Below are 109,682 nucleotides of genomic sequence, written 5' to 3' on the forward strand. Positions count from 1 at the left end.
GTAGTGGTTAGAATGAGAAGAAGGCGGCAAGGCGCCAGTAATATTTGATATTGTTTGTCCTACGACACCATCACAACCGTGTATATATAAATTATAATAAATTCAAACAAGATCTAGAATCTGCCTTGACCATTCATTCAGAAAAGACAGAATACCCAAAAGCTATGAGACTATGTGCGTTGCTCGAAAGAACCTATAAAGAAGCTGAATTCGTAGTTAAGTCTGCAACAACACAACTCACAGTCCGTGGTAGAATCCTGAGTGCGCACGGGATTACCGACGACGACAGGCCGCGTGGAAAAAACTTTTGTACAATCAGTGTGCACGTAATTGGTCCAATTACAAGTTTTATGCTGCAAATTTTAAGCGCACAGTTTCCTTAGCTAGAGACAAATATGATAGAAATCATTATGACTATCGTTCCAACCCTAAGAACAAAAGTGCCCCGTTTAGGTTCCTCAGATCGCGTAAAATTCTGCCATCCCCAACCAATGCAGTCTGTGAAATCATGTCGCCCGATGATATGAAGAAATCTTTGGATATCGTCGGAAAAGAAATAGATTGTCCATTCACATCAAGCAAGATGTATAATCTAAGACCTCCCATGGTAATAACAGATTTTACTCCAGTTGCATTGAGAGTTGGCACATGTTATTCGGTATTTACCCTATCAGCTCCGGGTTCAGACGAAATAACAGATGCCATAATAAAATATTGTTTAAATCATCACCAAGTGACCTCCTGAACTCTGTAAATTATTCGTTAAGACACGCCTGGGTTCCATATGATTGGAAATTAGCAAAAATAATTCCGATACAGAAGAAACAAGGTTTAGGCTATACCACAAAAAACATACAACCAATTTCCCTTACTTCTAATATGGCAAAGCTTCTTGAGAGAGTGCTTTATGAGAGAATGACAAGCTCGATGACAGAAAATAAATTATTAAAACCTAATCAAATTGGCTTCAGAGAACACTGCTCGATATATTGCGCCCGCGCTGATTCAGAAAGCCGCATCCAACTTGCTCGCGAAAGAAGGCAACCTGCTGCTCTAGTGGCTTTTTACATAGCCAAAGCATATGACAGTGTGGAATTTTCAGTGATATTGGAGATACTTCTAAGCCAGAATTTCCCAAAGTTTATTATTGCGTGGCTGGGAGAATTTATGAGAGCAAGAGAATTTTATTGCTTTAGGAATGACTGCGCTTCGACAAAATTTAAACAAACTCGCGGAGTTCCCCAAGGGGCTGTTTTGTCTCCAATATTATTGAACATCTTAATGAGTTCAATCCCTTACAGCCAGGGTGTGCATGTATATGTGTCTGCAGATGACATTGCCTTCTTTGCAGCAGGCATAGACAATCATTCCTTATATCAAAAACTGCAGATGTACATGAATTTGCTATAGCAAAGTTATATACAATTGCTATAGCAAATTCATATATTGTCTCTAGCCACCCCTCTATAGAGAGGTGGCTAGAGACAATATGCATGTCACTAAATGTAAACAAAAGTGCAATGTTGCTATTTCCGTTAACAGATCCTATCTCAATTAATATTTGCAAATAATAAAGAAGAGCCTCTTCCTCAAGTTGAGTCGCTTAAATATTTGGGAATGATTTATAATGATAAATTAAACTGGACTCCTCACATAAAGAGTAGGGCATATGTAAGGCACAACGTGCCTTAGGCATGTTTCGCAGATTGACCAGCAGACGCTATGCTTTACGCAGGGACACTCTGCTTATGATTTACAAAATGTATATGCGTCCCATTCTAGAATTTGGATGTGTGTTATTCTCAGGTGGCCCAGCTTATAAGCTTAAACCTTTGATTGTTTTGGAGTGTTTGTTGCGAACAAAGTTTTGTACCAGGAGGCGCGCTTACCAACCTTGCCTTGTCGATTCCGTATCCTAACAGTTCAGGCTTATCTAAAATTTTATAGCTATTCGGTAAGACGATCAGAATATGTATTCATTACCGATCCAGACTCTTTCTTTCTTGCTCATTGGCCACGTTTTCATACACCACAGATTATATTGTCCAGAAGCAACTAGACAGAATAAACGTAAAAATTTGAGATGCACCAGCAGCAAACGAGCCAAATCAAAATCTCATCATAAAATATGATGACAATTTCCCCTGTAAGCCTAAATTTCAATCATACAGGATACAAAATAGCCGCTTGCAAGATTACCTTGCACACGTGGAAACAAATAATGTAATAGCCAATGATGCTTCAGTAATAGATGACAAGGCAAGAGTAGGTATTTGCTGTACTTCACTTGACTGGTCGTTTTCAGTAAGACTGCCAGACTTTACACCTATTTTTGAAGCTGAACTTTTGGCAATTGTTTTAGCACTACAAAAACTGACTTTGGACCCCCACACTTCAATAAAAATTACAGACTCCCTATACGATGCGCGTTGCTTACGTGGAGGATAAAACAAAAACGGAAGCCACGTATTATGTGCTTGTCTGGCCTCCTACATTTTTCCCTCTCGATTCACATGATGCACCCTCTAACTGTTTTCTTTCTCCACGCCCGAAATGGCATCATAATACGGGTGCTCACCAGGCAACATTTCAGTTCAGAATGGTTCAGCGAACTGGGAGCGCGGGGGTAAACACAGACACAAAGCAAAGAAGAGGCGCACATCACTTCTTTGCTTTGTGTCTGTGTTTACCTCCGCGCTCCCAGTTCGTTGAACCATCATGAATCACCAACTAGGCTACCTTTACATCCTATTGCAATGCATTTCAGTTCAGAACTCAACGACAATCCCGTGCCTCAACCGATTTGAAGGCGCAGGCGACTTAGTTCTACTGCGAATCCAGTAATCAAAACGCTGTAATCTCACACGGGACACTTATTTCGCCTTATAAAAGAATGCGTTCACAATTGCAGCAGCTAAATATGTGCTACGAAACATTATTATTTTTTTAGAATCCAATGAAGCAGTCAGTTTCAAGCTTTTGGCCAGATAAAGCATGCAGTTTTAGCCGACAAGCTATAGAAGCTTTCTGGGTAGCCTCAATTTTGCCCATTTTGTGAACAGTGTCTTTCCAGCTGGTCCTCTCCACCACACAGAGTGAGTTCCTTCTCATTGTTCTGTCACACGACTGGATCGAAGCAGAGGCCTCTTCTCGTTTGGGGATTAGCGTTCCTTCCCACCAACAAGACGTGTTGCGGCCTATCTCCCTCACCCCCCTTTCCTCGCTTTGTTGTGTGCTTCCTGATAAAAAACTCTCCTCGTGTGTGGAAGTAGGGTGACGGTGCAGCACAGTAGCACTTTAGCATGCTTGGACACGGCCGGACTACAAAAGCTAGTGCGGCCTTGGGTTTAGTGGGAAAAAGCTAAGCGATGATAGCAGTCAGACCGGTTTGACAACCATAGGTTTCCTCTTCTTTTTTTTTTTTGGCTTGTCGAAAAGCTTGTGCATATTTTAAATGGACCAGTGGGTTTTCTTTTTTTAATTTATTAGATGTTAGCCAAAAATGTCAGCGCAGTGGGAAACGACTGCGCTGTTTATGGTTGCTTCGAAAAACTTTAGAAAAAAAACGGAAATGCAGTCTAAATGACGTGTATCCCTAAACGCAGTCTTCGCAGCAGTGGGCTCGTTATATTGTCTGTGTTGCGTTATAGGTTTTCAATCGGCAAGTGCGGTAATATATTTATTTATTTATTTATTTATTTATTTATACAATACTGCAGACCCTATTTGGGTTCAAGCAGGAGGGCAAATACATGAATATATATATATATATATATATATATATATATATATATATATATATATATATATATATATATATATATATATATATATATATATATATAGGCAGGTGGGCCTGCCTTCGTCGGAAGGCAGGTGGGCCTGCCTTCCGACGAAGGCAGGCCCACCTGCCGAAACGTTAGAAAAAACTGCGTTTCGTACGTTTGTCGTCTTCCTTTTTTCGACTGCATTTCCTACCGGAACCATTGGATTTATTTCTCGCCTATATATATATATATATATATATATATATATATATATATATACATGAACAGCAATCACAAAAAAATGAAAGAGAAAGTCAGAACTAAGTAAGATGTACACTGAAGAAATACGAAAAACATAATGAATGAAAACAACGTCAGAAAGGAATAAGAGAAGTGTGAACACATTGCATGCGCATAGGCATTTGCCTATACCCCCGCAAGACACTTGAAATACAAAAAAAAAGAATTGAAATACAAAAAAGGAACACTAAAAATAAGAAATGAAAGATTAATCAACATGACAATGGCGAAACATCAAGTAGATATATGTTCAATGGAATCTGCGCTTATTAGTTGTGATAAACGCAGATTATTCCAATCGTTTATAGTGCGCGAAAGAAAGAATATTTGAAAAGGATAGTTCTGGTCTTATATGGTGTTAAAAAAATTCGTGACGATGCCGTGTTCGACGTGCTGCAAGTGGTGTCACATACGCGTGTGGGTTCAGAGAGAAAGGGTTGTTTTTCAGTTGGTAGAAAAAATTTAGCCTTCGTATTTTCCTTCGAAGCTGAAGTGTCTCGATATTATGTTGTTTCATTAGGCTAGTGGGAGAATCAGTTATTATATATTTAGAAATAATGAGCCTCACTGCTCTGCGTTGAATCATCTCTCGAGCGTTTATATTAGTTTTTGTGTAGGGATCCCATACGATGCTTGCATATTCTAGTTTCGGGCGAATGAGTGAAGTGTAGGCTAGCATTTTAGTATAATGAGGAGTGTGCTTTAGTTTGTGCCTGAGGATACAAAGTTTTTTGAAGCAGGAGTTACATATGTTGGAAATGTGGTTATTCCAACTTAGGTCACTAGTTATCATGATTCCAAGATACTTGTATTGGTTTAATTTGGTGAGCGGTATAGATCCTAGGTTATAAGCAAACGACATCATATTAATTTTTTTTTTTGTTATATACATGTAGACTGTTTTTTCCTTGTTCAATTCCATACCCCATCTCCCGCACCACGACAAGATGTTTTGAAGGTTAGAATTAAGCATTAATTGATCATTAAGAGAACAAACTTTGTTAAACACTATACAATCGTCTGCGAATAGCCTAATTTGAATAGGGAAAAATTTCGTTAACGATGTCATTTATATATATTACAAATAGTAAAGGTCCCAAAACACTACCCTGGGGTACTCCAGACGTTACTGAAAGTTCATTAGAAGAGTAATTACCGATTGATACAAACTGTTTGCGATTATACAGATAAGCTGCTACCCAGTTAACTATGTATGCGGGAAGGTTAATTGACTGCAGTTTTTCAATGAGTTTACTGAGAGGAACAAGGTCAAACGCTTTCTTAAAGTCCAGAAATATGACGTCGATTTGGCTCGACTCTTCAAGTGTACTAGCAAAGTAGTGAATAATTGTCGTTAATTGTGTTACAGTCGATAACCCTTTGTGAAAACCATGCTGGTGAGGAGAAAGTATATTGTTATCATTTAGAAACTTTGATATTTCTTTAGCAATAATATGTTCAACTAATTTGCAGCACGTGGACGTTAATGAAATGGGTCGATAATTGGTTACTTGTGCTGCGTCGCCCTTTTTTGGAATGGGAACGACACGTGCAGTTAACCAATCTGCAGGAAGAATAGCTGACGACAACGAGGAACGAAAAACGATTACAAAAAAGGGGGCTAACGCTTCAGCATATCTGCGCAGAAAGGCATTCGGTATGTTGTCTGGTCCTGGAAATGATTCAATTTTAAGGTTCAGTAACATTGATACCACACCTGGTTGTGATACAATATCAGTGTTCGAGTCACATGGCAAGCGATTTCGGTTTACAATGAAATTAGAACTAGAAAATACACTTTGAAAATAATGATTAAAGCGCTCTGCGATACATTGCTTATCGACTACGACGAGGCCTTCGTGAACGATTTGGTCAATTGAGTTTATTTTCCTGCTTATAAAAGACCAAAATTTTTGGGGTGCCGTGCCAATCAAGTTTGGCAACGTGTGCTTCAGGAAGCCCAGAAAGCCCAGCGTTCTACGCCGTCAAATGATATTCAGGTATTGCCTGATTGGTGAACAAACGAAAGTGGTCAAGTACGAAGCTGTTTGGTACAAAGTACAACACATCTAAGCACCACTCGTGAACGCTTCTCGGTAGCCACTAGTGTTTTTTTTTTGCTTCCTATTGTTCCTCTAATTTAGCACGGTGTGTTTAGTCTCATTATTAGCCTGATAGCTTGGATCAATGTTTGAATGACCACAGTTTATGCAGCGGTATCAGTACGAACGAGAAATTCCTCACTTGGTAGTGGCGGCGGCTGCGTTTCCGATGGAGGTGAAAGTATTTGAGGTCTGTGTAAACTTAGATTTTGGTTCATGTTAGCGAACCCCAGGCGATCGAGATTTCCGAAGCTCTTAACTACGACGTCTCTCATATTTACATGGTGGTTTTGGGACGCTCAACCGGAGATGAAGTTATTACTAAATTCCCTCCCCCCCTTCGAAGTAAGGTTACCGGCCCTATACATTTATTTGTGGTATGTATTGGCCTCCTTGTGAAAGTTGAACATTCAATGAGCACTACATAAAATTATTCTGGCGAAATACTTCCCCTGATTGTACAACTTTCGAAAGAAAGCATTGTGTATATCGAAGACTACATGCCATGTAGGGCCGGATCACTAAAAAAATTGTAATTTTATGTGTAAAAAAAACTTTCTTACTACTTCATGCAGGTAATTTAATGCGTGATCAAGAAGAGCGTTTGTCAAGTCTCGCAACGAGTTAAAAACCACGTTTTGACGCTTGGCTAGTGCTTCTGCAGCAGCAAATTTCGCTGCTTAACAGTACGAATAACAGCCAGAATACTGCAAATGCGGCACTTCTGGAAGACGAAGTTATATTATGATATTAATAAAACACCGCCCACAAATGCACGAAATCACTTCTCGTTATCGTAACGACAAAAGCCGATACCCCTTAGCACACACAAATATCGAATGCACGCAAGCCGTGGCCTTCTGCGTGCTACGAACGAGATTGTTCCCATCACTGCACCAACTCTGCCAGCACTCCACAATGCTCATGATTGCACAAAACGTTTCTGTCCACACTTGCACATGGTCTCGAAGTGTCCAGAGTAACACTCATTGATATCTCACCAGTGCGAACAGGATACTCTCATAGTGCGAAAATTTGATGTCGAAAACGCCGTCTGAACAATGGGCTTGGACCCATCCTCGTTGTCTCGCTTCGACAGCGCCAGCTTGCTTGAGTGGCATAACGACCGCTGTGTATTGAAATGTCATACAGAATCGAGCGTCAGTCTTCTTTAGTCGTCGTTACCGCATACCTGCATGGCCAATAAGCGACATTCTATAGCTGAACGCAGATCAAGTGCTCATCTTGAACAGATGCCGTCACTTTCTGGGCAATCTACAGCACACCAACCAGCATATACCAGGATAATTTAAGCCATTGCTACTGATTTCCAGAACCGTGTGCTGTGGCTATATATTCTCCTGCATAGAATCTTTGCACACGTCAAACTACAGGAGAGGTGGCAACCTGGGTACATATGTAACGTGCAGGAATTACTGTGAGCAATGCCCGGCAAAAAAAAAAAAAATAAAGACTCAAGATTATGTATCTCGGTGGAGTTTAAAACCACAGAGTTACGAAGCACTTGGTTTCATTCTTCGAAAGTACAGTTATTTAACACTTATATGCTGCCTAAATAGTTTAACCTGGCTATTGCATACATATGTGGCTAAAACATCTATTTTCTAGCATGATTGAAAAATTGAGTGGGCACGGAAAGCTAATATATCACAAAAGCGCACACCGTGTCTTTATAACATCGCATGAGGTTGCAGATGGAAACCATGCACAGTAGTATATAGCATGAAGACATACAAATTGTTCTGCTATGAGCTTTTTTTGCCCAGCAACACAATAAAAAACCACTAAATGATGAAAAAGTAAAAAAAAATAACTGAGGCAGAAGCAGAAACAGGAACACAGAGGTGGCTATACTGAAGACTGACGTTTGTTGCGAGAAAAAAACAATGCCTCCTCAGTCCATACATAGCATGCGCGAAAAGTGCACCATATTATAGGTCACTGCGACTATCTTATTGTCTTATGCACTCTGTACAGAGCTCGATACAGGCGTATATATTCAAGAACATTAGAGCATATTCTCTGACAGAAAAGAACCAAGAACGGGTCGTGACACGGATAACAGCGAAGAGTGACAAAACATTGACAAAGTCTAGCCGAAAAAGCGGCATTTGTCTGTCGGGTTCATCTTGGAGCCCGGCGCACAGCGGAAGGCGTCGGCGAACGGCTGAAAATTCCTGACGACTCGGTTGCAGTCGGCGCCATATAGGTTGTCCTGGGAACTGCAGGTGCACGTCAGGTAGCACAGGGTAAGGAAAAACACCTGGGGTTCACTGAAGCGGCGCGAGAGGCGCATGCCTTCATTGTCGCCAGAGAAGCCGTCCAGGAACGCAGCGAAGGCCACTTCGACCGCGGGCACGTCGGGAAAAAGATCCTTCTGTTTGGAAAGCAAACATGCGTAACATAATGAGAAATCCACGGCACTGCCTGGCTTGATAAACGTACACTCCCATTTCACTATATTCTGCCACAAGGGTTTGTGCACATGCAGAGTTAATTTAACTGAACCGAAACCTGGCAGCTAAGGTACCGGGATAGCATGGACGCTTATACCGCTCTCAACGTACGCGGCTGGTCAAGAATAAACATAGCTGGACGCTGTTGATGAAACTACAAAATAAAAATTAGGAGTGTAAGAGATTTTGAGGAATATGACTGCTCACGACATGAGTAGTGTGAAAAACCGCCAGCCCTGTACGGAACGCACAACACTGTCACAGCAAAAGTTGGAAGAGTGCACTTTCAGAGCCCTTTCTAAGCACTGTTTGAGTAACTGCTAAGAGCACACTTGCTCGGTACCCACTACGCAGCTGCACGTCAGGCATATATCACAGGATATACTCACTACACCATAAATATTCACAGGTACCAATTACGCCATACATAAGTATAACTTTTGTGTAGTAGGCCAGCATTCACCATGCTCTCCCTTGGCGCTCTTCGGAGAAGCGAGGTAGATCGGATTCACACTAGCAAGAAATTTTGTGCCAACTCTTTTATGCAGTGACGAGCTGACGACGATGAAGAAAGATGTCTGAAGTGGTTATACGCCACAGTTAATAGGTTATCAAGAACAAGTTTTGTAATGGGTCCGAGCATTGGACGACCCACTCGTTACTCAATTCTCAGTATGTAGTTGTTCCTTTTATGTTATTACTCATACTAACGCAATTCTTTCCCGACGCTAGGTCTGCCTAAGGCAAGTTTGTAACGGAGTTTCGAGCAGCGGCGTGGCTCTACGGTACTGGGCTGCCACCGAGACTCGAATCCCGCTGTTTGTTTCGTGCGATCTTGGTTACGGACAACGGCGGCGGCGGACAACTACGACGCCGCACGCGACCTTGTTGCGATCTCGCAACAGCTTTCGCTGTAAAACCTGTAGCGTACGTCGACAAACCTTATGCTACGGACAGGCGAGGCTATTTTATATGAGAGATGTGGACACCGCCATCTTGAGCCGTTAAATTGATGTTTTCTTGTTCTTGTGTATTGGGAATCGAATTAATAAGGTAATGAAGCATCGTATGCACCAACCCAACTATTTTCAGGTCTCTCCGTGTAGCGTGACGCTTTGTTTATTCTTTGAAAATGCAAAACATATAGATGAATATATATATATATATATATATATATATATATATATATATATATATATATATATATATATATAGCGCAGCATAACGGCACTGAAAGCCCTCCGTAAAATTGCCTTATGGGCCGTGGTAATCGAATATGCACCACAGGCAAGTGATTAGCTGTTTATGTCTGCCCCGGAACTGCAAAGTGCCGGGCCCACTGAGTTCAGGATATTACAGCGCATCGTTACCAGCAAGCGGTCTCATTGCAGATGCGTGCGCCGGCGTAGCCATATATAAAAACACAGCAATGAGCATCTTTAACTTTGCTAGCATCACACTATACGCCAACTTTCTGACTCCGAAGGCGACGTCTGTGTTGCGAACATAATATACAATGACAGCGACCTTGCCCTCGCCGCTCAACTGACCTGAGACCCGGAAAGCAGAAGGATTCCCTGAAAACCTATCTACGTTCCTCGAAAATTACGTCACAACTAGAGTGACTTCTCGCAGCACTAGGAGCATGTCGCTCATTGTTGCGGATGACTAAAATGGACGTCTCATAACCCAACGACACCTCCTTCCCACACAGTACATGAAAGACGCTTTCAATGTTGACAGGGCCTCCCGAAACATCGTGCTCAAAACACAAAAAAAGAAGATGGGGGGGGGGGGCAATCATTACTTCAAAATAGAAATATACCTATATACTTCAGCACCAGTAAGCTCCTCTTCGCTGCAGTAACAAAAAAGGACTTGGTAAAAATAGGGCTGACTTTGCACGTTGATGTACCCAGGTTAGGTAAGCGTGAACAGCCCATTGGGCGCGTATTCGTAACAAATGGACACATGTGACACACGCACGTGCATTCGGGATATGGATGCAAGTAAACACCTTCACGGACTAATAACAGAAAAGCATCGCACTGCTGGTAGTGCGCACGTTAGTGGTGGCGTCGTTGCACAACTATATGAACAACCAGTTCTCGCATCTGCATGTTTTCTTGACACGTGAATGCGTATAAAAGTTTGACATGACATGTGTTTGCAAAGTTCTACATCTTACCGCCTAGAAACGTTATGTTCATTTTAACAGTGCGACATAGCAGATTCTTCTTCGTGCATTCTTTGCTTAAATTGCCAAACACACTTGTGTTCGTTTTCATGTTATTGTCCAAATGCAATGTAACTACCGCCTTCCGCAAATCACGCCTGAATGATTGAGGACAAACTCGATAATGTTAGAACCTGGGTCCACCCACCTCCCTCCCCTCGAATTTCGGTGACAGAGGCTGTGACCACTCTCCTCCAACACCGAAAAGACTTCCTGGCTACGCGTCTGTTGGAACCTTCCAATCAGATTACGTGCTCAACGCGGATGTTAAAACTGATTGATTGATATGTGGGGTTTAACGTCCCAAAACCACTATATGATTATGAGAGACGCCGTAGTGGAGGGCTCCGGAAATTTAGACCACCTGGGGTTCTTTAACGTGCACCCAAATCTGAGCACACGGGCCTACAACATTTCCGCCTCCATCGGAAATGCAGCCGCCGCAGCCGGGATTCGAACCCGCGCCCTGCGGGTCAGCAGCCGCGGATGTTATAACTGCTAGTTGTAGAACATACGCGTACAGTAGCGATAGCGCTAGAATCTTCGGTGATACATGTACAAAAGCCAACGCGCTTGATCACTTGTTCGTTTTATCCACTATCGTCGCTCTGTGCGCCGATATCAATGTACAACGTACACTGCTTGCTGTAATTTGAAATTCCGATTCGCGGCCACACCACAAATTTGGTCAAATGAAAAGTTTCACCTTGAACACGCCGATTGGTCCCTTCGTTCACGCCACTACCCCGTCACAATTTCATGGTACGTGTGATCTGTAGTTTTTTTTTCAAATAAATAATTTGATTACCTTGAATGAAGTGTTGCGAGTTGGTTCAACTTATACGTGCAATTTGAGACATTATAGGCATATCGTGGAATTACGAGAGCACTATAAGAAGCATCTATCTTCAGGAAAGTACCTGTTTCGCGAAGCAACTATTAGAGGGATAAAGGGAGAAGTGTGTGTGGGGGGGGGGGGAGGGGGGGGGCATGTACAGAGCCTCTTTTACCAACCCTTGCTACGTGGCACTTCAACTACTCTGACACCCGAAGGGTATCCTATGGTCCGGCATGACGTCAGTACTCACCCTATGAGCCCATATGCGAGTTTTGTGTAAATTAATTTCACGCCATCGTGTACAATAATTGCCCACCATAACATTCCGGTGGTCGCAAAAATGTTTAAGGCTCGCGTATTTAGATTTAGGTGCACGTTAACAAAACCAGGTGGTCGAAATGCCCGGAGCCCTGCACTACGACATCCTCCAAAATCATAGCGTTTTCACGACGTCACAATCACCTACAATTATATGTACACCATTAGAAATGTTTTTTGCCGTATTCCTCCTGGGTGATCAATGGCTGACCATAACTTGGCGAGTCAAAGGAGTTAATAAGTGATGTCTATTGCATTGTTACAAGCACCGATCGCAGACTTGTCCAGCTCAGTTGGCGTTCATAGGATATGACGCCATCATGAGGTCTAGCTCTTTCAAGCAGTTATCAAATACTGTCATAGCTCTGTGAATGGCTACTCGACTGCCAAGCAGAACGCCCCAGTTCAATCGACCATTTTCGCAAATCTGCAAGCTTGCTTTTCTGAAAGGTTATTTTGCAACCAAAAGGTCTTGTCCCCAAAGTGCTTTTTTAACTCATTGTGTGTGTGTGTGCCTTCCTCTAACTCTCTTCTTTAGAACGAAAGGTGTCTCGCCCGCCATGTGATCTGAAGGTTCGTTCCATGTGGGACAAGCCCGTAGTCATTGTTGGAGGTAAAAGTTGTTTTGTCGTACTCGCGTAAAATCACAGTGAGCGAGAAAAGCAGTCTGGGCACGACAGATTTTTTTTCCTTTTGGTTGATAAACAACCTTGCAAGAAAGCCACCTTGCAGATGTCCGCAAACGGTTCCGAATTATGATTTTGTCTTTCCGTCTCGCTGATACTGCCCTCGCTGCCGACACTGCCAACGCCTGCCAATATATTTCTGCGACACAAGATCCTCAACACAATCCCGTAAGCATTTGTGAAACTTAATTCTCACTGTTCCTGTGTAGATACAAATTTTGAATAACCCGTGGCTCATATTCGCATTGCATGCACCGGTATACGGATATGTGCCGCACGTGACTGAAAAAACGGGCTTCACGCATGCTGTACGCGTCAAGTAGCTCACGCAATTGATGTAATGGCTTTTGCATCGTATTCGTCGCGAACTAATGCCCTCCGACTCCAAATTTTTGCATTTTTCAAGTTGAAGAAACTACCACGAGGGCACTCCGAAGTAGATGGATGCGTGGATATATAAACGAAGCGCTTTTAATTGGCTAAAAAATGCTTCGCAATAAAAAAAACCGTGATGCGTGCTGTCGGTGCCTCTAGCAAGGACTATATACATATAAATATCTACATACCTCACAGCGCAGGCGTTTTTCGAAATTCACTCGAGTTGTGGAGTCGCCCAGCCACGAACCGGCGACGGGCTTGCCCGTGGCATCCAAACCGATACCGCTTCCGTCCACAGCCCGCACCAACTCACGAGCGAAGACAAACCCCAGGCCTCCGAAGAGCATCGCCCGCGTGCCCTGGCGGTAGTAGGCCGGCTGCGCCAGCAGCCCCAGCGACAGGCGCACGGTGTTCAAGAGTTATCAGTAGCGGGCGTACGGCTGCGTGTAACTGTACGGCAGTCGATCGTTCTCGTCCCCTTCAAACGTGTCCCTTAGAGCTTTCCACGTGAGGCGCGTATCTTCCCATAGATGCGCTAGCGACGCCGTTCCATTCAGCAGGAACGACTGGAAGGCCTTTTCCAGCGCGTCTTCCGCAAGAAACTTGTCCCGGGGCCACAGTGCGATCTTTAACTTCAAGAACTTCTCGACGGCGGTAGCCTTGGTGCCGTCGTCTAGCCACAGAGATCCCTGCGTCTTCTTGACAGCAGCCTGCTAGTTTTCTAGACAAGGGAAGATGCTCACAGACTGACCTACATTGCGAGATGAACAATAATTAAACGTGCGAACTGAACGTTAAAAGTTGCACTCAGAGTGTTCAACTTTCATTGATGCCATACGAATGTTGAGACACATATTAACGCCAGCAAACAGCCGTCCTTCTTAGTGAGTGAAAGCATAACAAAATATGTATAAGATATGTGATTGCATATCTATAAGGAGTTCATATTGGGGATAGTATTCAGTATGAGCATTTTAGAAAATCTATATTTTAAATGGAATTGTATAGATTCCCGCGACAAATAATCATGTACAAGCCACAAAGCTGCGTATATGCATGTACACATGTACAAATAGGTGGTGTCTTATAGTCTTAGAAACGTGCCTTGACTACGTCCGCGAGTCGGTCGCTGATGACGCGGCGTTCCTTGACCGTGAAGCGCGTAACGCTGTCCGCGGCCGCGACTAGGAGCTTGTAGCTGGACTCCGTCTGGGAAGCACAGAACAGGGGACGTTCTTGACGAGCACGCGACTTCTCTCCGAACAGCGCGAACAGGCGGCCAGGCCCAGCGACCACACCGTGAGTTTGCACGAACAGCCAGGCCAGGTGACGCTTCAGCTCGGAGACTGACAATCGGCGAACAATCTCCCGCACGGCGTCCAAGTACACTTCATCGCTGATTAGCAGTTGCGCTTCGTCGTCTGGCGACTGCTGTGCAAGACCTAGGGTGCGGTTCATCACATCCATGACAAATCCGGCGCTAGACAGCTCCGTATAATCGGCGAGCGTCTTCAAAGGCACCACAGTGGGCTTCTTGTTTATGTTCGTAGCAGCCCTAAGCAGGGTGTCGAACACGAAGCGCTGAACGCAGAAGGACTCGTTTATAGCCGCGTTGGTTGAAGGCATCGCGCTGCCCGAGATCAGCTGACTATGAAAGAGTGTCCAACAGCGGACGTACAACTTCTCACTTATGTCGTTGAAGAATGGTGCCCACTGAGACATCAGGTCATTGGGCGTGAACAGCAACCGAAGCTGGTTCGGGAACTCTCGAGACTTCGAGAGCATCTGTATGTGGAACCACAGCGGCGTTTTCCAGTTGAAAGCAAGATCGAGAAGCACCTCGGCGGGTGATAGTGACCCGGCTGAGGATACGTTCTGCCACGCGAATCCCCGATCCCGCAGAAAACTCAGCACGACATCGGCCGTGGAGTCCACTTGCTTCATGCACACGTCGAACATGCTGATAGCCTTGGTCGTCGTCGGAAGCTGAGTGGCACTTCGGCGAAGCCGCTCGGGAAGGTCGTCGAGCCACTCGTGCAACATGTCCGACAGTACAGACTTGGCCGAACAATGCCTCGGCTTCCAATTGGCGCACACGTAGGCGCTAAAGTTGTAGCAAGGGTCGATGCTCGTGTCCAGGCTAGACTCCAGCATGTAGCGATGCAGACGGCAGTCGGATGTGTCGCATAACAGCTTTTTGTCACCAGTTTTACTCGTGCCGACGAATACAAAGAAGAAGACGAGGATGAGCAAGCCGGAACAGAAGACTATGAGAATGGCCGGCGAGTTCAAGGAACGCGTACATGGCTCCGGTGCCGAGCTGTCGGCCCGTGATGACTCCTGCACGGTATACCAATTAGTGGTTAGTTACTTTTTAAATTAAGATAAAAAAGTCAAGGTTTCGGCACAAGTCCAAAGCAATGAATGCAAGAGCAACACATTGCTGTTCTGCTATCTAGGGCTCGAAATGTAGTGAACATGGTCGATTCTGCTTCAATTGACAGTAATGAATTAACCACAGTAACTAAACAGATGTTGTGAATACTTGACTGCGTGACGTTCGATAGGAGGTAAGTCCACGTTCTGCATTGAGAAACGTGACAAGCCACTGGTTTTCTCACGTCGAATAAGTACAGTAACATTCAAGTCTCCAGTGACTACCATTGGCACATCCTGTAGGCACACCACACTGAAATTGTATAGGAAGAAGTTGATGACATAAATCCGCAAGGTTGGTGGTGAAGGTGAAGCGCGCACTGATGCGATAACGAATTCGTGCGATGTTTTAATGGCGCAAGCGTCAACAAAACTCATCTGGGGCAACGAGTTCAGTTTGTCCGTCTAAAGCGATAGTGGCGGTACGCATTTCAACGGGAGCCGAATTCACGGGCACTGAACTTGATGCGAGGGATTTTTACTGTAGCTCCAGAATGAAAGTGGAGCCAGAAACATTTTGGAATACCCCTTTCATCTAACTGTATGTGCTTCAGTGAGCCCACCCCTCCATTGATCAAGCCATCAGACACATCATTGTTCATGGAAAGCATATGTAGGGCTTTGTCCAAACAAAGTACATGCTCTGTTCAAGAATGTTTCTTTTGCGCTCATTGAGAATAAGCCAGGGGCAAATGGTGTATAGCTCGCTATTAGTGATGGAAAGTACGAGAAGCGTGGTGGACTTGGTTATTGCAGCACGCTGAAGAGCGCGGGGTCGCTGGCTCTGATCTCAGCTGGGTGCCTTGTAATTGATTTCTGATTTATTTTTCGTGTCCTTTCGAGATACATACATACCTATACATAGCCGGGACATGAGGGCAACGGCAACAATCAGCCGAAAGGGCCCCTATTATTGCTATCACAATAATATAAAACAAGCAATGTATACTAATGGCCGCAGTGACAACACGAAAAGCACATAGTTTGCCAGAAAATAAGTCCACAACACTCTTTATCATTTGACTACTATGTAGATGACAGCGTTGTCACCATGTTTATGTTTTTTTTTACGGTCACAAGCTGTCTCTATAGTTTCATTACGCTGTCTTAACGCCAGCGACTGATGGCAGTATCTATCAATATATGGCAACAATGCTGATAAATATGAAGCAGCCTATTGGGTGCTTTAAACAAGTTGGCAAACTTACACTCTTTACAAGACTCTTTCCCTTCCTCCCGCTATCAATTCAAAATAGCAGCCATATAAACTTTATGCATGGTGTTTCAAGAAATGTGTCGAATATTGTTTAAAACTCAGCAAAAAACGCTATATGCTCGCTGTTTTCACAGTTGCTTTTTCTGTAGCGGTAGGTATCTCAAGATGGTTGAAGACATCATTTGTAGCAGTAATTAGGAAAATTAGCTTTTTTAGTTAGTGGAGGTAGGCAGTTAAGTCAAGTGAGAGAATATAAGTCCTTAATACGAAGAACTCATTGCCACTTTAAGATCTTGAAAAGGCGGTCTTTAGTAATAACTACAAAATGACGAAATTATCCTAAATTATGTGGTCAAACCGAAACCAAAGGACCGATGAGCGCAACAAGCAGACGACTTCAATGACGTCACTGTTCAAAATAGTGGTTAAAGGAGTGCAGTTTTTCCCTGCTTAGTAATGTAGTGCGTTATATGTGCTGTAATTGTGAGCGCAGCCCACACACCCATACACAACGAAGTTGGTTGATGGTTGATGTAACAACGCCCTCTCATTTCAGTTGCGCGCATTCGCGTTTTGGTTTGGGTTTCACCACAGAATTTGGTGGCATTTCATCGTTTCGCAGTTATTACTAGAGGTCACTTTTCTAAAACCTCAAAATGGCAATCGATTCTTCGCGTGAAAGACTTCAGTTCTCTCATTTGACCTAATAGAATAACTCCACTAATTGAAAAGTGTATTTACCTTCCCTTTGTACTTGTACTAATGATATATTAAAGCCTTTTAAGATGTTTGCCGCAACAGGAAAAGCAACTGTCATGCCAGTGAGCAAATGGAGTCTTTTGCTGATTTTTGAAATATATATGATACATTTCGCGAAACACCTTGTATATGTTTACTGTACAGCCTCAGGAAGACCACCCACAAGTTGTTGCGTCTGAAACCTCACGATGCATCAAGTGGCATGAATCAGTGGCGCTTGACAATCGGACGTCAGGGACTTACACTCATACGCCATGGACGCCGGGACTTTGGCTTGAAGACAAGTGCTTCTGCTACACTGGCGACGGATGACATTCGACTGTCGGCTTCAAGTGGCCGCAAGTTCGATGGTGATAACAGAGCCCGCGCCCTGTTGACTACAGCTGCGACATCAGCGGGATATTGTACGCATACTGGAGCCATGCGGCTGCCGACAGGCGCACCTGGACCACCAGCTGAAACTACAGTAGTGAGAGGGAAGGCGCCAGTTGAGGCAGTGGTGCCGACAAGCGAGAATGTAGTTTTAGTGACTCCGCTATCAAATGGGGGCGCGCCAGTAAGCGGCACTTTGTTAGTTTCGGCCGGCCAGGCAGATCTAGCTGTCTCCTTGACGCTGAAATAAGGGGAACCAGAAGTCAAAAGTGCATGAACCGGTAGAAGGGTGCCAGAAAGAGGAACGACGTCGGGAGTTATAGGGTGAGCCTTTGCAACAGCAGGAACAGTGTTACCGTCAGAAATGCCGGTACCGTCAGAAATAGCGCCTGTGGGCTGAAGTGACACGACGCCGACAGTATGGCCATGGGCGTCGGTAACGTCCAAGCAGCTCGCTTCACGCTGTTGTTCATCGTCAAGCTTCTGCTTCCGTTGCTTTCTCTTGGAACGGCTGCTGCGCGATGACTGGGGCGTCTGCGAAGCAATCGAGGGCCGCTTCTTGCGCTTTCGGACGTCGGATCGCTGGATAGTCACGCTGTCTACGGCAGCTACTGCTTTTGGTGCTGACGGTTCTTCCGTCGTCGCAGGTGCTGCTGCAGCGGCTTTCGAAGCTGCTCTTGCTATAGCTTGCAAGTTCGAGAGTGCGTCAGAAGTATCCGCCTTGCCTCCGACTTGTTCGCTAGTAATGTCAGACATCGCAGGATCGGACCTCGAATTCTGCAATCGAGACGGCAGGACAAAAAGAGCGACCATCAAAGTGTCTGGGAGCCTCTTCTTCTCACGTGCTCATGCGCTTGCACGTACCAATTCTTGATGATTATTATAAAGTTTTGATGATGATTATAATTATATGCTCTTCTTTATGACAAGAACACACAAGAAGGAATGATCCAGTAACCAAATAACAGGATATTTATGGTAGAAACCAGTATTCCGAAATACCAGAGTACAGAACTGGCTACGCCAGAGTACAGCGATTTGTAAGTGAAATTCCACACAAGATTTTCCGCCGATGTCGCCGAAATAGCTGGAGGGTCACGCGGGCTCACCTAAAGGCGAAGACGTCATTTTGACTATGTGGTATGGCCTAAACGTGCGACGTTTTCAGACAAGCAAAACGCGAAATTACACTTTATAAAGCAAAACAAATACTTATATATCCTTGGCGCTTTCATCGTATCTTTATAAACAGCATTCGTTAGAAACTAAAGTAATGTTGATGTGTTTTTTTATTTTTGCGTGGAACACATAGACGCATTTGCGGGACCATATCTTCAGGCGGTGGCGCACGCCCACTTTGATTTTGTAGCCTTCCCTTCATTGCCACAGAGAGTTGTACCCGAGTATAGGAATACTTGTGCTTAGAAAGGCAGTCATAACGAAACTGTAACTTATCATACGCATGCCCATGCAATAGGCGAACATATATCAACCCGGCATGAGTGGAGGACCACCGTTGTGCACCTTTGCAGTTGTTTTTTTAGTCAAGTACGGCTTTCTTGTGCGCAAGTTTGTATTACATGTCTTTCAGAACAAATACGTGCCATTCAGCTCAATTGTCATTTATTCTAAGATAATGATGAATGTCTACACAGTTTCCATTCATCGAAATATTATCAAGTGTCGACTCCGCGAGTTCCGCGCATCGCAGTGATCTTTGGGGTAAGCGCACGTGTAATGAACATTTCGAGGGCGTCTGATATGACTTACGTAATCCTTCATCAGTAAATACGAAAGACATGTGGGTGTCAACAAGTGAGCTGAAATGTGAGGCCATCTTCTAGATATATGGACTTATAAGATCACATAAAATGAATGCTACTTTTCACCTCCTGTCGCGCAGACACAACTCGGTGCCTTTGGAGATGGCAAAGTTTTCAGCAAACATGGCATAAAAAAGGGAAGCCCGCACAGTCAGTCACGGCGAAAATAAAAATGTTTTTCCAGAACCTCCTAAGATTAGGGTGCAGCTAGGACCCACCTGCGGCTGCCGAACAACAACCACTGGTATGTATTGTATAGCGGCTGTCTTTACTGGGTGGTGGTGATAGAGGTTAGAAGAAAAAGAAGGCGGTAAGGCGCCTAATTTCTGCAGCCCGGTTGGGAGCACAGCGCAGCGCCTACGCCGGAGGCCAGCAGTCAGGTGCAGCAAAATCCGCGCTAGACAACTAGTTTGTCATTGATCATTGTTGGGGGGAAGAGCCATTTTGTCGTACTCGCGTGCCTTCATGTATGGGAGTGGTTAAACCACAGTGAGCGAGAAACGCAGTGTGGGCACGAGAAGTTTTTTTTTTTTTCCTTTTCGTTGGAAACAACCTTGCAGGAAAGCCGCCTTGTAAATTTCTGCAACAGGTCAATTAGATTGTTTCCCAGTGTAAAAGAGTACCACGCTTGCGCACCATATACATCAATTTGACAGAACGCAGCTGTAGCGCTCAGTTTACCTATAGCGCATCAAAAGTAATGCGATGCGCCGCCGTATACATGGAATGCGTGGACTCCACCTAAAGGGCCTCGCTTTCTGTCCCTGCAGTTGTCATGTGTATCAGGAGGGTGCAATCGAACCCGACACTACGGGTGACCGGCATTCCTCTTCTCGTGAAAGGTAGCCCATGAGTCAACTTGCCTCTCAATATCCCCAGCTGCCTGACGATATCCACACCAACGTGCTGTCCTAGCACATTACCCCCTTTACATGAATGCGATGCACCTGTTTTCGCGAAAATGTGAACGTAGTACGTGACATGCCGACTCCCGGATGTGAACCCAGGTGTACTTCCTTTCCGTGGAAGACAAACTTCACCACGTTGCCAGCTGCCCTGGAGACGGAGTGCTATCCTCTTGTTCAATGAATAAATGTCAGTCAGTCACCCCAGCTGGCACTGGCAGGTGAGTTACTGGCAGTCGCATCGAGATGGCAGGCTATAATTTCGTTTACATGAATGTGTCAATGGAGCATTTGCTCTGCAAACGCATTTCGGAAAGGCAGTGCGACGTCGTTTGCACGACTCCTCGTCTTCCCGCCGCAGCGGCCATGTAGCGATGCTGGGAGAAGTTAATTGATGTCAAAGGGATACATGAGCTTAGCCACGTGTCAAGCATTGAAGGCGCAAACTAGCACATTTCTATCCTTCGTGAGCCATTACATATACATAATAGCGCGAACAAAGTAACAAAGACATGGGAGGAAGCAGAAAGGCCAATGCGATGGGCCTTTCAGCTGACCACTTCTCCACCGAGTGTATGTTTTTTTTTTCTTTGCGGTATTAAGGATGCCGTGTAGAGAAAGAGGCACGCTTAGAGTTCGCATGACATGGGGCCTCAAATCCTCAGGTCGCGACGTACGACTTTTGATTCGGCCGCGACTCACAAAAACATCCCTCTCTGACGCATCAATGCAATGCTTCTTCCCCGAGAATTTTTATTGTTTGTATGAATCCGATAACTTTCGCGGCATTCGTGTAAGCGTGTTTTATGAAAAACGAGGCCACTATACTTATAGTTATAAAATTACCTTTTTGAAAAACGTTTCCCTTCTTGTCCGGCAATCAGGTGCAAGTTCAAGTTCAGCTATACGGCTCACGCTACGAGTCTACCATCCCCTATTTTCCGACCACGTTTCTTACGCCGTGCTTCAGATATCGCAAGTGCTGAACATGACAGAAGCATACGAAAGTCGTTGAATTGTTAGCCACTGTATTCCCCTTCAGGAGAAAGTCGTGGCATGTAATGCACGAGCTGAGCAAATATAGAGGGAATGTGTTTAGTCGCAAGCACAATATGCGCTGCGCAGAGATGAACAGCTGTCGATTTCAGGTGCCATTGCAGCAATTGGGACATGTACCAAGATTCCTAGCCGGAGGTTACCGACTGAATGTCACTGTGTTCCTAAGGCAAAAGTGTGTTGTGTGAAACGATGTGATTGTATGGCTTACCTGCTCACCACCTCAGCACTTACAGACGCAATTTCTCACTAAGGAGTAAAATTTGCTCCTAATAGTCACGAAACCGTAGTTATCTATCTCGGCTGTGCACAAGTATATATATATATATATATATATATATATATATATATATATATATATATATATATATATATATATATATATATATATATATATATATATATATATATATATATATATATATATATATATATATATATATATATATATATATATATATATATATATATATATATATATATATATTGCCGCATTGTGTTCCACGTTTTGCATCAAGGAAACCAAACAGTCGCCTAGCTGGCGCAGCGATCCTTAGATTGAGCCGAGCCGAGTAGGAAATATGAATTGGCTTCACCGCTGTGGTTGCCTTGATTCGGTGTTTCCGGCAGAAGGGATTGTATATATTCATGCGCGGTTCTTGCCTACGATAACGTATGTTCGCCTAACGTGTACTTTAGCCTCCCCCCCCCACTCTTCCCCACATAAGAAAACTTAGTCACATCACAACGCATAAAATCTCCTTCTTCCCGTTGGTATGAAGGAACTCACCGGTGGAGGGTGCTCTCGGATAAAAAAAAAAAGATCGGGTGGTGGTGGTTGGGGGGGGGGGGGGGGTTGGAGGGGATCCTAGCTCTACTTCGTTTTCCCTGCCGTAAAGTATATTTTTTTTTTGTACCGTGCCCTGCAGTCAACAGAAGCTCATGCCATTTCGCTTTGTTATTACGGGCTGAAATTTGCAAGAACCTGTGCTTTGTTCTTAAAGGAGCACTGACATCAAAATTACTCATTCCAAGATTTTTGCATCAGCGAGTAGCTACAGACCCCGTATCAGCGATTGGCGACCTAAAACGCAACTGAGAGATTATTAACTATCACATTTATTCATTTATATCACTGGTATCTAGCACTATTCAAAACGGCCGGCGATCCCGCCATTTTTGGCGCTGGGAGCACCAGCAGTGGCGCTACCTCGTGGTCACATCCAGAGCACGCCACAACTGACCACTTCTTCACAGAAAGGAGTGACGTCAGGCTCAGCTGCTCCACAAACATTTCATCTGCTAGGCGGACAGATTCAGTCATGCCTTATCACCTGCATTGCTGTCATCGCCGTACAAAATGTCAACTCGGCTTCAATACGATAGTCTGGAGCTTGGAATCCCCCGATTCACAACGTCACGAATTATTTTTGCCTTCATCGACCTTTTGCAGAACAGTGATTCTGAAATGGACTCCGTTCCAAGCAGCACTGCAGAGATGCCCGGAGATGCACTCTTCAGCCATGTTCGCTCGTGTGTCTCAGTTAGCTGTATTGGTGTTTTAGCGTGGGAAGCATTCGTATATGCAGAGGGGTCAACGCAATATAGCTATCGCGAATGAGTATCAGCGGAGAAATAGAATACGTTTCCTGCTTGCAAAGTTCTTTTTTATGCCTCCAGATGGCCTCACCTGTCCAGCTTCCCGTGGTTAACACGGTACTTCTACTTTTACGTGGACGCAAAGTATACAGATGAACTAAAATTCAATTATACCTGCGTGTCGCTTGTTAGCGATGATATACGACTAAACGCTGTTCCACCTTTGATAGCTTGTGGTCGTGTTGATGCGTAACACATACGTGATATGAAAAAAACACCCTCATTGAGCTTTTTCAGTGCTGCAACAGACGACTGCAACTCACCTGCCACTCACAACGATTCCCCGACATGCTGACCGACAAGCACGCGTTTAATCATGCTCTTTTTTTTTGCCGTTGTTTCAAAGTGGTTTTTATCTCGATAATTTCGCGAAATCATTCAAACCGGTGCGACGAAGATCAGACGCGAAGAGCGAATGCGTCTATGCGCTTCGGCGCCACGATAAAAACACTCTGGTCGTACACGTCATCGCTACTAGGGCATCGTCACTCTATATGTGGAATGTATCACACCGAACACGTAGCACTAGTGTCGATGTCGCAGGGCAGTCTGTTTTCTGTTTTTTTTTCCTTAGCTTTTTACGCCGTTCGACATCGAATTAAAGTAACTTTCACGTGACGGATGCCATTCAAATTTGGCCTAGAAGACCTGTGCACACCAAGTAATCGAATGGTGGGCACATATCGATCTTGACATTTCATGTAAATGCTCCTTTAAAGCCATCAACGCAATAAATGCGGTCCTGCGTTTTTTTTTAATGAATGACGGATAAGCACAGAAGACTTCAAGTGAAGAGTTAGCAAGCGCCCGCGTCCTTTTGGAGTGAGCTTGGGGAACGCCGCCATTGGTTTCCCCTGAACACTTGGAGAGATAGAGATTGTGGTTATAAAAGGAAAAAGAAGAGAAATGTGAGCCCCGTAACTGTCTGCATCTGGTGCGACACCTCAGCAGTAGCTCACAAGGGATGGGGTATAAGGAGGGATTAAACGGGTAGGATTAAAGGTATGTATATAGAGAGACCTGCGCAGCGACAGCGAGTGACGACGGAAGTAAAGAGAAGATAGGAAAGGTGAATCACGGTCACGGGAGTCCGAGTACGGGGCACCACTAGCGAGAGCTCTTGTCGGCAACAGGAGGTGACGTAAGGCTAATCCAATCGGCCAGAGCTGCGCTGTCGCCGGAGATCGCGAGGGCACAACCGGTCGGCACGGAATCCAGCGAGCGAGTGATGACTTGGAGTGCTAGGAAATATACACACGGGCGCTCCTGCGTTTAGCTTCTTTAGCAATCCGCTTACCATATGTGGAAATCAAACCCGCGTCATCGAGCCATAAAGTGCAACGCATGATACATCCATGGTTGGTTGGAGTAGGCGTACGTACCCTGCCAAATTTGCACTGTAGTCTAATCTAGCAATTTAGAGCACCGTAAATGCGAATGACCATGATGAGTTACTCTCGCGAGACGCACTCTTGCCGCGCCGTATAGTTAGACTAGCCAACATTTGATTGACGCGGAGGTTGTGTTTATTGGTTGAAGTGCTTCGTTCGTATACCAGGGACAGAGAGAAACACGGAGCAAGCAAACGCAGTTTTTGTGGTATTCCATTATGCCTGCCTCGTCTTGTATTTATACTGTTTATTATTATGGATTCACACCAACAGGCCTGGCCAATTACACTTTTTGAAAACTGGACTTTTCGCAAAAAAGAAAAAAATTGCCCGCAGTTTCCCTCGGGGGAACACTGAGGAGGATGCGGAGCATATAATTGGTTAACGGGGTGTTAAAGTGCGACTTACTTGGGTCGATGGCTAAATTGGTTAACGTGGTTGTGAAATGGGGTGTTAAATTGCGACTTACTTGGGTCGATGGCTAAATTGGTTAACGTGGTTGTAGGAGGGGGTGTTAAATGAGTGAACACGTACACACGTATGCGAAAGGGCGGCGCTGGTCGAAGGGACGTCGATCGTTGTGTTTGTGGATTCGTTGGAATTCATTTCACCGCGACCTTGGACGTCGACGCGCCGTACAAACCAACCGACGAGCGGCAACTGAGCGAGCGAGCGCCGACCTTGAGTATATATACAGCACGACGGCGCATGCACTGTCAGCTGTTGAATGTTCTCGAAGCGCGACGCCACATGCGCGTCCACTGGAGAATCAGGAGAATTGTAGATGTCGAACGCGGTGTGTAGAGGAGGAAGGGTGCACAGATGGTGGAGGAGTGAAGCGCGCGCGGTGTGTAGAGGAAGAAGGGATGCACAGATGGTGGAAGAGTGGGCGACGGCGCGACGGCGCATGCGCGCGCGTCAGCTGTCGAATGTTCGAGAAGCGGTGTGGACGGCGCGGACGGCGCGGACGGCGCACTACAAGGCGCGAGTATAAGATGCTCCGCATCTAAAAAAAGAGCTGATAATCAAAAGATGCTTCCCCCGCGCAAGTATACTCGCTTCGCTTGTATCGAACGTGCACTGTCGGCGTTCATGTTTTCTTTTGCTTGTCGTTGCCCACACTTCGCTTATTCAAGGTATAGCCCAAGTGGGGCCACAAACAAGCCCACACACACACACACAAGGGACATACTTCCTTTTCACCTTACGACACTCAACCCAACCTTTGGAGAATTGCACACCTGCTTTCACGCTCTCCCACTGTGGGGAGAAAAGAAGAAAGACGGGCTCAAGAAGCGGGCAGTGAGGGGCTAGTTGAGTGGGTACATAAAGGGGTGCATGATTTCAAGTTGGACAAGACTGTCTTCTCTGAGGTAAAATGTTTCTGCACACTATTTTAGAAGAAACGAGGAGTTTTTGAATTTACCACTTTCATTTTGTCTGTCTAGATGGTGCCAGAGAAACATTTCTGTTGTAGTGATAATCATAATGCAAATTTCTCAGCCGTCGTGCAGTATTTTTGTGTTATTTGTCTGTATAATTATATCAGAAGACGGGAACTATTGTATAGTAAGCAATGCACGCTGGGATTTCAACGCATTTCGATGATTACTGTGGTTTTGGTGGCATTTGGGGCATGATAAATTTAGACAATTCATGAGCTCGATTTAGCATTTCTGCTAATTTTATTGAAAAGTACTACGTTGAGGAAATAAAGCAGGGCCTCTAGTTCATCTGTGATACAATTCAGCCACAGAGCTTCAGCATTTTTCCACAAAAATGGGCATAGCTTGGTCCATGTTTTGCGAATACTGCCCAATCTACATCACTAAAATAAAAAAAACCGGAACTCGTAAGTGAATGAAATTAAACACTCCTATGGGAAATGTTAATTTTTATATACGTTCTCAATATGAACCTCCTCAAGCGAGTATTTAGCGGATGACCAACAATAAAGTAGAAGTCCTACACAACATACTTGCTACGTTGAGAAAATAGATCATTATACCCCGAATGCGCTGTAAATGTAGCGGGCTTTTGAGAAAATGCTCACAACTGAGGCACAGTCAGCCCAATCCTCGTAACCAGCACTTTTTGCCTCGTCATCACCAAACAGCAACGGTTGAATTGATTTTAAAAACATATTTGAATCTACAAAGATCAATCTTTTCAATGATATATAAGTTAAGTACATAAAATGACGAGAACAGCCACCACGTCAGTTGGAAGTGGAAAGAAAACTATGTGTTCCCGTCGGAGTGAGACTGCTGCCTAACGTTTTTGCCTTCTTGCTATTCCGCTACAGCAGTCGCGACAGTAAAAAATATCTTCGCTGGGTACCGTTTTTTGGCGGCACGCGATGCATGTAAAAACAAACGCAATTGACTTGTCAATTGAAGTAAAACTGATATCTGTCACGAGGCTACCAAGAAGTGATGTGAATATATTTGTATGGCTTCCACTGCCAAATTATTGGCAAGCATCACTAAACAGTTTTTATCAACGTCTTTTCGCCATGCATGTGGCTATATAAGATCGCTGTTGAGCAACATGAGTGTAATAATATTTTCTGGCAGCTGTAACGATAAGAGTGTTATTCACGAGACATGGAGAACGTGCTGAAGTGTGCAAGTTCCTATATAGAGTGCACCGAACGATACTTTTCTTGCAAGAGTGAATCGTATCATGTTTTAACATGGTAGCTTTCCTTTTTATTGTACAGATTCGGTAAGGCGGCCAAATTGATTAAAAGCCCACTTAAGGTATTTTAGAATTATCCGTAACTCGGAATAATATCTGTGTGTAAAAATGTCATCGAGCTCTAAACATCACTCTTCTGATTGTCACATGTGTATGGGGACAATAACGAGAAATTACAAACTTAACACGTGCCCTCGCTGCTCGGCTTTTCTGAAGAACAAAAAGAAGAGACAACCGAAAGCCGTCATTCGTATATCCGCACGAAGCGATCGAGAATCAATATGGCGCTGGTAATCAAATTCAAGTCCTCCGCCACTGCGTCCGTGATGTTTCTCGTAGGACTGCAGCTTTCGCACCCTAGGAGATGTGCCTTGATATTGCGAAAAATACTTATTTCTGCAATTCATAAGGAAGAACATGCCTATACTGCTCCCTTTAAAACATTTTTTAGGGGCGAAGCTCCTTAGGGCGTGGGCTGTGCGTCCCCTGTAGCCTGTATGTAGCCACCTCTAGTTTAGTTCTTGCAGTGTTCACTAGATGGCGGTACCGTCCCCTGTATCTAGCCACCTCTAGTTTAGTTCTTGCAGTGTTCACTAGATGGCGGTACCGTCTCCTGTATGTAGCCACCTCTCGTTTAGTTCTTGTAGTGTTTACTAGATGGTGGTACTTGTAGCTGATGATGAAAAGATGCAAGATGTTATAAACTAGAAAGCGGTACTTGTAGTTGATGAAAGACGCGAGATCTTATAAAATAGGAATGATGTCACATATGGCGCGTGTCATTGGTTGAAGGTAATCGTTCGATTTAGTGCGGCGACGTACGCTAGGGGGAGCGATGTAATAAAATCGAGTGGGCAAAATGTACAGAGGATTCATGGTTTACCAGGTTTACCTCCGGAGCTTCGCCCACTCATCATCATTCACTTCGTGGATATGGCGGAATTTTTGTATATGTATGTTCCCACGATAAATAATTGCGATAACACAGCCAGTGCACGTGCCGTCGTGTGTAGATATATGGTGCCTCGATGAGCGGGCACCGCTTAAGTATAGGGTGCTGCTACTTTTAAAGACGATGGTCTTTCTTGGGGACCTTCGACGCAATAATTTTGGTCTGTTTGTCTGTATACATTCGTCTGTTTGTCCACTCTTAACATTACCGGGTACTTTGAACGGCACCAGCAGATACACCAAACGGCCAACCCTATTAGTAGCACCCACCAATGTTGCTCAAGATTCAGCGTTCATACTTGTGCGATTGTCAATTAAAAAGAAATTATTGCGCATATCTTAAGCACCATGGCAACACGTATATATTCTGTATGTGCGTCTTTTGCTAGAAAAGGCATACATAAGTAATTCTAAGGACCGTAGCGTTTATAACGCCGCGCTGACCATGCAACGCTTGCACGAAAAGGTGAGTGTTTCCAACGGTTTGCTAAGACGACACGGTGGTGGCACCTAACCGTCGCATTGCGTTCTACACCTTATGACCTTTGAGACGGGCGTGCGCGCCCGTCTCAGAGCCGCGCGCTTTGTTTTCTAAGAAAACTGCGAGATAGCACTCATGTTTCACGTGTGATGTGGCTTGATGCGCTCGTTCGCCTTCGATGCACGCTCGAGGCACTCTGACGCAGCGCCTCCAGAATACCATTCACCGATTTTCTTGCGCAGAACATCAAATAAATATTTTGTTCACTCTCCACACGCAAAACTATCGTCGTTCGACGACATTTGCAGGTTAACATGCAGATACGGGGCCAATTTTTTGTGCTGCTCCCTCCACCATTGTAGTACCATGCAGCGTCTTCTCCATGCTGTAGAGCTCACGTGCCGGTTTTCTTCTGCATGTTATGCCTGGATGTTCAGTTCCTGCGGTCTACAACCATAACGGTTAAATAGGGGGCCACTACTCGCCAGACCGAAACCGGTATGGAGCGGGAGTGATAATGGCGGCCACCGCAGATGTCTTCACTCTGAGCGGGCATCGAAGCACTCTTATGCAGAATGCGCGTCGCGCCACCTGTTTCAAGTGCGGCGAAGCAACACGGCGAATTGCCATTCGAGCAGACGCTCCGCAAATCAAACGCGAAATGGCCCAACCCGCGGAAACGTCAGTGAGCATCTCTCGCGCTTTTCCCCTCCTGGCGATTTGTGCTGTTTTCTTGTGTAACGTCCAGAAGACCTTCCTCGACAGTCCAGAATCTCGACAGCACGTGCATTGCAGTCCGCGGAAGCAATTTCATCAGGTACGTACTGTCGCGATGGAAATATATATATACGGGAAAGGTGCAAAGCGTGGCTCTCGACTCAGTCGAACTGTGACACGCCTTGACTGTCGCTATTTAAGCCGGCATCTCCACAGCGCTAGAATCCTCGTCCAGTTTGTGATTATGTACCACATGCGCTTATCCTATGCCAGTCATGCCTGTCACTTAGAACACACTCGCAATGCGATAATGCCGGGAAGATTCTAACGGTGACGCCGGCTGAAAGCACAACTTCACCTAACGGCATTGAAGGCATAGAGCAGTTCGACTGGGTCGAGAGCCGCGGTTTCCGCTGTTCACATTCCCTTGCATCACGATAGTATGCCGTTACATCTGTACTAAACATTCGCAGTGTGTTCCCGCACGCATGAGTCGCAGTGGCAAAAGTATGACAATGATTTGGTGCCGCGTTTTACAGGTGTACTTAATGCAAATTATACTAGCTGTAAAGTGAAAAACTGGCTTCAAGCTTCAATACGCTCCGTAAGCGTGGTTACTCGTACACTTTTATTGGGCTTTTTTTTTGATCGCAAATAATCAATAACGAGGGAGCTCGGCATTTGTAGTTGAGAATGGAAATTTGCAATCTGAAAACACCGCACTGGCATGATTCCCGCGTGGTGTGTTAATCTTCACGGACAGCGGCTGAATGATTTCTTGCTTTTGCACTAGTTGATTTCGAATCTAAAGACGGTGCCCAGACTTGTAAGCGGGAGCGGCGTCAACAGGCGCTTTCTCGCATTTTAACGTTCCACTTCCAAAACGAGCAACATATGCTGCACGATATCGTACAGTACGATCTTTGGCTTGTTTAGACAAATAGCTATCACGATATATGATATGCTGCCGATCTAGACTTAAACTTTAAATTTGCTTAACTCTGATGGAGTAGGCGATTTCATATTCATCTTCTGAAACGGGTCACCAGATACGGCCGTGTATAGCAATCAATGGGGTAAAGCCATGTAAGCTCACGTGCTTATATATATTATGATTATATGGCGTTATTCGAAGCTTTTCGTGTCAGCAATAACACGGCCGCTGGATAAAAAAAGTTGGTTTTTATCCAACCTGATTTTTTATTCTGCTGCCTCGGCGATAATAATATCTTGGGTTTAACGTTTCAAAACCAGGATATACGATTGTGAGATACGCCGTATGGTGGACGGCTCCGAATACTTAACCTATAGGGTTATTTAACCTATAGGATTAACCTATAGGGTTCTTTAACGTGCGCATAAATCTAAGTACATGGACCTGGAACATTTTCGGCTACATTGAAAATACAGCCGGGATTCGATCCTACAACCTTCGCGTTAGCAGTCGAGCGCTATAACTATAGACCACCGCGGCGGGGCTTTTAGTATTGCTCACATGATTTTGTTCGCTGTCTATTTGTCCGGGCTTTTTTTATGAATCTTCATTTGTATATGTCTTCGGACTAGTGAGGGTAAATAGATAAATGGATGGATGAAAAACTTTATTGGGGTCCTGAAGGATTCCGCCCCCGGACGGTAAATAGATAAATGGATGGATGAAAAACTTTATTGGGGTCCTGAAGGATTCCACCCCCGGACGGTAAATAGATAAATGGATGGATGAAAAACTTTATTGGGGTCCTGAAGGATTCCACCCCCGGACGGTAAATAGATAAATGGATGGATGAAAAACTTTATTGGGGTCCTGAAGGATTCCATCCCCGTTTTATAGGGGTGGTATCGCGGGCCACTCCCACGTAGAGACGGGGAGGCCTTAGCTCACCGCTGCATAGTGGGCCTTCTGGGCAGCCTTGAGTTGTTGTGTGAGGAATGGACTCATCAGCAATAAATGAAAATTATTTTCGGGGAATTCTTGATTTTTTCCTTGTAAAGAGGGGCGTCACCAGAGCATGTAGTTAAAATCACTGCGACTGAACCAGTCCGAACAAAGTTCTGAAATGTTCGAGTAATGGGTATAGGTTACGAGGCTGCCCCGCCGTGGTGGAATAGTAGCTAAGGTTCTCGGCTGCTGACCCGCAGGTTGCGGGATCGAATGCCGGCAGCGGCGGCTGCATTTTCAATGGAGGCAAAAGTGCTGAGACCCGTGTGGTCCAATTTGGGTGCACGTTAAAGAATCCCAGGTGAACGCTCAAAATTGCCGGAATCCTCCACTACGGCGTCTCTCATAATCATATGGTGGTTTTGGGACTTTAAAACCCCACATATCAATCAATCAATAGGTTACGAGGCTAGGGTACGACTGAATCATGCGAAGGGAGATTTACTGTGGCCTATAGACAACTTTTTGTGTGGCAATAGAGTAAAAAAAAAGTAATGATCAAAACCATGCTGCCTTCGGACCATTATTTACGAAACAGTTTGTCACTGCAAATTATTTTGTTCAAGGACCAATGTTGTAACTGAAATAAAACTGCGTGGGTAACGGAGCACAAATGAAAGAACACAAAACGAATGCAGAATAATCACTGCATTGATTGAAAACATCAAACTTTCACTTCTTATCACACATGCGCACTCACGACAGTATGACATAACGTATTCAAAGCCTTATATCTACCCTAAAATTCACCTTTTTTGTGTATAGATAAACAGAGGGCACGCTAAGGCACTTATCTGAACCAAGTCTCAAGATCACAGGCGTTTCCAATTTTTCACGTTTATTTTTTTTTCCTGGAATGCCCCAACACTTTCGTTTTTTTTCAAACATTGAGTGATTTACTTGTGGGGTTTAACGTCGTCAAACCACCGTATGATTATGAAAGACTCATTTGCAGCCACCGCAGCCGGGATTCGATCACGCGACCTGCGGGTCGGCAGCACTGCAGCGGTGCTGTTTGCTCAAACAGTGGCTTGCAATTATAGCACATGACCTACAATGTACCACCATGTGCTGTCCACTATAGCTGAACTTGCAGCTTACTAATGCTGCAATACGCATTGTTCTTTAAAGCATCTTCCCGTTTGGCCAACGTGGACCCTGTAACATCTCAACGGGAGCTCATAGACCACCACTGTTTTGTATTCTATGAGCTTGCGTTCGTGGTTTGGCCTTGAATGCGGTGTGTGATACTTTAGCGAGTGTTGGCGCGCACAGGTGTTCTCAGAAGTTGAAGCCTGGTGGTTTCATTAATTTCACTTGTTAGCCTGCGCCCCTCCTGTCAACTTTTTGTGTTCCATCACCCGCGCAGTTTCACTTCGGTTTCACTGTTGCACGTACTAATCACTACAACGCACATTACAACGAGCGAGGGCGTACAGATATCCTGGCCGCTTAGCCAGTGCGATAGCAATCAAACCACCCATTCCACACGTAAAAAAAGTAAAGTCGAAGAATAAAAAATTGGCCCCGTATCTGCATTTAATCTACAAGTGTCGTCGCAAGACGAGTCTTGCGTGGAGAGAGGGTGAACAAAACATTTGTTTGATGTTCTTCTCAAGAAAATCGGTGAATGGTATTCTGGAGGCGCTGCATCAGAGTGCCTCGAGCGTGCAGCAGAGGCGAACGAGTGCTTCATGTCACGTCACACGGGAGACATGACCGCCATCTGGCAGTTGTTTTTTTTTTTTTCAAAAACAAAGCGCGTGGCTCTGAGACGGGTGTGCGCGCCCGCTTCAGAGGTGATAAGGTGTAGAACGCAAGGCGATGGGTAGGTGCCACCACCGTCTCGTTTTAGCAAAGCGTCGGAAACACTCGCATTTCCCTGCAAGCGTTGGATTGTCAGCGCAGCGTGATAAGTGCTATGGTCCTTAAAGTTACTTTTGTATGCCGTTTCTAATAGAAGGCGCACATGCAGAATATATACGTGTTGTTATGGTGCCTCAGACACGCGCAATAATTGCTTTTAAATCGACAATTGCACAAGTATGAACGCTGAATCCTTGAGTAACATAGGTGGGCGCTGCGGATGGGGTCGGCCGTTTCAAATACCCGATGCTGTTAATAGTGGACAAACAGACACATGTACAGACAGACATACAGACCAAAATTTTTGCGTCGAAGGTCCCCAAGAAAGACTATCAACACAGGTACGGTTGCATCGTGTATGAAACAACATTTGTAAAAATGAAGTTTAGAAATATCAGGAGCATTAGTCCTATCTGGAGAATGGGCCCCTGCGGGCCCAATGCATTACATTGCTTTCTTTTTTTTTCCTTCCAAGTTAACGCTTCCTTCTTCCATGCCGAGATTTCGACATTCATTCACATGCTCAGCAGCACAACACTTCAGCTGCTACGGCCAACGACGGCGGTCATGTCCATACATCCACGCATCAATGAAACGGGGAACATATTCATGTCACCTCGATAAAAGTTCCGATTGCCGTATTAGAAATGCCTAATCGACAAGGCAACGGTCGAGAGAACCTCAGTTTTTAGACAACGGTGCATATATGAATATGCACTTCATTTCGCTGGGTTTGGGTCGGCGTCATAGAAATATTTGAGTTGGGGAAAGTTTTCTCTACAAAATAAAAACAAAAAAGGAGCGACGAACCACTGATTTATGCGTACCGTATGCGTGCTGCTGGTTTGCTTAACTTTATGTTGGCGGTGCGAAGATGGGGAACGACAGCAGAATTTCACGTGTATTCACTTGTTTAACAATAATGACAGAAACATGGAAAATGAACAACACTGTGGAAGGGCAGCTAGACAACTCGAGTAACACTAAATGGTGCATGTTTTAAGACTGTTCCAGTGCGTTAATTGTTACTGGAGAGAGCTCTTTAACATATTGTTTAATGTGCTTTGGCATGTCTGTTGGGCTATTTTTTAGTGGTGACAAGTGCAAATAGAAGGGCACATTTGACAGCACACGGTGCTAAATGTGCGTTTATTGTGTCCCTGCTTTTGCATAAAAAAGACCGAGTCATCCTTATTCGAGTCGCATGAAGCCGATATGAAGGCATTTTATTCTCCCCTGAAGTCTTTACATATTCAGATATTATGTCGAAGCTCTTGGATACTTTTATACAACCCTCCTGGAAGCCTGTTGACGCTTCGCATCAAAGGAAGTAGATTTGTGAGTGACTAAGGCGTGCAAATAATGCATAGTGCGAGGGCATATTTTATCTCAACATGAGATTTTACCAATTTTTCAAACATCACCTGTGCAATGATGAAGATTTAGATACATAAAGTCAATAAATATCGGCGAATCTCACTGCCTGCCTTTCACATATGCGGAATTAATCAGAAATAATCATAAACATATGCGGAATTGATCATAAACACAAAAGGTTTCAGGGCTGTGGTGGGTGGGTGGACACTTGGTTTTGAACACTTAGTGCTCACACCACTTTTTTTATTTTTCGAGCTGGATTGCAATTCGAGCAGTATATGAAAACAGACGTCTCGTAACACACTTCACTGAGCTTGCATGATGATGATCTCAACTTGACGACACCATCATGACAACCAATATGATTGTTACACTCCTCTTCACACAGAATGGGCACCACTGCGGAGGCTGCACTGTCATGTCTCGCACGTGTCAGAGTTTACTGACAGTGTTTGATGACTGGTTCAGTGAACTTTCAAACGTACAGCTTTATAAGCTCATCGCTAACTGCCGACGGCGTCAAAATTCCCAGGTCCGTGAAGAGAAGAGTGATGTAGGCGGGTGGCGTGTAGTCGATCATGGGGTGCTCCTTGGAAAGATCGGTGGAGCCATTACGCCTGTCCGAAGGGTACTTGAGCTCATCGGGTAAGTCTTTCTGGTTCAGAGGATACTTCCTGGCAAACTTGAAGCTTTCGGCAAGCACGTAAATAGGGATGTTCTTCTCTTTGGCGCACATTGCCATGGTGTAAGTGCCGATTTTGTTGATGATGCCGCCGCTTTCGACTACTCCCTCAGCTCCCAGGAGCACCACGTCCACTTTTTCCAGAATGTAGCCGACAGCGGAGTCCAGTATCAGCGTCACACTGATGCCCCTCTCCTCTAGCGCCTCGTACAGCTGTCGGCCGCTGTAATCGGGCGCCGATTCGGTGACGTAGACGGTGAAATGCTTGTGGTCATCGGCCGCAGCGAATAGCGTGTCACGCACAACGCGAGAGAAGGAATGCGTCAGGATCGTCGAGCGGTCTTGGACGAAAGGGGCGGCAAGCGTGGCGATTTTCGAGCGCGCCGCGCGCATCTTTTCCAAGAAAGTCCGGCCTCGGGTCGACATTTTCTTCTTGCATTCGTCGATCGAGCAATCGAGCGCCGTGCGCGTAGCGAAACGGACGAACAGCTCGCACGCTGACCTGACGCACGTGATTGAACACTTGGCCGTACATATGCCTCTGATCACCTTCTGGAGGTTACCTTCCATCCCTTGAATGGTCGTGTAGTCGTCATTCTCGATGAACTGGAGCAGTAGTTCCAACGAAGCCACTGCAGGCGACAGATCGGTGTTTTCCCGCAGCATGGCTTCCAAATTGGTGTTGATAGAATCGGCGTTAACACCCTCCATACTGGTCATTCGCGAGAGACGCATTAATGAAAAAAACGTGTCGGCGCAGCCGTCAAATAAACGCATGCTGCAATAACCGGAACCGCTCGAACACCGGTGGCGGAAGTGCATAGGTTGAAGTGCAAATCCTAATCCACAGAGGGCAGCACAAACTGTATTTTGTGTATGTGTGTGCGTGTATGTGTGTGTGTCACATCTTCTTTTTCTCTATCCCTTATTTTCTTTCTTTCCTGTTTTTTTTTCTAGTTAAGACAGTTGAGAGCTGCCTACTCGTTACAAAGGGCAGGACCACAATTCATAATCAGCATTATCAACCGCAGATGGCCTTACATACTGATGCTGTTTTTATATCAACCTCGTGGTTGTCTGAGAAACTTTTATTTTTCTGTAATTTATTCTCCAATTGAGTTGGTGCTTATAACAAATTCAGCATAAAAGGATGGACAAAAATTGCAGTGAGTGCTACTGCACTCGGTGCCATTTTTGGTCGCAGAGCAAGAAATAAAATAAAATGAGTCAGTTTCGGTTTAGCACTTTCGTTTGCTAATGATAAGCGAGAATTTTTTTTTAACCAAATTGCCAGTAGTTTGCTACAGTCACGCCACAAATAGGACAAGAAAAAATATGTCATAAAAATGCTTCTAGAACAATGTCGACATGCATTAGGCGAGTATGTATACAGCAGTCTGTTATTTACCGTGCATTTAACAAAGATGTACGAATATACAATTACTTGCCGATGAAGTGAAAATGAGATTATTGCACATCAATGTATAGTTATCGTTAGAATTGATTATATAGGTACTGAATACTTGAGGTATCAAACGAATAAGCGCTAATTGCAACAAGCAAGAACATCTAACCACGCGTTCTTTCTTTCTTTCTTTCTTTCTTTCTTTCTTTCTTTCTTTCTTTCTTTCTTTCTTTCTTTCTTTCTTTCTTTTTTTCCTCCTTCCTTTTTTCTTTCTTTCTTGTTTTCTTTCTCTCTTTCTTTTTTTCTTCCTTTCTTTTTTTTCTTTCTTACTCGCGACATCAACATTGAATATCGATCAATGTCAGTGGATGTTTTCATTTGGTTCGTCAACGATTTATTGTTTCTTCACTGCATACATATTGTACTTATTTGTACAATTCATGAGAGTGCACATGGTAGCCATAATGGGCAGCAATTGATATGCGTAATCATAAAATAATAAAGTATTTGTCAAGATGAGGGCACAGCGGATACTTACCTATTTCAGTACACCCTAGCTGCAGCCCTTCGTCTGTACGTGCTCTCGTTAGGTCGACGTCCTAACGCCAAGCAGTGCTTAAGCACGCAGCCTATCAGCTGGAACACCTATAGTGCTTTAGTGCACGCGCACTGAAGTGGCTTGATGCGCGCTTTGCGCGCACTAGAGTTACTGTATAAAGGTAGCATATAAAGTAACTCTAGCGCGCACCAGAGCAGTGCGCCACCTAAGATATGTAGATGCAAATTTTTAAGTTGTTGGTTCAAATCCACACGGGCGATAGGTAATAATCGGGTATTAATATGCTTGGCCTATTAAGAAAAAATTTTTAAGTCAATTGTCATATACCTTCCGCTGAGAGTTGGTATTTGGCTATCAAGAGAGAGAAAGAAGGCGTGGGGTGTATGGACTCCTGAAAAAAGAAAAAAAACTGAGAATATATACATTCGCACACACGCAGACTACATTGGTTAAAGTTGAAACTTTGATTCCGTGATAAGAGTGTATTTAATACAGCCTAAAAACAAACACTCGACGAACCTATTGGGATAGTAAATTTAGAGAAGTTATACTTAACCCGGTTGTGGCTAACGGTGTTTTTAGGTATAGGCTTCTTAATGCAGGGAATTGTCGACGTGTGTTCAAGAAATGTTCTATCATTCTATTATCAGGAGGGGAGAATGCCAGAACAGCTCGATGTCAAAAATATAGCGTAGATAAATACTTTTGCAAGACTTAGTGTGTCACATAAGGTGCTTTCCTTAGAGCCTCAAAGTGGTTAAAATCCAGGGCATTTCTGAGAGCTGTTGTGAAGAATGCACATTACAATTTGCCTCCGAAAGTTATAGCCAATATTTCGGAACCTGACATAGATATAAATACTAATAGCTGAACTATCAGTCAAGGCCTTTGCAAATGCATCTGCCATGTAATTTATCGAAAGGTCCTTATGGTCAAGTATAAAAACTTAGCGAGCGTAGATATTGAGACATTCAAATTCAAGATATCGTAAGCAAAATGCACAAGGATAAATAAACTATTATTGCCACAGCAGAACTTTAACGTGCTCATTCAAGTAAGTTAGAGTACTACCGCTAAGATTAATGTTCATAAATTTGCTAATACACATGTGGTTTCCAGTAAAAATGAATGTTGTAGATGTAGATGTATTCTTTGGGCTTTACGCGGCTGAAGTAATTTTTGAATTGCGCGCGCTACACCTTCGAGCGCGTACGCGTTTAAAATTTGACTGCCTCGTGCGAAGATTTAAAACTAATTTTTAGTAATACGTGTTATAAACTGTGCGTATTAATTAACGCAGTTTATTTAAATCTTAACTTTGAGGCTTATTGTAACGACAGTATTTATGAACTATTGCGATATGTCTGGCTGCTCCGTCAGAGTACACAACATTGATGTTCATGACGTCAGAATTGTGTAGGGCCATTGAACAAAGCGAATCCGCGGAAAGGCGCAGACGACGCTGAATGTGTCGGCATAAATTCTGATACTTTACGGTCTACAATTTCATCATGGAAGCGGGCCCGACACACCGGACTGGTTTCCCAGTGTCCAGAGTGCGCATGATCATGCGGAGTTCACCGGAGGTCTCTTGCATAGGCCAGGACGCCGTCCAAATCACCACGAAAGCTGCGGTGAGTGTCCGTTTACCGTGCGATAATCTGCGCGGCATGCGGCCCAACACTTACGCGAACTTACCATTTTTTTTTTTTTGCCGCACGCAGGAAAAATTTGTGGTGTTCTTGGCACGAGAAGCGCTAAAGCACAGCAAGGATCACAGGACTGTCGAGTATTCCGACTTGGCTGCCGTCATAGACGCTCAGGAGCGTCTGAATTTTCTTAATGGTAAGCTGATGCGGTCGAAACGCACGATTTTTGCGCAAGAGAGCACTCCTAGCTGCGAAACTGTTTGGTGTACGAGCCTGTTCAAAAAACTACTTTCTCGTCACATATTTGGCGCAGCTAGGCTGTTTTGGATAGTTTTGAATTAGTGGAGGGGGGTTCGATTGTTTTGTTTGCCTTTTCTCTCTGTGTTATTTCGATCGACCGCAACCCATTCCTGCACGTGGACTGTTCCGCAGTTGATCCGCAAGAACATCTGATTGAAAAGCTACAATAAAGCAGTTACAAAAAGCAAGAAACGAGACTCGTAGGCTAAGACTGAAGTGAAGCTTTGCGACTGTTCTAGGTAAAATACACCGGGTGTACGGGCGCGCTTCAATCAGTTCTCAGCCTTGTACATACATCGTCGAAAAATATTAGGTCCGAAGGTCCTGCAGAAAGATAATAAAAACAAATCCTGTCGATTCAGAACGCCTATCAGGCTGCCAAGATATTTGCAATGGAAACTCTGGACTATAGTCTTATATGTCAGGCTTAGAGACGTTCTTTTTTCCTTTCCAAAACCTCTGGTATGCATATCTCTCATGACAGATGAGCTTCTGTATCATGCTGGTTTGCATGTGCTGTAGCAAATAGCATTTGCTGACTAACTTCGTTTTACCTCACCGTCAACCTGTACTTTCCTCAAGCTAATTTCTTTTATTGCATGCTCAGTTTACTGTATATGCATGTGCTCATTCTTTTGCACTATATCTGATACAAAAATAAAAGCGACCCTCTTTCAAATTGTGAGCCGTTTTCACTCACAATGTAATATTGTTTTATTTGTCATATCTACTCTGGTCATGTAGCAGTACAGGCAAATTTTACCTCTAAACTCGGGTACAGGATTCTATGAAATATGAAAATTCTGCTAATACATAACAGTTTTCTTTTAACATATATTAAACAACTGTGTACTACAGGCTTAAACGTATAATGAAAGGCTATGACCCCAGACCAAGCAGGAATTCAGCTTTTTCACAATTATGACTCCCTGACCTGCACGCCTACATCGAGCACGATGATCATTTGGTTGAACGCTTCTGCAAAGATGTAGAGTCAGCAATTAATAAAGACACAGTACACTAGACTGATGGGCCGCTTTAATGCCAAAGTAGGCAAGGAACAGGCGGGAAACCATGTATTGGGGGAATACGGCACTGGCTCAGAGGGGAATTTTTAAGAGTTTGCAGAACGTAATAATTTATGGATCTCGAATATCTTCTTCGGAAAATGGGCTAACGGTAAGTGGACCTGGCAAAGTCCATCTGATGAAACTAAAGATGAAATAGACTTCATTGTGTGTGCACAGCCAGGCATTGTACATGGCGTAAAAATAGTTGGCAAGATTTGCTGCAGGGACCATAGAATGGTAAGAGCTCGTATTCACCTAGATTTACAAAAGCGAAGGCCTAAACTGATACGCAAGAAACCAATTAATGAACTGGCGGTGAAAGGAAAAATGCAGGAATTCACAGAGTTTTGCTTCAGAATAGATTCGCAGCTTTAAACAAGGTAACCGATGTTAGCGTTGACACAATGAATGATAATCTTACTAGTACAATCAGAGTGTGCAATGAAAGTTGGAGGTACAGTCACTAGACCGGACACTGGCAAACTATCCCAAGAAACGAAAAATCTCATTTAAAAACAACAAACCATGATAGCCTCAAATGAAACCCACAAAATTGAGCTAGTGGAGCATTAGAAGTTAATAGGCGTAAGGTAGCCGACATCAGAAGGTATAACATGGAGAGAATTGAGCAGGCTGGAAAAGGCGGCACAAGCCTAAAAGCTGCAAAGGCAAACTTGTGCAAAGGTGAAAATGGGATGTGTGTATTAACAGAAAAGGAAGGCAATGTCATGACCAGTTTGGATGGGATAGTTGATGTGGTGGAGGAGTTCTACAGAGAGCTGTACGGAAGCTGAAACAACCAGAATAATATCGTAAGAAGCAATAATAGCCCAGAGGAATTCGACGTTCTACCAGTAAAAATCGAGGAAGTAAGTAGAGCCCTAGAAGAAATGCAAAGAGGCATAGTTGCTAGTGAGGATAAGGTATAACGAACTTACTGAAAGATGGCGGAGAAATTGTGTTAAACTGGTTACCTTATATACAAAGTGTCTCTTGATGTGAAGGGCACCAGAATCTTGAAAGAACACTAACATCATTTTAATCCACAATAAGTAGACGTCAAGAACTTGAAAAATTACAGGCCGATCAGCTTACTGTCCATTCTCTACAAACTATTTACAAAAATAATAGCTAATAGAATTAAAGCGACATTAGAGTTCAATCCACCAAAGGACCAAGCAGGATTTCTTACAGGCTACTCCATAACAGACCATATTCATACTATCAATCAGATGATAGAGAAATTCACGGAATACAACCAATGCCTATACATAGCCTTCATAGATTACGAGAAGGCATTTGACTCAATCGAGACATTAGCAGTGATGCAGGCACTACAGAATCAAGGCATCGACGAACCCTACATAAACATACTGGAAGAAGTCTACACTGGATCTACAGCTATTATAGTTCTCCGTAAAGAAAGCAACAGAGTCCCAATGAAGGAGGGTATAAAACAAGGTGACACGGTCTCTCCAATGCCATTGCGTGTTTACAGGAGGTTTTCAGGACCCTAGATTGAGAAGAGTTAGGGATAAGAGCTAATGGAGGGTGTCTTGGTAACCTGCGGTTCACTGATGATACTGCTTTGATGAGTAACTCAGGGGACAAATAAAAGCTCATTAAGATAAACACAATTACAACTGAACACAGAAAGCAGAAGAGTAGGTCTGAAAATTAATATGCACAAAACTAAAGTAATGTGAGACAGTCTTGGCAGAAAACAGCGCTTTGTGATAGGTGGAGAGATGCTGGGAGTTGTAAAGGAATATGTCTACTTAGGACAGCTAGTAACCGCGGAGCCGCACCATGAGAGTGAATTAACTAGAAGAATAAGGACGACGTGGATCGCATTCGGCAAGCATTCTCAAATCATGAATAATAATCTACCAATAATCCTCAAGAGAAAGGTATATAACAGCTGCATCTTGTCGGTGCTTACCTACGTAGAAGAAACCTGGATGTTTACAAAGAGGGTTCAGCCTAAATTGAGGATGTCGCATCGAGCAATGGAAAGGAATAGGATAGGTGTAACCTTAAGAGACAAGAAGAGAGCAGAGTGGGTCAGGGAACAAACGGGGGTTAAGGATATCATAGCTGAAATCAAGAAGAAGAAATGGACATGGAGCGGACACGTAGCACGGAGGCAGATAACCGCTGGTCATTGAGGGTTACTGACTTGATTCTCAGAGAATGCAAATGCATGAAGGGGAGACAGAAAGTTAGGTAGGCCCATGAGATTAAAAAATTCACAGGTATAACATGGCAGCAGAAAGCACAAGACCGGGTTTGATTGACGGATTACGGGAGAGGCCTTTGCCTTGCAGTGGGTGTAGTCAGGCTGGTGATGATGTTAACCAACTCGTTTTTTGCCAGGTGTACAGTCGGAATCGCACTTGTCTAGAGCAGACAGTCTGCCACATGAGCCACCGTTTTTTTCGCGAAAGCATGGACAGGGAGACAGACATCGTGCGCTCATAGAGTAACAAGAGAGTCTTATTGTTGCACAACAATAATTGGGATCTGGCTAGGGGGCGCTTTCTTTCTTGAAAACTCGACACTGGCCACCTTCCTTTGAAGAATGACTTCGTGCTGATGGCATGCATGTCGTTGATGACCTGAAAAGGTCGGACGTGTGGCGATAATGCAAGGAAAAGAATATAAGATAGATTATTATTATTGTGGGACAAAAACATAGCCACACTGCATGCTAGTTCCTTACTCTATATAACAGCATAACCAGAAGCTGATAGAGCAGCTGTGGACGGTGCCACAATCCACTGCCATATGCTTGACAACTCTAGACAACTTCCGACCGTACATCAAGCTTGCTAAAGTGACTCTGTCGCTTCTGCAGAGGAAGCTAGCTGTACCAATTTTACGGTATATTTATGAGAGAGCACTTTGTCGAAATGAAAGTGACTAAGTGCAAGAGAGGAAAATCTCTACAGCTTAGAGTAACACTCTTTCGTCGTGGTGGTCTAGTGGCTAAGGCACTCGGCTGCTGATCCAAAGGTCGCGGGATCGAATTCTCGCTTCCGCAACTGCATTTTCGATGGAAGTTAAAATGCTGTAGGCCCGTGTGCTCAGATTTTGGTGCAGATTAAAGGACACTATGTGGTAGAAATTTCCAGGGCCCTCTACTACGACATCTCTCATAATGATATGGTGGTTTTGGGACGTTAAACCACACAGAACAACTACAGCTTAGAGTAACACTCGCTGCTACAAACCATTGTCTACAGATATTGTCCCGCAGAAGATCAAGTACAAGGACTACCTGCGGCTTGTAAAAGACGCCGAGACCAAAGAACAGCTCAAGGAGAAGCAAGCCGAGGTGTAGCCGGGGAAAAGTAGCAGCAATGATGATGTCATCTGCACATCACATCGCTGTAATATACAACAAGCCCTATCAGCTGTATTTTTTGTTTTTATTTTCTCAATAACCGAGGCAATTGTTGCTATTTATGCCTAACAAATAAACATGTTTTCTTTTTTCCTTTGCTGTCCATCTTTACATCATGTCCAACTGCAAAGAGAAAAAAAAACAAACTCACATTTAATACAGGTGCATCTGATAATGCATATCTGAAGCCTTGATACCAAAGCAAACTGCTGAAGCAATCTTGGTTTCAAGTACATACAGCACCAATTCGACAACATAAACAAAGACACCCTTGTGCTGTACACTTTTAAATAAACCTCGCCAAGTAGCCCATGCGATCTCTTCTCTGGTCTAGTTATTCAAACGTCTTGCACTGACATTACTAAGCAAAATTACAGGCTAATATTGGCAACAAAGATGATGTTTCCATGGCAGTTCTCACCTTGTTGCAAAGAGGTGCAATTGTCTCGCTGACTAAAAAATTGCTGACTGTGATGTCCAAATTAAAATGGATTAGTTTTTAATGCTTGTTCGAGAAGGGGATGCCCCTTGCAGCCGAGTCTAACGAGCCTGACTGAGCCAAACGGTAAATACTCACAAGGTCATCTTCATCCTTTGCAGGCTGTTCCTCTTTGTCTGCATTTTGCTTCTCAGTAGCGTAGAAATTCTCCACTTCACCATCTGGCCATGTGCTTCGATCGCATTCCTTCTTTGCAATTGGAGGCACAGCTTCTGCATACAGGAAATGAACACACACATCGTGACAATATTTGACACAGCTGGTGACACAGGTCATCATAGATTTAGATTTACAGAATGAAGGATGAGAAAGTAATGTTTTATGTAATTAGGTCAGCCAATGAATGTTTATAGATTTTCTCATATTTAGTAGACTCAAGGCTCAGTGGCACCTGCCACCAAACCATTTCATTCTATCCGGCCGACCAGAAACAAAAATGCATGCTAAGGTGACATGGGCTAATGGCTGCTACAAAGCGCAGGATGCCTTCTGTTGCATGTAAGACAGTAGTATGAATAGTGTAAAAACCAGGAAAAATGGTTTAAAGTCAAGATAACTTGAACAATATTCATTCAGGTGAGTGGAACAGTTGGGTTCACAGTTAAAGGGGGAACACTTTCATGAGAACCATGTCCGCATTTCGCTCTCTGGCAAAAGCATAGGGGCCTAGATTTGCACAGGACTACCGCTGCTTCACTGTGCTGACTCCTTTTGATAGACTAGTGCCGTGCACAAACAATGTTTCTATATCTGCTTGCAGTTATGGGGCCTGCAATATAACAGCTGCTCATTAGAGTGTTCCCTTTAATAGTGCGTGCTACTGTACATGACGACCTGAGGGAAGGGTACTATTAGAAAATAAACCAGCACAGAAATATGATAGGCACGTCATGCTGACTTCTCTGTAATGAATGAAGACTTCTCTGATAATAGATAAAATGCAACGAGAAACATACGCGTCCATGTAACTATCTTATGTACTATGTTTAGTGTCAGTATGTTTTCGTAGCAATGTAATATATGTTTTCCTTGCACCATATTTGGTTATTGTAACATTAGCTTATTTTACACGTCTTTGTCATCGTCCCAACTGCCTTGTATAGGGTTCACTGGCCTCGTCAAGCTCAAGCTGTCTATCAACAGCTTTTAGCAAATGAACCTCTCCAAATCCTGTCTTTTTTCTGGGAAATAAAAAATGATTTGATGTGATTTGAAAGACTGCGTCAGTTTCAATTATAGGGCCACATTTATGTTCTCGTTGCCCGTCCACCCACAACGGAAAACAATGTTGGCAAAGGATTCCGCTAACAGAAAGAAATTGCTGTCGTTGATTCAGCTGTGTGGCATTTCAGTTGCTGCTCAAAGCAAGCTCTGCTGACTGAGTTACATGTATGCTCACCTTTTGCTAATAGATTCCAAACGTCATCCTGGTCCCCACTGTACAGTTCCTTCAGTTTCTTCAGGAATGTGTTAAACATGTTGGGATTTGATTTCTAAATAAAGAAACAAGAAGGCTAAATTTTAATTGGCAAAGCCGTGCGAGATAGCTTAACAGTGAGGGAATGCAGACTGTCATAAGACACATACATAATTTCATTGTTACTGAGGAAGATGGTCTATCGGCCAGAAATACAAAATCTTTTCCAACCCTGCTGTTAGAAAATGTGGGTTTTATTTATTTTTGACGACACATGCAAATGCTAAATTACATTAAACGGAACAATGATATTAAAGACACTTGCCACAAAAAGACACTTCTGCAAGAAATATTAGCAAAAACAAGCTAGAAGAGCTTTTTATAAATGACTCCCTTATTTTTTCAACGGTAGCTTGAACATGACCATTTATTTTCAAAAGTAAGTAAGTTGAAACAGATGACACACCTCAAGTGCAGATTCCCGGTACGCTCGAAGGCACTGCACTGCTTTGCCATGAGCTGCTCTCCCAAGGGCATCCTTGAACAACTTCAAAATGACTCCTTCCAGCTGCTCACAGACTATTGGAAAGACGACAAGGCACAAAAGTTGCGTGCAGCAAGGTAATGCCAGCAGCATTGGCTTCTATTGCAATTATATGCTTCTACGACAGAATTATTTGAGTAATGAATGATTTTTACATGTCCTACATTACATAGAAAGAGAAAAAAAAAGAGCGTACCTGATTTGAACTAGTACACTGATAAGTTCCTCAGTCAAGCGAGTGTGGCAACAGCAGTATTACGAAATGTCCAGGTGATTTGGAAACTATGTGTCATTAATCAGTATTTGCTCTTTCTGCTGCCTGTGTGCGGTTTTAAAGGGCAAATCATTATAGAAAAGTGTGTACGTGTTTCATATGTGCTATTCTTTCTTCATGCTTTACCTCTACCCAGGGGCGGCGCCAGGGGGGGGCAAGGAAGGGCTGGAGCCCCCCCAAAATTCTTGCCTGCCCCCCCCTATGCCCACCCAAGTGCCCGGAAGCATATATTGAAAACCTAGTAGGAGCAGAGCTAGCAACCGACGGCTTGCCCCCCCGGAGGAACTCACTTTTCGTGGTTGCCCCCCCAGTAAAAACATCCTGGCGCCGCCCCTGCCTCTACCCATCCTACCTCGCTGTGTTTATGGAAGTTTTATGAAAAGTGCCGTTTTAAATCCTTCTTTGGGACATGTACCAATCAACCTGCCTTTCACCTCTTGTTCATAAATTGAATACTCACAGGTGGCAGATACGCTTCTGAGTAGCCAATGAACATTTTGTCATGCTTCTCAAGCTATGCCACTTACCGTCTGAGTAGGAGTGATCTTTGCCAGAGACTAGTTTCTTGAAATCCTCTACAGGGTTCACCACATCCACCTTGAATAAAGAAGGAATACACTTGTAACGTACTAAACACTTCCAATTCGCATACAATGTAAAATTTTTGCAACCACTGCTTTGCTAGAAGCATTGTAAAAAATCATAGCAACATATAAGTTAGTACTGATGCTACAATGAATATCTGCCACAGGTCTAATCAAATTATGATTGGCCAACTGTTGGATTGTTTTGCAGAGAACTCTAGGGACAGAATAAAAAATTCCATTGTGAAAACAAGTTTCTGATCTAGTTTTATCAACTACATTATTATATGCTTCTAAATTTGCTCTTTCAAATGTTTGCTTTGAAATTTCAAGTTCCGATTTTATTTTTTATAATGTATAGCATATACTCCTGTACAGCACAACGCATTGACATTTTCCATCAACGGTATCTGTATGACTCACGATTATAAATATTTACAGGGACACTAAATGCAAATGCTGAGTCGACTTTGATTGTTCAAATAGCGTTCCAAAAACATCTCAGTGCTTTTTTCGTGCCAAGGAAGTGCCTAATTTGAAAGAAAAGAATTTTTTTAGGGGTCTGCACAGTTACCACATTTCAAATCGCCTGCCTGAAGACTCAACAGTTGCCTTGCCAAACAGTGTTTGCCTTTACTGCCTGGCAGCTGACGCTACAGTTTCTTGCGCATACAACAAAATGATAGCCATCAATGCCATCGACTGATATGAGACGGCGCTCAGCTTGGCCAGCAGCAGCAGTGCAAAAATAATGAGAGCCACAGCAGCAACAACCGTCAAAGTTTGTCGCTATGAGTCTCGAGGCATGGCACTGAGTGTAGGGCCAGTGGAAAGAAACGCTGGTTTCTTTGCAGTAGCTCTAGCTGCGTACACCATTCGGGCATGGGATTTTGCTGTGGGATTTTGTTGAGCGATTTTCATGAGCGTGCAAAGCACATGCAGCAGCATGGAAAGAGACATTTAAGACGCGATTGTGTAAGTGGGGCCTAACCTGGTGAAAATGGAGCTTTTAGGCCACCCGGGTCGTTCTCCATAAAGCCAAGAAGTCATTTTTTCCATAAATCAGACACATGAGTGGCATTCAAATTATATCTTATAATGCATGGAATTTTTCTTTTCTATCGTGATGATTCTGATTGTGATTAATTGTACTCAAGGTTCTTCATGTCACCGGAGTCGCCCCAAAATGTCCCACTCAAGGGCGCAAATTGTGTCCTACGTTTACCTTAATTTCTCGACTAGCAGAGCACTGCTGTTGATGATACTGACAGTGTAGACCTTCTTTAACGCCGAGCTTTCACTCCTACATAGGTAAATTGTTATTTGCCTTTGGCGTCCCTTTAAAGCTTCTGCTTACCTTTGTTGTTGCCGTCGCAACCAGGTCTGCCATGCTGACATCGGTACGAGCCCTTTTAGAGGCAGGCTCATCCGAGTTTGAGACATGATCCTTGCTTCTACAGACAAGAGCAAGATTGTCAGTGCAATCTGTCAGTAGTAGTGGTTAGTTGTAGACGGTAAGTTTGGTAACTAAATCTGTAAAACACAACACATGTATCATGATGTGGACTTAATGCTTAATTAAAGAGTGATCTCTCGATTTTTTTTTTTGCCTTGTCATAGCCAGATTTTAGTCACACGATCTCTTGATTCTCTTTTGCCTTGTCATAGCCGGATTTCAGTCAAAGATTATTCTATGCTGGCTCTGATTTCATTTTCTTTGTGTTATCCTCACTCCTAACTGCTTTAAATAATAAACACCACTTACAATGGGTAACTGCTTTAAATAGTAAACAACACCAATTACAATGGGCAGAAGGCCTCAAGTGGTATTCATAACCAGTCCGTGTGGCATCTTGAGCTACAGCCTTCCCTTCAAGACTTAGCAAGTATGTATACATGAAACAAACACGGCACTGACTGGTCACTGGGTCCAACTCCATTGTCTTGGGGCACCTTTACAGGAGCAACCTCCTCCAAGGGAAATGCAGCTGCAATTTTCTTTAGTACAGGCTCTGCCAGTTCCAAGACCTGTTGAAATGAGAAACGCAGTTGCACTTCATATTAAAGATTAATGCCACACGAAAGCCCCTGCGATAAATTAAAAATACATAAACTGTTCGTATGAGAAAACATATGCAAGAAATGCTAGAAACTGTCTGCTCGGGCAAGTCACAGACAGAAAAACAATATTGTTGCCCTCAAAGGTAATATCTCATGTAAGAACTACTGCAAGCAGACATTTGTAGATGATGACTGAATTAATTTGTGCATTGATTTATTGTATTTTTTAGTTTGTTGAGAATCCTTATAGGCTAAAATCTGATTAAATAGTAAGAGGCATGGCCAAGAAACCCAGTAAGCATGTCGTGGTATGATATGAACCAGTGTACAATGTATTATTTAGAAATGATGCTGAAAAGTTCTTTAGGTGTGCTGTTTGGCTGCACTGAGCCAACCAGTAATGATTACAACATGGTACAGTAATAGTAACGTGCAAGCAGATACCATTTGCAAAAGCATAACATCTCTCTAGTCTCAATCATAAAAGTTGTAAGCATGTTTCTTTTCCTTTTTATTTGAAACGATTGCTGGCATTTCCAAAAATAGTTCAGACGGGATGTGACGAAATGTGCTCGAAAGCTGGGCTTGCACGAATATTCAAGTATTTTGAATATGCGAATGAATATTACAGCATACAAGTTCACTTTATTTTGAATTTAGATTACTGGAAAGTACGAATACTTTGAAAAGAACAAATGAGTGTGTATGGGCCCGCGTGTAACCACCCTCCCCCTCCTTAAAGGTGGCTTCAGTGTTGTGTAGGGATGCTTTGCCGCGAATACAGCTACCCAAGAAAACTCCGCACTGCTGCGAAGCCCCAATATAAGGTTACACGAACATATTGCCCTCACATACTACCCTTACATCAAATCGCCATTTTTTTTTAGCTTTAAAACCTTGCTATACTGGCTTAAGTGCACTAAGTATAATAAATTCTAAACCCAACATATTTTACAGGTTGTCACTTGCATTGTAGCGAAAGTCGAATACTGCTACAATTCAAAGTTGCTTCCGCTTCCTTTGAACAAAAAAGAATGACGTTTGCTCATGCCATGTTTCAATTAAAAAAAATACATATTGTGCGGGTTAGTTGGGTCGCAACGAATACCCTTGTTTTTTTTTTTTACAATATGCAATACATACCAATCGAATTCAATTCAAGATTGTTTGACCGAATCACTATTTACTTCACACGAGCCTACTGAACACATTGTCGAAACATTTTTACAATCAAACAGAATGAGTTTCGTTCAATGCAGTTAAGCCCTTCTCTTTGGAAATAGCTACTGCGTTTGTCTAAACTCGTGGCTCAGAATAAATGTTAGGGCACCTCTGTTACAAGTCGCTTGTTACAAATTGCCTGTACAACTAATGAGAGAACGGCAGTATTTCTTTCTGATGTTCACTTTCACATTGTAACTACTTTCTACTTCTTTGTTCTTCTTTGTGAGATAATGATAGGGTAGAACAACAGTTTGTGCACTAAAATTATTTGTAAAGCATTACAATGATGAAAGACGTCTCGTGATGATTCACTCACTGCCTTTGGCGTCTTGATGGCATCTGCGATGTACTGGGGCGTGGGAGGCAATGGGTTTTTTGGATGCATTGCTCTGTGTTGAATACACTGCAAATAATGAAATGATTACTTGGACAAGGCAAATAAAAATGTTAGAAATGTGATGAAGCATATTACACGTAACACCTATGCCCTACTCCTGCTTTCACAAGGCTACTCTTTCTTAAGGGTAGAACTACAGCCAGTGAGCGTAATAGGTATTGACTTGCTTACCTGATACAACCGCTGCAGGTATGGGTTCGATGTTTGACTAGACTTAAAAAGCTCTTCTGGTTCCCCATCTCTGCCAACAAAAGCAATGAAATATGAAGAACGGATCTCATAAAATCATTCCTTGGAACTGAACTGCAACTTGTCAAGTAGACTAGAAAGTGCAGCAGTGATACAGTAGTAGACATGACAAGAGGTAAAAAAAACATAGTAAAGAGAGTAGAAAAGCAATGACAAAAAGATAACATATTTGACCCTCTTTCATGTGCTCTCCACGGAAGAGAAAGCAAACTACAATGCCCACAATATGGCCACTTGGCATATTTAGATACATACTAATCAACATTAGACATGCTACTACAGTGCCATGATACTTTGAGCATTCCATGCCACTGGTCACAATGTTCACTGCCGAAGTTAATATTCCATACAAAGTTGGTCTATGTGTTACGTCATCTTACATGTCCACAGCTGTGAGGTCCATTGCAGCGATGAGATCATCAAACAGGGACAGCTGCGTGTCTGCAAATATGAGTTCAACTCACTTGATTTCAAACTGTGACATTTTTTTATATAAAGAAGAGCTTATCACTGATGTTGCATGCGCAATTTTACAAGATTCATTAGAAAAATCTGGGTAAATTCAGATTGTTTACAGAACTTGCACATTTTAAAGTTTTGAATCCAATACTGTATATGCTGTATGCACAACTGGGTACACAAGATGGTCAGCTGCAGGTGAATTATGGACCCAGCTGTTTAACGAGTGCACAACATGAAATATTCACAGACTGAAAGTTACACGTGATTGAATGTCACAGACTGAGAGTTACAGTGCTAATAAACCAAGAGTTCAATTTGAACTGTACAGATGAAAACAAAAAAAAAAGAGTGTTATCCATTTACATGCACCAACCAGTCAATATTAATTAAGTGTTCTTCTGAATAAAACTGACTCCTAATGGCAATATTCTGTAACTCTCCACTAGTGAACTTGCTACATATCTGAAATGAAATTGTCAACTACCAACCGTCAAAAACTGTAGACATTGCTCGATTAGCATGCTGAACAAAGCGAAGAGACATGCAGGATTGTTTTTTCAACCCCCCCCCCCCCACTTCATACTTCCCACATTACAGAAGTAATGCTTAATTGCGCTGCTCCGTGCACTATAAAAAGCAGCAAACTGGAATAAGAGCAGCAGCGTAAGGCTACTCAACAAGAAGGCTACCATGATCAAAGTTTAAACTGCCTACCTGTTGGGATATTGTCCTTGTTAGTGTCCAGGGGCAGAAACGTGAATCTTCGCAAGTCTTCCATGTAAGGCAGTTGAATGAACACGAGGCACTGTACAGAAGATAAGAAGACATGGCCAGTTTTCATGCTCGCCTGGGTATAATTGATTGTTAGTTGACGCACAGTGAGAAAAAAAAAAAAAAGAGGTGCACTCAGGGAATAACTAAGAAAGCAACAGCCTCAAACATTAAAGGTTAGCGTAAAATATCATTTTCGAGTGCAAATTATTATCCACTGTCTGCAAATGTGTCAAATTTGCACAGCATAATTCCAAGGCACTCTACATTCCAACACAGAAAATGAAGAAATGTTTTGTTTTGCACGAGTTTCAGTAATCATGCAACTAAGTAGCTAATTATCATTCAATCAGTCAGCTATCAATCTTTGCACAAAAAGAATGAAATAGTAGCTGTTTTGTTTTTTTTGTTGGTTGAGTTCATTTCAAGCAAAGAAGAAAAATACTCTTGATGTGGTTCCTGGAACAGTGCACGTCAACTGGTCGGCAAACTTGGTAGTGTTGCGAGCAAAGTGATCCTTTGCAGCATTATGCAGCATAAAGAAACTAAATGACTGGTATTTATCCACACCGGAATCCTGCACTAATGTGCACACCGCGCTTCAAGCTATTTAATTAACACATGGTGCATGACGTGCCTCTAAATTTGATGTGTACTATTGTACGCGTTGCCGCGAAAGGGGTTATAAACACTGGCTACGCACACAAACGAGCTACTGTAACGACTTCATAAACAAAGAGAAAAAGACAAGCTCAGACCACACGTTGAGGACGAGAAGATACATAGTTAGGAACACGGTGAATAAAAAAAACAGTGACAAAAGAAAGGACAAGTACTGAGCAAGAAGTGTTAACACACCTTTGAACTAAATTCAGAGTCGACAGTTTTGTTATTGAAGAACACAGGTGGACAATGAAGCCATGTTTAAGTTAAGGACATCGCTGACAATGCACAAGTGTCGAGAAGACAGTTTCACCCATATGCACGGCTATGCATTACACTCTATTTTAATCTGCAATGTATTGTTATACCTCGTAGCGTTCCTTGATCCGTGGGCTCAGAAAGCCCATTCGAGGTGCGCTCTTGTCAGAGAAGGCATACCGGACAATGGCCACCATCTTGGACTTCTTTAGGGCTTGGATCAGTGCAGAGAGGGCAGCACCAGCAGACTGCACATTACATATGCAATACAGCAAAGTACAAGCAAACAAAAATGGACCTTAAGTGCCCATTTTTTTCTTTTCTTATGAGAAACCTCTTTCTACAGCCCCAGCCAGTTGTTAGCAAACACATATGATCACATGGTTGTTCTAAGCTGCCATAGTACACTCAAACCTCGATAAAACAATCCCAGATATAACAAATGATCGGTTATAACAAAGTAAATGGAAATAGCTGTAATAGCTACGGTGCTACAAATATATGTCTGTAATAAATTTTCGGATATAGTGAAGTATTTTCATTATGGCAGGTGGGACTTTGTTATAGTGAGGTTTGAGTGTAATCAGCAACCTTTGCCTATAAACAAACTTGTGTTAGGTGAATAGCAGATTGCACAAGAAAATAAATAGCCTGAATTAAGAAATCTTTAACACTCACTGAAGACTGTGGGCAACCAGTATTCGAAATGTCAATCTGTATAACTGGCACTGCAGTGCGTTTGAGTTCGTATAGTCGCATGCATAGGTTGGTACCAAATGCCGTACTGCAAACACAGCGATATGTGCCATGCAATCCGTAATATTTCGTTCATCGTTTAAGAATGCGGCAAAAACCATTGGTATTGCATTTTCCTAATTGCTTGGCAAAAAATAAAAAAAAAAGCTTTTGCTATTTAGTAGGACAACATGCTTATACAGTCGATCCCAAATATATCAAACTTGAATATATCGAACTATTGGCTATATCAAACAGCTTAGAAATCATATTGAATTTCCTACGCAAAAGTACGGAACCTGTGCACCCGTATATCGAACTCCCGCACAGTGGGACGTTCGCTATACGGAACGCTGCATCGCAATGAAATTTAGAAAGTGCATTTTTTCTAGCAAATATTGATTCATTTTCAGCCGCATTCTAACAAGTACTGATTCGTTTTCACGCATAGGTGACGAAAAAAATGGTGCCATTTCATTGCGCTGATCTGGTTCGCAGCACTTGCGAGTGCACCGGTATGATTGGTACACGCTCTGCAGGTCCTAGCGCATGGGAATAGTGTTTTTCAAAAGGACCAACTGCCGACAAGACCAAAATGAGAATGCAAACTGACTCGGTGATCTCGTTGCAATGTTCACATTCCCTTCCTTGTTTGTTTGCGCACAATGGCATGCGGGCCTGAAAAGCATGGCCTTCGAGATATGCAACCTCGCGACGTATTATTAGTGTTTTCTGTTTTAAAATGCCTGTCTCGAAGGCTATAATTTTTTTAGCTTTTCACATCAAAGCACTTGAAAGCGGTGGCTGCCAGCTACAAAGGCACAATTGACATCGATATCGCCAACATGTTGATGGTGGAAACTCGGCCTTGTGTCTATTGCGCCTTGCGGACTTGTGTACTTCTCATCTTGTTCCTGATAAATCCTCATACGGGAGTTGGACTGAATGTTGACCCACATGTAGCGATAAAAATTATGGCTGGTGCTTGGAGCGACGTCTAGTAAAGCGCTGCCGTAAACTTTTCTTGGGTGCCACGTGACGACTTCGGGTGCGTCATGACCACTGACAACGGCGTACTGTGCCTCAGTGAATTCCGCGAATGATCAGCATTTCCGGGCACCATCTCGGAAATCAGTACAGAAGACGAAGAAGCTGTTTCTGACTGCATCGTTGCTGAGATCATGGCTGCCGTTGCCGGCGCAGTAGGAGTGTAGCCCTGCGGTTATGAATATGCCGCCTTTACTGCCGCCACTAACCAACCTTCCACAGCGCTACAAAGCTTGCATCGGCGTTCTGCGTCAATCAACGCTGTAGTGGCCAAAGGAGCTGAATTCGCTTAACTGAAAAGCTTTAATGATATTGAGGATGACTGGAACTTGACAGCGCGCAAGAAACAAGACAAGTTAACGAACTATTTTCATGCCAAATAAAGTGCAATAACTTGCAGTTCACATCTTGTTTTTCATTATACTGCGACGAATCGTTATGTTAGCTCTTGTAACGATTTCTGGGGTCTGAAATGCTATAATTTAGGCCTTAAATATGCATATTTTGTATTTTGAGCCTTCGATATATTAAACTATTTTGCAATTTCCTTGGAATTTCGATATATCCGGGATCCACTGTATTACCTCAAACAAGCTCAGTGCTATGCAGAGAAATGTACCTAGTCAATTTGAATTTAGACCATTAATTTTCGCAGAAGGGTTTTTTGAAGGGCTAGTTGGTACATGATACTGAGGGGAACAGCGCAAAAAACGAGACGGAGAAAGATTGAACACACAACACAAGCGCTGTGTCGTGTGTTCAATCTTCCTCCGTCCCGTTTTTTGCGCTGTTCCCCTCAGTATTAATTTTTAGTCCACCATTTTTTGCTCTTTAAAGACATAAAGACAAATGCCAAACTTTCAAGATGTTTTTACCACTTGTGCCCAAGGTATGCCAGGACTAAGATATGCATTACTCAATATTTTTTTCCCCCAATACCAAAAAACGGGGATTCATTTTAAGACCATGGCAGCTGTTTATGGTTCAAGGCAAAAGGCAAAAAATGACATGCTTAGATTTAGGTGCATGCTTAAGAAACCCACGTGGTCAAAATGATCCCAGAGTACCTCTCTAAAGCATGACTCATAGTCATAATGGGATTTCGGCATGTAAATCCTGGAAATTTAGCCTCGTGCGAATAGTAAATTTTAGGTTCGAAGCGAATAGTGATTTTTAAAAAAATTGAAGTAAGGCATAAGCTAATGTCATTTTTATAGTGCAAAGGATGTTAAAACAACTTTGAATAGTAGCATCATTTGACTTTCAGTAGAATGCGGCTGACAGCCTGTAAAATATCTTACATAAAATTTGCTATACTTAGAGCATATAAATCAATATAACAAGCCTTTAACTTTGAAAATGAGGAATCGATGGAAGGGTTATATGTTCATTTACCCTTGAGGTGGGGATAGTTTTAGCGCGAGAACAGAACGACGACAAAGATACAAGAAGAACATGAGCGCTTTGTCGTCGTCCTGTTCTTGTGCTATAGCTATCGTCATGTCATACCAACTAGCCCAAACTGCCACACTTGAGGTGGGGATTCGTGGCACTGAGGATATTCCCTGGACAGATGTATTCATGGCATAGCACCCCTCCACTGCAGTGAAACAACCTTCATAGGGGGGGGGGGGGGGGTTCCATGCGGACTAATACAATTGTGCACCCACTCGTTCATTTCGAATGCTTTAAAATGTCCTGCAATATAAATTCGAACCAAAGTGCATTAGAAGATTGTTATATTCGTTTTAATATCCGAACAAGCCTATGGAAGTTATTAGCCACAACAAAAGGCATATTTCCACTGTCATATTTCTGCAATATTTTCCAGATACATATTTATACTTTTAAATCTTTTAATACAATGCATCATATACATTGACTTACTAGCAATGGTTTGCAAAAACGTAGCCCACCTCATCTCCTTTTCTGGCTGCTACATATGAAGTCTTGTCACCCATGTAGTAGTGTCTTTTGATCTGACGAAGAGGGAAAAAAAAAAGGACGACGTCACGTTATACCTTTTCAAAGTTTTCTTCATGCTGAAAAACACATCACTCTTTACCAAATTTTTAATGCAGCAGTATAATTTTCAGAGACAATCAATGCACTAAACTGCAGGGATTCTAACACCTCTTGGAAAGTCATTAGCAGGATGTGGCACACACATTTCGCACATAGGCCACAGTAGGGTTCGCAACCATCCAGCGGTAGGTAGCGTTGTGCTCGCAAGCATTTCTCACCATTATCATCATCATGGTTAGCGCGGTAGAGTGACACCTGGTGGCAATGCTGACATGAGAATTGGGCGGTTCTCTTTGGCACATGGCAGTTGGCGCGTACGGTTGTCTGTTGCAGCAGGTTCGCAGTGGACGGCACCGCGGGTCGTCAGCCCTCGTGATGAGTCAAGCGTTGGTGATGCTGCCTTGCGTTTGTTGAGTGTTGTGAAATATTGTGTAAGGTCGTTTTAGCGTGTTGATCAATAGTGATGTATTAATTTGGCTGGCAATATCGTCATTTTAAAAGTAATTCAGTAAATGCGTTGTTTGGTTTGGCCCGACTGCGTCTAATGTGTCCGTGTTCCGAGAGCGGTGTGCCTCATTTCTAGGCCCCCACAAGACTTAGGTACTCTCAACTACAGCCCCAGGAGACCTTCAAACTGTTCGTGGCTGGTGGTTCTGGTTTACATAACAGACACCAGCAGCTATCAGCAAGTAAAGCCCCCGGAACTAATAAAGGCCAGAAATCGATCCCCATGTGATTGGGGTTTTTGCATATAATGTTGCTTGTACAGTTTAATCTGCCTGTAACGAACCTCCATAAAACGAATTCCTTGATATTACAAAGTTGTTTTATACAACCCCACTTGTATTTGGGACCTCTATGTAATGAAGTGGCAATGGGAGACATACTTGATCTAAAGAATTTTGGCAACCAACAACCTAGGAATTTTGCCACTTTGGCTCGATGATGCATCTTCTGCGGTTGCCCTGCTGACGACAAGGTGCTGACGACAAACCGCCGAAGACTGTGAAATGTGAACACTCATTAGTGCACGGGGGCCGGCGCCCCTCGAGCCGCTGCTACCGCCATTCTTGCCGCCGCAAGTGCATGCACAGATGTGCCCTTCAAACCAAAAACAAAAAAGAAAATGACTTGCATTGGTTGCTGTTAGGCTGCTGCAGAAGTCTCTAAACAGCACTTAGTTAAAGTAATACTAGGTGATGCCACTATAGAAACAAAAATCGTCCTCTGCACTACATATGAAGAGAACGTTTCCAAATAGTATTCCGTAGTATCCGTGCTGTTCACGCTTTGTTTTTAACATGCACACGTGCGTGGTTCACTCCATGTACATGGAGCGGCCTCCGACAACGTTCAGCTTTGCAATCTTTTTTTTTTTTTTTAATGCAGGCAACTGCCGAGAAGATGTCAGATTAGGCACTGAGGGAGACTGTTTGAGACCACGGTGACAATGATAATTTTAGGAGATTAATTCTTCATGCACTTTCCCCTCTAGCGCCCCACCGCAAGTTTGCTACTGCTAGACAGTGGCCTTCAAGATTAACTGCAGCTACACGACAGCGTGTTGTCAGGGCTAATCTTCGAGGCTAGGGCCACTGGATCATGGAGCAGCGTTGTATTGATGTCTTACAAATGTTCAATCGAGCCCGAAAGGAAAATCAGTTTTACCACGAGGGCCACGTAATAATGTGATAGCAACAAATTGTAATGTTATACAAAGTAAGGCTGGCAGCGAGCTCCTTTTGGTCAGATATCGTATAACTCTACAAAGTACTGGAGGATGAGAATACGGCTGGTCCAGGGAGAAATGCTCTTCTCGCTCGGTCTCTTCACGTCGAGAGCGCAGCAAATAGAAGGGGATATGAGCTGTGTACTAATGCTTGCAGAGATAGTGCTCATGTGCTATCTCTGCAATCAGGTCATACCTTCAGAATCAAAGTTCACTGTTGCTGCTCAAGCCACTCCCCCCACCCCTTCCTCACATTTTTTATGCTCATTCAATATGGACAGGCGTTTTCTTTCTGCTTGAGTAGCGTTCAATGACAGGTCTAACACGTGGGGAGATGTTATTGCATGTGCCCTCTGAACAGCAAAGATGGGCCAGATTGTTTGACCTCTGCATCAGCAGCGCTCGTCGCTGCCGCATGCAAGCGTTTACGCGCGAGTCAAACTTACTATGCGTAGAGGGGGGGGATGCGATCAATTTGTTTATACAGAACACATGACAAAAACTCGTCAGGAGTGTCCATATAATTGATATTGCAATAAAAACACAGTTTTTCACTGCTAAATAAATGTTTTGGGTGAGCTCTGCCTTCAGTTTCTCTTTTGTTAATTAGTGCATTTCTTTTTTGAATTATCGCAATGAAATAGCATCTAACGAAAATTGGTTTGTAACAATTTTTGGGGGAAATTTGTCAATGTCGTTATGTCCACGTTTAACTGTAATTCAAAAAACACTTTACATTGCTAGTCAGCCACATGCAATATTGTTCTGTCTTTGTTCAGTCCATAAATTTTGAGTAGCACACCACAATAACGATAAATTAATTAGCCCAGATTAATCCACAGTTAACTCACATTGGCCTCATCGGTGAATCCAAGTATCTGGAGACCCCGGCCGGAACCTGCCTTGCTTCCCTCCATGGCCGCCCTGTTCTCGTCGGTGAATGGAACCAGAGTCGAGCCGTATCGGTATGCCGCTATGGTGCCATCTTTCTCTACCTCCGATTCCTTCTCGTCGTTGCGGTAGTAGACAGTGTCACAGCGCACAGGCGCTGCAGGACGTTTCGCAACACACTGTTTCCACGATTTGGGCTTGACCTCCACTACCTGTGCATAACAAACGACATCAGTTGAAGGGACGACGGTGTTGACAATTTTGTGTGAACATATTGAGCCAGTAAAGCATGTCCTATCAATCACTTGCAGTCTAATTCAAGCTCTCTACATCAACTGAGTAATATACAACACTTTAAACTTGTCTGGCCTGTGCATTAATTGTACTTTTGATTATGGTCGTTGAAACAGGCAGTGAAGCTACAGGAATTATGCATGGGGCAATCCATTAATGTTGCTGCGTTTTCTGGCACTCCTGAAAAAAAAAAGCAACAAAACATTTGTACAATTTGATATTTCTGACCCAACTATTATAACATTTTTCCAGTTTTCATCAAGTTTTCTTTTGGTGACTATACAATAACAAACTGTTTTGGGCAAGCGTGCAACATTCCTTGACATATTTGGAAATCGGCAGAGGTAGGAATGGACAAACACAAGACAGAAGATATGAAATAATTCACTTGACGGAGGACCATGGCCCCTTTCCTAACATGGCAACAATTCACGAACAGCGCAGATAAAATCCCACTATTGAAGAACACTGGAAACATATCTTGGTAATTAACAGTGTCACCTCCACCACCAAACAACGTCACCAGTCCATCAATTTACCTTGATGTACGAAGAGATTGGGATGGAGATGTCAGGCCCTATTTCGAGGTTGGCATTCCAAGGTGTAGGCCGGGTGCGCTTCTTCTCATACGACATAAGGGCTGGCATGGCCTGACTATATTAGAGCAATAAAGAAAGAAAAGCCAATACACCAGCAATTTATTCTCACCAGTAATTCAGATAAGTATCTCTACACTTATCTTCAACACTTCATGTAAATAGCACCATTTATTGTATAGCATATCAACCATGAATATCAGTGGCTTGAAGGTAGTTGATGATCCTCGTGTAAAATTTCAAGAGACGTATACTTTATGTCAATGTTTTAGATTACCGCTGCTCGCTTGTTACTACAGTACACTTATACTTGCTGACTTCGGCCATACTATGCCAGTGGAAAAAAAGAAAAGGAGAAGAAAAAGAACAAGAACTGGGAAGCCCATGCTAAATATTTTACAGGTTGTTCAATATTGTTTTGCTTTGCATTTTAGCACCAAGACAGTAGCTTTTACTGTTTATAAGACTAACTATTTAAGGCATACCTAAATGTGTATGAGTCACCGTTGACTGCTTCCAAAATTCTGCCAACATATTTCACGGCTTTCTGCTGGCCTGCAGACAGCTTTCCCAAGTCATCTCCGATGTTCTGAACATCGAATGGAGAGCTGAAAAGACAAGAAAGGTGAGAACCACAGTTACCAAGGGCATCTACCAGCTTGATCAGTTTGTAACACACACCTTTAGTTGTTTTATGTTATGATTTGCAACATTTACTGTAATATGCAACAATCTTAGTACTTGAGCCAGCAAGTTTTAATTACAAAGATCTGTCAACCAACTGACCTATGTACGACTGTTAACTGGGCAAATTGAAACGTAACAAGCAGAAGTGACAAGTTAAGAGAGGGAGAAATGCCACCAGTCAGGAAAAAACAATGCATCACACCTAGGCTTGCTACACTCGAATTTGCTATCAAAATAAGAAGTCCTTGCTTTTAACTACATACGCCCTGTCATGTTGCGATGCACAATAGTTCAAGTGCGCTCACGAAAGTTTCAATTCTTTTCTGAACTAGAAGCTGCAGCAAAAGCTCACTCACACAATTGTGAGGGACAGGTCAGAGTTCTTCATCCCTTCTGCAATGATGCTCTGCTGGCTGTCGTTGAAGGTTCCGCCAAGGTTGGATAAAAGCACCACACGCCGGCTGCTGAACTTGAGGTTCTTTGTTTTGTCAACAATAAGATCGAGAGCAACCACGATGGCATCGACAACTTGGGTACGTGAAGTCAAGGGAAATGAAGGCAATTCTGCGTCAGCAATCGCTATGCATACGCCAATGAACACAGCATGCCAGCCTGTCACCGTGCAATTTTTATATGTAAATTTAAGTGATGGCAGCCTCTGAGTCGCTGCATACCGCATTTTTTCAATTACGATGGCTTACTTCAGATGAGCAGCTTAGCAATAATCACTTAAGTTTTCCTAAGTTAATCATTGACGGTACAGCTTTTAATCAACATTACAATTGCTGAAGAGTGACATTTTTTTTACAGATGTAACAATCGAGATAAATGGCAAACACAGCACAACATAAATTACACTCACACTTCACTAAGGATAGAAGGGCATGTCACACAATCTTTTTTTCAACCTTGGTGTTGTTTTTCTTAGTTAAAATAATTATTCTCACATAATCATGTCTCCATAGTCAGGGATAATGATTTTAGTCTATATAATATAAAGGAACACATCAAAAAAAGAAAAAGCTGTACGATGTGAGCGTGCTAACACCCTCTGTAATGTTGTTTGCACCTCATGGTGCACATGTCTCGCGCATAAGCTGCATTCAGGAGTGACAACTATCGAGTGGTGTTGTGCTCGCGAGAGTTTATCCCCACTATCATCATCATGGCTAGAATGGTAGCGCCGATGGCGAAGCCTGGCAGCAAGCCTTGCTGGTGGCAGAGGAGAGAGAAGCGGGCTCTTTGGCTGGTGGCGGTTGGCGCGAACAGTTGTCTCTTGCGGTGGGCCTGCGGTGGGCGGCACCGCGGGTGTCTGCCGTGGGCTCTCGTGGTAAGTCAAGCGTTGGCGAAGCCGCCTTGAGGGTGTTCAAGGCTGTCTTAGCGTGTGGGTCAGAACTGATGTATAATAATTTAGCTGATGATATCATCGATATAAAAGTTGTTAAATAAATGTGTGTTATTTCGTTCGTTCCGACCGCATCTGCTGTGTTCGTTCACTCCAAGAGGTTAGTGCTCTCCACTTTCGAGACCCCACAACAAATAGATTACCCCTTTCTACAAAAACAGAACATAATTTTATTGTGACAGAATCCTTACAAAGCCAAAAGTGTTGCAGACACAGAATGAGAGGTGCCCTTATGCCGATTTTCTCGCATTGTTGGCATGCGTGAGCGACTCGGAGATGAAGCGTGTTGTTAGAGGTCCCGATATCAACTAGTTGGCCAACTCAGTGGACCGGTTTCCCTTTCCTCTCAGTGCCTTTTTCGTGCCTTTGTTGGCAGTGCAGAGGGAGTAACTAGAATGTTATTCTCAAACACGCTGGCAACGTTACAGCTGCAGCTTGGTGCAATTAGAGCTCACCACAACGTCAACTAGCCAAGGCATTGTGGGCATCAAAAAGATCTAATTGGGTCTATTTAGCAGTTCATAGGTAAAGACATGCATTACTGTCTGACGTAGCGAGAGACAATTGGTGGACCCAGAGAGACAGCCCTGAAGCCTTTTCCTAGCCCCTTGCCCATCACAGCATGATATGACCCTGACAACGATCTAAAGCCGAAATCAATTGCCAAGGATACAGTCGCAAACATGCTTTGTTGCCTCAACTTCCACAAGCTTTTCCAACATGTCGAAGCTGACTGGCTGCAGCCCGCATAGGACATCAATATTCTGGTACTCATCATCGCTCGACAGGCTGTTGTTGGTGCGCTCGCTGCCACAGATCACAACTGCAACCTCGTCTTTGGACTCCGAGAAGATCTGCGCATCAGCATAAAGGTGACCTTAATTTGGTGTAGTTCTTTCATTGAGATAGCATAGGTTCATTTGATGATGCAAGCTTTAAGATTTCGTCATAAGACCCACACTTCCACAGTTTTTTAATGAGTGAGCCGGACATTTGTCTACTGTCTTGAAAGTGTTCCCACTTCATTCATAGCTTTGTATTTATTGCAACTGCCACTGTAGTGGGTGACAGTCAAAGAATGTAGCAGCAAGCATGCCACTCCTTAACTTTTGAGAACTTGTACAAACGTGATGTGACAGCAAACATTACCTTCCCTCATTACTTAAAAGTCGTGGGGGAGGCAAACTGCTTGTAAAGGGGCCCTGCAACACTTTCTGAGCATAGTCAGAAAATGCAGATTATCGGTAGTCAATGCTCCCGAGAACACGCAAGACAAATATACGGGCCACTGGCAGCCTGGTAAATTCTCAAAGATTTCAAAAGATCGCTTTCTCTTCTCTCGTCGAATGATGCTATATGCTAAATAATCATGGCGTGATAGGCCAAAGTATGGTTGATTTGAGCATGGCACGCTTGGAGGTTACTGGAGCCACTGTGGAAAGCAGTGATGTGTCTACAGGTGGTGTGGTGGTGGTGGTGAAAAACATTTATTTACAAGTAAGAGAGATAGGGGCGGTCTTAAGGCCCGACCCTGTATAAACTCTAGGAGGAGTCCCTAGTCAGTGACCTCTGAAGCTTCCGCGGTGGCACGCGTCCTGGCCACGAGGGCTCTTTGACCCTCCAAGGCCGAGCAGGACAGCCTCCCAGCTCTCTTGTGTGAAGGGGAAGTGATTGAGGGGACCGCCGGGTTAGACAGGCATGCCCACACCATGTGGAAAGTATCCGCAAGCGGATGATCACAGTGTGGGCATTCCCCTGAGAAAGCCGGACTGAAACGCCTAAGCATTGCCGGGCACAATACTGTGTTGGTGTAAAGGCGTAAGAGCCAGCGCTTGTTTAGGCCCGTCGCCAGGGGCGGAAATCGGAGCCTGTTCGAGGCAATTGCACTGAAAGTTGCGTGTTCAAAAAAAAAAAAATATGGGAGAAAAAGTGCTCAAGATCATGAGGCGCACATGACGCAGTGACGTACCTTTTTTACTCATGCCATCTCTCTCTGCTTAGCTTCCAGTGCTTTCGTCCGGACAAAAGTAGAGAGAACGCAATTGCAACATGCGACAAAGCTTTATAACTCCGCGCATACTAGACGGCTTCTAAAAATGTTTGCAGTAGTGAACTATTGAGTCAATAAGCTCCTTTAATGAATTTATTCCACGGCTACTTGGAAAAGTGTTGCAGGGTCCCTTTGATGTAGACATCTCTCAGGAAGTCACATTTTGGAGCATTAAAGCAATATATTCAGCATGTTTCCCTTATTTGTCTATCTCCCTTCCTGCAGTGTAGTTTACTATAAAACGAACGTACTCAATCTTCAGGTTATCCAAAAGTGTATATGTAATAAGGAAGTTAAGAGTGGGGCCTCCTTCATACTGTAAAAAGGTACTGCCATTCTTTCACACTGCTACTGCATGTCTTCTTAAATACTTTCCTTACTTCAGCTTCTCAATTTTTATCCTTCTCTCATTAAATAATATTCAAAATCAGTCTTAGGGACTGAATGACTAACTTTGGAACCTTCATATCAATGATAGCAATGAATCAGCTCAGAAATTTAAGCAATGATGCAGGATATGTCATGACACCTGAAAAGTAAACAGAGTGCATTTTTTTTACCCTGCGCTGTATCATGAGCTCAGCACATGTTTTTGCTTCTTGAAGGTCTGTTGGGCCATCAGGCGGGCCTTGGTTCATGTGGGGGCCAACATCCAGGATGATGGCGACAGCTTCCTAAAAAGTGACAGGCAGTACAGATCCATAAATGGAATGAACAGTGGGCAGAGATGACTGATCGAAGCTTTTATTGATCTTGATTCGACACAGCGAAGGTGCACGGTTGGGAACTACGTGAACAACGGTGAGACGTTGAAACTGGAGTGCGGTTTTTTAAGCACAGCTCGAGAATTATCGAATAGCGGTTCACACAGCCGTGGCAGCCAAACTAAACACTATTACCCCTTCCACACTGCAATCGCGACAAACATCGGACCCGCGGCAGCAACTGAAACTTCAAACTGTCTTTGATCACCTGTCCCGCCACCAGGTATTGACGATGACAGAAAGAGATCACGCCGCCAATTCCAACTGCCTTCGGTAAGGCAAACATGTGTAGCGATTAGTCGCTTCCAAACCCGTTGCACTCGGAGCGCAGTTTTTGTTACCCTGCGCACGGTTTGCGCGGCCATTTTTAAAGGCATTTTTAAAGGTGTGTTTATCAACAAGAACGCGCGCTAAAGCGCGCGCCGGTTCTTCTCACGAGGTAAAAAAGAACCGCACATTAAAAAAAAAACTGCATGCATACGGCGTCTAAGTGTGCCATGTATTGTGAACGATATCCTTGTTTTGTTGCTATATGCAGGATCAGCAACGCAACAGCGAGCAAAATTAGTACAATTTGACCACAATTGCATTCTTACCTTATTTGCCGCCATTGCGCCAGTGTTTTATAAAACTGGACAGATAACTAACCGACTCCTTCCTTGGCAGCATCTTCTTTAGTCTTTTATGTGACAAAAAGTTGTGAGACATGAACTACATAAAACTTATTTACACTATTAAATAAGCAAGGCTAAAAATACAAATTCGTCGCTAAACAAAACTATTTCTTTGAGTGAAATAGATGGCAGCAGCTACTACACTATATCACCCTGAATACATTCGGACTCGTTTGTTCAGTTTCAGCCAATCACGCACAAGTTGCGCAAGCCATACGGCCATACGCGAGAGATCAATTGAATGGGGCCTTGTAAAATCACACCAAAAGCATTCGCATCAACGTTCAGCAGCTGCGAAAGCATTAGCGACGCGTAAAACGTTAGACTGTGTTGCCTAGCGCGGGTGTGTCCATAAGTCCACACGGTACTTCACGTGCCGTGTGCAATAAACCGGTGTGGCACGCGCGGGACGCGGGGGGCGGTGCCAGTGCTCATTGCGCTCGTTGATCCTTGCGCATCACCGGTCCGTCTCCCCCCGTCTGGGTAAGCGCCATACAAGCTAGCTGTTGCGCTCTGTGTGCCTTCGGGCACGTTATGCTTGTTCTCGCTGTAGTATTTCGCACGCCTTTCGATATTCTCTCTAGGCAGAAAACGCATCGTTTAGTCGTTTCACGGCCGGAGCGATCGCATTTCATTTGCACTCGATCCCACATTCTTTCATCTATTTGTTCCTTTAATTGTTTAATTATCGGCGTTTTTTTTTTGCGGCTGTACGTATTCCGAGGTTTTGTCTTTTTTTTTCTGATGAAAACTTTCATCGCGGGATAAATTTTTGAAAAATTATATCTTCATGTTGTATTAAATGAGCCTCATTTAATCGTGTGCGCCAATGTAATCAATAATACCGGGGCCACGCGTACGGTGCTTTATTAATCGCCATTAAGCCCGATTAGGATCAAAGTTTAATCATTGCCCCTTCCAATCGGCAACTCGCGTGAAGGGAGCCAATCACGATTGCAAGAAATTCGATCCCGACGGGGCCCAATCGCGATCGAAGGTGACGCGTGTGATACCTGCGTAAACCGGGAAACAGCGCGCCGCTTCAACGCACGGAATGATATTACCTAAATACATATCCCACGAGTTGTGCGTGTGGCAGCCACGGATGCGCGAGCTGCCCCGATTGCGAAGTACCGCGGCTGTAAAGAGGCGGCATCGCGTTTATTGCCGCAATTGCGAGTCGCATTGCACGAACCGCGGGGGCACTGCACAGTGTTTCTTTATCGTCACGCATGTCGTCACATAACGGCCGTGCTGTTTACGCGCGCGCGCAGTTTCGACCGGCATGACGTGGCTGCATGCTTCGTGCGTCTGCATGCATATGCTGCAACTGAATGAGTCGTATGAGCCCTGCATATCCGCCACATATCAGCAGGAGGCGGAACTTTAGTCTCCCTTTGAAAGCTGCTACATGGACGAAAATTCAGCCGAACTATATATATATATATATATATATATATATATATATATATATATATATATATATATATATATATATATATATATATATATATATATATATATCTGTACAGCCGAGATCGTCACACAAATTGTTGGGTGCACACATAGTTTTTTTTTTAATTGTGTGCTTGGAATAATATAAGGCAACACCATGAACTTCAAGTGAATGTTGCTCAGGCTGACTGATGCATCCAAGTAAAAACCTGTTGATGCATGAAGTAGCTCATAATTTTTATTGGGATGTTCAAATTTTACATTAAATTTAGCAAGCGATATATTTAACCATAAACACATAAAGTGCCTTTTGCTCCAACTATTATTTAGTGCAGAAACAATCCAATAAAATTTTACTGATATTCCTTTATATAAAGATAAGTCCTGGGCCAAGCGTTGTCGTACATGAAAGCAACTAAAATTAAAACCCCGTGAACTCATGCATGAGACATAAAATATGTGATGTTTTAAGCCATGCCAAACTTACTTGTGCCTCACACTACAGTGAACAATGTCAGTGTCTATAGGGGCCTATCAGCTGATCATAGGAGTGTACCTGTTAGGTGCTCTGCATAAGTGATGCACATCATGATGAGTGAAAAGGTATGTGTCAATAAAGATGTGTCTGTGTAGATCAACCAAAAGCATGGGAGCACAAACATAAAGCAGTCGCAGCTCAAGATGGTCATTCACCCCATTGTTACTGGAGATAAAATTGTTAAAAAAGGTAAAGAAGGCAACCACTTGAACGTAGCACAAAGCCACAAGGAAATCCCTAAAGATTTCTTTGTGGCTTCGTGTTACATTTGGGTGGTTGTCTTCTTTCCCTTTCTTAACTCTTCTGCTAACGTGTGGGTTTCTGCAGAACTAATTTGCCAATAAAATTGTATTCCGCTATTCAATTGTTGATCAGTGATACAACCCAAGGTGAAACGAGTTCAGGACAGAAAAGAACATCAGTTGTAACTAGATTTACTTGAAGCAGACAGATTTGGTTGTATAAGAGATGGCCAGGTGTGCGGGCAAACTTGTACGAAATAGCCTAACAAAGAATAAAAACTTGTTTTTTTCAGTCATGCTCTAAAAATATTGGAGCATGATTGCTCCAGCAGGGTCACTGGCACAAGTATCACATTGATGAAGTAAGCCTCCACTGATTCTCGTGCCAAGAAACTGTTGCTTTTAGAGCATGCAAATATTGGAAAGACGGGGCCCACACATGCAGGAGTCTCAGTGGCACGTTTTCCTGTCCTGAACTGCTTTTGCCTTGCGTTTTGTCTTAATCATACTGAAACTGAAATAAATATCCGTGGATGATGAAGCACAAGTAGAAGCTGACAGACATTCGCAAACTAACAAATGAATTCATTTAAAACATCTTGCGTCCATGTCTGACAGCACACATGGGCACAAGCATTTGCGGCAGTATCCCACACTATAGCGAAGGCCCTTTATCTATCCTAAAAATTCAAACTCTTTTGTGTACATTAATAGAGAGTTCACTAATGCACTTGTCTGGACCAAGCTTTAAAATCACAGGCACTTCCAATATTTTTTGTGCCCTTTTTTTTCTTTGGCACACTCCAAGACTTTTGTCTGCTCAGAAAGTGGCTTGCATTTAGCACATGGCCTACAATGTGCCATCAAGTGTTGTTCATTATCTTTACTTGCAGCACACGAATGCTCAAGGAGGCACTTATTCAGGCATATTCCCATTTGGCTCACAGACTCTGCTATAGCTCAGTGAAATTTTGTAGACCAGCTACACTTTGCATCCTACAAAACTTTTATTTGCGGTTCGTGCCGCAGCTAACCTTCCTGAGAGCATACATGTGGGACAACTATAATGCTGAACAAAAATTTTCCAAACCAAATTTCGTTGCCACTTTCTTAATACCATGTGAAAGTTTGTGGACGTAGGGCAAAACCACAAATCCTCTCCTTTCTGCTCCTACTGTGTAGTCACCACAATACGCTGCACTACGCCTACAAGTGCTCTTCAACAGTAACTCTGCTATGGCCCTTAGTAGAGCCGCTGGCAAATCTGCCACCTGGGAGGTGAGACTGTCCTGGGACTGTGTGGTGGCTGGATTTAACGAAGGATGACCTTAGAAAAGATGTCCTTCTTGACAAGCTTTTAGTGACAAGAATTATAAGTTGCAAAGAGCCGTCTTAGACTGTGGCTAGATACATCTGTGATCTCGAGGCTTGGTCCAGATAATCTCATTAGTGAACCCCCTTGTTTATCTACATAAAGAAGAGCTTGAATTTCATGGTAAGGGGTCTTGAATATATCGTGTAATATCGTGAGTACTTGTGTACACGTGTGTTGTCAGAAATGGGATTGATGGTTTTTATAAATTCAGTTGTTAGTCTGTGCCCATCCTGTCAACTTCCCCTGCATGTGTTCCGTCACCCACACAGTTTTATTTCAGTTTCATTGTCATCCAATGCACATTACTTAACCATATTGATCAAGCATAAACTAACGCTCACTGTGTTTTGATCTGTAACACTTTTTGGTCAGCTTAAAACCTGGTATTTTAAAGGGAATTTTCAAAGCATTGCAATTTGTTTCAGACGTTAGAAAGAGCAAAATCTTATGCTATGACAAGCAGCTGCACATCAAGGGCGAGTATGATTGTGTGCGCACCGCTAAATAAATGGCAAGCAATAAATTATGTTGTCGATCCTGTATCTGTTTGCATGCTGGAAAGTGTAGCTCATTTTTTATATTTGTACTTTGCCTGTACTTTCTCATTCTCTGGAACAATATCTTTTATCCGCATTGTATCAGTGTCCTTTTCTACTTTGATCACAATGGGCATGAGAAAACAGAGGACACAGATGGCATATGTGTTCTTCCCTGTGCTTTACTTAGATAATTTGTGTTTAAAAAATGTTACTCCGTTATTTTTTAATGCTAGGTCACTGTGAATGAACGGCGCTGGGTACACGTTGCCGAATTTACAGAAATGATCCTCTTGAGAAGTGTGCGCCGTGCTGGTTTGCAATTTCTTATCAGTTGGACACAGAATTTCAGAACGCCTCCTTTTGTCTAGGGTGCTATCTGTGCTGCTTTGTTGTCTGACTGCTTATCAACTTTGAGATAAGTTTAAAGATATCGCTGTGGGGCAGCCTAGTGTTTACCCAATAGAGGCAGTCTTCTTTTCCAGGACAACTCGCTTTTGCTTCTACAGTATTTGTTGATATTCATTGTTTCCGATCGTGTGACATTGGAGTTCTTTGTCTTCCAGGGCACGCAGTTTTGACCTCAATAATATCTGTAAGTAAACTTGCTGATCCTTGAACATAGTCACTTTTTAAGCCTGCTGATAATGCAAGGCTGTCTAATTCTTTTAATATCTTCATGGATTTATGAGAACTTGTTGAAAGTCTGTAACATATGCTTTGCATTTCGTTATTAGACACGAGGCATGTTACTGTGTAATTGATGTTGTTGGAACATCTTTGTTTCAGCTTTCTCTCCAGTGCAGCAAGGAGCGGACTTAAGTTGCTGCGTGAATATGGCCAAACAAAATGTTCCTGAAGTCTTAGAGGCTGTGTTTAGGTGAGCATGACTGCTAGAAGAGTAGTATGTTTTAATACTTGCCTGTAATTCTAATATATTCCTAGAAGTGTGCGCATTTACAGCAGTAAATGCATATTGTGCATACAAACCATGGTTGTTAGATTAGGTGAAACAGCAAGTCTTGTTTCAGGAAATCAAACCTGTGCAGGTGTGTGCCACATATAATATTGTGGCTCTAATAATAACAAACGTGTTATGATAGCTGTTAGTTTTTGCTAGTTGTAATTTTCATCACTGCTGAATTGCGACACTAGGCAACCTGGTGCAACACACCCTAAATATGCACATTATAGCTTGCATATAATACATATTTCGAAAATGCCTTCGTTAGATCAAGTTCGTCCCATCCACTAAAAGTGTACGAGAATGCAACATTTTTGCTGTTGCTGAGGTAAGATTGGACCATTGCTGACAAGTGCAGCAGTTAAAAAGGCAAAACTGGCATAGTTAGCCATGACTGCAATGACCTTGAGAAGCTTTGCAACAGGGATAGGTGCAAGGTCAGCCTTGTCAGTTTTCAAAGGCATCAATAATTTTTATTTCATGAACGAAAGTGGCCAATATGCACCTAATCTGTTAAATAATAATTACACTCAATATATTAAGTCTGAGGGGCTACGGGCAATGCGAGCCCGCCGCGGTGGTCTAGTGGCTAAGGTACTCGGCTGCTGACCGGCAGGTCGCGGGATCGAATCCTGGCTTCTGCGGCTGCATTTTCGATGAAGGTGAAAATGCTGTAGGCCTAAGGGCTCAGATTTGGGTGCATGTTAAAGAACTGCAGGTGGCCAAAATTTCCGGAGCCTTCCACTACAGCGTCTCTCATAATCACATGGTGGTTTTGGGTTGTTAAACCCCACATATTAATCATTACGAGCACTGTGTAACACAAGTGAAGCCTTAACACATTGAAAGGATTGTATAATGCTCTTATGTCATGGACAGGGGTTGCACTCTTTTAGAGCTTACAGGCTGTGGTATATATTACCACAAAATTATGAAATGCTGTCATCCTCAAAAGATCTGTATACAGTCAAACGCCAGGACAATGAACACTTGCACTGCGAAGTAACCTGTACATCATAGCATGTCATGTCGCTGGCTGGGTTCCTGCCTTTCCTATGCATTTTGAACACTGCTACAGCGAACACCAGCACAATGAATTTGCCTGTAATAGAAGCTGTTCATGCATACTTTATTTCTAAATCGTAATGAGAACTAACACACAAGGATGCGAGGAAAAGCGAAGGGGATGTTATTTGTAGTAATTATCTTGTGAATGTTTAAATGTGGGGGTGCCAACACACCCATCTAACACTCCCACAAGTTGCCGTCCTGGATACTTGTGGCGCTAATTTTTGCACATTTCAATGCACATATGTACCCTATAAAGTTGACAGGGGGTGACTGCCGCTGTAGCTCAGTATAAAGCATTGGAAAATTGCAGGTTCAGTCCCTGTCAGTGGCAATATATCTTTCTGTACACTTTACTTTCTTCACATTTACACCATAATTATTACAAATAACATCCCCATTCTTTCCTTGGGGTTTTTGTCTATTGGTTATTCTCATTCATATAATGCTTAACAAAGAAAAAAAATCACAGCATATCCACGGAGTGAATGATGATCAGTCGGGCCAAGTGTCCTCCCCTCTGTCTGTCTGTCCCTCTGCCCGTGTCTGCCTGTGCGTATGTGCGTCCATCTGTCTGTCTGTCCGTTTGTGTGTGTGTCAATCTGTCTGTGTATCCGTTGTGGTGTCTCGAATTAACGAACGACACGCCACGCTTTTGGAGTGAAAGGACACAGAAGACGCGGTCGGTACAGACCGAAGAACAACACTTTATTTAACTTTTATTTAACTAATTTATTTAATTTATTTTAATTTATTTAACTAATTTAGAACAACGATATCATCTGCCGAATTGACACATCAACCATTATCAACAGGCTAGGACATCCATACACAATATTACCATACACTTCATGACAAACACGATAACACGACAAACACACAATAACACACCTATGGCGGCGTTGCCATCGCTTGACTTACCACGAGGGCCCCCGACGCGCAGCCCGCGGTGCCACGCGCCGAGGACCCACACTAGAGACAACTGTTCATGGCAACCGCCACGCGCAGAAGAGACTCGCTCAACTATCACCAGCCACCAAGGCTTGCCTTCCGCCAGGGGTCACCGCTCGCAGTACACAGCGTCATCTATCGCCCGGTGGTTGTAACCCGAAATGTGGCTTTTGGACGAGACACGTGTGCCACGCTGCGCAAACAACTTTACAGGGGGTGTCAGCACCCCCACACCATGTGTCTGTCTATGTGTTTGTCTGACACTGCCGGTTACGGCTGACGCAGGACAAGATTGGGCTAAGAGGAGCTTTGCCCTTAAAACGAGCCCTTGACTCTTCCTTTATTAATTGATGGATTATTACTGTAAACAAACACACTTAGCCATAAATGTAATGTGCAGCAGCCAAAAGAAACAAAGTAGTAGAGCTGCAAGGTCATTTTGCATTAACTTTTAAGAATTTCAAAAATAAAAAAGCCCAAAAAGAATTGATCAATAAGGTCCTCAAAATGCTCCCTATGCTGTTCTGCGATATTGTGGCTTACTATTGTAGTCATATCACTATGCATAAAAAAATTGTGAACTTTCTTTTTCAAGTGCTGTTTTAATCTGCTGTGAATAAATATATTTCCTCTAAGTTCGTTTATCTGCTTTATTGTGGTCACTAAAATGTGCTATGCATGTAGTGAAGTGATGTGTATAACACACAATTACCCTGGTCACATTAAATTCATTTTACTGTACTGGGACACCTACTCCTCGATATACTTTTCAGCATTGTCACGCATTCTTTCTCCTCTCTTGCCCAGCATTGTTGACCAGAAGAAGACTGAGCTAATTGACTTTCTGCGTGAGGCAGTAGCCATCAAAAGTGTGTCCGGTTGGCCTGAAGCACGAAATGAAGTAGTCCGCATGATCAAATGGATGAAAGAGGTATGAGTACTGTAGCCAGAATTAGAGGCAGTGCGTCTTTCATATCAGGTTTTAATACGTAGTCTCGGGACTCTTGACATTTGTTTAGATAGCTTATGACAAATTTCTAGCCAGTGTTTGTTTGCATTGTTTTCATAAACTTGACAGTTCCTTTATAGATCCTTTAGTATTCTGGCACAACAGGCACTCTGCATTCCCAGGGTTAAAAATCTTATCTTATTGTGGCATCAGAGAGATTTAAGAGACTCCTGTTAAAGATCTAGTTCCTTGAAATGCACTGAAGGCCACGTAGATGTTGTTTTTAATCTAATGCATCAATTTTTAAATGCAGTTGTATTGGCAGTCTTTTTGCAACACATCCAGGCTTTTTTACCCCGTTTTTTTCCCCCTTCGTGCCTTGAAGCATTTATATATAAAGTAACCCCTCTGTCCCTGCATCCCACCTCAAACGTGCACAGTACTCGCACATCATGTAGGTATATGCACACATACCTTGCACTTAGCTCATTGCTTTGCTGCATTTTAAACAAAGTGTCACCAACAATACTTATGTATATTCTTCCCCTTGTTTTTTTGCAGAGTGCTTTATAAATTTTTCCATTGCTGCACTGTATCCAGTGAACTTGAAGCAGTAACACATGCCCTGTTCTCAGAGCTGCGACCATCTTCTTTACAGAAACTTGAGAAGGAGGGTGCCACGTGCGAGCTTAAGGAGCTTGGTGAGCAGACATTGGCTGATGGAACCAAGCTCAGGCTGCCTCCTGTGATGCTTGGCCACCTGGGCTCTGATCCCGCCAAGAAGACCCTCCTCGTCTATGGGCATCTTGATGTTCAGCCTGCATTAGTGGTACACTCATTATTCACTTATGTTATATATATAATGCAGGGATTTGCTAATAGTACTCAAAAATGTTGAATATCAAACCATGTAGTGCCCTATTTTACTTAATCTTTGAATCTATTCGGTGCTAATCATAAATCCCTATACCTGCCAAACATTTTACAAATATTTCAAAATGTGAATTGCACTTAAATAAAGAAAAATCAGTTAAAAAGCACTAAAAATTTCTTTTCTGTAGGCATAGTATCAGCATAAAGCATGAGCTTATTTCGTGCAACAGGCCATAAGTAGCACTGGGAGACAGGCTTTGCAGACTTTATTACAATAATCATTTTCACAAAGTGCACATTCTGCGCATGCGGAGAATTTCCGTATCTGTTTTTGGTGCTTAATTTGTGCTTTTAAGGCTAAGATTAGATTGTGAATCCTATAGTCCGAGACCTAAGAAGTTTCGACTTAAGAAGTCCACACGATACGACTTAAGAAGTCCACAGCATTACCTCCTCAAAGTCTGATGCACGCCAGCTTACACCAATGGGCATGCTCTCCAGACAGACGTACGTCATAAGCCAGAAAGCCAAGGATTCTGCCTTCAGTGAGCATCGCCATGTTTTAGAATGGGACTGTTATGACAGTATCAGAGATAATCAGTAGCTGCCACTTCAATCTTCTGGGTCGGGATGTAAACTATAGGATATAAACATTATTTCATAATAATTGTAATGGAGGCTGTTAGATATTTGAAAAGAATTTGAAAAATTGAAGAGCACTTGAGCTTTACCTTCAAAAGTAGATCACGAAGGTGTAATCGGTCCTCGTGCGCATCGCCTTTTGAGCTAGCCTGCTTCAGTTCTCGACACATGGCTCGACTGTGCCATAAGGGAATGAACGACTGTGTGCATAACATTGGCCATTTCAAAGTATTGTTGAATGCCTCTTGCAAGCACAGTTAAGTGCCCACTATGCCATAACTATTCCTTTTGCGAATAGAAAAGGGCCCACTACACATTCATAGGGCAACACGCAAACCTAAGCAGCTGTTCACTTTGTTGATGGCTCTGCTGCTGATAATTATGTCTAAGCACTTCTTTGTAATGGGTGGGCCTATAAAACACCGACTCATTGCTCAATTCACATCTTTTTATGCCTGGCGTGATTCTATGCATCTGCTGTGCAATATGTGATGCATTAAGGACACTCTTTTCACTGCATGACACTCATTTAGTGTTTTTTTTTTCTTTTTTCAAAGCAGTGTCAATAAATATTGTGGCTCTGTGGTAGAACAATTGCTTGCATGCAGATGGCCTAGGTCTGATCATCATACGGAACTGAAAATTTTTATTGTTTTGTGTGCATCGTGATTTTCTAATCACAGACCAGATGATGATTTTTCGCTCACAACCAATGACATTTACTTTGACATCGATGCCAGAATTTCTGTGAAATCAGCTTTTTAACGCTATTATGTTGAAATTATTTTTTAGTAGAGGAAGCCGAGCTAGTTGTCATAAATGCATTGTGGAATAGCGCAAAAAGCACACAGGGACACATATCTTGGCTGGAATTTCGCAGGTGTCTCTGTCTGCTCTTTGTGCTATTCCACAGTAAGCATTTGGTATTTTATTGAATTACATTTGTTTCTGGTGCTATTCAATTTTTGATTCACTTTTAGAAATAACCATTTTTTTGCCTACAAGATAGTGGCATGCATTTTTCACTAGTGACTAATGCCACGCAGTGAAGTTACTAACATCTGCAACACCATGCAGGAGGATGGCTGGGACTCGGACCCCTTTGTGTTGACGGAGAAAAATGGCAAGCTGTATGGGCGAGGTGCTTCAGATGACAAGGGTCCAGTGCTCGGCTGGTTGCACGCCATTCGTGCATACAAGGCAGCTGGCGTTGATATTCCGGTCAACCTGAAGGTGTGCACTCAACTTCTGTAGCAAATTACTACTCGATCATTTGTGAACGCATTGTTGAATGCATGTTTTCCACTGCTGAAATTGGGTTTAGAGGGCTTGTAAACAGGCTCTGACTTGTTTTGTACACCCTAATAATAAGCTCGCTAATTTTTACTGTAGACTGCGACAATCACATTTTTCAAATATTACACTCCTGTGCGCCACATAAACCCTTGATGTTGAAAAAAAATTCTTGGGACTCTTTCCTACGCCTGTATAATCATCTTTGGTAGAAGCAAATGTACACTCACCAGCTAAAAAAGAACACAAAACAAGAGAATGGACATTTCGGCACACAATAGGAGTGCTTTGTTCACAATAAAGAAATGCATGGCAATGTTTATTTTATATGTGTCCAAAGGCTCAACACACTTGTGTATACCTCAGGGAGTGGACCCCGTGTTCGATTTATCATGTTTGTTGTACATTGTATTCAGAAAGATTCGATGAGCAGGTGGAATGATAATCTTATCTTTTTTTTTTATGATAGAAGCCGGTTGCCTGTTTTTTCATGATGCTCTGCCAATTCTCCTTGTATGTGCAGTGACGAAATTTTGCCCACGGGCAACGTTACGCACCATCGAGCTTGCCAATTAGTTCTTTGCACTACAAAACAATGCCCTGGCCCTGCGGTGATGCAGTGCTGGCCATGTAGTCTGAATTTGCATTTTCCAGTGCTGTCTCCTGCCATTTTGTATAGCCCGAGACTACCAGGAGAAGTGGTACTGCCAGAACAAAAGCCTCCGAAATTAAGAAGCATCTTGCTCGTTTACCGCAAGGGAAACGGGGCATGCCTCGCCATTGCCTCATACTACTTGCACCGTGCTTCCTCCCCGCGCCGCTATGACACGTTGGGGGGGGGGGGGGGGAATCCTTGCTCGGTCATTGGCTGCGTGCCGATGACATAATCCCGGACGTCATGTTACGTGGATCAAGTGGCCATAGTATCGACAAAGGGCTATGCCTACCCCTCTTCCCTGTGAGAGAAGGGTTGTAAAGACGAGCGAGAAATCGAAACCAGCCAACGCAGGTCGTTCTATACCTTGTAACTTAGCACTTATTTGCAAAGTTTTTGCAGCAGCATGTTCACATTGTACAAGTGTGCAGTTATTTCTTCATTAAAGTTTTTGGACCACGAGGTTGTTTACTGGCCTTTTAAGAGCTATCGCAGATGTTATTTCCTAACTTGTTACATACCGTGCTATCGTTTACTCACTGCATCAAATGACTACGCAAAATGCAAAAATGAAAAAAGGGGCAAAAACATCTGTATAACCAGATTTATTCATGCATAAAGAACAGCATGTGGACTAAATTATTGCATCATGATCATGTCCTGTTGGCACATAATACCTCATACTCCAGTTAAAGTTTTGTATTGTGTAGTCATTTTCACTCGTTATAATTTTCCAGCCTTAAACTTCAGGTGAATGATTCCTTCCTGGAAATGAAATTTCTTAATAGTTCTCTTCGTTTACTGCTTTGTTCAGGTAGGTTGAGGACGGCACTGCACTTATAAATGCATAAGGAACCCTATCATATAAATTGCCTTTCTTTCTCGTTGGCAGTGTCCCATTGGGGCATCGTGGCTTATACCCGGCTGTGAATTCCAGCATTTTGTTGTTGACTTGGATTATTTGCAGTTTGTTTTTGAGGGCATGGAGGAGTCTGGCTCGATTGGGCTGGATAAGCTGCTGTATAGTCTCAAGGACACAGATTTCTTCAAGAAAGTGGACTATGTCTGCATTTCTGACAACTACTGGCTTGGAAAGGACAAACCATGCCTCACCTATGGACTCAGGTGCATTGAATAATAATATAACAACTTGGGAGCGCCCTTTTGGTAGTTGCTTATTTAGTAATCTTGTTAATTTTGCAAGTGACTTTGCATGTTCAGCACTCCATCTTCAAATAAGCCATATTCGGCAATTCGAGTTGACTCTAGGCCAAAGGTCCCTTAATATTTATACAGGCTCCTGCAGGGTAAACACAGAACATCGTGGCAGCACTTTACAAAGAGCCAGTGCATTGGCTGCAGCTGCGCATTGAAGCAAAGTGGCACAGGCACTAAGGGGTGCTTTGTGTTGTTTGCTACCAGCTGGAGCACGCTACGTTGAAAGCACTGGCACTGAGCAGTGCGCAGCCATGCTGTGGTGCCGTGGTCACCCTAAGAGTGGGCGAATTGGTACAATTCGGTTAATACAGTGAAGCCATTGTTGTAAATTGTCTTTTCTTGGATAAAAATGACCTTTCATCATTTTCACGATTGCATACTACCGTGGTGTAGCAGTGATCGGAAAAGCAATAACTTGATTCCTAGTAAACTATTTTGGAGAATGAGAAGGATGAAATAAAGCTGAGGTATCACTGGACAATATTATTCTGAAAACAAATAAGGCAGTTTTCTTTAATACTGCATCTACTACTAACAAAGAACTACTTCTGAGCAGTAAAGTTATGAAAGGTACGTCATAGTATAAGTGACTTTTATATAATATTTAGCTTATAGGTAATATGTTTGCGCATTTGAAGAACAAGGTATTGCTCGTAGGCACTGTGTGTGGCTTGATTGCTCATTCTAGCTACATATTCTCTGTGACCTCATTCCACTACGTTAAATTTGTCATAGTACTAGGGAATTTTCACTCGCATGAAGTGTGCAATGAATTATCCTAGTCTTAATGTAGCATGAATAATTTTTGTTTCTCCATTTCAGGGGCCTTTGCTACTTTGCCGTTGAAATTGAGTGTGCCTGCAAGGACCTCCATTCAGGCGTCTTTGGAGGCTCTGTGTAAGTGCTTTTTGTTTTTGAGACAAGTATTTAACAGTACTTTCACTTCGGACCACAATATAATCATTGACTTTTTGTTTTTGGGAAATAAAAACATAGAATGTTGTTGATTTCAATCAAAAGACCAGTTCTACAATTAAGGTGATTTTATTTTCACCAAAGCTTCTGTATTGTCGCGAACCGTGCATTGGGTTTGTTTATTTGTGTCTTGCTTTTTCGGCCTGGCTGCGCCGGCCTGTGCTATCACTGTTTTCACAGCGTTTCGAACAAACGCTATCACAGCGTTTCGAACAAACGCTATCGAACAGTGTTTCGAGCGTTCCGAACAAACAGCGTTTCGAACAAATGCTATCACAGCGTTCTCGATACAATTCGACTATTCGAGAAACGCTCGCGCCGAGGGATATAAATTCCGGCACAGCCGATGCCGCGACATTCGATCGCCGACGCTCACTAGCGTGCACGTCGTTTTGCCGACCGCTGCTTCGCCGCCTGTGTATTCTTTCAGTTGTTAGGGGAGCACAAGCTCGCTCCAATAAACTTGTTTTCCTTATAGACAACCGCGTCGTCCTTTGCTGCGTGACATCTGGTGGAGGTGCGGGGTACATGAACCCTAAGCCATTGCCAAGCCGACAAGCAAGCCCAACACGACAAGCACGCCCAACTCGTGTCAGCCGCCGACAGCAAGGCCTTCAGCCAGAGTTTGGACTGCTCCCGGATAAAGAGAGGAAAGAAGACGTAAAAACCACGATGATCAACGCAGGCTACATGACCAGCGCTACCAACCCTCCCGTCGTTCTGCAACAACCTCGTGAACCCCCATCATTCCGAGGATTTCCTGGTGAAGACCCGGAAGAGTGGCTGGAGAAGCTGGAGCGCATCCGCATCTTTAACAGGTGGGGTGACGAAGAAACGTTTCATCATGTCTTCTTCTATTTGGAGGATGCAGCTCGAACGTGGTTTGAGAACCATGAAGGCTCCCTAACCGACTGGACTGTCTTTAAGAGCGAATTCCTCAAAACATTCGCTACGGTTGTGCGGAAAGAACGAGCCGTCCTTTTGTTGGAGACGCGAATGCAACACCCTAACGAAGGTGTTGTACTGTTTGCTGAGGAGATGAAGATGCTGTTCCGGAGAGCTGACCCCGAAATGGCAGAAGAGAAGGTGCGCTTTCTGATGCGGGGAGTTAAACAAGAGCTCTTCGCTGGACTCATCCGCAACCCCCCTAAGACCGTCGCTGAGTTCGTCACCGAGGCTTCGATGATCGAGAGGACCTTGGATATGCGTTCGCGGCAATACGATAGACCACTCAACACCCTTTCGGTGAACTCGGTAAACGCCCCTGGATTGGCGACGGAAGACTTGCGGGAGACCATCCGCGCCGTCGTTCGCGAGAAACTGAGGAAATTGTTCCCAGCAACGCCGCAGCCCCAAGTCACCTCCCTCACTGACGTCGTCCGCGAGGAGGTTCAGCAAGCACTGGGGAATTCTACGCCGTCGGAAGCATCTTACGAACCACAAGCGATGACCTACTCCGCTGCTGCTCGTCGACCCCGACCCATCCCAACCCGTTATCAAGAGGCCCCGCCGTACCGCCGCCCAATGTCGCCCGCCCGACCCCCTGTAACCTGAAACCAGGCGCCCAGGAAGATTGAGGTGTGGCGAACGCCAGATAATCGTCCGCCGCAACCGAACCTCGGACACCGTGCTGCTGTAAGGATCGCCGACGATCACGTCACCCTGCCACCCCGCGCAAGCTTGATGATCGCCGTCTATTGTGAAGGTGCTGCTCCTGACGTCGACGCTATCGTGGAGACTGACCAAAGGTTGCTTCTAGACCGCGGTGTGTCTGTTGCAAGAGGCATTGCGCGGTTTAAGCAACGCAGATCCCACGTTTTGGTCACCAATTTCACCGAGGAGTACCAGCATCTAAACAAGGGCGCTGCAATTGCGTTCCTCTAAGAAACGCAAGAAGCGAGTCAAGTGATCGCGGTCGCCACCTTTGAACGCGCACGCGCAGATGCTTCCAGGCTGCCACATCCTTTCGACGTGAACCCGGCGCTGTCGCAAGAAAATCGGGACAGATTACTGGAGTTGCTCTGTCGCTACAGCGAGTGTTTTTCCTCGAACTCGAAGTTACGGCAGACACCTTTGGCGAAGCACCGGATAATAACCGAAGATGGAGCCCGTCCTACCAGACAGTCACCGTACCGCGTTTCTTCACACGAGCGCGAAGCCATCCGGACTCAAGTAGATGACATGCTCAGCGACGACATAATACAGCCATCGAAAAGTCCGTGGGCTGCGCCGGTTGTACTCGTGAAGAAAAAAGATGGCACTTTAAGATTCTGCGTTGACTACCGGAGACTAAACAAAATCACCAAAAAGGACGTGTACCCCCCTGCCACGAATCAACGACGCCCTCGACCACCTCTGCCACGCCAAGTACTTCTCATCCATGGATCTGAAGACCGGCTACTGGCAAATTGAAGTGGACAAGAGAGACCGAGAGAAGACTGCATTTATAACCCCGGACGGTCTATACAAGTCCAAGGTGATGCCGTTTGGGCTGTGCACGGCGCCCGCCACGTTTCAGAGAGTCATGGACACTGTGCTAGCAGGCCTGAAGTGGCACACTTGCCTCGTATACCTCGACGACGTTGTCGTATTCGCCCGGACTTTCGACGAACACCTCACAAGGTTGGAATCTGTACTCAAGGCCATTCGTACGTCGGGGTTAACGCTGAAGCCTGAGAAGTGCCGTTTCGCGTACGAGGAACTCAAGTTCTTGGGTCATGTCGTGAACGCCGCGGGAGTCTTACCTGACCCGGCAAAAACATCAGCCATTGCGAACTTTCCAAGGCCGAAAGATAAAAAGGGTGTGCGAAGGTTTCTCGGACTGTGCGCATACTACCGGCGCTTCGTCGCAAACTTCGCACGCATTGCAGAGCCACTCACTCGCCTGACGAAAGAAAGCACCCCTTTCAGCTGGGAAAACGACCAAGAAAAGGCATTCTGCGAGCTGCAACAGCGCCTGCAAAACCCGCCCGTGCTCGCTCATTTCGACGAAAACGCCGAAACGGAAATGCACACGGACGCCAGTGATATCGGTTTGGGTGCCGTCCTCGTCCAAAAGCAAAGCGGTTACGAAAAGGTAATCGCCTATGCAAGCCGTGGTCTGTCGAAGGAGGAGAGAAACTACTCTGCCTCCGAGAAAGAGTGCCTGGCTATCATATGGGCCATTTCAAAATTTTGCCCATACGTCTATGGTAGACCGTTTAAGGTTGTGACAGACCATCATGCGCTGTGTTGGCTCGCCAATTTGAAGGACCCCTCTGGCCGTCTTGGGCGGTGGAGCCTGCGCCTGCAAGAGTTCGACGTTACAATATTCTACAAATCCGGCAGGAAACACTCCGACGCCGACTGCCTGTCCCGCACCCCCGTCGACCCACCACCACAGGACTCCGATGAAGACAGCGCGTTCTTCGGAGTCGTGACAGAGAGCGACCTAGCCGCCCAGCAGCGTGCCGACCCTGACCTCCGCGCCATGATCGACTACCTCGAAGGATGCAACGTCGCCGTGCCTAGGGCGTTCAAGCGCAACTTACCAGCGTTCAGCCTCAAAAACTCCATCCTAGTGAGGAAAAATTTCAACCCCGGAACGAGAACGAATTATCTACTTGTCGTCCCCGCAGACCTTCGTGACAAAATTTTGGAAGCGTGCCACGACGACCCGTCTTCCGGACATCTCATAACAGCTCGCACGAGCACGATTACAAAAATTAAGGCGAAATACTTCTGGCCCCGCCTTACATCCGATGTCACCCACTACGTCCGGAGCTGCCGTCACTGCCAGCGACGAAAAACACCACCGACGAGACCCGCCGGACTTCTGCAGCCGATCGCCGTCCCAACGAGGCCCTTCCAACAGATCGGAATGGACCTTCTGGGCCCATTCCCTACATCCCGATTCGCGAACAAATGGATTGTCGTAGCGACAGACTACATGACGCGCTACGCAGAGACCACCGTTCTTCCGAGGGGAACTGCACAAGAAGTTGCAAAGTTCTTTATTAACCAAGTTGTGCTGCGACATGGAGCCCCTGAGGTCCTAATCACAGACCGCGGAACGACCTTCACTGCGGAGCTCATGCAAGGAATCTTACGCTACAGCAACACGGATCACCGAAAAACGACGGCGTACCACCCCCAAACGAACGGACTAACGGAACGGCTGAATAAGACAATCGCGGATATGCTGTCCATGTACGTCGACGTTGAACATAAGACGTGGGACGAAGTCCTCCCGTACGCCACGTTTGCGTACAACACGGCTATTCAAGAAACCACGCAGATGACACCGTTCGAGCTTGTCTACGGAAGACGGCCGACTACGATGCTCGATGCCATGCTTCCGCACGTAGAAAACGACGACCTCAACGCCGACGTCCAAGGATACCTCCAGCGTGCGGAGGAGGCCCGCCAGCTCGCTCGAGTTCGTATGGTACGCCGAGACGCCGAGTACCATCCTGGAGATCGTGTGTGGGTTTGGACTCCCATTCGACGACGTGGACTCAGTGAGAAACTTCTACGACGCTATTTCGGACCCTACCCGATTCTACGACGTGTTGGCGAACTAACGTACGAAGTGATCCCCGATGGTGACTCCCGTACATCACGACGACGCACGCGGCCCTAAGTCGTCCATGTGGTTCGCTTAAAACCTTTCTACGGACGATGACGAACTTTTATTTTAATTTGTTTGGACTGTCCCTTATGTTAGCATCGGGTCGATGCACTCTTAGAGGGGTGGTAATGCCGCGAACCGTGCATTGGGTTTGTTTATTTGTGTTTTGCTTTTTTGGCCTGGCTGCGCCGGCCTGTGCTATCAATGTTTTCACAGCGTTTCGAACAAATGCTGTCACAGCGTTTCGAACAAATGCTATCACAGTGTTTCGAACAAACGCTATCGAACAGTGTTTCGAGCGTTCCGAACAAACAGCGTTTCGAACAAACGCTATCACAGCGTTCTCGATACAATTCGACTATTCGAGAAACGCTCGCGCCGAGGGATATAAATTCCGGCACAGCCGATGCCGTGACAGTCGATCGCCGACGCTCACTAGCGTGCACGTCGTTTTGCCGACCGCTGCTTTGCCGCCTGTGTATTCTTTCAGTTGTTAGGGGAGCACAAGCTCGCTCCAATAAACTTGTTTTCCTTATAGACAACTGCGTCGTCCTTTGCTGCGTGACACTATGTTCTCAGTGCTGTTGGAGAAACTAGATTGCAGCGATTAAGCAAATGTTATGGAAGGATAGTTACTTGCTCTCACCATGCACGTTTTTCTTTTTTTTTCAACATAATGAAGCGATTGTTTTATCTCGCCAGAGAAGGTATAACGCAGAAAATGAAGCTGTGCAGTAGACAAGCGGGGCACATGCAAACTCACTTGTAGTTCCTTGTAAGAACGTAACACGTAAAACATGCATTTACTTTAGGTTCGAGGTCCTGAGCAGTTTCAATTTCACACCACTTCTTTTGGCAGCTGGATTAGCATACAATTGTTCTCACAGACAGATTTTGTATTCTGGCCAAGGGCTTTGCGCAGTTGCTTTGCCATCTTTATTTCTTGTGACAAGTTGTCCGTCTACACTGTCTTAGATAAAAGAAACAAGGTTCACCAAAATTGCATGTAAATAATTATTTTGTTTCCAAATTTATTTTCTGGTTCGCTTTCATTTTTTCGGAGGTATCACAGTAGAAGCACTGTCAGTGTCAATAATTGCCTTAGTTTGGCTTTAACCAAAATAAATGAAAAAGTGCTCTTTAGTGCTGGTGACTGTTTATTTAGAATGTTTATTATAGTCTTCTCATGGATGTCACATTTGCATAGTGGGGTGTTGCACAATGTAGCAGAGCATTACAGAGGATAAATGCTAGAGGCGCCACGTGTATTAAAAGTCGAAATGAAAACTGGTGGCAGTTCAGCGACACCGAAGTAACAAGCTTAAGTTTTGAGAATTAGGATACCACACTGAAAGTGACACAGTTGTAGAAATCATCAAGTTCTGTAGTATGATTAGACAGACATTTTATTAAAGGAGTTCAGGTGCATTCTTTACGATTCACATATCCAATATGCACCTGTGTGCTCATAGGTTCAGTGTTGGAGCCTGGATGCGAGACTATACCGTATTTTCATTACCCACTGCCACTTGCGTTCCCTGAGTGCCCTTTGCTAGGCATTCAATCATGTCAGTGATACGCCACCTGCACAGGTGTTAGACACTTTTTGAGGGGGGAAGTTGTCTTACTTCCGTAGATACGAAGCCATGGCTGACCTGACGCACTTGATGAGCCAGCTGGCCGACCGCACTGGAAAGATTCTGATTCCGGGAATCATGGACGACGTTGCCCCTCTCACTGATAAGGAACGTAAGCTCTACAAGAGCATCGACTTTGACATGGTATGAACAGCCGGAGGTGTGGAATACCTCGTTTGCTCAATTGTAAATCGACTCGAACCTAGGCCGACCACCCCAGGTAGCACGAAAAAAAAAAATTATTGCATTAGTGCATTTATGAAAGTAAATTTATTTAAACAGTTGCTGGAGTAATAAAAATAAGCTTCAAGGTTTAACCTCTGAAAATGCCCCGCAGCAGCGGTATAGTGGTTAAGGTGCTTAACTGCTGGCCTGAAAGTCATGGAATCGAATCCCGGTCTCGGCGACTGCCATTTAAATGCAGGTGAAGATAGTTTAGGTCGGTGCGCTTAAATTTAGGTACAGAATAAAGAATCCCAGGGGGTTGAAATTTCTGGAGTCCTCCACTAATGCGTCTTTCATAATCATATGGTGGTTTTTGAATGTTAAGTCCCAATGATTATTATTATTATTAACGTCTCGAAATTACGGTATGATAGCAATGCTGTAGTGAAGGGCTCCGTAATTTGACCACCTGGGGCTTTTTAACGTCCACCTAAATCGAAGTATGCGAGCCTCAAGCATATTTTCCTCTAATTGCTGGACTTTTTTTCATGCTGGCTGGCTCCATAGTTGGACTCAACACCCGCCCAAATCCGATGTGCAATTATGGCTTCATGGCAGTTTACAGTTTTTCAGGGAAGCTAGCATCACAGCAATACATGGGCATCATTTTTAGGCAATTTTTCGCGAATACTTGCTGAGAGTGCGGGTTATAAGCAAGAAAATATGGTGTTTGTTGCAGGTAGAGCTGGGAATAAAACTTCGTGCTGTAATAATGCCACAGCGTTCCCGATTTTTCACTTGTCTCCCGATAACTGACACTGCTGGTTTGTTGCGATTGTAAGCTGAACCCCCAACATTGGGTCCCAAGTTTAATCAACCTACAATCATGTAAATATGGCATGTTTTCAGCTTTTCTTGACATATTTCTTATTATTTTTTCAGTAGACAGCCAGAACATCGCAGGCTATATACACACGTCCCATAGTGAGGGGAAACAATCACACCCTCGTTTGGTCATAAAATTGAGAAAACATCTGGTGTAAAAAGCAGCAGCAAAAGGAAATTCAATGCAACTCAGTGTTAGAACCATTGATTACAGTATAATGAAAACATGTTGAGAAATAGGTATGTATAATCGGTTCTTAATTATAATTGGGTAATAAAGCAGAAGCCGCAGAAGCCCAGCCTCAAGTAAATACAAAAATGGAAAATTTTTTAGAGGATATGGCAGACTGTTCCACCATTTTACAGCAATGATTGAGGTCATTTTCTCATTGTACTTAACGCAGCAGAAAATTGAGATTATGAGCTAGCCTTGTGCACTTGGAATTGGACACTTGGAATCAGCAATTGGTATGTGAGAAAGTTAATTAGGCCATGGAACAGTATAAAGAACTTTCTTTTTTGCCTTTGGAGCCTCTCATATGGTTGTTCATACTATGATGTGTAAAGATAGTGGGAAGTATTTTAGTATTTATTGTCAAGTTTTGCTCACAGTGGTAGTGCTTACACCAGTGTGGAGAAATTTGTTTACTTTCAAGTTAGGATTGCAGGTTCATCCACTCTGGATGATTTGTTCACTTTTGACGCAAATAAAGCTAAGCAGGCCATGTCTTTTGTAAGGCACTCACTTCAACTTATTTGTACCAGGATGTTGGGCATTCTCTTTGTATTAGCCACAATTCCAAAGCTTTTGTTTAGATACAGAATGGATTAGAAACTGGTAGTCATATTTGTGGTCAGCTGCGGAGACTCTTACTGTCAGATTTCTTCATTCAGGAGGGGTACCAAAAGGATATAGGTGCTTCTGGACTCCTGCACGCTACAAAAGAAGACGTTCTTATGCATCGCTGGAGATACCCATCGCTCTCTCTTCATGGTGTGTGTGCATTCTTGTTTTTACCTGTTGTTTATTGTGCTTTTATGCTGTGTTTGCAAAAGGTTTAGAGTGCTGCTATTTTCACTCACTTGAACCTTGATTCGAAAAATTATTGCCTAATGACTTGAAGTAAACAAAACACAATGATTCTTTGGCAGCTTGTGTTGTTAAGGACCATGCAGTATATGTATAAATGTGCCTTTTCGTGGCATCTGTAATTTTCCATTATTTGTACCCTGCACATGCACATTGTCAGTCTTTTCAAATGTAAGCAAGAAAGAATATACCATCAACCAAAGCAGCATCGTAAAGTCAACTTGTGGCAAGGAGACTCAAGTCAAAGTCACACGACGATGTGCTATGTATGAGCTTTGAGTGTATGTAGTACAAGTAGGGCAGTTCCGAAATCCTGCTGCTGATGAGGCTCGTATAATACAATTGTGACCCATCAGATTTAATGAACTTGAATTTGGGAACTCACGCCCTGCGTTCAGCCTTACTGCTTAGCACTCACTGTTGTCTCTATATCTATTTGGAGCATGTAAAGTTCAGCATTTGTTAAAGTTGAAGGTCAACTTAAAATTCAAAACATCAACAGTCAAGGAACTACTTCTAAGTGCGAAAAGTGGAGCGCAGTACAAAACTGGGACTAGAGACAAGGATGACAACACAGGCGCAAGGGTGGAGGGTAATTTCTCAAACTTTATTGACAAGTCATGCACAGTGAACTTGTATGACCACCTACCTGAACGTGCTTGCCCTACCTTTGCATCTTTGCCTTCTCCTTCCTCCATGTGAATAAAAAAAAAACCTTTTTTTGTTTTTTGTCTCAAAGTTATGAAGTCTGATCACCATTACTCAACCATGGCAGGCTCACGTGGAAGCAAAAAATACACATTGTTGGACACTTTGTTGTCTGGCATGTTCACCAGTACATCACTCACTCTCACTATTAATACGCAGGTGCCAGTGCTACAGGGCTACAATTAGTGTGACAATGTACGTGCTTATAGAAGCATCAGTCTTCTTTGAAGTTTACGATTTGATGTGCCTATTGGTAGCATGACTGTCTTTAACCTGTGCAATTAAAACTTGGTGCAAAATAAATAGCAATAGCTCACGTCTGTGTGGTTTTTGTCATCTGTGTTCCATGTGTTTTTTGCGCCGTTCATAACTATGGTGCAAAATATTGGTAGTACTGCTGGCTGGTGCCTTCCAATAGCTCTTGTTCGATAAATATTCACTCGTTTGGCCTGCAGGTGTAGAGGGTGCCTTTTATGGAGCAGGAGAGAAGACTGTAATCCCCCGCAAGGTAGTTGGCAAGTTTTCAATCCGCATTGTACCCAACCAGGAGCCAGCCAAAGTCGAGGCCCTGGTGAAAAAGCACATTGAGAAGCTATGGAAGCAGCATGGAAGCCCCAACAAAATCAAGTAAGTTCCCACCTAATGCATCTTTCTAGACAGTCTGAATTACACTTGTCTAAAGCATCCGATAGGCCACGTCAGCTGCTGTTTCTTGCAAAAATGTGCAGAGACGGATGCTGTAATAATACTGTCACGATTAATAGCCGGCAGCACAACAGAGGAGAATGAAGCGAGCAGCACGAGCAGCAGTTGCCGGCTTTCCGAGAAAAATGACGTTGGGGCGTCTGCTCTTGTGTTCTTGTGTTTGAATTGCCTAATCTTGTCGCAATAGTCTTGTGTCTTGTTGTTTCTACGTTGCGGCAATACCAAATATTGCTCGATTTTTTATGTGTATTTTCCTGTCTTGCCTAGTTTATCACACGCCTTCCTCAGTGTCACAAAACACACAAAAGCACTATGAACTGTTACTTCAACTCATTTCGTGTGCTGTTTGAGGACATGTTTCCGAGTAATCATCGAATGGCTTCATTAAACAAGTCTATTGTCTCATGAATTCTGTTATGCAAAAAAATGTCGAATCCATCAAGTACGAGTCGCAGGCACTTTTCTTATGCTTTCAGTGCTTTCTCTCTCCTTTTGTATCCGAAAGCGTGCTGAGAGCTACGTAGAGGGTTGGGGGCAGAAGGGGCAAGAGGCAAAAAGCTAGATCTGTTATTCAGCACACATTACGGCCTTGAGCACTTTACTTAGAATGTGTGGCTTGCTTTCAGTGTGATTGCGACTGAGTGTACAGGCACATCCCGGCATCCCATGGGAGCAGCTGTATATATGCAGATTACTATTTGCAAATCAGCCAATGGCCATGGGCGTTTCGCTTAAGGCATAATCATTTAGGTTTATGGCATCATATATTGAGAGGAGAGTGAGCAATGTCTAGCTGACTTTGAGAATTGTAACCAGGCCGCTTGCTAAGCTATGTTTGCCTCGCTTGTTCTCAGAAGCCTCAACTGCCGATTGGCAGCGTTTTCTGATCGTTCTGAAAGGAAGGAAGGAACAGGAGGCAAAGGAAAGGCAGGGATGTTAACCGGTCTCGTACGACTGGTATGCTATCCTACACTGGGGAGAGAGATGAGGAAGTTTGAAAGAGAGAAAAAGAGAGAGAGGGAAGAGAGCACGCACACTCAGTCGCACTTCACAGTCACCATAACACTGATATTCTATAACAGCTGGTCCAAGTCTCTTTCCTTCAAAAAGCTGAGGACTGCTTTCATTGCCTTCAGTTGGGATAACCTCTCTGGACGACATTTTAAAATGGTTTTCGCCGTCATCGGTATGCAATCTAGATATGTAAGCTAGTGCAACTGCAAGTGATATTGTGCTGAAAAAGTGTTGCAAGGCCTCATTATAAGAGACCCCTCGTGTTCTCATGCTTAATTTGTAAGCCTACACTACCGCTTGCAGTATAAACATAGCTTTGAGACAGAAAGCACATTTTCTTACTATTGCTTAGTGTGGTGGTACTCTGTGCAGTGTCCACATGGCTAGTGGTGGCCGGTGGTGGATTAGTGACCCTTTCTCACCCAACTTCGAGGCTGGCAAGGCAGCCACTAAGCATGGTGAGCATATTTTATTCAACCGCCTTTTGATTCCACCGGCACCTTCTGTCATGTTTTCTCCCATTTCGCACAGCATTTTCAACCGTGTCACATTGCAGTTTTTTAATTTAAGAATTCATCCCGATATTATAGGAGTGTGAAACGCTTCCAGGTATTTAAACTGACATGTGATCTTATGTTTCAAAAGTGTCTTGCATAATGTGCAGTCTTCACTTCTGTTACTTTCATAGTTTCCTTAGCTACTGAAAGCTTGTGCAGTAAGTAACTCATAGAAATACAGAAAGTTCTAGCCCTTCCTTTCCACTCTGTAGGGCTGTGTTTATCATCATTTAAACTATTTAAATTAGTGTGATTTCACTAAGTCTTGTTAAGAAATATACACATGAAGGTCAACCCAAAATATGAATGATTGAATTCACAGTGAACTAGCCAAGACAGCTGAATGAGTTGATAAATATGCATAATAATATGAAGTGCAAGAACAAATGCACTAATATGGGGAGAAACTGGTAAGACAGGATGATGCCTTACTACTGACTGGGTTTCAGTGAACTCCAGTTATTAGTAGCGTATGATCAGATAAACTGCCTACTGTACCACATTGATGAAAGCTTCATTTTTCTTGCCTTTTCCTGTTAAATAAGAAGTCACTATAGTCAATTTTTGTTTTCAGTAACCATGCCCTGCTAATGCTGTAACATTTAGTACCTCATTTAAATACTAAGCTCACAGACTTGCTCACCACAGCTTTCATTTTTTCTGCTCTCTATTCCTCCACACTCTGAGTGTACAAATGCCTACCATATATGTCTGCATATTTTTCTGCAATGGGCAGAAAAGTGCAAGTTTGTTTTTTACACCCTGCACAATCCGGGCATCTATGACTGAGCACTCCTTTGTATGCATGTACGTGTGATGCACCTCACAGCAAACGCATTTCGGGCAGGCCTCTGGCATTCATTGATATATAATTGGTCATTCTCACATGGCATGTAGGTTATCACAAGCTTTGGTTACGAGGCACTTGTAGTATGCAATCCTGAACATACAATTTAGTGACTTTAGGATGGTCAAATGTTGATGACTCATAGAGTACAAAAGGTACTTGTCTCACCAATAGTGACATGATAGATTAGTTTTGTTTCAGACAGCTCAAGCCGCTGTTTTCAAAAAGCTGGTGTTAGAAATTTTCGCCTTAAATTTCGATACCTGTGGCATTCTGTGAAAAAGTGCTCTATAGTTTCTGTTTGTGTACAATAGTATCATTGTGGCATGATATCGTTGCGCAAACATTGAGTCCTTATCTAAGAAAGATGCGTGAGCCCCGCCGCGGTGGTCTAGTGGCTAAGGTACTCGGCTGATGACCCGCAGGGCGCGGGTTCGAATCCCGGCTGCGGCGGCTGCATTTCCGATGGAGGCGGAAATGTTGTAGGCCCGTGTGCTCAGATTTGGGTGCACGTTAAAGAACCCCAGGTGGTCTAAATTTCCGGAGCCCTCCACTACGGCGTCTCTCATAATCATATAGTGGTTTTGGGACGTTAAACCCCACATATCAATCAATCAAGAAAGATGCGTGATGTGTGTTGCTCAAGTTTGTGGCTACTGATTTCTGTGACGGCAGTGTATGGTGTGGAGCCCGACATGACGAGGGAAGGCGGCAGCATCCCAGTGACGCTGACACTGCAGGAAGTGACCAACAAGAGTGTCATCCTGCTTCCTATGGGCGCCAGTGACGATGGGGCCCACTCGCAGAACGAGAAGATTGACGAGCGAAACTACATAGAAGGGGTGAGTCTACTGTTCTGTCCTGACCTTCACAACCTCATTAAGTAATCAAGCAATGAGGCTACTGCCCAGATGCTTTTAAGCATACTTCTACCCATGAGCTGCATCAACTTGTTTCAATGATTTGTATGCATTTTTGCCCCTCCGGTATTGTCCTTAAGGTCCTCTTACAGTAGTAGATTGTGTTCCATCTCTCGTGTTTGCCATTCTCCTGCTAACACCCATTCGTCGCCAAATAATTCTTCGTGACTTAGTAGTCCTTCTTTTACTCTGGAGGAATATCCTGTGCATTCGTCTGACTGTGGCCTGTCAAGAAAAAAATATTTTAAAAAACATAAGGGTCTGCAAGTTTCTATAGAGAAATAGTCAAGCTACTTGAGAGAAAAAAAGGCTTCTTATACTTAATACTTCTCTGTGTTTGTTTGACCTGAGCTTCCTGTTGGCTGTTCACAGTGCATTTTTTTTTTTTTGTCTATTAACTCTGGAGGCTGCACTTGGTGCCTCAGTAGCCATGCTATCGCATGGTTTCTTCGAGCTTTCATTGGTGGCAGGAAGGGGTTCATTCGTACTCATTGCTCAACTGGCATGCTATACTGCCCGGAAATTGTTTTCTAGAGCGAAAGAGCATCTTCTCCAAAATCTCAATTTGAGGCTGTATTGCAATGGTGCAACGTTTTCTTCACTGAAAAATGTGTGTGTTAGGTGAGGTGGGTAAATGCACGACTGTAATAACAAAGTATATGTGCAGTGTGTTTGTGTTTATGTACATCTGTGCACGTACAACTACTTCCCTTTTTTTATAAAGCCATGAAGAGTTATAATATGAAAAAAAAAAGGCGGGTTAAGAAGTCAATAAGAAAAACCTTGTATTGTGTGTGTCAAATACAATTCGCACTAGCTGAAATAAATTCCACAGCGGTAATGACAACTTCACCAAATAAATAAAGGTATTACATGAAGAAAGTTGAAAAATAGCTGTTACTTTTGACTCTATGTCTTGTCGGGGGTCAATCGTTTTGCTTTTCAGCATTCATGAATGCATTACATCTTATGTAAAACCTACTTTGTGACAGTTTTCTAGTTCTCCACATAAGTAGACAGTCTCAAACCTCATACGACAAAGTTGCATCTTACACAAAAATGAGTCTGTTATATCTGGAACTGTGTTAGTATAAAGGTTTACTCTTAACACTATATCTACTGTAAGACTTTTTTATTTACTTCATTATAGACGGTATTGTGTTATATCTGGGTTTGTTATATCGAGTTTCGAGTTAGTAGCGACCCCATTGAAGGTAGTGGATTTCGGAAGTCCACAGTGTTTATGGCATCGTTTTCTACAATGACATATCTAGCCTTTACTTATAGCTGCGCCCATCTTTCTGTATTCTTTTCTTGCTGAGACTTAAAAGATGCCGTTAACCTTGGCCTAGTACTCAAACCCACCTGCTGCCCTGCCTGCCATGTGCAATATGTTGTCAGAACCCACACTTTCTCTCACCACTAACTTATGGCAAACCCATGTCTGGAATGACAATTGCAGGGAACTACTGTACTTTACGTTACATTAGTGCACAGCATAAATTTTAATTCGATAGCATTAAAGAGCCTTCAGTTAAATTTCGATGTCAGTATTGGCGTCTGTGTCAGTGACGTTGATTGTGAGCTAAAAATCATCAGGTCTGTGACCGAAAAAAACGAGAAAGATGCAGACAACATAATGAGCTTCGGTCCGAGTGAGAATTGAATGCAGGTCATCAGCGTGGCAAGCAGACCTTCTACCACAGAGCCTTGCTAATGCTCGATACTGATTCAGGAAAGAAAACACAATATAAATGTCATTCATTCGAAGCAATCTTCTTAACACACAAAATATTGCGTGGCAGAAGCATAGAACCATGCCAGACATCAAAACATGTGAATTGCACGACAAGTTGGTGTTTTAAAGGACCACCTATTAGAAAGTGCTCAAACATACGTTAGCGTGCTCCCTTAAAGACATGTAGTGGGAACTTTACTGATTTGCAGAAGGAACAATTATGGCATAGTGGACACTTAACAATTGTACTTACTGTAGACATTTTTGGATAGTTTGAAACAGCCAATGTTACATGCACATGTAGCCATTTGTTTCTTTGCGGCACGCTTGAGGCATGCGCAGATGATAGAAGCTAGGCTAGCAATCGAGACGGCGTTGCGCACTGTGCCCGATTACGCTACAGCATTCTACTCTTAAAGGTGAAGCTTTAGTGTCTTCCAAGATTTTTTTCCTCAGATGTCGCCTCCTCCTGCACTTCACACATTGTGTCGTGTAACAACATACCTCAATGTCAAATCAGCTTTATTAGACTGAATGCGAACAAGTGGCAGGTTTTAGCGCAACTTGGTGTCAGACGTGATCATGGTGTTTTTTATAATGCAGTAATTGTCATGTAATATTTTTTTTTTCAGTCCAAGCTACTGGCTGCCTACCTCTACGAAATTGCTCAGTTGAAGTGAAGCATCCCTTTTATGTTCCCCCTTGACTGCAACTGTTTCTTGAAACAGACTCTCGACGGAGACGCCACATCTACACATACAATGAACTTTAATTTACTGGTGTATAGTATTAGCACTTCAGGCCAGTTGAGGAATTGAGATTCTTAGTTTCAAAATATTGTGATTCACGAGACACGCAGGTGGAAATATTCAACTTATTTTACGCAAGCCTGGTAATTTTTACATATTTGACGTTTTAGAGATTATTTTAGATGATATTGCATATTTTTACGCATGACTTAGGTGTACTGATTGAAATAAATATTTTTATACATAGTTTCATTTCGTTATTATTCCTTGATTACCCCACTGAAGGGGCATTACATGAGGGGTGGGGTATATTCATGAAAAATGAAAGCCGTGTATTAGTTAGGCTTGTGCGAATATTCGAACAAATAGTAGAGTATTTGAATTCGCTTTGATTTGAATTTAAATTCTTGAAAATTTCGAAGTATTCGCAATGAATGCACATGTGTTGTAGTGAAGAAGATGAGTGCTACTCGGAAAGGCAGGGGGTATCACTCAGTCGGTGAAGAAGACGACGTTTGGTTGGCTGGATACTCAGGCTGGTTCCGCCATTACCACTTGACGTGTCGTGACCGCTCTCCTGTTTTATAAAAGAGTGCCACTCTAGAACGCCTCATTTTAATTGGTGGAGGTACTGGGTAATGCCTAATCCTGGAGTTGCGAAACCGTACGTTGCCTCCAGTTGATGATGTCCACGGACGACGATCAGCAGGTGGCCACCTCGGCTCCAACTACTGCAGCTCCTGTCTGTCTCGGCTCCTTTCGGCAACGCGATCCGCCTACCTTCAGTGGAACCGATGACAAAGACGTGGAAGACTGGCTCGACGAATACGACCGGGTGAGCAAGCACAAGTGGGACGATGCGCACAAGCTTACTCTCATCCAATTTTATTTGACCGACATCGCTAGTCTGTGGTACCATAATCACGTGAGACCTCCCCACCTGGTCGGCCTTCCGAACGGCGTTTGCGGACTTGTTTGGCCGTCCAGCGCTTCGCAAACTACGGGCCGAAGAGTGCCTGTGTACTAGGGCTCAGCAGAATGGTGAGAATTACGCCAGTTAAATCGAAGATGTGGTCGACCTTTGCCGGCGTGTCAACTCGGCCATGACAGAAGCCGAGAAGATCAAACACATGTTGAAAGGCGTGACTGACGATGCATTTCAGATGCTTGTCGCCAAAAGCCCACAAACGGTAGCGGAAGTGATCCAACTTTGTCAGAGCTATGATGAGCTGTGGAAACAGCGTGACACCATTCGTCGTGCCAGCGCGCCATGTGCAACAATCTCCGCTTTAACGTCGGCCGGCACTGCTATAGACCACACCACTTTGCTTCTCGAGATCAAGCAATTTGTACGAGAGGAGGTCGCACGCCAGTTGTCCCTCGTGCCTTATATCTCCGAAGGTGCCCCATCTACTTTAGCGCCATCAATACAGCGAGCAGTCCAGGAGCAAGTGTCCGAGGCGCTACCAACAGCTCACGCACCACCTGTGGCTGCTCCATTTACCTATGCCGAAGCACTGAACGGAACCCGACGTCCGCCTGTCGTGAACGGCCACGTTTCTTTGTCGGGAACGCCTATGTCCACGCGCCCCTTTGTCGTACCGACTGAGCCTATGCACCAGGCTGCCCGTCCTTTCTCCCAACCACCACCTTCACGCTTTCAGAACCCTTGGTGCACTCAAGACAACCGCCTCATATGCTTCGCCTGTGGAATTGCGGGTCACGTGGCACGATTTTGTCGACGGCGTGAGTTTTTCCTGCGTGAGGACGTCAGGCCCAACAATTATGATTTCCCACCATGACCTAAGCCTGCTGTATCTGTTGAGCTTGCCACCATGGACACATTTTTACGTCGCTGGAACTTCAACAGACACCGGTCGCCTTCACCTCAACGCCATTCTCTTTCTCTATGCTACGTCGACCTCGCCCTGTCCCTGAAGAAAACTAGAAGCCGCTGTTCCGGGGGCAAGAACTGCGGATCTTTCGAACTCCACAAGACCTTGTTTTTCGCCGTCCAACGTCATTGCTGTCTTTGTTGAAGGTATACCTATTTTTGCATTGGTCGATACTGGCGCCGCAGTGTCTGTAATGACTGAAAAACTTTGCCGTCGACTAAAAAAAGTCACAATGCCTCTTCACGACTTCGTTTTGAGCACTGCGAGCGAGCAAAAAATTTGCCCTTTTGCTGCATGCACAGCACGTGTCGTTATTGCTGACAATATTTATGTCGTCGAGTTTGTAGTGCTCCCGCAGTGTTCCCAGGACATTATATTAGGCTCGGACTTTCTCTGTACTCATCATGCCGTCATCGACTGGCTTGCGCTGAAGTGGAGTTCGCGCCGTTATGTGACGCTGATTCACTCGACTCGTCCCTTTCACCTGCAAAAGTTTTCGTTGCTGCCGACACTTCGATACTTCCATTCTCATCCGCCCTAGTTCCGCTTTTCTGTGACGTCTCTATTGGCTAAACTGTTCATTTTACGCCTTCTGAAACCGCTGTTCACTGCAAGTGCTTCCTGATTCCTTTTGCCGTTCGGAATATTCACGATGGATCAAGTGCAATTTATGTTTCAGATCCGTTTTCCTCACCTTCCAAGTTAATGTGCGGAGAGTGCCTGGGCTTTGCCGATGACATTGATCCCTCGAGTGCACGTGTAGTTCCTGACCACTTGACTACGCTACCTATTGACGCTGTTGATTGCTGCACGTGATCCTCTTCCCCATCATTCACCGACGCAATTTCGCACTGCATCGACACCAACCTTACGGCCCAGCAGCGCACCGACATCATCGCCCTCCTCGAGCGCTTCCACGCCAGCTTCGACCATCAGCAACTGACTTTGGGCCGTGCTTCCACAGTATCTCACCAAATCGACACTGGCCTTCACGCTCACTTACGTCAGCGTCCATATCGGGTATCGACATCTGAGCATCGCATAATTGTGTAACAAGTTGACGACATGTTAAAGCGAGGTGTTATTGAGCCCTCTAACAGCCCATGGGCCTCCCCAGTTGTTTTAGTCAAGAAAAAGGATGGCTCAATAAGATTCTGCGTCGACTACCGCCGGTTGAATAAGATCATGCGCAAAGATGTTTACCCGCTACCTCGCATAGACGATGCCCTTGACTGCTTACAAGGCGTGGAGTTCTTCTCGTCACTAGATCTGCGTTCAGGTTATTAACAGGTTCCCATGGCTGAGGCTGATCGCCCCAAGACGGCTTTTGTTACCCCCGATGGCTTATACGAATTTAACGTCATGCCATTCGGGTTCTGCAATGCGCCTGCCACTTTCAAGCGCGTGATCGACAACATCCTCCGTGGCCTGAAATGGCAGACATGTCTGTGTTGTTTAGACGATGTCATGATATTTTCAAGCGACTTTTCAACGCATATTCAGCGGCTCAAGACAGTGCTTACTTGCCTCACCTCCGCCGGTCTACAGCTCAACTTGAAGAAGTGCTGCTTCACTGCTCGAAAACTCCTAATTTTGGGCCATGTTGTATCTAGAGATGGCATTCTTCCGGATCCGACAAAACTCCGTGCCGTTACAGAATTTCCTAAGCCGAGGACCTTAAATGAACTTTGCAGCTTCTTCGGTTTATGTTCATATTTTCGTCGTTTTATTTGCAACTTCGCCTCCATCATATCGCCCTTGACTGACCGTCTTGCTGGCAACAACGACCTTTCTAGTTGGTCGTCGGCTTGTGATGATGCATTCGCCACACTCCGCCACCTTCTTATGTCACCTCCCATACTGCGACATTTTGATCCTCTTGCCCTGACGGAAATACACACGGATGCTAGTGGAGTTGGTCTTGGTGCTGTGCTCGCCCAGCGTAAACCTGGATTTGATGAGTATGTCGTCTCTTACGCCAGCCATGCACTCACAAAGGCAGAATCCAACTATTCAGTCACTGAAAAAGAGTGTCTAGCCATCATATAGGCCATAGGCAAGTTTCGACCCTATCTTTACGGGCACCCATTCAGCATGGTTAGAGATCATCATGCATTATGTTGGCTCTCCTCGTTAAAAGATCCCACCAGCCGGCTCGCCCGTTGGGCGCTTCGACTACAAGAGTACGACATTCACGTCGTTTACCGATCTGGCCGAAAACATTCCGACGCAGACGCTTTGTTCCGATCACCTCTACGATGTAGGGATAAGTCGCCGTCTTCGCCTGCCCCCGACATATCTGCACTTAGTGTCAGCGACATGCTACAGGAGCAACGAAAAGATCCTTGGATTGCTTCACTTATCAACTTGTTGAGTCGAACTCCCTCGCAAAATATCCCTAGAAGTTACAGCACTTCGTTATCAGAGATGGTTTGCTATACAGACGAAATTATCTCTCCGAAGGACGCCAATGGCTCCTAGTCATTCCCAGGCGTTTCCACTCAGACATATGCGCCTCCTTTCACGCCGACCTACAATGCGCCCATGCTGGAGTGTTAAAAACCTACACCCGCCTTTCCCACCGCTACTACTGGCATGGAATGTATCGCTTCGTTCGTCGCTACGTACGTTCCTGTCTCGCTTGCCAACGCCGGGAGAATCCCACTCCAAGTTCTCCAGCTCCACTACAACCCTTACCTTGTCCTGCCCGACCGTTTGACTGTGTTGGTATCGATCTGTAGGGACCTCTACCGATTACACCGGCTGGAAATCGCTGGGTAATCGTCGCTATCGATCACCTTACGCGCTACGCAGAAACTTCACCACTCTCTTCTGCGTCAGCCAGTGATGTCGGTCGTTTCATATTGCATCAGATCATTTTACGTCACGGTGCACCACGGGAACTCCTGAGTGACCGAGGGCGTGTGTTTTTGTCGGACGCCGTCGAATCGCTTCTCAAGGAATGCCATGTGATTTCACCACCACCGCGTATCATCCTCAAACTAATGGCATTACAGAATTATTCAATCGTACATTAGGAGATAAGCTGTCAATGTACGTCGCAACCGATCACACCAACTGGGACAGTATTCTCCCTTTTGTAAAATACGCGCATAGTACTGCTGTCCAGACAACCACTGGTTTCTTTCCATACTTCCTCCTTTATGGTCGCGAGTTCTCTTGCACGCTAGACACCATCCTTCCTTACCACCCGAATGTTGCCGAGTCGACGACGATGTCACAAGCTGCTAAATACGCCGAAGAGTGTCGTCAGCTTGCCCGCTCCTTCACAAGTGCTGAACAGCAACGCCAGAAACACCACTGCGGTAGCCCGACGCCTCCGGCTTCTTATGCATCGGATGACCTTGTCTGGCTTCGCATCTCTTCAACCAGCCCTGGTCTCTCAACGAAACTGATAAACAAGTATGACGGCCCTTACCGTGTGGTTAAACAAACTTCACCCGTAAATTACATCGTGGAGCCGCTTGAGCAGCCCCATGATCAACGACGGCGTGGACATGAGGCTGTCGACATAGACCGCCTAAAGCCGTATTACGATCCCTCTATTGTCTCCTGCCCATGAGTCGCCAGGATGCCGCATTTCCGGAGGGGAGGAAAATGTAGTGAAGAAGATGAGTGCTATTCGGAAAGGCAGGGGGTACCACTCAGTCGGTGAAGAAGACGACGTTTGGTTGGCTGGGTACTCAGGCTGGTTCCACCATTACTACTTGGCGTGTCATGACCGCTCTCCTGTTTTATAAAAGAGTGCCACTCTAAAACGTCTCATTTTAATGTAAATAAGCCGCATGTAACCTTTTGTAAAGATGGTTTCACTGCAGTTTATGAGTGCGAAACCGTGAAATCACCTTTCCAGGGGCATTGCGCTCTGCCGCGAAGCCCCTCTTCAAATTTAAAGGGGCCCTGCAACACTCTTTGAGCATGGCCAGAAAACGCTGCCGATCGGTAGTAGAGGCTCTCGGGAACACGCGAGCCAAATGTTATAGCGCAGCACGTGGTCTGCAATTCAGAATGAATTCTCTGTCAGCTGAAAATTGATCTCTTCTTGACAAATGACACCACAAGCTTAGAATTCACTTCTCACAGCCACTTTTATCTGCCGTTGGCTGATTTGAGCATTGCAGCTCAGTAATTACTGGGACCGCCGCGGGTGGCTGCGACTCGTTCACGCATACGTGCGCGATCGCACTGAAAATCCACGCATTCGAAGCAGAAAAAATAAAGGCTCGAGGTGCGCTTGACGTATTTTCTTTTCCCATGTCATCCCTCCCTGGTTAGCTTTCAGCACTTTCGGCAGGACGAAAAGTGAGAATGCAATTGTAGTGTGTGACAAATCTTTGCGACTCCGCTCGTTCTGGACGCATTCTAAAAACTTTTGGGGCGGTGAATTCCTGAGGCAATTGGTGAATGAATTCTATTTCTACTTGAAAAAGTGTTGCAAGGCCCCTTTAAAAGAGCATATTACTCTCAAATCGATTCCTCATTTTTTTAAGTTTAAGAGCTTGTTATGCTGGCTTATATGCTTTACATATAACAAATTCAAAAAGCTAAGCATTTTAAAGGTTAGTTATTACTCGATCCTACCAAAAGTCAAATCCTGCTACTACTTAACAACATTGTTTTGACTTCCTTTGAATAAAAAAAAGGCTTTTGGATAGAGGCCTTATTTCAATTTTTTTAAATATTTTACTGGTTACTTAGGTCATGATAAATATGTCCATTTTTCTTTATATGTTAAATATACTATTCTAGTTCAATTCAAAATTATGTGACTAAAATTACTGTTTGGTTTGAATTCATTTTGAACATATAATTCAATATTTCCACAAGCCTAGTTTTAATACATTTTAAAGTAATCTGTTAAAGTGGTCAAAAATGTGGAAGGACAGGTTATGGCTGTGATGTCTGTTTTGGGGGATACTACATATATTCTCAGAATTGGAGTGAATGTCTGGAAAATCGAACGCACTAGCAGCAGTTCAGAATATTATAAAATTTTGTTGTTTACCTCGCTGCCTCAATACACAAGTAGGTGTGGTCCATTTGCACATACGAAGGGATGACCTGCCCACTGAAGTCGCCACCATCATCGACATCTAAGCATTCAAATGGCACATCGAAACCATCCCATCATAACTACCATTATATTTTAATAGCCTTTCTATCACCCACTCCTTTGCGTAATATCCCTAGCAGATCTTTGTGGTAATAAACTGAATCAATGAAAAAGTTTGCTGCTGGTGTGGTTAAACAGAGCCAATGCAACCAGTCCGTTTGGAAATTGAGAACAAAGCACTCTTTCAAGGCACATTACAGACGTTGGAGAATGTCATCTTGTAACCAAAGTCAACAGCCAAGATGATCAAACAGGTCATCTCCTCCCCTTTGATGGGGGCTGACGTTCTGATGTGTAAAAAGGCTACCAGTCTTCCATATAACGAGATTATTACTGAGAGGGCAACCGCTAACTAGAGTTATAGCACTTGTCGCAGCATCTAGAGGTCAGTCACACATACATTGTGTACGTGCCAGTCAGTGGCGTATATAGAGGGGGTTGGGGGATCAGGGATTCAGCCCCTCCGAAATTTTCCAGTTGTTTAAAAAAAATAGTTTGTGGCTGTATGTAGCGGCAAGATGCGAACATTGTGCAACGTATGCAGTATAGCAAAGCATTGCTGTATGATGCTATTCTCATTTGGTACTTTTTATATGCTCAGCCTCTACATTGCCTTTGAATAAAAACATTGCGGACACTCCGTCTCCTGTCTATTTGAATGATCCGTGGATTGACAACTTGTTCAAAAAAAAAAAAAACAAGACCAATGAATAAAGCCGTAGTGACTTATAATACAAATAATTGCAAGTAGTCATAACTTAGTTGAAATGAATATTACGCCATGACCTCAACTTTCACAAAAATTTTGAGCTGGACAAAATATAAAATAGCTAAATTAAAACAACAAACAAAAGGCTTGCCGTTTGGGCGAAGAGAAGTGGTCTGAAATCAATAACTGTCGCCATAGCTAAACATTGGTTGCGCACAGTAATCAAAAATTCGCGCAAGTGAAAACGAAACTGAAAGCGCAGGCCAGTTGCTCTCACCAACCACCAAGTCCGCTAGGTTCGATTGGACCGCTGGGGTCTATGAGTGTCCCCTCTTACCTTGTTTTTTATTTCTCTGTGGCGTCATTCCGAGCTGTGACGTCAGAGAAAAGTTAAGCGTTATCATGCGTGATAAGTGCCTCAACTTTTCGACGTGGATTGCAGTAAAGCAAACTTAACAGGGAATATTTTGTCTCGGAAAATACGCATGCTGGATGCATAGTTTCGAGCTGTGACGTCAGACAAAAGTTGAGTCTTATTATGGGTGATAAGGGCTTCGATTTTTTCGACTGCTTTTCGACATGTATTGCAGCAAAGCAAGCTTACCAGGGAACATTGATCTCGGAAAATACGCATACTGGGTGCATCGTTGCGAGCTGTGACGTCAGACAAAATTGTAGCCTTATCATGGGTGATAAGGGCCTAAACTTTTTCGACTGCTTTTCGACATGTATTGCAGCAAAGCAAACTTACCAGGGAACATTGATCTCGGAAAATACGCATGCTGGGCGCGTCGTTTAGAGCTGTGACGTCAGACAAAAGTGTAGCCTTATCATGGGTGATAAGGGCCTCAACTTTTTCGACTGCTTTTAGACATGTATTGCAGCAAAGCAAGCTTACCAGGGAACATTGATCTCGGAAAATACGCATGCTGGGTGCATCGTTGCGAGCTCTGACGTCAGACAAAAGTTGAGCCTTATCATGGGTGATAAGGGCCTCAGTTTTTTCGACTGCTTTTCCACGTGTATTGCAGCAAAGTAAACTAACCAGGGAACATTGATCTCGGAAAATACACATGCTGGGTGCATTTTCGAGCTGTGACGCGAGACAAAAGTTGAGGTTTCTCATGGGTGATAAGAACCTGAACTTTTTCGGCGTGTATTGTAGAAAGCAACCATCCAAGGGAACATTTAGTTGGGAAAATACGCATGAGCCTCTACTTGCACTGTGGGAGGTACTGGGTTTGATATCTGGTGCCAGCCGGAGGTCATCTTATCCAAGGGCAGAGAGATTGAGTAACTTGAGTAGATACAATTTAAAACCTCTAACAAATTCTTCAATTTCTTTATTTTTAAGTTTAATTCCTTTTCATGCATCAGTTTGTCTATATTTACCAAAACGTCATTCTAAATTTAATACACCTGAAAGCTCTATGCTCCACTTTTGAAAACTTTTAGCAATACCACTAGCCTAATTACAAACATTTTGCCTCTGATAAGCACCACACCAAACTAACATTTTTTTTAATGCAACCACCGTTAACAGACTTAAACCAGTGGCTGACTAGAAAATCTATCCGTTCTTTCCACATAATGCAGATTAGTAGTATGTCCCAAGGTAAAGCTCATAGCTTTACCTTTACAGGCAATTCAACATTGTCACTCAACAGTCATTTCAGCATAGCCACTATGTGGCAAAAGAGGGCGGGCCTCAATTTTACAGCTGACAGAATTTAGTAAGTATGCATGAATTTGACACTTACTGTACAAGTGAAATGGAAGTTGCAACACAGTGTCTATAAAAGCGTGGTTCATATAACCCCACCCATGAGCAGTTGACTGTGCCAATATAACATCAGAGTGAACTAATAATTTTGTATTCTGCACCAATGTTAAAATGTTAGAATACTTACCCCTTACCTGCCGGCAAGCAATGCCGTACATGCTGAAATAGGCCACCACGCAACACGTGTTGAGAGAACAGTAAGACGAGGCAAGAAAAACTAAAAATATTATTTAATTTCCAAGCAAATACAGGCGCTGCTAGAAATGACGACACATGTACCGTCAACACAAAACAGCACAGTTCTCATTATTTTGCGCCTGCTTTGACTAGTAACATGACATGATAAATCTGTGACCAAACTTTTGACACGCCCCTTGCACGTAAGTCACAAAAATTTTCTGTTTCTTGGATGGCTGCAGCAAGTGCATCTTACAGCACACATACAAGGATGAACACAGTCACCCATATGAAAAGGAACGCTTGGTGTTTCTTTCAAGTCTTTTTCTTGCAGCGAAATGAATTGCCAGCCATATTCACAAATCAACAACAAGTTACATTAGAAAAAATTCATACTTTTGTAATAATAATTTAAACATTGTTAGATGTTCCTTTTTACACTAGAGTTTTATATGTACTACATCCTTCTGGTGCAATCACCCATTACCAAATTTCATGTTTTGTGCAAGCAACTGCTACTTGCACGTTTGATAAACTTGCATGCATAGCTCTGCAACTAAAGGTGCCTGCGACCTTAGTGCCGCCCTGCCATTCATTCACCACTATTGGTGTATGCAGCGTGTGCAAATCACTGTCAATGCTAGTGCAGTGGCAGAAAACGCAAAGTAAGGACAGCTTGTAACAGGCACTATATTAGTGGAGCCTAGTGCTACGAAGCTCTTAATTGATGACAGTTTAACGTTTAACTGCGAATGACACAATAACTAAATCAGAAAGTTTCAAGAATGCTTTATCGGTATTGTCACTGATGATGCTGAGCTAGCAATTAGGTGCATAGACAAGACAGCCGTTGATATTCCAGCCTGACGGATCTTTTGAACGTCATACATACAGCATGCCTCCTCATGCTGTAGGCACAACTCATGCCCGCAGGCATAACACTTATGCCTCCTCCACTCTGTATGTATGTTTAATCGACCTATCGGTAATCTATTTGAAGAATATTTGAATCTATGAATAGTGACTATTTGATTTATTTGATTTAGTGGGCCAATGAGGCCAGTATTTGACCTGTCATTAAGAAATTAAGAATATTAGCTCAATACTATATGTTCATTCAGGGGGTGTACATAGTGGTGAATGGCTGACTAGCACAATGGCCAGAGACTGCACTTGCACGTTTGCAGAATTGCATGCACAGGACAATTTTGCAGTGGCAGACATTATTAGACCCTTAATAAACAATGGAACCAAGAAATACTGAGTAACATGATTGTTGTACAAGCCGCACAAGATTGAGAAAACTCTGCTTCAGGAGTTATGTCAACGAATACAGAAGTTGGGCAGCACTTGGAGAACAAGATCAATGCACATACGCACATTAATAAAGTATGGTTGAACAAACTGCACGACTAACAAAACGGCTGTGACAAAACACCCTGGTAACACAGCACACATTGCACAAATCAGCTGCCTTACATACAGTAGACATTGCATAATCTAGCTCCATTTCATATATTATAAAATAGGTTGCATAATTTGGCATACACTCATGTCGGAAATATACTGTCAAGCACGCAGTTCTCAAGCAATCCAGAAGACTCAGCCTGTACACATGGTCTGACACCCTGTACAGCAAAACATGCTCTCACAGAAAGTATTACTTCAAGAAACTAAACTCAACTTGCTAAACTCAAACCTGCACAAGAAATTTCCACAAGTAACTTTGGCAGTAAACCACAAACACCTAAACAGTACAGCCACAACAAGTCTGAAATTAGCAATCAGTCCGGCAGGCATATGGCAGTTCTGCATCTCGGAGTTGGACACAATTCAGCCGTGCAAAGTGGAACCAGTGCACAAGACAGCTCAAAACACATGCTGCAGACTCTGCAGGCACTAATGCAGTCATTCTTTTACATACCCTTCCTTGTTTACATCAACAAACATGCAGAGGCAAGTAAATAATGGAAATTATTGTGTAGACTTCTCAAAGGTATTCCAAAATGTTAGGGGCATTTCTTATCATTATCATTTGTACTGTTGGATTGATTTAATAGATCTGACACGCAACCACACTAAATTGCATTTGTACCTCTGTTCAGAACACACTTGAGTCGAACGAGTGAGTGCAGAGGAGAGTTCCAAGTTAATAAACAAAATGATCAGTATTTTTTTTTTTTCTGGTGAAGTTTTGCTTTTACAATGGGAGATCCCTCTTGACGAGGAGGTATGCAAAACTGCACGAGCTGTTTCAAGGATGCTACAGGACAATTGTGGAGTTAAATCTGCTCGTTATACTCAAAGAAGCTTAGAATACAGCTTAGAGCCTTTATGCTTGTATCATTAGCATCTGCATTCACGCATAGAAAATAACAGCTGTGCAGTTTTGGTACCGACAAATAAAGCAGACGCAAGGTTTTCTGGTTCTCTCACTAGGCTAGCAGGGTCATCACCTACTTTTTTAAAGTGCGAAATCTATTGCTTTAGTGGTGGCATTTCAGCCACGTGGAAAAGTGTGCCTGTAATGTTTTGCATAAGATCTATTGATTAAGGTATTTTAAAGATGTGCCCAATTTTCACACGTGAACCTAACTCAATATCAGCACTAACCAATCACAATATACTTATTTTTCAAATACATTAAATTTCTATGAAATACCGCCTGACACACTCGAGACCACGAGCCTCAGATCTATATCTGCAACTTTCAATAGCCTGATAAAGATATTTTAAAGGCAATACAAAAGTATGGCAATTTTGGCCACTGACTGGAAGGCAGGCGAAATCAGTAAACTTTAAATAGGAAGAGTTCAAGCTACATGGGCAAGTTAGGAGTACATTTCCTGGGCGGGAGTGCACAAAGGACAAGAAAAAAAGACACTGAGACTCTGCGATCGGTAAACAGAGCTGAAAAAACAAAACAATAAGGACAATGAAAAGGTAGACATAACAGGTTCCAAGTTCATACTCTGTTCATGCCCCGTTTCACAATAACCGTGCAAGCCCAACCTACTAGCCAACCTATTAGCCAACTAGCCCAACCAGCCAAACTGATCAAAGAAACATGTTTGCGGGCACTGCCACGTTTATTCTTGTGTCCACTGTTCACCCTGATTATCCCACTACGTTGCTTCTATCTGTCGGCTCCCATCTTGATTTTGTTCTTGTGTCCATCATACAGGATAGCAACTAGCAGCAAATCCACAACTGCCATTGCATATCAGCTATTTTCATTAATAACAAGTGGCTACAAGTACAAAGAGCAACATACAAGATGTTTTTAGTTCTGAAGCCAACAAAAAAATTACAAACTGTGAAAATGCATCAATTAGGCTGAATTGAGAAGTAGATTATGTATTTCTTGTTTAAAAGTGACTGCGGTGGCCACTTCACAGCCAGTATCGCTTCACGCATGCATGTAATTTCTCTTTCGTAGCATGACTAAAGGATAGCACCGGAACTCGCATCAAACTTTTGCCTTTAAAACACTCGGCTTTTGGTGACACAATCATTGAGCGCAAAAAGGTGGCAACTAAAATCTCTAGCTTTGCCTTGACCACAGGCAGGGCACTCATTCTCGTAACATGACTTAAAAGTTAATTATCAATGGACAACAGTGTTTCTTCATAAAGCTGTGGCGCACCTCAAATTGCAAAAGCATGCACATGTAGATGGCAACGCATTGCATCTAAGGAGCTTCACAGCTAAAGAATAGGACTTATATGGCCATACTCGGTGGCAAAATGTGGTGAAAAGAAGTGTGCTATTACGCATAGCATGGAAGGCTGTCACAAGTGATGCTACTACATACAGTGCCAGTACAAACATTCAATATTCTCAATAATGATCACAAATCTTGATGCAAATTACTGTGCCTCTGGCAAGCCAATTCAGGGTTGTGAATATATCGAAAATGTTTTCCAGCAAATTTAGAAACTAACGTAAACACTAATATTTTAAACCACATTGGGATCCGTCGCCATAATCAAGATACCCATGAAACACACATAACCTGAACTGCATCAGATTCGCGTGATTGCACTTGATGGCGTGCTATATGAATATTTTGCTTGTTATTCATATTGTCTGCCAAGTCACAAACAGTTCACACATTGTGGTCAGTCATCAACTATTGGTACGAGTTCATGCTGAACAAAAAGTAGCCTTACAATTAAAATACAGTTTCCAGTAATGTTAAAGAGTGTGCTGCCTATTATGAGCCATTAACAACATAACAGCACTCTTTCTTTTTCATAAACCAGAGACTACAATGAAAATAAATAGCATGCTGCACACATCAGCGTTCCCCTATTGCTATCATTATGGGCTATTCACATACAAGAACACTGCATATCACAATGGTCCCATTCAGTCATGTCCTTCAGTCTAACAACTCTCTGGTAACTTTTCATTTAAGTTAACACAGCAAGATCAGGCAACCCTTTCAGCAAAGTTTTTATTTCCAAAGTGGCAGCTTGACCGTGGCGCTTTCGGTACTTTTA

At 43.6% G+C, this 109,682-nt stretch overlaps 4 protein-coding genes across 7 annotated transcripts; 2 read left to right on the forward strand and 2 right to left on the reverse strand.

Moving 5' to 3' along the window:
- Positions 1-34,929: 34,929 nt before the first annotated feature.
- Positions 34,930-36,233, reverse strand: eIF2Balpha (eukaryotic translation initiation factor 2B subunit alpha). Its single transcript, XM_037421392.2, has one exon. The coding sequence runs from the start codon at positions 36,207-36,209 to the stop codon at positions 35,226-35,228; it is 984 nt and encodes a 327-aa protein (XP_037277289.2). The 5' UTR covers positions 36,210-36,233; the 3' UTR covers positions 34,930-35,225.
- Positions 36,234-38,807: 2,574 nt separating this feature from the next.
- LOC119170268 (chromatin accessibility complex protein 1) lies at positions 38,808-43,915 on the forward strand. Its single transcript, XM_037421390.2, has 3 exons — positions 38,808-39,030; positions 39,121-39,241; positions 43,661-43,915. Exons 1-3 carry the CDS (start codon positions 38,908-38,910, stop codon positions 43,756-43,758), a joined length of 342 nt encoding a protein of 113 aa, XP_037277287.1. The 5' UTR covers positions 38,808-38,907; the 3' UTR covers positions 43,759-43,915.
- On the reverse strand, positions 43,871-66,162 carry Ku80 (X-ray repair cross-complementing protein 5 Ku80). The gene is made up of 20 exons (XM_037421389.2): positions 66,044-66,162; positions 65,244-65,357; positions 63,307-63,487; positions 61,585-61,756; positions 61,027-61,149; positions 60,485-60,599; positions 59,612-59,863; positions 56,923-56,985; positions 53,335-53,472; positions 52,247-52,337; positions 51,451-51,511; positions 50,993-51,062; positions 50,741-50,827; positions 49,058-49,167; positions 48,497-48,593; positions 47,083-47,152; positions 46,204-46,316; positions 45,720-45,813; positions 44,399-44,532; positions 43,871-43,944 (listed from the first exon to the last, which is right to left on the reverse strand). The coding sequence occupies exons 1-20, from the start codon at positions 66,056-66,058 to the stop codon at positions 43,930-43,932; spliced, it is 2,115 nt and encodes a 704-aa protein (XP_037277286.2). The 5' UTR covers positions 66,059-66,162; the 3' UTR covers positions 43,871-43,929.
- Positions 66,163-66,474: 312 nt separating this feature from the next.
- Positions 66,475-95,725, forward strand: Cndp2 (Cytosolic non-specific dipeptidase 2). Of its 4 annotated transcripts, XM_075877542.1 has the most exons (14): positions 66,508-66,604; positions 70,834-70,862; positions 71,057-71,147; positions 74,058-74,181; positions 74,858-75,028; positions 76,792-76,947; positions 78,630-78,787; positions 79,703-79,777; positions 86,101-86,245; positions 88,046-88,145; positions 89,405-89,576; positions 91,041-91,126; positions 92,748-92,914; positions 95,363-95,725. In XM_075877542.1, the coding sequence occupies exons 3-14, from the start codon at positions 71,104-71,106 to the stop codon at positions 95,408-95,410; spliced, it is 1,446 nt and encodes a 481-aa protein (XP_075733657.1). In that variant the 5' UTR covers positions 66,508-66,604; positions 70,834-70,862; positions 71,057-71,103; the 3' UTR covers positions 95,411-95,725. The 4 variants fall into 4 exon arrangements, with proteins under 4 accessions (XP_037277283.2, XP_075733657.1, XP_037277285.2 ...); XM_037421386.2 differs by lacking the exon at positions 70,834-70,862 and having other exon boundaries at positions 66,475-66,604; XM_037421388.2 differs by lacking the exon at positions 70,834-70,862 and having other exon boundaries at positions 66,538-66,604; positions 71,069-71,147.
- The last annotated feature ends 13,957 nt before the right edge of the window (positions 95,726-109,682 follow it).

This window comes from Rhipicephalus microplus, chromosome 2 (assembly GCF_043290135.1).
Source record: "Rhipicephalus microplus isolate Deutch F79 chromosome 2, USDA_Rmic, whole genome shotgun sequence".
NCBI classification, from domain to species: domain Eukaryota; kingdom Metazoa; phylum Arthropoda; class Arachnida; order Ixodida; family Ixodidae; genus Rhipicephalus; species Rhipicephalus microplus.

Excerpts from the sequence above, each read along its gene's own strand:
- Cndp2 (XM_037421385.2), top strand. The coding sequence starts at position 70,552 with ATGATCCTCTTGAGAAGTGTGCGCCGTGCTG. Across the intron at positions 71,148-74,057 it reads GTCTTAGAGGCTGTGTTTAG|CATTGTTGACCAGAAGAAGA; the intron begins GTGAGCATGACT and ends TCTCTTGCCCAG. Across the intron at positions 86,246-88,045 it reads AGAGCATCGACTTTGACATG|GAGGGGTACCAAAAGGATAT; the intron begins GTATGAACAGCC and ends TTCTTCATTCAG.
- Ku80 (XM_037421389.2), bottom strand. Across the intron at positions 61,150-61,584 it reads GACCTGTCCCTCACAATTGT|CTCTCCATTCGATGTTCAGA; the intron begins GTGAGTGAGCTT and ends TTGTCTTTTCAG. Across the intron at positions 46,317-47,082 it reads AGATCACTCCTACTCAGACG|TCTGTGAGCAGCTGGAAGGA; the intron begins GTAAGTGGCATA and ends TCTTTCCAATAG.
- LOC119170268 (XM_037421390.2), top strand. The coding sequence starts at position 38,908 with ATGGAAGCGGGCCCGACACACCGGACTGGTTTCCCAGTGTCCAGAGTG. Across the intron at positions 39,031-39,120 it reads AAATCACCACGAAAGCTGCG|GAAAAATTTGTGGTGTTCTT; the intron begins GTGAGTGTCCGT and ends TGCCGCACGCAG. Across the intron at positions 39,242-43,660 it reads GCGTCTGAATTTTCTTAATG|ATATTGTCCCGCAGAAGATC; the intron begins GTAAGCTGATGC and ends CATTGTCTACAG.
- eIF2Balpha (XM_037421392.2), bottom strand. The coding sequence starts at position 36,209 with ATGCGTTTATTTGACGGCTGCGCCGACACGTTTTTTTCATTAATGCGT.